The sequence below is a fragment of the Hyperolius riggenbachi genome, chromosome 3 (genome assembly GCF_040937935.1).
Source record: "Hyperolius riggenbachi isolate aHypRig1 chromosome 3, aHypRig1.pri, whole genome shotgun sequence".
Taxonomy (NCBI): Eukaryota; Metazoa; Chordata; class Amphibia; order Anura; family Hyperoliidae; genus Hyperolius; species Hyperolius riggenbachi.
The window spans coordinates 166,871,364-166,995,111 of record NC_090648.1 but is presented as its reverse complement, the minus strand read 5'-3'; the positions used below and the strand labels follow the sequence as shown (position 1 = coordinate 166,995,111).

At 43.3% G+C, this 123,748-nt stretch overlaps 1 long non-coding RNA gene across 1 annotated transcript; it reads left to right on the top strand.

The window, feature by feature from the left end:
• The first annotated feature begins 10,088 nt into the window (after window positions 1–10,088).
• LOC137561212 (uncharacterized) lies at window positions 10,089–61,788 on the top strand. Its single transcript, XR_011029929.1, has 4 exons — window positions 10,089–10,497; window positions 19,521–19,608; window positions 26,503–26,589; window positions 61,689–61,788. It is a non-coding gene; the product is annotated as an uncharacterized lncRNA (long non-coding RNA).
• The last annotated feature ends 61,960 nt before the right edge of the window (window positions 61,789–123,748 follow it).

Below are 123,748 nucleotides of genomic sequence, written 5' to 3'. Positions count from 1 at the left end.
CATAAAGATCAGTTGGCTTGAGTTTCAACATAGCCTCCTCCCTTGCAAAAGAAAACCTTGTCTTAATGTTGTGAAAAAAGACCTCTTCCTCAAACAGGAGATGTGGAGATTAGTATTAGAGATGGAAATCATGGTGGCATCTGCCCTCACCTTAATAATAGAATTTTAGTTAGTTTAATTGCAGCGCTTGGAGGCCGGATATACTGGAAAGTGTTTCACCGGGGCCGGGCTGTTAACCTTACATATCAGACTGGCTACTATTCTAATGGGACTGTTATGGTGGGTACACACTATGAGATTTTATGGTCGATTTACTGTCAGATTGACTATTTCTTACATGTCCAATTTGCTTTCCGATCGATTTCCGGTAACATTTATAGGAAATTGATCGGAAAATGCTTGGAAATTGTTCGGAAAAGAAAATCGGACATGTTGGAAATAATCGATCTGACAGTAAACCGACCATAAAATCTCATAGTGTGTACTACACAGCATAAGTGTACCTTGTGGTACCAACGACTACTTCTGCATGTATTAGATTATATGCTGCAGTGAAATGAAGGTCCAAAGTGTTTGTACCTTACCCTTCTTTTACAGGTAAAAGTATATAAATCTTATTTATTAGATTACTGTAAATATTTATGTAGTTTAAGTCATCATAAACACAGTATGCTTAATATGCAGTGATAATCAAAACTTCTAACTGCAAATTTCCACTGACACAGGAAGAGAAAGAAATTGAGCCTACTTGAAACCAGTAGCTGCCAATGAATAAACTGGCAGTGGATTAACACATTAACTTCAATATCTCGTTTGACAATGGCCTCAATTCACTAAGTGTTTCTCCTGTCTTTAATAACGTTTCTGAGCATTATTAAAGGCAGGAGATAAACTTAGTGAATTGAGGCCTTAAGCCTCGTACACACGCCATACCAGATGCAACGACGGGTCCGCCGGACCCTCCCGCTGCACGGTGTTTAGCCACCAGTATGCGCGTGTGTACGCGCTGTCGGCGGACTGATAAGGCTGTTTCTGAACGATCAGAAACAGCCTTATCAGTCCGCCGACAGCGCGTACACACGCACTACTGTTGTGTAAAAGACTGCCCAGTGGGAGAGTCCGGCGGACCCGTCCTTGCATCTGGTATGGCGTGTGTACGCAGCTTTAGTGCACTCCTTTTGACCTCAGTCGGCAGAACTTGTGCTGTAAATTCCTGGAGTGCTTTGATCTCTCTCTGTTAGCAGAACATGTAGAAACTGAAAACAGAAGTCCTCTATTATTGTCTCACACTGCCCCCCTAGTGACAAGGAACCATAAATACACATTACAGCAGTACTAATTAGAAGCAAGGATATGTAAGAAATAAAAAATGTGCAAAAATAAATTGGCCTGGAGCACTTGCAAGCCTCTAAATAAATTGACCGGTAAAGGGTTAAAGCGGAATGAAACCCAGCATTTCTTCTTTGCTCTAATAGATTATTTACAGCATATTATATACAACCAGCATTTTTTTTAACTAGAACAGCATTCAAAGGGTTACACACAGGACTTAGAAGCTTCCCTGCCAGCAAAGCTGGACCCATCCAAAGTTGTAGATAATGTTATCTTGTGTTTAATTGTATCAAGTGAGAAATGTAAATAAACACTTCTCTGACACCACGGGGTCTCCTGAACAAAGTCAGACAATTTAGAAAGCATTTCTGCTTGTTAGAACATGAATAAAGCAATTATAAATAAAATGCAAAGTCAGCTTTCAGAGCAAAAAAAAGTGTACTTTGGGAACATATAATTTCTAAATGAATCTAAATACTTATGCACAAAAGCAAATATGATAACCGTATGGCATATAAAAAGTAGGAAAACATGTTTTTATTGAATATTATGTCAGGGTTTTATACTGCTTTAAGCCAAGTCTAAATTTATCCTCCAGCCCTTCCTGTCAGTGGAAATTTAAATGTTTGGAGAATTTTGCACTTATTGTTTTTAATATGCCTGCCTTTTGGTGTCTTAAAAAAGTAATCTAAAAAACGAGACTATCCTTTTAGCCCTCTCCCTCTCTAGTAAGGCAAAGTTATTTGTAGATGCCCGGTGCTGTAGGGAAAGCTGGGCCATGACAAGAGAAGAACATACTTACCCAGCAGCTGTATCACTGGCACCACAATAGGAAGCAGGACATGAATATGATCCAGCTTTATTTAAATCAGAGGTGCACCATTCCAATAATTATAATGAGGGAAAAAGTACTGAGCGTGTAATGTGAGGCCCTTTCTATTACTACCGGTAAGAATGTGGAGTTAAGGACCCATATGTGTAGATAATGACTTCTGAATTCAAAACAGACAGTTAACCCATTTGCTGTGGAAAGTGCCAGAGGTGAGACGTGGGGACGTTCACAGAAGACCCCTTTGCGGCAGCTGAAGGTTTTAAACTTAAATAGGATGTACAGCAGTGCAGCATGAGGTCTATCACCACCGAGGCTTCCTTTGATCTCCGTCATTAGGCAGGGAGTTTTGTGCTTGATTTCCATGTTAAGGATGCATACGATTGCCTGGCATACTTAATATGAAAATCAAGGAATGGCTTGGTGACAGTGCCGGCTCAAGCAGTAGCCATTCATCTGCTTTAAACAGCTTGAATTCAGGCACAATCTACAAGTCAAATGAGTTTAGTGGTGTCTGCTCCTTAATAGGCAGCCAGATGAGAGCAGCCCGGCATTCCTTTGGCCCTTTTGGGCTCGGAACAAGGAAAATGTAAGCTCTTAATATAAAATGTTCTAAGTCCAAGGGCAGAGTTTCCTCGTCTTCTCCGGCTCACGCTTTGCAGGCAGCTGCAGCATTAGTAATCTGAGATTAGCTTTTGTAGAGTAAATGACTGGACATCGAGAGATTCTCGAACGCACCAGTAATGAGGAGACGGTAGTAACATGGAAACATGTTGTTTGATAGCAGATGAAACAATCGGGAAAACGGGACACCCATCTGCTTTCCTTCTTAAATCAGACTTCAAATTAAGCTGCAATTCATTAAATTAAAGAGTATCTTATCAGCAACATAGCATTAAAGTATTTATTAGTATTGAAGGTGTATATGGATTTAACAGAAAGGCAGTCTAGCTAGAGTCAACTGATAGCAGATATATATATATACTGTATATATATATATATATATACAGGGGCGTAGCAATAGGGGTTGCAGAGGTAGCGACCGCATCGGGGCCCTTGGGCCAGAGGGGCCCCAAAGGGCCTTCCCTCAACTACAGTATAAGCTCTCTATTGGTCCTGTGCTCATAATAATCACTTCTATAGATGCTTTGAGTAGTAGTAATCATTAACAAGCTGTTTCCCATCCCCTTCTTGCACCTCTGACACTGTAGCTGCCATTGTCAGGTTTTGGTGCACCGTATCAATTGTTATGTATAGAGTGCTTGGGGGGGCCCAATGTAAAACTTGCATCGGGGCCCACAGCTCCTTAGCTACGCCACTGTATATATATGTATATATATATATATATATATATATATATATATATATATATATATATATATATATATATATACGTATACACACAGACAGTGGCATAGAAATACGGGATGAAGGGGTTGTGGCTGCTCTTGGGCCCTCCTTCATCCAATGTATTAGCTCTCCATTGATACTATGCTGGTAATGAACACCTCTATGCATGCTTGGAACAGTGGTAATCATTAACAAACTTTTTCCCTCCCCCTGCTCACCCTCTCTGGCACTGCACCATCCTTTGCAGGCCTGGGTGATCCATATCAATTATTATGTATAGCGTGCATGATGGGCCTAAGAATAAGACCTGCATTGGGGGCGGGGCTTAGCTATGACAGTGGACACAAACGTGTTGCTAGATCTATGTAAGTTCTTATTGGTAGAACTTATTTTTATCTCTATAGAAAATCATAGGCATCAAATAAATCACTTGTAAAAGATGTAGAGAGGAGCCCATCAGACACTGGACACTGCTCCATAGATTGCCATTTCTATAGGTCTATGCAAATCCCCTTGCAGTTTAAACAGCAGAGTGATGCAATCCAAACACTATGACGGCCTCGGTAGTCCTCGCGCTTCAGGTTCCCTTTAAGTGTTTTTGTTCATGTGATCAAAATTTCAAGGTATGTATTTTTTTCTATCTGCAGCCTTACTTTACATAAAAAAGTAACATTTAAGCACTTTTAAGATTTATGACTGGATAATATAAATCATGGCACATCAATGAATTATAAAAAATCATTATGACTGGGCAGCAAATCTCATACATAACTTATCCTTTATATATAACATTTGTCAGCCTAAGGAAACCCAGTGATGGAAAGTTAAAACCACGGTCAACAGAGTCAAAAAGGCTGACACTAAATGCAGACAGGCTGCTCAAAAATGCCTTGGATACTACTTATGCTTTGATGACGCAAGGTTAGAGAATATATGAAGCCAGTGTAATGATTGTGGAACTTTCTCCGTGATCAGCGCACAACGCGTGCGCTGATACGGCGGAAATCCTCCACAAGCGTATAATTGCAGGAACCCAGCAAAAGGTGCTACGCACCCGTAGAGGGAAATTCCTGTCGGCAGATGGCGCTGAGGAGTGCAGAGGAACCAATCCTCTGTACCTCCACAAATGCCAGACAGGAATTGTACGAAGCGCAGAACGCAATCGCAAGAGAAGCGATTGCGAATGAGAACGAGCAAAGGGACAGGTTGTATGTGTGTGCGCCAATCTAGTCGCTACCCCGCGACAGCGCACACACAACAGCAGATACGAAACAGAAACGCAACCGCAAGAAAGGCGATTGCCAAAAGTGACACAAGGCAGATCAGAACAGACTACGAGGATAGCAAAGGCACAGCAAATCATACAATGAGGAGATACGGAAAATAACAAACGCTAACTGAATGCGAACACCGCACTCATTCGTAACAGTGCACGCGTTCATGGGCGGTCTCCACATGATAAGCACAATAGAGACAAGCACGCCTAACTAACCATCGACAGACAAACATGTAATAGAGGACGCGAGCGCTTGCTTAACGGTTACCTCACCGAGTCTCCAGCAAGCGTTCGTAGCAGACAAGACAGACACACGAAAACAGGGACAAGCGAGAGATAGGATCCACAGCACTAGCGAAAGTGGCTAGCGCGATCCAGGAAGACAGAACAGAAGGATCCACAGTGCTAGCGCAAGATGCTAGTGCGATCCAGGTACAGAGTAGCAGAACAGAAGGATCCACAGCACTAGTGAAAGTGGCTAGCGTGATCCAGGTACAGAGTAGCAGAACAGAAGGATCCACAGTACTAGCGGAAAGTGGCCAGCGCAATCCAAGGAGACAGAACAGAAGGATCCACAGCGCTAGCGCAAGATGCTAGTGCGATCCAAGTGAGACAGATCAGAAGAGATAGCTGGTAGCAACCGCTGCACCAGCTATACTGCAAGAACAGAGATCAGAACCATTTCCTGTCAACCACCGCTAGGACAGGACAATCGCAACAGAACAAACAAACAGATAAGCAATCCTAACTGCACTAAGGAAACCTGCCTAGTGCAGTTTTCCAGGAATTACTCTAAGCTGATCTTCAAACAGAGAGTAAGGCTGACACTCCTCCAGGAGTGTTACACAGGACTAAATCCTTTTGACCAGCCAAGCATTGTGGGAAACACATAGTACTTATAGTACACGCCTCCAATGAATGTGGCCAGGCAATTTGCATGACAACGTATGCAAATTCCTCAGCAAGCACAAGCTGCAAAACTGACAGAAGCTCTTCTTTCCAGAGTCCTGCAGCATGCAAACCTAAACAATGGCCAAAAAGCTGCCTGCCTGCACAGGCAGCCGAGCAGATCATTACAGTACCCCCCCCTCCAGGGTCGAATTCCAGACGACCCTCAAAACTGCTATTAGCAAAAGACTCCAACCGAAGACTCATGAAGGTCGGGACAGCCCGACAAGGTCCAATTCCAGAGTCAGTCCACCCGAAACCGACCTCAGCGGAAACAGAAGCCACCGAAACATGCCCATCAGCACTACAAGTCTCGGCGTAACACCCATCAGGACTGTGGATACCAGAGAAGAAGCCACCGACACCCTCCAGACAATACCCACCAACTTCCAAGGAGCGTCCGAAAATACCAAATCTGCCACAAAACCTGTTCGAAGTGTCTCTTTCAAAACAAAAGCCGCTGTTGATCGTATTCAGGGTACCAAGCAAAACTTCTCTCGGAATCTTCCAGAACGCCTTGAAGCTCCGCAGAGATTCCAAGAAGCCAGAACGCTCACCAGGCTCACATGGAGAGCTACCAAGCACCCCCATGGAACCTATGACAGTTCCAGATTCAGAATTAGCAGGACACCCATCAAGATCAGGATTTTCAGGGACCACTTCTGGGCATGCAAGCAGGCAGGCTAAATCAGAACATGTCTCCACCGAGTAAGCATCTGAGTACGCTGGTAACCGAGGCACACTTGGGCTTTCTGGATCACAGAGCACACTGGGGTACACCAGCACAGGAGAAACCTCAGGACATGTCGGGGAACTGCCAACCTCAGAGTCCGGCACGACCAGACCAAAACTAGGACCGGGCAGAAAATCATCACGATTAGAGGTCACAGGTACTGGTATTTCAAAAGAAGACTCGGTCTCAGGCTTAGAGATCTCAATGACTGTAATGGTATCTGACAGAAATTCATCATTGACTACCCATGACTGAAGCTCCACCAGAGCTGAAAAGGTAGCCAGCAAGGCAGCAATGCCTACGGAAGAGGGCAACACTTCAGAAGGACTTGGGGGTCAGGAGACATCTCCTACAAGTTCTGCACCCTTTGGGAGGAACTCGGAGACCTCCAGGACATCAAACACGACCTCAGGAACATCATTTTCCAGGTTTTCTAAGAAGGATTCTGAACTGTCCATGTTACAGGGCTGAGCAGGCAGGGCAGATGTCCCAGGAATGGTTCCACCATAAACTGAGACTGAACTTCATCATAATTAGCGGGATGTACAGGAATATTTACTGGAACACACATTTACTCCCTAACTTCATTCTCACTGTACCCAGAATTCTGTGTGGCAGTCAAACTAGCTTGTAACTCCAAAACTGCAGAAAAACAGGTGAGTATAGTGGCAATACCTAGACGAGCCTCTAGGGACACTGCAGGGGATTCTAAGCAAGGCCACATTGACTCATGCAGAGTACAGGGTGCAGAATCAGCACTTCCCTCAGAGCAAGAAAGCGGCTCACAAACGTCAGTGTGAATGGAAAACATGTTTTCATTCATGGTACAGGGCAGGTTCAGAGAAAGCGTCTCTGAATAAGGCAAAGAAGGTTCAGCATCAGACTCGCAAAACCGAAGCGCTGTCTCACTCTTAGATTCGGCTAACAATGTCGAATCCGAGGAACCAGAACGCAAAACCTGCAAATCAAAATTCACTTTAGGTTGTGAAACTGACGCTTCCATAGCGCAAACCTCTGCGATCTGCGGAACAGACTGCAAGGCATCTAGGACCGAAACACTGGAGCAACTGTCACCAGGCAACGGGCCCTTACAGGTGTGAACAGGGTGAGACAGAGACTCATCTGTAGAAGAAATAGCGACATCAACAGGATGAACTTTATTAGGCATATTAATTTTACTTTTGATGCTGCATAGTTGAGAAATTTTCCCCATAGCAGGGTCACAGACGGAAGATCTCAAAGATCTGTTTCTAAATGACAAAGGATCCCACACATCCTTGAGGAAACCGGCAGACTCATGGCGATCACAATCTGCAGGAACATCCGAGAAACAGGCATCTGATCGTACAGATTCAAACTGCACACTGTCAGGAGTGAATCCTTCAGGATTCGCACAGGAATCAACCACAGCGGCACACTCATTCATTTCAGATTGCACAAAGTCAAGACTCTCATGCTTTACCCCAGAAAGGCAGGAACAATCATCCGACAACGATGTCTCTTTATTGGAATCAATTGGTTGGTGTGTGTGCAACTCATCCAAAATCGTCTGCCACACATCCACATCACCCTCGTCACATTCATCGGAATCAATCAAAAGTTACATAGAATCGAGACAATCATTCAAGACATCCTGGCTTTTTGCGATGTAAAAATCGCAAAAGGCTTTCCAATCAAAATCAAATTCCTCCAGCAAGGCCCAAATATCCCAGGAAGCAAATGGGGGTTCAAACAGGCCAGTATCCAGATAATCTCCATAGGGATGGAGTTCAGGAACAACAACAGATTTTTTAACTGCTTTAATATAGTGTACGATCCTACCTATAATAGGATCCACATAAGCTTTGGATTGGGGCAAAAAACCAGGAGACAGATCAACATCATGGTAAACATCAATAGGGAGTGTTTTATTCCGATGCTTGCGTTTTTTAGTTTTTCTCTTTTTAGCCACTTTGCATGTCTGCTGTTTAAAACCTGAAGTGGCAACAGACACATTGAACTGATTGTCATACTGAAAAGTTTTGCATGGAAGGGAAAGATCAGCTGACTTATCAGCAGCTACACATTTAATCAGAGCAGGTGGTAAGCCAGGCAGTTTAAACCAGTGAGAGAATATCACTGCAAGAAACTGATACAGATTATTATTCCAAGAATTGTTTTTTAGCACCTCATACGCCTAGGTGAACAAATCGTCTTTTAAGAGCACATAGGCAAACTGAAGAGCCGACGTAGACGGATCAGCAATCTGAAAGGTGGGATCCAGGCAAAACCTCACACATTCAGAGAGAAATTCCGCTTTGGTCTCTGAGTTTAGCCTTTTAAAGCTCTTAAAGACACAGGACCCATACTCGACAAAATCGTACAAATCAGAAATTCCCTCTACACTGGGAATTTTGATTGGGCGGTCTCTGCTAAAAAACTACTATATTGCTGGGGCCCCTTTTAATATTGCCTAGGGCCCCTTTTAATATTATTTTATTCCTGTTCAAAAGTCTAAATGCACGTAACAGACATAGGTGAGAGAGCAGTGGGGGAAGGTACAAGTTCTGGCTTGTACCTTCCCCCAGTGCTGTCTCACCTATGTCTGTTACGTGCATTTAGACTTTTGATATTTAAATAAAGCTTGATGTATTGCATTTCATGGTCTTCTATATTGTCGCTTACCTGAATACTCTGTGTGGTGGGATTGGCGCAGCCCTGGAGACCAGATGGGTGTGCCTGAAGGCGACTGATGAGTGTGACTGGATAATCCGATGCAAGGTACAGGTACAACAGACAGTCAAAGTAATAAAGGATAAGCCTGAAATTTGTTATCAGGAAATCAGTCTGAGTCAGTCAAGGCATAGCCCTCTTTGGGAACCCTGTCCCTCTGTCCCTCTTTCCTCCTCATTTGTCCCTCTTTCAAGAATTTGTCCCACTTTCTATGTAAATATATATATATATATATATATATATATATATATATATACGTATATTTCTCTACTAAAAAAATGTGTTTGATTGACTCTAAACTTTATTCTTATCCTTCACATTGATATATTACTAATTTTAAAATGTTAATATGAAGGAAAATGAACTGGGATAGAAAGGACCAGTGTGGTTTGAATTATAAAACAACATATTTTTATTATGAAATCTTTATGGTATGCCTGACTAGTGGTGTACAGGGGCGTGGTCAGGGGTGTGGTGGGGCGTGGCTTAAGTGCCCCTTTTTCTCATCTCAAAAAGTTGGGAGGTATGGGTAAGGTACAGGAGCAAAGGACAAACGGATAGTCAGAGCATTGTCAAGATCATAGCAAGGATATCAGTTCATAAGGGTTTAGGTCTCTCTGAAAATAAGGACGCAGAAACCTGTTGCTTCAGGCAGTGAGCCAAAGCAAGGGTAGCACTTTCAAAACATAATCCAGGAAGTGAGCTCACAGGTGCAAATGGGGATGCATAGCACAGTCCAGACACTATATGGCACGGGAGCATCTAAAGGTTGAAGGGAAAACATTTCACAGGGTTGCATAGCACATTCCAGACACTAGATGGTGTGGGAACATAAAAAGGTCATACAAAGGAAACAGTTCTGTAGAAAGAGTGCTGTGTTTGTGGGTTGCCATAGGCAACCACTTGCTGAGGTGTGACAGGTATTTTCAGGAAAGTTAGAGCCAGGGACTAGGGAGGCCCATGTCTGTATTTCGAAGAGAACCCGAGGTGAGCTTGGGTTCAATAATCAAATACTAGTTACCTAAGGAGAGGTAAGCCCCTGCATACCCCAGAGGATTCCTACGCCATCCTCCACCACTGCCCGGAACCCTCCTACACATCGCAACCATGCTCCTGTGCATTAGCACGGAACTGCTCGTGCTTGAAGAGGACCTCGGTTGCAAGCTTGGAATCTGACAAGAACTTGCTGGATTTCTTTGGTGGTCAACGCTGGAGACAGTGGACTGGAGGATGGCATGGAAAGCTGCATGGTGATTGGCTGTATGGTATTTGCATGCTGAAGAGGAGTGAGGAGGACCTTCCCACCACCAGAAGCGGGTATTATTATTTAGTATTTATATAGCGCAGAGATCTTCCGCAGCACTGTACAGAGTACAGTATATATAGTCTTGTCTCTTAATTGTCCCTCAGAGGAGCTCACAATCTAATCCCTACCATAGTCACATGTCTATGTATGTATGTATGTATGTATAGTGTAGGGCATGTATCATAGTCTAGGGACAGTTTAGGGGGAAGCCAATTAACTTATCTCTATGTTTTTGGGAAGAAACTGGAGTGCCTGGAGGAAACCTACGCAGGCACGGGCAGAACATACAAACTTTGTGCAGATAGTGACCTGGTTGGGTTTAAAGCCAGGGAGCCAGCACTGCAAGGCAAGAGTGCTAAGCTCTACACTACCACGCTGCCCACCAGAAGCAGGTAATGTATAACGTTGCACTACTGCTTTGCATTAAAGCAGACCCAAACCAAACTTTTTTTTAAATTAAAAATATTTAGTTGCACCACTCTGACACATACAAAGATAAATAAACACTCCTTCAAACCTATGAGCATTTCAGTGCATGCTTTTCACCCTTCTCTTTTCATAACTAGGGTTATACTGGGGGCAGCCATTAGCAATTCCTCCATTGCTGGACACCACCTTCTCCACCAGTTTGCTGGATTTTTCCCGGCAATTTGAAAGGAAGGGAGGGGTTCCTCCAATAAATGTAAAATATTTTATATTTGTCATCATGCTGCTGAAAAAAGGCTGCTATTTATTATTCTAATTTAGAAAATAGATTTTATTTCTGAAATCTTGTATTTTTAATTTGGGTCCACTTTAAGTACAAGTGCAGGTCCCCCTACCCACAAGCCCTCCATGATGGAGGTTAACTAAAGGGGAGGGCAAAAGCACAATGTACATACCCCCTTCAAATGAAAGTTGCGATTGGTGAAAAGAAAAAAAAAATATTTGCTCAAAATGAGAAGACAATATAAAAAATTACAACAGTACAGAAGACACAATGCAGTGGTAACAAATTTGAAGCACATTTTTAAAGCTGGGATCAGGAGCATGCAGTGCAGCTAAATCACTATCAGTGTAGGTACACTATTAGCTTTTACTGTATATACTGGAAATTCAATGGATGCTTGAAGACAACTTTTTTTCATAATATATATATATATATATATATATATACTGCTTAACAAGTAAATTCTGCAACACTACAACTCCCCTGTTCTCTACAGATTAATTATTGTGCTTGTCTATCTCTTATTTTATGGCAATTTCCAGGGTACAGGTCTAAGCCTTGATCCTTTCTGTAACTTGCTTCATTTCAGCTATTTTCGTAGATACCCTAGGTCAGCACTATGCGGGTGCAGAAATAGAGCTTAGGCGTAAAAATTAAATCTTAAAAATGGCTTCAGGGGGAATAAAATAGCAGCATTAGACATTCAGCGGAAACACACTTGGTAGAGTTGGCAGATATTCCACTTTTTCATCTATGTAAAGAATATCGGACCTGACGCTATACAGAGAGAAGTTTTCACTTTCTTGGATTTTATATATATATATATATATTTTTTATTCAAATACCCAATCAAGTTCAAGAGCATTTTTAAACATAGAAATTTTCATAAATCTTGCAGGGCGTTTGAAGTAAAAACAGACAAATTCTGTCTTCAATGCATAAGACTCATTGCTTGTCTGATATTATTTTGTGTCTTAATGAGATTCTGTTAATTAGTGTTTGAATTTTGGATCCTGCATTTGGAAACCCGAATTATGCCAAATGCTGAACTTCAGCACCCAAGCTAGTGGACAGGGTCATGGGGTTGCAGTCCAGGTCACGCTTTATGTGACTCTGATCAGGCAGGCATGGGCTAATGGGCTTAAATTTGTCTTCTGGTCATCCGGATAGTTACTATCTGGATTTCACCCAGTAATGCTGTGCGGGCTGGGCAGGGGGGAGTCGGGTTGAAGGAGGAAGTGTTTGTAATCACGTGATGGCGCATTGGAACGCATCGTGGGAGGCGCCGAGGGACGAGCGAAGAAGACGTCAGACGGGTAAGCTTGACTCCCCCCTGCCCAGCCCGCACAGTATTACTGGGTGAAATCCGGATAGTAACTATCCGGATCACCCGAAGACGAATTTAAGCCCATGCCTGACTCTGATGCTTCCTCCTTGCAAGCCGGAAGGAGGAAGCATCGAAGTCAGATAAAGTGCGGCACAAGTGACTTTCCTGTGGCCCTGTCAACTAGATTGTTTGCTGAAGTTCAGCGTTTGGCATAAATTGTGTTTCCAAATGCAGGATCCCGAATTCAAACACCAACTACATTAGGGGCTTGATTCACAAAAGGGTGCTAACTCAGTTAGCACGCCTAAAAGCTTTGGGTGTGCTAACTAGGTTGCTAAGCAGGTAGCATGCCTAAAGCTTTTATTTATCAAAGTTTAGCGCTGCCCATTGCATGCCCATAGATGAAAACGTTGCACTGGGTGCGCCTAAAACAATGTGCGATGTTTCGGGCGCACCCGGTGCGACGGTTTCGGCGCACCCGGTGCAACCGTTTTGTTTCTCACACTACGGGCAGCGCTAAACTTTGCCGCGATAACTTTGCGCGTCAAACTTTGCGCGCCCTAAAGGGCTTTAGGCGTACTAAGGGGCTTTTAGGTGTGCTAACTAAGTTAGCACCCTTTTGTGAATCAAGCCCTAGAAGTAGAACTCTACCCAAAATTTCTTGGAGTCTTATACAAAAAGGGAAATGGGTATGTCGTGTTATATCATGTTTTTACTGCTGCTTATGCACCCATTTGGAATGTTCTTGCTCATGTCCTAATGAGGTAACACCAACCACTGGTACTGGAAGTAAATGGAAATCTTCATACTACAGACAGATAGTGTACTGGTAAAGGGTTCTGCCTCTGACACAGGAGACCAGGTTTCGAATCTTGGCTTGTCCTGTTCAGTAAGCCAGCACCCTATTCAGTGAGGAGACCTTGGGCAAAACTCCCTAACATAGCCACTGCCAACAGAATGGGTCCTAGTGGCTGCAGCTCTGGGGCTTTGAGTCCACCAGGAGAAAAGCGGGATCTAAATGTTCCTTGTCTTGTCTAGCATTAACCTAGGGTTTCTAAGTCTCCCCTACTTTGCTATGAACAAAATTGCTTCTGATGCTGTCTGGGTGTCATGTAAAGTGAAGAGAGCCGAGGCACTGCTGCAGTAGAAAAAAACTGTACCTTTAATCCACGGTATGCAGGCACAGTGGGGTATACAGTGGGGGTGAGGGGGTGCCTGACAGCTGTTTCGCTAAGAAAGCTTCTTCAGAGGCAAAATATAAGGAACAATCTGACCCAAGTGATGTACAGCATTAAGTAGCCTCACTTACCACCTCTCGGCAGTTCGCAACGCCCCCGGGCTCGCGGCCACGGCGTCCCGGCGTATAGGCTCCGCCCCCAGAAGTAACGCACACTCTGCTTTGACCAATCGGGAAGCAGCAAGTCTCCCTGCTTCCTGTGTGTCGTCATGAGCCGGGTTCTGCGTCACAGCCTGCCCGTTCGCCGGCCGCATCCCAGGTTTAGTTGCCATGGTGATCATCAGCCATAGCTGTAAACATACAAGGGGACACAACCGTCAGAGTGTTTAGACAAAGAAGATACATATTACAAACTGGAACACTACTAGCCATAAAACTGCTACGAAGTAAGGATCAAATAAATATATAAGGATGAAGCATTAATATTAGTACTTAGAAAGAAAACAATGAAGCTCATTCCTTTCATTAAGCCCAATAGGGCCACAGGCTCCAGTCTCAGAAATTAGTTTGGCTTCATTCTGGAGCAGAGCCTGCTCATGATTACCTCCCCTATGTGGAATGGGAACTTGCTTTAAAGAGTAACTGTTAGCCCCCAAATTGAAATTTAAATCTCTATTGCAATGTTTTATTTAGTATTTAAGTGAGCCAAAAAGCCAATGCAGAACTTAAAAATCAATCTAATTTTTTACTATGTAACCTTTTCCCCCAGCTCCGGACGCAAAGCCGCATATCAGATACTGCTTAGCATGCAGAGCATGCCTATGTCTGGCTGACCCCCCTCTCCCCCCCAGGACCAGGTGCCAATATATTCTCCCCACCAAACAGCTGACCGCTCTGACACGGAGAGAGAGCGGCAGCACTTCCAGCGCCGCCACCGCAGAGCAGCAGCCGCTGTGCATCTCTCTCACATGTGATTCTCTCACATGTGACTCGGCGGCGGCTGCTCTGCGGTGGCGGCGCTGGAAGTGCTCCCGCTCTCTCTCCGTGTGAGAGCGGTCAGCTGTTTGGTGGGGAGAATATATTGGCACCTGGTCCTGGGGGGGAGAGGGGGGTCGGCCAGACATAGGCATGCTCTGCATGCTAAGCAGTATCTGATATGCGGCTTTGCGTCCGGAGCTGGGGGAAAAGGTTACATAGTAAAAAAATTAGATTGATTTTTAAGTTCTGCATTGGCTTTTTGGCTCACTTAAATACTAAATAAAACATTGCAATAGAGATTTAAATTTCAGTTTGGAGGCTAACAGTTACTCTTTAAATCCATAAACTGCAGTGAGGTTGTATTCCCATTATGACATTCCCGCATATGTTTAATAAATCTGCCAGCACCTACACCTGTCACAATGGAATTGACGTGCTCCTGAAATCTGGTGCAGATCATGCGGGTAGTCTGGCCTATATAGAAACAGTTGCATGAGCAGACTATCGCATACACCGTATTTCTAGATCGGCAATGCAAAAATTGGTCAAACCTGATAAGTTTAGCGCCAAGATATGCGCTTTTACCTGTTTTAAATTGTGCACAATGGTTGCAATTTCCGCATCTAAAATTACCAACCGGGGTGTATTTTTGCAACCAGTTCTGCTCATGCACCGATCTAAACTCACTGTTGGTGATTACATCAACAATTGTCCGTGCCCTCCTGAAGGAAACCAGTGGTTTATGGCAGGCCACACCAGATGGACCTGCATTCATCTGAAATTCGCACCAATGCTTTTGAACTATTGCTTTAATTCTGTCTGACATCGGTGAATAGTCAAATACACAAGTAAATGGTTGTTTAGTAGATCTTGGACTTCTTATAGCCCTTTTCCTATTTATCAGCAACTCCTCACGATCGCGGGCATCCGCCCTACGAAATGCCTGGTTTAAATCATTCATGTTGTACCCCCTAATGGACAGTCTGATGGCCAGTTCTCTACTCTGATGGATGAAATCCTCCCTTTTGAAGTTATTCCTTTTCAGCCGAACAAACTGTCCATAGGGGATAGATTGGATCGTATGCGGAGGGTGGAAACTGGACTGGAGGAGCACGGAATTGGTAGCAGTGTCCTTCCGATGTCCCCAGCTGCGTATAAACCCGCTCTCAACATACAGCTCTAGGTCTAGAAAATGCAAAGTGGGGTTAGCTAAAACCCCTGTGAACTGCATGTTGAGATCGTTGTAGTTAATGTAAGTGAGGAAATCCTCAAAATCACGTACCGTGCCCCTCCAAGTCAGGACCACATCATCCACATAACGATACCAATGGCCAATTTTCTCCCTGAAGGGGTTTGTAGTCCCAAAGATGTACTTTTTCTCCCAAAACCAAAGGAAGAGATTAGAAAACGTCGGAGCTACCGGCGTTCCCATGGCTACTCCAGATCTTTGATGGTACCATATGTCATTGAATAAAAAGACATTATGTGACAACACAAAACTTAAACACTGCATCAGGTAGTCTACCCAGAGGTCTTCCTCCCCACATTCAAGTAATAGTTCTCCAATCACTTGAACCCCCTGGGATTGGGGAATCCGGGTATAAAGATTGACTACATCTATGGCAGCCAGGATCTCATTCTCCCCAAGTTCCACACCCCCAACCTTTCCCAGGGCGTCCAAGGTGTCAGCCAGGTGGGTGCGTACCACCCTCAAAAAAGGTCTTAATTTAAAGTCCAAGAATTTGGCATCCCCTCACCCCCACTGTATACCTCGCTGTGTCTGTACACCGTGGATTAAAGGTACCTCTTTTTCTACTGCAGCAGTGCCTCGGCTCTCTTCACTTTACATGATTATTGTCTGTCTCTGAGAGCACGCTGCAATATGGAGTACATAACCGGTGAAACCCAAGACCTCTCTACCCGCATTTAGTGCCTGTCTTTCTCCTTCTCACTGTTGCTGTCTGGGTGTCAGGTGGTTATATCTCCCCTCAGAATTAGTCGTAATAATTTAGACAGGAAGTGAGGGAAAAGCTCTTTAGTTTTACATTTTTCCTGGAAACATTTTTTATTGATGTTTGCACAGAAAACAAAACAAAACTGCAACAACTTGAACAAAACATAAGGAAACCTCACCCCCCCCCCCCCATCCACCAATATCGTAAACAGCAGTAATCAAAAGAGAGATACATAGTAGTATGGTGCATATAATGTACATCAGATAAAAAAACAACAGTTTACAATCACATATCAATTTTGAATTTAGATAACCAGCGGGTCCAGATTATGTAAAAGTTTCTTTTTAGATCCCATATTTTCATATATATTTTTATATACTGGTAGGCCAGTATGGACGGATTGAATGAGGTCTGTTAAGAGCGGTGCATTTGCACGTTTCCCTTTCAGGGCAACCTGCCTTCTTGCATAAAATAAGAGTAACCTATCCAAAAACAGCTTTCATTCAGAAAGTGAGTTGGTACCAAAGATGTTGTGCAACATACTGGAAGGAACAGAGGCATTTACAAGTTCAGTGAGAAGACCATGCACCTCTTCCAGAGGCGTATCTAGAGGGGTGCAGGCATGACTCATGCCATGGGCGCCACAGCAACATGGGCGCCACGTCTCCTCCTGTGCTGTGCCGCCATGCCTCCCTGTATCTCCCCATCACTCAGATCAGATTAATTCTGTTATATGGGGACCATGGCTACTTAATTTATGTATGTAGAGCTCACTTGGCTTAGTGTTAGAAAAGAGGTCAGAGAGGGAATAAGAAGAAAAAAGTAGCTTCAGCAATATCCCGAGCCAAAACACAGCAACCATAACACACGTACGCAGGAAAGGAGGTTTTTTTTTCGAGGGGAAGAGGGCTCTGACGGGAGCGGCGCAATTTCAGTGTTCGCCATAGGCTCTATATTACCCAGATACGCCCCTGACCTCTTCCGAATAGATCCGAATTTCAGGGCATGTCCAAAAGATACGAAAAAATCTAGCATTAGAACCACCACATCTCCAACACTTATCCTGGCTAGCAGAACTGATTTTGGAAAGTTTGTAGGGGGTGAGATAAGTCTGATAAAGATACTTAAGTACAGCAGGAGACATTGGCAGCGCTTCCAAACAGAGGCTGCACCCGAATTGACTACCTGCAAAAGATGTGCAGAGCTCCACAATTGTGGACTAAAATACACAACATGCATTCAAAACAGGTACCACACTGTGTGGGTCTGTCCTAATTTGAGAAAAGACCGAGTGTGGCCCGAAACACCTGTGCATCATCTTTCCCACAGATGCTGTAACTTCTTAAAGAAAGGCCTAATAAAGAACCGATTTTAGATGGTGCAAATCGTATGGAATAATTTACAGTGTCTTGTGACTTCAAAGGGGATTCCTGCACGTCTACAACCATTGGTGCGGTGGCAATTACGTTATAAAATTGCACTTGATAAGCATGGTGTAGTTGGAGATATCGAAAATACACACAGTTTGGTAGGGAGTATTGACTTTTAAGAACGTTGAACTGCTTAATTTCTCCGCCCTAAGTTTTGCTTCACCCTTTCTTACCCAGATAGACGGGTCGGGGATAGAAAGAAACTCTTTGAGTTTCATATTGTTCCATAAAGGGATGAAAGGTGACCATTGATCTTTATGCAAGAGAAAGGCACCCGCTTCATTCCAAATTTGGATGGTAGTGACCATAGGTACAGTCATAGAGGAACAATTTAGGTAAGGCAATGCCCCCCTGATAGTTTTTATTTTTTTTAAAGTTACTGCTAACATACTTTCTCAAGTTAGGTAAATAAAACATTAGAGGATTCCGCAAATGAAATTTTACATAACTTGTAAAAAATAGCCCATTCTGATCAACACTGGACTATGCGCCTCTGAGGAAGTGAAACAGTAATATGTAGCATCTGCAACAGTTACCTTTGACCAAAGCTATAGAGTGGTTTTACATTTAGATTCCAGTCCCATAGACACATCTCAATATCACAATGCAAGCAGCGCAGTGCACCTGCTTTGCCTGTCAGCTGCTTAATTATATCCGTTTAATTAAGAGAATGTTTAACATTCAGCCATTGATGTATGTTACTGTTTCTATTGGTAATGTCAAAAGAATTATCTTCTTGACCTCACATCTTTTGCATTTCAAGAAAGAGGTGGGGCCGCTCTGAGGGTTTATCTGTTTTTTGGGTCATTCTTTACACGTTACAGGGCAAGTTTAATTAGTTTTCATAGCTTCTTTTTTTACTAGGTGAACCTTAATCCCTATTCTGTGCTACCATTCCCACACTGTGGAATTCTGTCTCATACTAAAGGCATGTCTTGAGGTCGCACCCCTTCCCTAGCTTGAACATGTGTCCACTGTGCTCTTCAAATGACAATACTGGAAGATGGGGGGGAGGGATGATTTGGTGTTCAATTGATGAACTGGCTGGCTGTGCAGATGGGACAAACAATTAGGAGGGTGGGGAAGCTGCCTGTACCATGTACAATGAAAGCACTTGATCAGCTGAATTTCGGCCATGTTATGACCTTACTAGCCACGGTTTATGGACATCGGAAGAGTGGGGTCATTCTTTTGTGACCAGTCCATAAAAATGTTGGCAGCAATTTAAAACCAATTAGCAGGCATTAAACTACATGCATGCTTAACACTTCATTGGGCAGCCACAAAGACATTTTAGCCAAGTGCCTCCATTCTCTTAATGGAACTTTCTAAAAATGTGTAAATGGACCAGGGAAAACATCACCACAAAAAAGAACTTCCGTTTATGTGTTTATCTAATTACAATGTACATACAATACTAACTAAGCCTGAGACGTTTTTTTCCCTTTTTAATGACAGGTCTAAACATTGAGGACACCGTTGGCTCCATATTTTACCAGTTTGATACGATGGACAACCTATAAATGGCACCAAGAAAAATAGAAAAGTAATAATATTTGATGTATTCATTTGTTGTATGCCCTGTAATTTGTAGTATAAGTACATTTATCGTTAGAGGAATTGGTTAGGGTTAGGCCTGTGAGGGGGGCGATGTATTGAAACATACAAAAAATCTATCGTTCATTTGTTGTCTTAAATGACCACTACAGCTTATCAAGTGCGTGTACCAAAACTCATAGTAGCAAATCCATATGTACCCAGTTTAGATGGTCTAAAACAAATACACATTGAAGATTGTTTAATTTAAAGACCTGATGCACTTAAAAAAACATAATTTTGTATTTTTTTTTATTTTTATTTATGCACAACTCTTACAATATCCTAAAACATGAACATAGAAGATTATTTCATCCAAAGAGCTGCTGCACTTACAGAACAACTGAAGTGAGAAGAATATGGAGGCTGCCATACAGTGGCGTAGCAATAGGGCGTGCAGAGGTTGCACCCCCCCCCCCCCTCTTCAAGTGGCCCTCCCTAAACTGCAGTAGTAGCTCTTTATTGGTTCTCTGATTGTAATAATCACTTCTAGATGTTTTTTAACCAAGGATTGAACTTCATCCCAATCAGTAGCTGATACCCCCTTTCCCAGGATAAATCTTTTCTTTTCTCAAATAGATCATATCAGGGAGGTCTGTATGGCTGATATTGTGGTAAAACCTCTCCCAAAGTGTGATGTCATGACCATGGTTCTGACAGTTTGCTGCCTGTGAACTTCATTGCATTCAGGAAAAATAAGGGCTTTTTTTCCAGTTGCCAAGCAAGCAATATCTCCCTCTGTCCATGGAACTCTCAGTAGCGAACATTCCGTACGGATCATATGCCAGAACTAAAGATGTCGTCACTTGTAATAAATCTCAGAATGTAAATCAGGGATCAGGGAGAGGAAAGATTTTACAATGGGCAAACACTAACTAAATATTATATAAATGAATATTATAAAAAAAAATAAAAAAAAAGCAATGTTATTAATTATGTTATTTTCACTACAGTTCCTCTTTAAATAGTAGTAATTATTATCAAACTTTACTCTCATTTTCTGGTTACTCTTATTTTCTGGATGAACTCGATGGACGTATGTCTTTTTTTTCAACCCAAATATCTATGTAACTATGCTCCTCCTTCTCTTCTTGCACCTCTGACACTGTTGTCCTTGGTAGGTTTTGGTGCGCTGTGTCAGTTGTTATGTTTAGAGTGCTTGGTGGCCCAAAGTAAAACTTGCACTGGGGCCCATAGCTCCTTAGCTATGCCATAACTGCCATATTTATTTCCTGTTAAACAATACCAGTTGCCTGGCAGACATGTTGATCTATTTGGCTGCAGTAATGTCTGAATAACACCAGAAACAAGCATGCAGCTAATCTTGTCAGATCTGACAATAATATCAGAAACATCTGGGCCATAGCCTAGCGCTAGCTACATGATAGCCGCTGTGCAGCGGCATCCCCCCTCCCCTTCCGATCGCCTCCGGGATTTCCTGTTTGGCTTCCCCCGTCGCCATGGCGACGATCGGGATGACGTCATCAATGTCAATGTCATCTACGTCATGGCGCACGGGGGAGTCCCGATCCACCCCTTAGCGCTGCCTGGCTCTGATAGGCCAGGCTGCGCAAGGGGTCTGGGGGGGGCGGCGCGTAGCGGCGAATCGGCGTGGAGCAGCGGCGATCGGGTAGTACACGCAGCTAGCAAAGTGCTAGCTGCGTGTACCTAAAAAACTAATTATGCAAATTGGGCCACCAGGTCCTGAGAAATCCTCCGCGGCGGCTTAGCCCGAACTCAGTTCGGGCTTACCGCCAGGGAGGTTAAGCCACCAGCAAGCAAGAAAATACTCAAAATAAATTTGATAGTACTTTTTAACCAATGTTTAGGTAGTGTTTCAATGGTAACATTCTGAAAATGTAGTTTAAAGGGAAGATAAAAAATATCTCCTAGAAAATAACTCAGGTGAAAAAAATTAATTGCATATGGGCCCTGATCTGCATATGATTGATCAGGGTCTATGGCTAAAATTATTAGAGGCAGTCAGGCAGAGGATCAGCAGGATAGCCAGGCAGGCAACTGGTATTGCTTAAAGGAAATAAATATGGCAGCCTCCATATCCCTCTTGTTTCAGTTGTCCTTTAGGAAATATGACTTTAAAGTGTATGTGTGTTTTTGTTTCAAGTAGAACCAATTAACCTACCAGTAATGGATTTGGGATGAGGAAGGAAATTTACACAAACATGGTGTTCAAAGTAAATAGACGAGGAGATGAGCTCAAGAGTGCTTGGCACTAAGCCAGCTTGCTGCCCGCAAGAGATGGACATGAGCTTGTGCCAGTTACCATACTGGCACAGTCTGCTGTGTGGTCTGCAGAGACCAGTTTGTAGTTCACAGGAAGTAGGTGATGATAAACTCACTTTCCAAGCAGAAATCAGCCAGTTTTGAGGTCTTACATTTCTATGGATAGGTGTACAGCTGCAGGCAGACAAAGCAACAAAAGCAGGTGTTTGCTTGAAAATGCAATTACACAAGTAATACTTACAACTTACACTAAGCAGCATGGCTACTTTGAGTGTTTAAATCTCAATTTGAGGTTTTATTCCAACAACACTGTACTATTACGGGACCAGAAAAATGCTCCCAATTTACTTTGGAACATATCTGTTCCAATAGCCAATCAGCACTCATATCCATCGAGTGCTGTGCTGTCAATTCATGCTTAGGTGCAGGGCGGATCAGAGTCCCCTTTACCAACCAATAATATGATCATATGTTAGGACAGGGAGGGAGTAGGGTGGCCCTACGCGTACGTTAAAAAGGGGCGCTGGGAAAAAAGGGCGCCGGGTTTTTAACGATAAGCATGGATAACGTTTAAAAATGTATTGTACTGTATTTCGTTTAAAATTAATGTTTTATAAAATTATAAATCATTAAATAATGTGCATTAAATCGGCAATTGTAAAAATGTTAATCTTTCGTTTAAATAGTGAAACGTATAATAACGTTTAAAAAAAAAAATTACTAAGTAACCCTCCCTGTACCTACCCCTAACCCCTAGACCCCCCTGTTGATGCCTAAACCTAAGACCCCCCCCCCCCCCTGTTGGTGCCTAAGTAACCCTCCCTGTACCTACCCCTAACCCCTAGACCCCCCTGTTAGTGCCTAAACCTAAGACCCCCCTGTTGGTGCCTAAACCTAAGACCCCCCTGTTAGTGCCTAAACCTAAGACCCCCCTGTTGGTGCCTAAACCTAAGACCCCCCTTTTGGTGCCTAAACCTAAGACCCCCTGTTGGTGCCTAAACCTAAGACCCCCCTGTTGGTGCCTAAACCTAAGACCCCCCTGTTGGTGCCTAAACCTAAGACCCCCCTGTTGGTTTTTTCGTTTAAAAATAATGTAAAAAAAAAAAAAAATGTACTGTTTTTCGTTTAAAAATAATGTTTGAAAAAAAATATTGTACTGTTTTTCGTTTAAAAATAATATTTAAAAATGTATAAATCATTAAATAATGTGTAATCATAAGAAGCAGTAATAAAACATTAAGTCTCCGGGCGCCGCTTTTAAAACGTTATTTTTCTCCGGCGCCCTTTTTTCCTATCGGGCGCCCATTAAACGATATTTATTATAGGAGTGAATGGCGGCGCCCGATTTGTCCACTAGCCTCAGGCGCCCGAATTTACTGTTACCGGCCCTACTCCCGCCCTGTCCTAACATATGATCAGCACAGCACTCGATGGAGATGAGTGCTGATTGGCTATTGGAACAGATATGTTCCAATGAGAGGTGAATACTGCCTCTCACGAATAAGCATTGAGGATTGGAGGAAAGTAGGTGGGGGAAAGATACAAGCCACCAATGGGATTCGCCCAATGCATCTCTATGGTGGAGAAAATGATCTCTTGCTTTTTGCTATTTTCAGAGGATATAGAGATGTAAATCAAAGTGGTTTGAACTGAGGGATTTATATATACCCCATACAGCGAGTTTGGAAGGTTATACTTACCTGTAAGTAATTTTTTTTTATATCATTAGATTGGATATGACAGCCAATCATGTACAGAGTATAATGATTGATGGACGGTTGGGCCAATTATGGCTAACCTCTGTGGGGAAGGATTAAATTTGCATGACACTCCCACAGGGGAGAGTATATAAGACAGCCTTCAGATGGAGCTCACTTGATGCCTGACTGAGCTAGAGAGCACAGCTCTCATTTATTGTTTTCTATATGTTATGATTGTTAATTTATAAGATATGCACCTTGCACCCTAGCACTTAGCACTTTATTCCCTGACGACGGCTCCAAATGGGGAGCTGAAACATGTCGGATTGGTGGTGGGGGGTTTCTTTATAGCACTTATAGCAGGAATAGGTTGATCAGATGTATGTTTACAAATGATTAATATCTGATCATTGATTTTGTAACCTACCTCAGTTAGGTCAATTAGGCATATGAATTTATTTTAATTATATTAATAAAAGTTATATTTTATAATGTACACACTCCAGATAGGAATTATTCTTGTGTTTTCTAAATATTAATCAGGTTATGTGAATTGTGAAAGCATCTTTAAATCAGCCGCCGGGGCTCCCCATTGGTTCACAGTCTGAGCCATTTTCATTGGTCCAGCCTGTGAACCAATGGGGAGCCCCGGTGGCTGATTCAAAGATGCTTTGCCTGAACTCTGCTATAGAGTAATTACAGTGACTCATACACTGTAATTACACGGTGGAACTTGCGGCGAGATGCGGCGGCGGGCGGGTGATAAGCGGCGGTAGGGAAATTGCTTTCAAGTATCTTTGCAGCTACGTGGGGGGTTAAACAAATTAGCGGCGGCCAGCGGGGAGCTCTGGGGGTCTCATTATTAAAGGAGACCCCCAGATGCAGCGGTGGAAGATGGCGGCGGATGTTCGACGGGTGTGCGCATGTGTGGGGAGCGAGGCCATGGTGCTGAAGGACAGCACCACAGGGTAAAACCTCACTCCCCATCGCCCGTAACATGGGAGCATTGCTCAGGCTTTCACCTAAGTGATGCTCCCTAACGATCGGCCATCGCACGAGTGAAACTGGCAATAGGATTTGCCGGTAATCCTCATGCGATGGCAAGGTGATAAGTAGCTGGCATCTGCAAGCTACTTATCACCTTGAATAGCATCAGGCCCACTGTCTTTTCATGTCTCGCAAAATCATAATAATAACAACATTAATTTGCATTATTCATTAGAGGCTACTTTTAAAGCATTCTGTAGCCAAGTTGTTGCAAGAAGATTAGCACTAGCTAGCAGGGCTGGATTTACCAAAAAGCACTGTAGGCACATGCCACTCCCCTCCCCAAGTGCCTCCCTCTCGCCTTACCTATGCAGAGTCCTGAGCGGAGTGTAAATGAGAGGTGACTCACCCGGGTCTCTGCATTCCATTGACCATACCTCCATTCATTCGGGACACCTATAGCTACTCAATACTTGGAAGCACCTCTAACTATTAAATACTGAGGATAGCTCTGGCTACCTAATACTAACGAGCTCCTATAGCTACCTATGATGGACAAGGGAACTAAGGGAGAAGTGAGTGACAGTTGGGACAGCCAGCACACTTCGTGGATTGGTTCAGCAGGTGTTTGTAGGTTCATGGAGGGTGAAGTCTAGGGTGCCCAAACATCTGTGCCTATAGGCTCCTGTGATGTAAATCCAGGCCTGCTAGCTAGGATGACCAATAGACTGCCTAGTCAGTGGGAAAGTAGAGCCCTTGCTCTCCTTTTAGTGACCAACCAGCTAGCTAAACTGTTTCCAAATGGGGAGACCTTGATTGCTGAAACTCCCCTTTCCTGTTGCAGTGTGTTCACGGCTACACTTAGCAGGATATCTGTACAGTATACACTCCCCTCCCTCCACTCCCCTCCCTCCCTTCCATATTTTTGCACTACACACAGTTTGATGAAGGACATGTTACACTTCCCTCAGGTCTAATTTAATGATTTTCATAAACTTACTTACAACTGGTATAGATATTTAAATCTGTCAACTGCAAAAACTTGCACAAAATACTGTGAAGAGAACTGTGCTCCAATCTAACTGCATGGGACATATCCTATTCCAGGTGGTGATAAGAAGCTTACAGCATGCTGGCTTTACTCGAGTGATGGAGAACCAAAAAGATCATTACTCAGGTGAATCATAGCTATTCACCTAATTGATGCACCTTTTTTGGGGATGGGGAGGGAGATTTTGTGCCGTGGAGCTGTCCTTCAGCACCACTGCCCTACTGCCTTGCTCACAAGGAGATCCGCCCTAAGTATAAGTAAAGTCCTGCATGCCAACAAACATGTAACATAAGCAATTAATTATGTTGGTACATAGGACATAAATACTTGGAAATTATCAGAATGATGGAGGAAATCAAAAACACCATAAACTGATCAGAAATAATCAGTTTATAAACTTGACAACCATGCTATACTCCAAACCTCCACAATCAACCTATAAAAAGGTATTGTGATGTGTTAATGACTTAATCAGAAGACTAAAAAAATAAATATTTGGTGGTCATTCAATCAGAATAGGAAAGGGGGTAGTAAGAATGAAAGGATGGGTGCTAAAATAATTGTAAATAAACTTCAGAATTGGGTATATAAGATAGAGTGCCAGGATGCATAGGAATTAAAATGTCTAATAGGAAAACTAGAGTTGGTTCAACATGTCAAAACTGGATTTTAACTACAAACTACACTTTGTCTTCCAAAATGTGAGTCAAAATCTGTCGTTTTACAATTTGACTTAAATGCATTGACATCTTTGGTAAATTAGCGTTTTCCATTCTTATGATAATTTTTTCATAGATAATTCTATTTTTATTTTTCATTCTAAATCTGAAGCTTCATTGAAAGGAAGTTGCTATTTTTGCAGATGATACAAAATTGTGCAGAATTATCAACACACAGAAAGATAGCTACATATTGCAGAAGGATCTGGATTGGATGGCTATATAGGCAGGTAAATGGCAAATGAAATTCAATGTTGAAAAATGTAAAGTCATGCATCTTAGTTGTACCAATGGTCTAGCTACATACACAATAATTGAAATACAGATGGGGCATCAAACTTGGAGAGGGACTTAACCACTTTACCCCCACGCGTACGGATTTCTCCGCCCCTTTTTTCCCTCCTAAAAAAACAGGGACGGAGAAATCCGTACCTTCCGCGCTACCGCCGCTGTCCGCGCTCCCGCCGCTCGTGCGCGCGCACCCGCCGCTCGTGCACGCCGCCGCCCGCTCGCCCGGAGATCAATGAACGGGAAAATCCATTCCCGCTCGTTGATCTAAGCCCCCGCAATGATCTGCTGCTTCTTTCAGAAACAGCGAGATCATTGTGAGTCTCCCAGCCTCCTACTGCTTCCTGTAAGCGTCCTTCCGGACGCTTACAGGTCGCATGTAAACAAACACTCTGTGGCCATCTTGTGGCCAAATAGTAAACTACACCCTTAAAGCATTTTACATATACAAACATTACATTTACACAATAAATTAACTCATTACCTCCCACACTCCCCAATTTTTATTTTTTTTTGTAATTAAAAAAAAAAAAAATACAATTAAAAAAAAAAAACATAAATAGTTACCTTAGGGTCTGAACTTTTTAAATATTTATGTCAAGAGGGTATAACACTGTTACTTTATAAACTGCGGGCTTGTAATTAGGGATGGATGCAAAACTGAAAAAAATGCACCTTTATTTCCAAATAAAATATTGTCGCCAAACATTGTGATAGGGACATAATTTAAATGGTTTTATAACCGGGACAAATGGGTTAATACATTTCATGGGTTTTAATTACAGTAGCATGCTTTATTTAAAAACTATAATGGCCGAAAACTGAAAAATAATAATTTTTTCCCACATTTTTTCCTATTTCCCCATTAAAACACATTTAGAATAAAATAATTCTTGGCATAATGTCCCACCTAAAGAAAGCCTAATTGGTGGCGAAAAAAACAAGATATAGTTCATTTCATTGGAATAAGTAATAATAAAGTTATAGATGAATGAATGGAAGGAGCGCTGAAAGGTAAAAATTGCTCTCGTGGTCAGGGGGTAAAACCCCTCAGTGGTGAAGTGGTTAAGAGTACTTCTTGTCAACAAGTTAAAAAATCATATGCAATGCCAAGCAGCTGCTGCTAGAGCAAATACAATTTTGGGATGCATTTAAAGAGAAATAAAAACTCGGGATGCTAGCATAATAATACCCGTTTTGTTCTCTTATGATGCTGCATCTGAAATATGGAATACCGTTTTGGGCACTGCATTACAGGAGAGACATTGCAGTTTTGGAGCAGGTGCAGAGATCAGCCAAAAAACTGATCAGAAGGATGGAACGTCTCACTTACAAGGAAAAGTTAGATAAACTGGGCTTATTTATCAGAGGGCAATATAAAAGCTTGGCAGATATGCTTTTTGTCTCTAGGCTTGTGCAAAGTACAAGGGGACACTACCTGCATATAGAGGAAAACATTTTTTGCCAGTGCCACCTATTCAGGAAGGAGTTCTTTACAGTGAGAGTAGTTAAAATGTGGAATATATTAAAACATGAAGTAGTTATGATGACACATTTTATATCTGCATTTATGTTTCAATAATTTTTTATTGGAATTTTTTTCAAAAATTAAACATATGTCACAGACATATTATATGTATAAAAACAAGACACTGTATACATAAAACATACTTTGTTTAACAGATCTATGAAAAAAGAAAGAAGGACCTGTACACATGACCTTTTATATCACATAATGATCTTAATATATAAACACATATTTATTCACAAACATCCGTTGGTCTTTTTATTTCTATATTTATACACCTTAGACGTAGAACTCCACTGGATATTCACCAATGCTTAATAACTGATTCTTATAGCATTTGCTCACTAATTTTACTAAAAAAATCCCATATGCGCAAGAACCTATTCCCAATACCCATCATACGCGTACAATACGCGCATAATTACGCATTAATATACGCGGAAATTCTGCATACTTACTACCTATCTACCCATTATAATTTGACTTCTATAATAACCTAATATGTCTAAAGGACCTCAGTGAGTGTCCAATTATATTTCAAGAAACTCCAAAGTCGCATTGTAGGTAGCTCAACCTCTGGAGAATGGGGGCACTTAAGCCACCCTACAGAGACTCCAGAGTGCGCCACCTCGATAGTTGTCAATACCTTGCTTAATCTGTATTACACTTCACTTAAAGGAAAGGTTCAGGGAGGGTGGGTAAAAAATCAAAATCAATTTCCACTTACCTGGGGCTTCCTCCAGCCCGTGGCAGGCAGGAGGTGCCCTCGCCGCCGCTCCGCAGGCTCCCGGTGGTCTCCGGTGGCGCGCCCGACCTGGCCAGGCCGGCTGCCAGGTCGGGCTCTTCTGCGCTCCAAGGCCCGGAACTTCTGCGTCCCACGCCGGCGCTCTGACATCATCGGACGTCCTCCGGGCTCTACTGCGCAGGCGCAGTAGTTCTGCGCCTGCGCAGTAGAGCCCGGAGGACGTCTGATGACGTCAGAGCGCCGGCGTGGGACGCAGAAGTTCCGGGCCTTGGAGCGCAGAAGAGCCCGACCTGGCAGCCGGCCTGGCCAGGTCGGGCGCGCCACCGGAGACCACCGGGAGCCTGCGGAGCGGCGGCGAGGGCACCTCCTGCCTGCCACGGGCTGGAGGAAGCCCCAGGTAAGTGGAAATTGATTTTGATTTTTTACCCACCCTCCCTGAACCTTCCCTTTAAGGTCCTTAATTTAAAATCCTTATTATTGAGTAACCAACAAATACTAATAGACAAATAAGTGTCTAACCCATAGTAGTATAGTTCCAATATAGCTAACTAGTTAATCTAAATAAAATAAAATAAATTAACTAAACTAAACTAAACTAAGCTAGACTAAACTAATTCTCTGCCTGAGCTGCCTTGCCTCCTAGCTCAATCTTTCAAAATTGTTTCCTATATAGAACCATGCACATATTTAAAATAATGCAATATTACATTGCTTGAGTCATAACTATCCAATATGTATATATATGTATACATAACTAGGTATATCTAATGTCATCTCCAAGTACAATATATCTAGTGCATATGAACAAATTACAGCGAGAGGGGATCTTACTATTCTTTAAATATCCAAAAGTTTAGATTCTTTAAATATTGTAGGCCATAAATACACTCTTCTCTGAAATGCCTGAATGCTTCCGCATCGAATTGCCCAGGATTTTTCAGCAACTAGATTCTGATCCACCTTCTTTAACCACTTCCCTACCACGCTATTTTGTGCTGATCTGTGCTGCGTGGGCTCTCCAGCCCACAGCACAGATCAGGTTGCAGCCAGGCCGATCAGACTTCCCCCCTTTTTTCCCCACTAGGGGGATGTCCTGCTGGGGGGGTCTGATCGCCGCCGGCTGCTTGCGCTTGCGGGGGGGGGGCTTTTCAAAGCCCCCCTCCGCAGCGCTTCCTGGCCTCCTTCCCCTTCACTCCCTCTCCCTCCCCCTGTGAGCGGCGCAGGACGGATTTCCGTCCTGCGCCTGATGGGATAGGCTTTAGCCTATCAGATGCCGGTGATCCCCGGCCAATCAGAGGCCGGGGATCACCGATCTCCTCTACGGCGCTGCTGCGAAGCAGCGCCGTATACATGTAAACACCGGGGAAGGTCTTCCCCGTGTGTTTACATTTACCCTGTGAGCCGCCGATCGGCTCGCAGGGTGTTCACGGAGACACCCTCCGGGAACTGACATGGAACGGCCGCTCATACGAGCGGCCGTTTCCATGGAATACACTTCAGGATTCAGGGGCGTGTATATACGCTCCGAGAATCCGGAAGTGGTTAAAATCTCCTCTAAGGTTGGGGCATATTGCGTCTTCCAATTTTCCGCAATGAAATTTTTCATGACAATACATATATGGTTAAAGACAAACCTCTCACCTATTGGCATATCAGCCGTCTTCAGATGAAGTAATGCCATGTCAGGAGTGATCTTAGAAAGAGAAAAAGGTAATTTCTTTAAGAAGGTCTCAATGTCTCCCCATATTTTGGACACCACTGGACAGGACCAAAAGACATGATAGAGTGTACCTTTATTTTTGCAATTCCTCCAGCACATAGGTTTAGTATTAGTATCGAATTTAGCTATCTTATCCGGTGTAAGATACCAGTGCCACAATAATTTTAAATAGCCTTCATAATGCGTCACACAATGAGTAGTTTTCCTAAGAGAGCTATAAGCCCTCTCCCAGTCCTCAATCTCAATATCTTCTTGTAGGAGCTCCTGCCATCTTCCAAGCTGCCATTTAGGGGCTTTAGCCAAGAGAGTTCTATAGAAAATTGAAATGCCTTTTTGCCTATAATTCTGTTCTTCCATAAGTTTTTTAATCTGTGGTAAATAAAAAATAGGCTGAGGGGAGTGTTTATCTAAAAATCTCCTTATCCTGTAATATTTAAACTTATCCTCTTTTGGTATTTGAAATAAAGATACTAAGTCCTCAAATGGCCTTAGTTTGTCTTCTACTAACAAGTCATCTATTTTTGTTATACCTTTTCCTATCCAATTTTCCAATGAAAAATTACTTAATGCCAATGATAAGTTAACTAATGGGATATCTACCATTATGGCCAGGGGGTCTTTACTACTAATTGCAATTAATTCTTTCCATATTCTAATCATATTGGCAGTTATGGGGTTAGAAATTTTTAAGGGAATCTTCCAATTAAATCTAGATTCAAGATAAGAAATCATATTATCAGCAGGCAACTGATCTTCCTCTATTTTTACCCATTGTTTAGAATAATCTTTATACCATATTGGTCTTGACTGTTCCAAAATACAAGCCTTATAATATTTCTCTAGATCAGGTACTCCTAATCCTAGGTTGGTGGAATGTGTTGTGAGTAGTTTATTTGAAAATCTAGATTTCTTATTCAGTAATACAAATTTATTGATCATTCTTTGAGTTATAGTTAAGAACTTTTGGGGAATTTTGATTGGTACATTTCTGAAAAGGTATAATAATTGAGGAAGAATTAACATCTTGAATGCTGCTGATCTACCTAGCCAAGAAAATTCAAATTTAGATAAGTTTTCCAAATGTTTTTTTAATTTATTTATCCAAGGCTCAACATTTTCCCTATATAATCTCTCTATGGTGGGAGTTAGATTTAAGGTCCGTACACACGCCGGACTTTAGGCAACGACGGGTCCGTCGTTGCCTCCCGCTGGGTGGGCGTGCCAGCGACAGTCCGGCGTGTGTACGCTCTGTCGTCAGACTGATACGGCTGTTTCTGAGCGATCCGCCCGGCGGATCGCTCAGAAACAGCCGTATCAGTCTGACGACAGAGCGTACACACGCCGGACTGTCGCTGGCACGCCCACCCAGCGGGAGGCAACGACGGACCCGTCGTTGCCTAAAGTCCGGCGTGTGTGCGGACCTGTATTCCCAGAAATTTAATAGAGTTGACATCCCAGGAGTATGTACAGGAGCTCTTTAGTTCTTCCAGCATTTTGGGTGGGACATTACAAGGCATAACCGTAGTTTTACTATTGTTGATTTTGTATTGTGAAACTAGGGAGAAGTTATCTAACTCCATCTGAACACTGGACAATGACAATACAGGTTTTTGTATACACAGCAAGATATCATCTGCAAACAAGGAGATGGAGCAAGGCCATCACCCTTCTAGTACCATCACTAGTCCCTCTACCCTGAACAAACCCCACTTGATCAGAGTTAATCAATTGTGGTATCAAAGGTGCCAATCTATTAGCCAATATTCTGGCATATAATTTAAATCCGTATTAAGCAAGGAGATTGGTCTGTAACTTCCTGGATCTGCCAGATCCTTACCCTCTTTGGGAATTGTTGATATGATAGCAATCAAGTTCTCCTTGGGAAAGGCACCAAGAGTTGCTACCTCATTAAACATTGTGACTAGATGTTTAGACAGTATACTTGAGTATTTCTTGTAGTAGTCATTTACAAATCCATCAACTCCCGGTGCCTTATCCCTTTTCAGAGATCTGATAGCCAGTTCCACTTCTTGTTGGTTAAAGGGAGTATTCAACTGTTTTTTCTCAAATTCATCTAAACTAGGGAGATTAATTTTTTCTAAATATTTATATATTTCTTGTTGGGTTGGGGAATGGGTATTTGGGTCTTTATCTAAATTATATAATTTCTTATAAAATTCTGCCAAGGCATCTACTATATCTTGGGGATGATATACATCTATATATCTGCATTTAAAGGGGGCTTGGACTTGAGTACATCCATGGCTATAATTATTAGGTAATTCCTGGCAGTGTTGATCCAGGAATCTGATTTCCATTTACCATTTAGAGCCTGTAAGGTGTTTTTTTTCCCCTTTTGGGGCTAATTGGTCTATGCCTTGTGTTTTTTTGCCTTCCTTTGAATCAACTGGGATATGTAAGGGTTCTGGCTAGTGCTAGTGTGATGCTAGCGCCATACTTTCTGGTTGAACTTGATGGACGAATGTCTTTTTTCAACCCAACTAACTATGTAATATAACTATGATAAGTTACCCAGTTCTTCCATGACTGTGGTATGGATTAGATTGTGAGCTCCTCTAAAGGTTGGTTAGTGACATAGCAATGTATGCAAGAAGTCAGCACTATATAAATGCACATTAATAACAATAAAAATAATATCTATTGAAAAAGGATGATGATGAGCAGTTCTTATAAAAAGTTCAATTTAGAGTGGTTTATGGTGATTATCTAAGAGAAATTAGCAAAAATCAACATCAATTCTGCTTGAAAAATGCTTCAAAGCATTTTAGGTTAATTCTGCACAAGTTGAATTTATGCCAACAAAATTGGACTTTCAGAAAGGAATACATTTTTTGGGAGGAAATCTATATGTGTAAAGCCAGCTTAAGTTTAAGTTAGCCTTAGTGCTTTAAAGGACACCTGAACTTAGAGAGATATGGCTGCCATATTTATTTCCTTTCAAACAATACCAGTTGCCTGTCAGTGGTTTCTCTTTCTGGCTGCAGTAGTGTCTGAATCACACAAACAAGCATGCAGCTAATCTAGTCAGACTTCAGTCAGAAACATCTGATGATCTGCATGTTTAATCAGGTTTTATGGCTAAAAGTATTCGAGGCAAACGATCAGCAGGACAGCCACGCAACTAGTATTGCTTGAAAGGAAATATATATGGCAGCCTACATATCCCTCTCAGTTCAAATTGCCTTTAAAGCAGACCTGAACCTTCTTTGTTTTAGCTGATACAAATCCTGCAATAAAGCTGCTTTGTGTCTACTTCCTACTTTCATGGAAGCAGTCCAAGGATTCATATCCTGTGTTTACAAATTAGCTGCTCTGCCATGGCAGAGGAGATCCCTGGGCTGACAGAGCTGAGAGATCAAATTACAGTTAGATTAGTCACAGATTAGGGGGAATAAGACAGGCTAAACTCTCTAAATACATACAGGGTGTATTTCTCTACATTTACCTTCTGTCCTGTGCAAGAGTTCAGTTCCACTTTAAATATTGAAGTCTGACAGAATTAGGTACATGTTTCTACACAGAGAATTATGCATCATACCTTCTTGTGCATTGCACAGTACAATGTTCCAGCATTCTCAATAGATCTGCATGACTTGAGTTACCTTATTAATGTGTCCGTGATTCAGTCAAAATATCCAATCTCGATAGTGTGTGATTTTAATCCAAGTAATTTAAATGTGTAAATGAGAAGCCCTGTACAAACACAAAAAGGTAGGCCGAGTAGAGTCAGGTAAAACACACAATGGTTGACTTGTAAAAATTGGCGCAAATTGAGAGTGAGGAAAGTTGCCTGTTGCAACCGCTGAGATGCCAGTTATTATTCTCCGGTTTTCTCTGGGAAAAAGCAGCAATAAATGTGATTGGTTTCTAAGGAAACTGGTACGACCATTATTTACTCAGGAATTTATAAACCATTTTTACAGCTTTACCTTCAGCCATCTTTTGTGTGGTGAGTCTGAGTAGCTTCTAAAAAAATGTCAAAGATCTAATCTTCAAAATCAACACATTTACAACTTGGCACTTGCCAACAATATTTTGTAGTAGTTGTAGAGTCATCAAAAAGACATGCAAAAACAAAATGCGTGCTTTGTTTAATTCCGTGAAAAAAAAAAAATATTTGAACAGCTCAAGGACTGAAGTTTCCTGACTGCATTAGAAGCAATTTGCATGCCATTCAATGTTGAAGAGGATAAGGGCCTTTAAATTAGTCAGCTTCTACCTCCACTGATGTCTGCCATTAGCACAGCAGTCTGTCTTTGCGAGGTGTACTGGAATTGGAATAAAAGGAATGCATTCAGCTACGTTAGTATTCACTATATTGGTTGCATAATCATATACTGTGGAATACATAACTGCCTTAAGCCAGTTCTCCAGCAGCTTACATAAAAGGCCCAGTGGTATAGCTGAAGGTCCTTGCGACCAGGATGGGAAAGTTTTGCCAAGGACCTACTGATGATTCAGTACAAAGAGCCACACTTAACAGGCACATTTCAGGCTTCATTCATAGAAGTTTTGCCTGCATTAGGCATATATATAAGACGACAGCTTGTTTTTTGTATTGTAGTTGACAGTTTTCTACATAACATTAGTCAGCACTGTGGCAGGTTAACATGTTTACATACAGTATATACATTTCAGTCATATATTTGGCTTCGCACCCGGAGTTCAGAGCACCGCAGTCCTGGTGGAGGATTTAATTATTTGAAATTGGAGTCAGAAGGTGGTAAATACACTGTCTGGCATCTGCTCCTGTGCGATGGCTGGGCACTTGGTAGCACTTGGCATGGGCAATGGAGAGGCAGCCACCGCATTGATTCACATCTGGCACGGCCATGGATTTACAAGTGCTACAATTTGGCTGCATAATATTTAAGCTGGAAGGCGCTTGTTGGCCAATAGATGAGAGGCTGAACTGCCTGACTAGCGCTTGGTTCAGCATCTTTAACTGTGGTGATTTGTTCCAATTAAAGTCAAACAGATCTCATCTCACAGCACTTCTACTGAATTATCCTTTTTATATAGACATCTAAACTCTCTCCAACCCGCCTCCTTCTTATCTAAATAAACATAACTCCAGATACCATCCTATACGCAATCTCTGCTCTATATCCAATATTCTCCTGTCTTCCTCTCTGGTCATCTCTTCTCACTCCCTCTTACAAGACTTTTCTTGATCCTCTGCAGTCCACTGGAACACCCTACCTCAACATATCCCTCCCTCACCCACACTTACCTGTATAAGGCACAATCTGAAAATTCACCTTCTCAGGCAAGCATATAGGACTTTTGCCACTGACCACCATTTTTACTATCTCATACACAACTTCCCTTTATCTACTGTACTATTCCTTAAACCTTTAGACTGTAAGGCCTTTTGGCCAGGAATTTTTTTCCCCTTTTATCACACATTGCGGTGTAATGTGTGTGCATATATTCCACCTGTGTAAAATCTGTAGTTGATTTGTTCACTGTATCGAAGGTAACCCATCATCCTTTTGTATTGTTAACTGTTGTATTGTTTATTTTTCATTGTCATACCCTGTATGCTGTTGTACAGCGCCATGGAAGATGCTGGCGCTATATAAATCAAAAATAATATAAGAACCAAGTCCTCCTAGATTGTTGTATGCCTTTCATTTTTTTCTCCGCCATGGGCTAGATCAGGCATGGGCAAACTTGGCCCTCCAGCTGTTACGGAACTACAAGTCCCACAATGCATTTGCCTTTATGAGTCATGACTGTGGCTGTCAGACTCCTGCAATGCATTGTGGGACTTGTAGTTCCGTAACAGCTGGAGGGCCAAGTTTGCCCATGCCTGGGCTAGATTACTTATTCCAGAGTGTGCCAAGAACCCCCTTCCCCCCACTTGTCCTCTGTACCCAGTCCTCTTCTTATGACTGCAGCCGAAAGGAAGATCCTCTGTGTGGCTCAGAGTGATTCTTATGAACTGAGATGGTGGGAGTTTTGGACTGTGCCTGTACAGGGAAAGAAAGCACTTATGAACGAGGGCCTGCATTTGCTGTGTCTGCACAGTTCTCAGTTGCGCAGTGTGAGTTGTGGGAACTTGCTGGTTTTGGTATTCAACTGATAGAACATGATGCATACTTTGGGCACAGGCACAGTAAAAGGGACACCATGACGACAACAAACTGGGCCAGCACACTCAGGAGCAGGTAATCTAGCCCAAGATGGGCTTCATTCATTTTGGGTGGTCTCTATTCAGGGATACTTTAAGCTAAGTACAGACGTCACGGAAGAACAATGAAGAAATGCAATCAATTGGTTTTCTGATTGTGTTTCACATTGCAATTCAGATTGCATGTGTAGGGGCCAAAGGTCCTGGGGTCTGGCTATTCCAGCAGATAACAGATTTTATTCAAGAAACGTGGCTGCAAGCTGTTACCCTGGGAGGACAATGTTTTTTCTTTTATTACAGGGAACAAAAGAATCTTACCTTTAGCAGACCACTAGCAGCAATGGGCCTGATTCACAAAGCGGTGATAACTCAGTTATCACGCCTAAAAGACTTTAGGCGTGATAAGCCGTGCACTGCTGAGTTATCACCGATTTTTGCTGCTCTTCGCGCGAAGCTCCCGCGTGCAAAGTTTTGCGCGCGCAAACGCACAGGCGCGCGCGCAAAGTCCCATAGGGTTCAATGCCCGCTGCGCGTGAAGCGTGGGGTGCTTCGCGCGCAATCGCGCGGGCGCGCGCGCAAAACTTTGTGCGTGGAAAATTCGCGCGAGTTTCTTCTTATCATGCCTAAAGTGAGTTTAGGCGTGATAAGGGGCTTTTCACAGGCGTGCAAACACTTTGCACCGCTTTGTGAATCAAGCCCATAGTGTGAACTCTGCCAGTAAGCAGGACCAAATAGTCCCCTTTCATGGCAGAGAAAGCCTGAGCACAGCCAACCCAGCAGGAGGCTGGACAGAGAGGCACCACTGTAGCCATATTTAGAATAACTGTATTGTATGATTTTTGCCTTTTTAAAAGATCCCGTACTTATGATTTGCAAGAAAATTATATCGTTTGATCGCTAGTAACGTGATGGTAATTTTCTTCCCTCCTGTACGGGGCTGTGGTAAGCCACCGCCCCGTTATTCCACTTCTCAGTAACAGAATATCCTACAATATTCATGTTAGCTATCAATGTGAACTATATTCTTTGGGGTTTGTGTATTTGTTATTATTATTTGTGTGCGATGAACATAGTTTGAGATATGGTAACGTTACATATTTTTGACTTAAGATTCCCGCCAAAAAGTAAAAAAACACCCAAACTCCAGCCCAGGGGCTGGCTCTGAGCTCTAACCTCAGAGCAGGTTTGGATAAAAGAACCAGAGCAATTTCAGTAAAAAGTTCTCCATTTCACCATCATATAAGAATTGCAAGCAGCTAGCATGAGAACCCAGGCTAGCTGCCATTTTGACATACTTTTATTCTGGAACAAAGGAACTTCAAAACAAAAGGACATCTTCCCTTTAAACCTTTAAGTATTTATTTTCTTTTGTTTATCCCTTTTATTTTATCTGGGCTACTGTCTTCATAATTGTTACTTTTAATCATTTTCTGTATATATTAATCATTGATATTGCATTTACAAAAAAAGACGTGTCTTCCCAAAATCCAAGAATATACTGGTTTGTTAGTTGGTTCACCCAAAAGTGTTCTTTGACTATGGTAGGCAGATCAGACTATGACTGCAGAAGATTGGGAGCACCTCTGAAGGGGCAGTTAATGACAATTTTTTGCACTGTAGTTTTATAATAATGTGTTATCTGGTTGACCCTTTAAAGGAAAACTGTAACGAGAGGGATATGGAGGCTGCCATATTTATTTCCTTTTAGGCAATACCAGTTGCCTGGCTATCCTGCTGATCCTCTGCCTCTAATACTTTTAACTGTAGATCCTGAACAAGCATGCAGCAGATCAGGTTTTTCTGACATTATTGTCCGATCTGACAAGATAACGCCACATGCTTGTTTCAGGTGTTATTTAAACACTACTGCAGCCAAATAAATCAGCAGGGCTACCAGGCAACTGCTATTGTTTAAAAGGAAATAAATATGGCAGGCTCCATGAAGTTTTCTGTGGTAATTTGCCTCAGCAGGTCCATCATCTTCTAAGTGTGGGGTTTATTTAAACTTGCCATAAGTAATCCAGGGCTGGCATCATAGACCATTTATAGCCAACCAGGTTTGCAAATGCAAGTTCAAATAAACCAACACTGTAGTCAGTGAGACTTGACAGCTTAACAGAATCATGGACTTACCTATGCTCATTCAACAGTCAACCAATTAAATTTCAGATAAAAAAAACAAGATTACAGATAAAGTTTGGAAAAACAAACAGGGATTGCGGAGTGTTGCATAAATAAAGTTTGTGGATCAAAAAAAATGTATTTATTTTTTACAGTTTAGCAATTCCTATGGATTTTAGACAAGTGGTTAGGGCAGAAACAAAACTGAAGTTGATCAAAAAAGGAATTTGCAAATAGCTGGTAATTAAGGACTAAAAAGGTCCATAAAGGGTTTCTTAATTATTAGTGTGTGACAATTGATTTAAATGTGGAGGGGAAATGCAAGCAGAAAGAAATCAGATGAAAATTGGAGTTAAGACAGGTAAAAAGAGGAGGAGCAATAAGAAATGAGATCATGGCGGAGATGAGATCTAGGAAATAAGTGTCAGGAAGGTCTTAAAGAGGAACTTCAGCCTAAACAAACATATTGTCATTAAGTTACATTAGTTATGTTAATTAAAATAGATAGGTAATATAATATCTTACCCACCCCATTTTAAAAGAACAGGCAAATGTTTGTGATTTCATGGGGCAGCCATCTTTTTGGTTGAAAGGAGGTGACAGGGAGCATGAGACACAGTTCCAACTGTCCTGTGTCCTGACCACCCCTCCCAGTTGCTAGACAACGTGAATAACAACATAAGAAATCCCATCATGCTTTGCACAGCATCAGGGGAAAAAAGCCCGGGCAGTTTTCTTTGATGGGTGGAGCTTAGCTAAAAATGCAGCTAAACATGATGCTTTGGTAAGAAAAACAAAGTTCTGATGCTGTGAAACTGTTAAAGAAACACCAAGACTTTTCAGTTCTGCTGAGTAGATTTTTAGTCCGGAGACTCACTTTAACAGGACTTATAGAGAAAGCCATTGCTCACTTCACTGAGTGAAACCAGTTAAAGAGAATGTAATTCATCTGAACACACTGGGCTGCGCAGTGAAGCTATTTCGAATATTCTTTATTTTATATGTAAAGCATAAAACACAATTGTCAGCTGTTTGTTTTATAACAAATAAGATCATTCAATTAGTTGGATTAGGACCAATACTTTGCCTGTTTTTTTTTTTTTTGTTAAAAAACAAATCAAGTTTATTTGAAAAAATAGAGTGGTACAATGGCATTATATTCATAATAATAGAATACATTGCTGGTATTGCATAGTAGTTACAGGCATAGTATGTTTTATCCAACTTTTTATCCAAGCCATACAGGAACACCACTTGAAGTGTTTTCAGATAACCATCTAATAACTGTTTTAAAATAACATATATAACAAAACAAAACCCCAAACTAAAAGTCAAAGGTATGATTGTGCTGCCCACTGCACTAGGGCAAAAAGAAAAAAGGAAACGGAAGAAATAAAAGGAGAGGAATCAGAGATACTTCCAATCTCCCATGGGTAAGTAACATTAGGGACTAGATAACACAACATTATAGCTTCCAAGGTTGTGAAGGGAACATATATAAGGTCGCTGTAAGGTTTATGATTTAGTATGATGAGAATCCAACCAGCTCTTCTAAATTTTATTAAATTTGTGTAATGCACCTCTTTTTTCATAAATTTCTTTTTGTAAGGGAAGGACACCATTAACAGAGGCCACCCACTCTCTACAAGTAGGGCCTTTAGTTTGTATCCAATATCTGGTAAGTACGACTTTGCCTGTTTTTACCATCACAAAAGCTCAGAGAATTTTCCAAAAATTGACAAATGAAAACTTGACAGTGCTGCGGAAAAATAACTGTCCCACTCCAGGACCTGCAAATGGCTTCTTGTCACATCCATCTTGAATACAGTCCATTTTAGGCATTGGACAATAGCAGTGAACTAAAGCAGCAAGAATATAAGAAGTCTCTGTTCTTACTGTGTCCACGCAACTGGAAAAAATACATTGCTGGGAAAGTGGTATTTATACCTAGTGCAAAATAAAAATGTTGTCAAAAAGATAAATAAAGGAGGCGAGTGATGACAGCAACCATAATAACAGACAATAACTGGGGCTACAAATGATATCCTGGGTGCGCTATATAATTTGTTACATACACAGACACACACACACACCCACACCTCTCTTTATTTCTTTCTCTCCCTCTCTCTTTCTCTCTCTTTGCTTTCCCTCTCCTCTTTCTCTCCCTCAAATTGAATAGTTATTCTTGTAAGCGCTGTATATATACTGCATTCTGACATGAATGGCCCAGTATACTAGCAGAGAAGCACAATGTTTGAAACACTGATGAGGCATAAGGAAACATATTGACCACTCTCTGCCCTCTTCATAAACACACACCCACTTGCACACACACACACACAAATATATGCACACAAAAACAACAGGTAACAGCTCCCAAACTGTGCAGCATGTTGACTAAGTGGTTAGTTCTCTTTAGCACGGCGGTGTAGGTTTTGATTTCATATTCTTCTACATTTGGAGTCTGCCAGGTGATCCTCATTCAGACTTGCATGCATGGTTAAAATAGACAATTGTAGCACATCAAAATAGGCAAAAGCTGGCACATCCATAAAGTTATTTATTGTTTCTTGCAATGTTAAAAGCCAACGTTTCGGAGCTACTTAGGGCTCCTTTATCAAGGCACAATTTATTAAGGCACAAGATGCTCTAGGCAACAATCTGTCCGCCGCTCCAGGGTTCAAGGAGTATAATCCTGTTGGGAGTTAAAGCTCCTCTTTGCAGTCACAGGGTTGTGATGTGCATCCAGTGAGCACCTGCAGCCAACAGATTGTTGCCTAAAGCAATTTGTGCCTTTAAAAAGGGGCCCTACATGGCTCAGAAACATTGACTTTTAACATTGCAAGAAACAATAAAGAACTTTGTGGATGTGCCAGCTTTTGTTTAATTAATTTGATGTTCTACAAGGGTTATCATCCCCTTTTTCAGCTGTAGCACTCCCGACACCAGTTAAGGTTGAGACTTATAGTGAGCGCGAGAGATAAAAAACCTATTAGACAATTGCATGCATGGTTGGCTGCAGAAGACATTGGGTTGCTGGTACAGATAACAAATGTTTACATAATCTGATCATAAACAAATATACCGTATATATTTGCATATAAGCCATCCCACGTATAAGCAGGGGTACCCACTTTTCCCTCAGAAACCAGGAAAAAGTGATTGACTCGCGTATAAGTCCCCTCTCCAGTATAGCCCCCTCCACATTAGCCAAATGTGCCCCAAGTATAATTCACTCCTTCTCCCCATAGCCAGATGTTTCCCAAGGATGATACAACTGTGTCTCAAGATGCCAATAGATGGCGGCATAGATATGAGACACAGCAATCGCCACACAGGAAGAATCCCTGATCATTGCACCGCTGACACATTGCTTGTACACTCCGCTTCACAAGCCAAGGGACACAGGTAGTCTTGATCAGCGCACTCTGCACACTATGTTACAGGGGATAAGGGCACGGACACAGCAAGGAGCAAGCTGGCAAGAGCAGGATCACTAGTGCATGATCCTTATGCTCATCTACCAGTAACAAAACCTTCTCCACCATCTGTTCTGCTCCACTGACTCACAAATAAGCCGAAGGGGTAACTTTTCAGTACATTTATTGTGCTGAGAAATTAGGCTTATCTGCAAGTATATAAGGTATTAATGTTAGTATAAGAGTTAAGACATATTAACCATGGTGCACTGAGCGTATCTCATGAGTTTTCTCACCGTGGCCCAATGCACAAACCTTTTCTCATTAGGTTTCTCACATCTCTTTCCACCTTAACGCTAAAATAACTTAGCACCAGCCAAAGGGAATAAATACCACAAACCAAAATTTACAACAAAAACTCCCAGATTAGGTAGTTCTTGATTAACTTTTACTTCACGTTCTCACCTTATTTTGTTATATTGATCATGGCTTCCCAATCTTGTCCTAAAATACCACTAACAGTCTATGTTTTACAGGAAACTGCAGTGATTTACAGGTGAGGTAATTACTAGTGTCTCAGCAGAGCTAAACCCCTAGCCGACCTCTCCACGCCGATTGGCGTGAATGCGGCGGCAGCCCCAGGACCACTCCACACCAATTGGCATGAATGGCAGCGGGCAGGGATAGCAGGAGATCGTCCCCGCTGAAGGGCGCGCATCTCAGCATGAATGACGCAGCTTCAACTCCACCACCAGTCTCAAAAGCGGCGATCGCCGATCGTAGACTGATAGACGGCGAAACCGTTGTCTATTAACATTGTATAGCACTGTGATCTACAGCAGCTCTGTACTGGGGACAGCTGTGTGACACGGCTGTCCCCTTGGCAGGCAGAAAAGTGACCCGCTGTCATAGGCTGAAGCCTATGACAGACGATCATGCTGATTGACTGGCGGGGGGGAGGGAAGGAGGGAGGGAGTTATAAAAAAAATACAAAAAAGGGGTAATATTTATTCGAAAATAAATAGAATAAATATTTGTAAATAAAATAAATAAATAAACACTGGGGAAGTGATCAGACCCCACCAACAGAAAGCTCTGTTGGTGGGGAGAAAAGGGGGAGAATCACTTGTGTGCTGAGTTATACGGCCCTGCAGCAAGCCCTTAAAGCTGCAGTGGCCCAATTAGGAAAAAATGGCCTGGTCACTAGGGAGGTTTAATTCTGCGGTCTTCAAGTGGTTATTGGGGATGAGCAAGCAAGAATCGTAAGTTCAAAATCATAGTGAATCAGGCCTTTCTTGCTTACTGAAGTTTCCCACAAGAAAGGCCCAGTGATTCCCCATGCACTTTCTCCATGAATGATCATGGGCAAAACTTGAGGGCGGAACGGCTGCAAAATTTCAGCAGGAAGCAAAGAATGGACCTCTGCTGTGTAAATCCTTTGCTCCTAGGGTGCACAACAAGCATTTGTAAAAAATAAGAACAGATCCCATTGGCAGATATAAAGGGGGGGGGGGGGGGGTGGAGAGAGGGGTTTATCACTCCACCTTGCATCTTCTGTGTAGTAGGAGGCAGAGAGACAGAGACAGGGAGAGAAGTGTACACTTCAGGGAGAGATAGCTGGTAGTTAAGTGTGTTTTACCAACTTACAACTCTGTGATTTAGAGTTACAAATTATTACAGCAAGATACTTTTTGCCATTCCACTAGTTTGCTAGCTGTACACTGCGCATAGTACTATGAGAAGAAATGTCAGCTACGGGATTCATTCAGTGCAGATTTACATAGCTTAAAACTGTGTGTGCTTAGTTACAGTTACAGCAGGGTACTTGTTGCCCTCCAGCTTGACTGGTAACTGTACATAGCACATAGTAGTGAAAGAAGAACTGTTAGCTATTGCATTCCTTGGGTGCTGAGTAGTAAAGTGAGTGTACAAATTGGGTAGGCACTGTACTGTACTAATGCAGGGTTACATTGTCCCTTAACTAGCTATTTTGTACTACCAACAGAAAACTGTCATTCCTAGGAGTTATTGTATACCGCTTTAGTAAGTATTTACTTACTGTACAGGGTGGGCCATTTATATGGATACACCTTAATAAAATGGGAATGGTTGGTGATATTAACTTCCTGTTTGTGGCACAGTAGTATATGTGAGGGGGAAACTTTTCAAGATGGGCGGTGACCATGGTGGCCATTTTGAAGTCGGCCATTTTGAATCCAACTTTGTTTTTTCAATAGGAAGAGGGTCATGTGACACATCAAACTTATTGGGAATTTTACAATTTTACAATGGTGTGCTTGGTTTTAATATAACTTTATTCTTTCATGAGTTATTTACAAGTTTCTCTTTGTTTACAGCCATTGACATGTCGCCGAGATTAACACATGGGGAGCGGATAGAAATTGTGTTGATGTCTGGTGAACGCAGTAACCGGGTCATTGCAGCAGATTTCAATGCAAGACACCTTACGAGACCACCCATCTCCCATGCTACAGTTAGCAAACTGCTTGCTGAGTTTCATGAAGCTGGTTCAGTGTTGGATTTGCCAAAATGTGGACGCATGAAATCTGTCACTAATGAAGAAACATCAGTGGCTGTCCTAGCTTCAATTAGCAAGAGCCCACAGCGTAGCACTCGCCACATGTCACTGGAGAGTGGCATTAGTCGAACATCCCTTTGGTGGATATTAGCTACTCACAAATGGCACCCTTACAAACTCCAGCTACTGCAGCATCTCAATGAGGATGACCCAGATCGGCGCACTGAATTTGCAGAATGGGCAAAACAAAAATTGGAACAGGACTCTCAGTTTACGCAGAATATTTTGTTCAGTGATGAGGCAAACTTTTAAGTGAATGGTGAAGTTAACAAACAAAACCACCACTATCGGTCTGACACTAACCCACATTGGATAGATCCCTCCAAGACTGTTGGAACAAAAACATTGATGGTATGGTGTGGTATATGGGGTACAAAGATAGTGGGGCCATTCTTCATCAATGGAAACCTCAAGGCCACTGGATATGGAAAATTGCTACATGAGGATGTGTTTCCCTCTTTATGCACTGAAGCTGGCACGTTCCCTGAATTTTTCCAGCAAGATGGAGCACCACCACATTATGGGTGTCAGGTCCGAGCATTCATAGATGAACAGTTTCCTGGAAAGTGGATTGGTCATTGTGGGCCAGTTGAATGGCCCCCAAGGTTTCCCGATCTGATGCCCTTAGACTTTTATCTTTGGGGTCATCTGAAGGCAATTGTCTATGGCTCTATGCTGGGAAGATACGAGATGTGCAGCACCTGAAACTAGGGATACTGGCATTTCTCCTGCGGTGTTGCCATCAGTGTGTGAAGAGTGGGAGAAGAGGGTTGCATTGACAATCCAACACAATGGGCAGCACATTGAACATATTTTATAAGTGGTCAGAAACGTGTAAATAACTCATGAAAGAATAAAGTCATGTTAAAACCAAGCACACCATTGTTTTTCTTGTGAAATTCCCAATAAGTTTGATGTGTCACATGACCCTCTTCCTATTAAAAAATCAAAAGTTGGATTCAAAATGGCTGACTTCAAAATGGCCGCCATGGTCACCACCCATCTTGAAAAGTTTCCCCCTCATATACTAATGTGCCACAAACAGGAAGTTAATATCACCAACCATTCCCATTTTATTAAGGTGTATCCATATAAATGGCCCACCCTGTACAATAATAGCAGTTGTTGAATACTGTGTCCACTGTCCATGCCAATAAAAATTGCCTTAATTTCATTTGACATTTACATGACTGTTATATATTGTGGCTCTAAGCATTCTACAGATGTGAATCCCAAACATGTTTAAGAAACTGATACATGGGTGTTGCAAAAAAAATTGTACATTCATTTATTTCACCATTTAAGACACTGATGCATTGGATAGTGTTGCACCAGCACTGATAACAAAAGATAGGTGTAGCAAAAAAATTATACGTTCCTTTGTGTCACTGCTTAAGACCTTGATGGTGTTGTAAAGCGTTACCAGCAGTGATTTCACCATACATGTTTAAATAAAATATTGTACATTCATTTACTTCACTGTTAAGGGCACTTATGTATTGTATAGAATTACACCATCACGTCTCACACCAGGCAGGTGTAGCATCAAAGCTGTTTATTCATTTATTTCACTGTTTAAAATACTGTCATGTTATGTAGTGTTGCATCAACAGTGATTGCACCACATGTTTTTGAAAAATATTGTATATTACTTTATGTCATTGTTTAAGACACCAACGTGTTGTACAGTGGTGCACCAGAATTTATCAGAATAGGTGTTGGTGCAAAGAAAAGTACGTTCATTTATTTCACAGTTTCACAGTTTAAGAAACTGTGTTGTACAGTGTTGCAGCAGCAGTGATCATACCAGATGCATACATGAATTTCGGGCACCATGGAAAATTGGGCGCAGAAAGAGTGCCGATAGTAGACTATCAGTCAATGTACTGATAGTCTACTATTTAAAATGTTAATTTTCATTAGTAAAATATCGGTATTTGTTACCAAAATTTGACTAAAGCTAAACCTAACCATAAGCTCACAAAGAACTCTTCACTACCTAGGCCTAACCCTAACTCCCCCTGGTGGTGCCTAACCCTAACCCACTGGTGATGCCTAACCCTAAGACCCCCTTTGGTGGTGCCTAACCCTAAGGCCTCCCTGGTGGTGCCTAACCCTAAGACTCCCCCTGGTGGTGCCTAACCCTAAGACCTCCCCAGTGGTGCCTAAACCGTAGAACCCCCCCAGTGGTTCCTAACCCTAAGCCCCCCCCCCCCGGTGGTGCTAAAAACAAAAATAAAAAAAATGATATTTACCTGGTGCTTCTTGGCACCCACATTTCCCTTTAGTTGCTGTTTTAACAACAGTGAAAAAACCCACAATAACAATGATTATAGGGCATCGCCTGGTGCCAGAATTTCCCTTTTGGCATTGGCTTGCCAATATTGTCAATTAAAGTCTATGGCAGTGCCTGATTTTTCCAAAAGCTGCATGCGATCGATTTGCCTGATACCCACCAGATATGTGTAGCAAAGAAATTGTGTCCAGCAAAGCCTTTGGCAGCATCAGCTTAAAGTGAACCTAAAGGCAACAAAAAAAAATGAGATTAACTCACCTGGGGCTTCCCTCAGCTCCCTGCAGACGATCGGTGCCCTTGCAGCTCCGGTCCGATGCTTCTGGACCCGCCGGCGACGACTTCCGGTTTCGCCGTCACCGGCCGACAGGCATGGGAACGCGAGTGATTGTTCGCGTTCCCAGCCTGTATATCGCCACCTCCTGCCCGCAATAGCAGCATAGGGGGCGATATACAGGCTGGGAACGCGAACAATCACTCGCGTTCCCATGCCTGTCGGCCGGTGGCGGCCAAACCGGAAGTGTTCGCCGACGGGTCCTGGGCCATCGGAGTGGAGCTGCGAGGGCACCGATCGTCTGCAGGGGGCTGAGGGAAGCCCCAGGTGAGTTAATCTCATTTTTTTTTTTTTTACTTTAGGTTATCTTTAAAGAGAACCCGAGGTGGGTTCTAACAATGCTATCAGCACACAGAGGCTGGGTCTGCATATACTGCCCAGCCTCTATTGCTATACCGATCCCCCCTAAGCCCCCCCTGCGCTCTGCTATGCCCCCATAAATCACCCAGCCGTGCTGTCGGCACACAGCGTGTCGCTGTCGGCTGTTTACTTCTGTAAGTTTCAGTCTCGCCACTCCCCGCCTCCTCCATAGCTCCGGTCCCCGCCTGGGTCCCTTGCCTCCAATCAGCGGGGATATATTAGTAGTAGTAGTAGATAGGTGTATTTGTGACTGAGAGAGTGACAGTAGATTGTTAGTTTGAGTGATAGAGTGTAGTGTAGTGTGCTAGTACTAGTTGTTGTGTGGAGAGGGTTAGACAGAGCCAGCCAGGCCGCAGGCTTAGTGTTTGACAGAGTGAGAGTGAGTTAGGTGATTGATTTGTGTAGTGCAAGTTTTTTTGTTTTGTTTTCTAAGTTCATTTTTGTTGTTGTTTGTTTGTTTTCTTTATTTTGTTTGTTTGATTTATTTTCTTTATTTCATCCCCTTATTTTCTGATCTGTTCTGTCGCTCATACCCCTTCCCCAATAAAGTTTGTGGCCCCAAAATAATGGAGCGAGAGCAGCAGCAATTTCCTGCCACTCCTAAAAGAAAATGGAGTGATGGTGGTGTTGGTGGATCACGTCAAGTACATGATCAGGTTGAGGGTGGCAGCAGCAGCAGGAAGCATTCCCCCCTGGTCAGAGATGTCTTCCCTGTGTTCGCACGCAGGAAAATTTTGACAGAGCAGGAGGCGAAGAGAGTTGTGGATTATTTAGATCAGGAACCTTCTACCCAGTCTGAGGAACTTGAAAGAGGTATCCTCACCATAAAAATCAAATTTCAACAGCAACTGGTCGGAGTGTATTAAGTTATAAAGATGCTAATCCTGCATTCAAAACCTTCAAAACATTTTCTGCTGTTATGATTTAGAGTTATCATATACCTTAGGAGCACTTGCTCTTTAGTAGTCGGTGCCAAAGAATTGCATGCTGGGGGTTCTTTTTATCTATAATATATTCCTCCTCTTCCCTTTATTTTCCTGTCTGCTGCTTATCTGAAACCTGATCCCCCTACTCACTTGTGTTTACAAGCAAGGCTGAGGTGACTCAGTGATTGGAGGAGACAAGAAAAAAAGTAAAGGGCAGAAATGACATCACGAGTTAGCCTTAACTGTGGGGCAAAAGACATGGCCCCCACCAGGAACAGAATTCTCGTCATTTACTATATAATATTCACTGAAATAAAAACGTGGACAGTACAATACATGTGTTATGTAAGTAGATCAAGTATTTATCTACTTATATATGTGTTTTTTTCCCTGGAATAGTATGGCTGATCCTACTGCTTGAAGCTAGTTGCAGCAGCACCGGCCGCCAGGTTCCTCATGACCAGAGCATGGCCGCAGCTGCTTCTCTTGACGAGGTTGCTTCCTCCCAGTACTCCCCTCCAGAAGTAAAGCACAGGGATGAGGCATTGGAGGAGACCATGGGACCAAGGTCCCAAGAAGTGGTGGGTTCTGTGGTGACAGAAATGGCCCCTGTGTTTTCTTCATCCGGTGTCACCAGTCAACATCACCACCAGTCAACTACAGAGGTGTTTGGTGGCTAGGTGGAGGGTCCAGAAGAGTCACTTATTGAACTGGATGATATTTTGGATGATGAGGCGGCTGATCAGACGTGGTCGCCATCTGGTGGGTTAGGCACTAGCAGGCGTGAGCACAGCTTGGAGAAACAAAGCAGACGGTTGGCCAGCAGCCTGCAAGTGCTTTCCCGTCTGTTAGTACCCGCCACCAGTCCAATGCTGAGCATCGAGGTGCTAGATCAGGTCGCACCACTGTTCCACGTGCACGCACATCCCCTGCATGGAATTTTTTTTACTGTACTTGAAGAGGATGAATCCAGGGCAGTCTGTTCTGTGTGCCGTAAATCGGTGAGCAGAGGCAAATCAGGTGGTTCGGCACCATCTGCGCAACCACCACAGATGGGAGTTTGAATATGTAAAATTTCAATAAGATGGGTGGAGGAAAAGCAGCAGCAACAGGCCCCTCCTCTTCTTTTTCTACTTATCCGGTTCCTATCTAACCTGCTCAGTCCCATTACACTTCAAATCCCTCTGCATGCCAGGCTGGAAGAGGGCTCCAGACCTCGGCAAGCACCTCATCATCACCCTTGTTGGTTTTCTCTGAATCACCAGTGTTCCAGCATCAGGCCTCTGTGCCAGAAATGTTGCAGAGGAAGCGGATGCTCCCTGCAAGTGATCCATTTGTGGTGAAAAATAATGCGCTCCTGGCAAGGCTGTTGGGCCAACAGCTGCTGCCCTACCAGTTTGTGGACTGTGCCCCCTTCCGCAGACTGATGAACACTGTTGCTCCACAATGGCGGATCCCCAGCCACCATTATTTTGCCAGGAATGCTATCCCTGCCCTATATCAGCACATTGTGGAGTGTGTCGGCCGGTCTATGGATCACGCTGTTGGTGGCAAGGTGCACTTCACTATGGATGGCTGGAGCAGCAGGCATGGGCAGGGAAAGTATCTAACTTTTACCGCCCATTGGGACACCCTCCATGGTGCTGCTAGGGAGGGTGCAAGATCTGGGGCATCTCAGCTGGTGGTGCCGCTACGTGGTTTGAAGGGGAGGCCTGTTCCACTTCCCTCTGCTACTTGTTCTGTCCAAGGCCAGTCTGCCGTTGCTGAGCCTCCCAGCAAGTGGTCCCACTCCTACACTGGTCTGCAGCACCATCGATGCCAAGCAGTGCTGAAACTGGAATCCATAGATGAGAACAGGCAAACCGGATCTGTAATCCTTGCAGCCTTACACGATCAGATTCGGCAGTGGCTGACCCCCCGAAAACTGGACACAGGTGTAGTGGTGTCTGATAATGGTGCCAATATGCTGGCCGCCATTTCGGAAGGTGGCTATACCCACTTACCTTGCTTGGCCCACGTCTTCAACCTTGTAGTCCAGATGTTTCTACGGACTTTTGATGGGTTGAAGGATGCTGTGGCCTCAGTGCGAAAAGTGTCAGCCCACATCCGTCGTTCCCCAACTGCCACCGTGGCCTTGAAACTGCTGCAGTGGACCATAGCCTGCCCCAGCATAGGCTTATTTCCAATTGTCCAACGCGGTGGAACTCCACCCTCCACATGCTAGAGAGGTTGTGGAAGCAGCGCATGGTGGTCAGGCTATACCTGTCTCAGACATCTTCCACCAGAACAGGGCCACTGGAATACATTACTGGGGACCAGTGGCAGCTGATTGGACAGGTGTGCAAAGTGTTGGAGCCGTTTGAGCCAGCAACAAAAGTGGTCAGTGAGGAGCACTGCAGCATATCAGAGGTGCTGCCTCTTGTCTTCATGCTGGACAAGGCTCTTGACAAACTGCTCGAATAGGGGGAGGAAGCCCTACTGAACAGTGGTCAGTCAAGTGGGGGAGTGGGTGAGCATGCTCCAGTCCTGGATGAGGAGGCAGAGCTTGTGGAAGCGGAAGAGCCCATTGTCCGTGGGTGGGAAGAAGATTCAGATGATGTGGAGCTGGAGCATGATGACAGTTCTGACAGCCAGGAAGAGGTGATAAATGGCAGACATCTCTTCCCTATGGCTGCACATATGCACCAGTGCCTCCGTAAGGACCCCGGATTAAAACTCTAAAATCAAGGCTCGATATGTGGGTGGCCACCATCTTAGATCCCCAGTGCAAGGGGAAAATGTGCCAGTTCATACCCTCCTCCCAAGCAGATGCCAGGATGAGCCACATTCACATGCACTTCTTCATTGGGTAGAAGATGCGTTTCCTGCACCTGTATCCCGGGCCCAAGCTACCAAGCCTCATCACACTCAGCAAAGGTCTGGTGATCCCACTCCCAGCAGCAGCACCAATAGCCAATCTGTGAACCTGCTGAGTATGCTGAAGGAGTTTTATCAGCCAATGCCAGATACTCCTTCTAGCAGCAGCACCACCAGCGGACAAAGTGGTCACCGCCAGCGGCTATGGTGAATGATTACTTGGGGTCGGCTAGTGCTCCAGACAATATGGAGAGTAATGATGACCTCATGGAGTATTAGTATTATGGTAGAGAACAGAGGCGCCAAAAGGATAAAAACAATATTTAAAAGTTTTAAAATTATTGCTTAGGAGGCAGTGGTGGACTCACCTCCCACAAGCAGACACAACAACTGTGTATTCACAAAAGGGACATTTATTGGTATACTCCAAATAAGGTCGCAACGCGTTTCGCAGGTCAAACCCGCTTCATCAGGCAATTATAGGAAGGAGCACACAACAGCAGTATGTCCAGATAGCACCTGGCGCCGAGGCGCCAGGTGCTATCTGGACATACTGCTGTTGTGTGCTCCTTCCTATAATTGCCTGATGAAGCGGGTTTGACCTGCGAAACGCGTTGCGACCTTATTTGGAGTATACCAATAAATGTCCCTTTTGTGAATACACAGTTGTTGTGTCTGCTTGTGGGAGGTGAGTCCACCACTGCCTCCTAAGCAATAATTTTAAAACTTTTAAATATTGTTTTTATCCTTTTGGCGCCTCTGTTCTCTACCATAATACTGATTGTATCCACCTTTGGTGGAGGGGGATACCCCTTCTTGTTTTTCAAGCCTACAGAGAGCGACTTCTTATTCCTGAGTGAGGACAGGCTAATCTCCTCACCTGCCTATACAGTGGTTGCCTGGAGGTAACCCTGGTTTGTGAGTATACAATTCATACTCTTTCTAATTATCCAATTACCTTGACATACTACACCATATCGGGCTCTCGGTTCTTCTCTTCTTCATGGAGTATTAGACAAAACAACTGGATACCTGGCCTGAACTCGCTCAGTATGCACTGGAGGTTCGGGCATGCCCCGCCGCCAGTGTTCTTTCTGATTGAGTATTTAGCGCTGCAGGTGGGGTGGTCACTGACCAACGGATCTGTCTAACGTTCATAAAAATGAATGAGTCATGGATCAGTGACAATTACAAGGCCCCTCTCACTGATTCATAAGATAATGATACAATACAATAATAAGATGACTACAATAATTGGCCTACGACAACTCCTGCTGCTGCAAACAAAACATTTTATGACTGCCGTGGAACCACCTTTAGGTCCCATGGCCTACGACAACTCCTGCTGCTGCAAACAAAAAAAATGTATGACTGCCGTTGAACCACCTCTAGGTCCCATGGCCTACGACAACTCCTGCTGCTCCAAAAAAAAAAAAAAATGACCGGTGGAACAGCCACTAGGTCCCATGGCCTACGATATTTAAAAAAGGAGGTTTCAAATGAGATTACTGAAATTGTACCGCCGGAAATACCGCCGGAATGTAACGGCTACGGAATTTCGTTCTGACGGAATTCCATATTTCCACGGAATCGGAAGTTGCACTTTCTGATCATCCCTACTTGTATACAGCCAAATATTCACCAGTTCAAGCCTGTGCCCAGCCAAGATGATAACGCAGGCAGGCCTCAGCCAGCTAAAATTCAGCATCATCTAGTAGTCCTCACAGGAAATAATTATGGCAGCCTCCATATTCCTCTCAGGTCAGCTGTCCTTTAAAGTGAACCTTAACTGTATATATAAAAAAATAGTTATACTTACCTGGGGCTTCTACCAGACTTCTGCAGCCGCCCTGTGCCCGCGCCGGGACAAACTGATTCCTTAAGTCCCCCGCAGCACCCTCCTTTCGAAGACTTTCAAAGTACCCCGCAGCGGGGGATCCAAACGGTAGAGCCAGCACTTAACGGAGGGGACCAGAAGAGGAGTGGTAAGGCTCTATAGGACCCTGAGCCTACCCTCTCCTTAGGCAAGTATCTGCTGCATTTTTTTTTAGCAATTACTAATGACTTTAAGTTATTTTCAGCACACTAAGACTTTAAAGCGGACCTGTACTCAGAACTTCCTCTCTGCTCTAAAAGATATGCAACAGCATGATAACCTTTAAAGAAAAACATTTCTTTGTTACAGCTTATACAAATCCTACAATAAATCTGCACAGGGCCGGATTTCCGCACAGGCCACCTAGGCCGGTTCCTAGGGCGGAAACCTGCCGACAGGAATGCTGGGGCGACTGTCGCACACTGTACACCATCTGTCCCGTCTCTGCTAGGAACTGAACGGAGGAAAGCGCCCCTCCCCTCCTTTCCTCTCCGCTCTGACACTGAAGGAGGAGGGGCTGAGCAGAGAAGCCAAGCCGGGAGATTCAGTTTCAGGAAGAAGACGGGCGGCTACTCTCAGCACAGCAAAGGTATCTGTGCATGGTGGTAGCGCTGTCAGAGTGAAGGGAGGGAGGAGAAGTGTCCGCAGAACAGAAAGCATTTTGCAGACTAGAAGCACGCTGTGCCTGTGCAATGAGTGACCAGCTGGGAATGGCATCCCTCTCTCTCCCCCTCCCCCTCCTTCTTCCTTCCCAGGAGCAAGCTACTAAAACAGGGCTGCCTGGTGGTCCCCTCTGTCCTCCTGTAGCCTGGCTTCATCTCTTCTCTCTATCCACCCCTTTCATTCCTTTCATCATTTTCATCAGGTAGAATTATTTCCCTTCTCCTCCCCCCACAGTCATTTGTCTTTCCATTGCCCTAGCAGAGCTATTCACACTTGTTCCTTTTCTTATTGCACTTTTAGTCTTCTGAGATCAGTGGTTCACCCTGTTTTTTTTAAAGGATATTGAGGTTGATTCATGAAATGCTAATGCACTAAGCCGCATGGGTTAAACCGGTGAGCGCACGCTATCAGCGTAGCGAGCGCTCTTGGCTAAGCGTGCTTCTTTGAAGTACAGTGCGATGGTATGTAGCACGACCGTCATACTTTACTACATTTAATGTAGTAGCGGCCGCACTAGTAAAGTATGACGGGCGTGCTACAAATCATCGCACTGTACTTCAAAGAAGCACGTGCAGCCAAGAGCGCTCACTACGCTGATAGCGTGCGCTCACCGGTTTAACCCATGCGGCTTAGCGCATTAGCATTTCATGAATCAACCTAATTATATCTATGTTTGAGCACCAGCACTTTCTCCCTACAGCTACTTTATATGGATAAAAGCAGTTTTTAAAATTGACTACAAACTTATTACACTTGTTTTTATCTAATTGATACAGCCTGATTAGTTTGCACTGCTCTTAGTACTTATGGGTTCTTGTTAAGGTGCATACACACCTGTGAGGCTGTGACTGTCACCTGTCCGGAATCAAGACCCAATCCTCTTGGGCAACATCGCTGGGCTGGACTGTACAGATGCGGGTCAGCTGTGTAACTGACAAGGCATTCTGTTGTCATGCAGGGGGTAGAGGGACAACAAAGCGGCACGTGAGTGATGTCACACAGCAGGCGGGGAGTGGCATGCATCTAATCCATAGTCATAGTCTAATGTCCTACATTATTATTATTATTATGTATTTCTATAGTGCTAACATCTTCTGCCGCACTTTACAGAGTACATAGCCATGTCACTGACTGTCCTCAGAGGAGCTCACAATCTAATCCTACCATATTCATAGTCTAATGTCCTACCATTATTATTATTATTATTATGTATTTATATAGCTCTGACATATAAATGCTCACAATCTAATCACAATCTAATCCTATCATAGTCTAATGTCCTACATTATTATTATTATTATGTATTTATATACTGCTAACATCTTCTGCAGCACTTTAAAGGACCCCTATCGTGAAAAAACTAGGCAGTTAATATCTGACTGAACCGACAGGTTTTGGGCCAGTCCATCTCCTCGTGGGCGATTCTCAGAGTTTTCTTTGTTTTCAGCAGCATTTCCTGAACAGCAGTTGCAAAGTCTAACTGTCAAAATAGTGTGCAAGAGAGTAGGGAGGCCGGCTGGTATCCTTACTATTTTGGCAGTTAAACTGCTGTTCAGGAAATGCTGTTGAAAACAAAGAAGACCCTGAGAATCCCCCATGAGGAGATGGACTGGCCCAAAACCGGATTGTAACTGCCTACTTTTTTCGCGATAGTGGTCCCCATACACACACATTGAATTTCTAATTTGATTCCCTGCAGATTTGTTCACTCTGATCAAATCAAATGGAAATCATTTCCTTTATATTTGATTGAATTTGACCAGAAATCGATCTAAAGTATCAAACAGGACGCCTAGGTCAATTGGGGGTGGAGCAGGAGTGGCAGATGATTGATAGGCCATTGCATTGCATTATATCAAACAGTGCAGCGTTGGGGTTCGATCAGTTTTCAATAGATAACCTGCTGGAATCTATGAAAAAGTAATGTGCTGTGCTGTGTGTTGTAGCAATCAATTCCTTCTGAACGGATTCCTTTCAGAAAGGCGCCGATCGCTTTGGAACATTGGGTAGAAATCTATAGTTGTATGGCCAGCTTTACTCTAACCTGATACTTAAGTTTAACCCTTCTCCCATAATGCTATTCTCAAATTCCTAACCTAAATTGCCAAAAGGCCTAGCTTTTAATCTTTCCTAAGCACTTTTTTTTTTGTAAGTACCTAAACCTAATAACCTGATCTATTAGTATTTCTAACCTCCCCCCTTTTCTATGGCCGATAACCCTATCCTAACCACGTTGTTGTCATGGGGCGGCTGGAGGTAATGGGTCTTGGGCGGTAAAAAGTACAAATCCGGCCCTGAATCTGCACTGTTTCTACTTCCTGCTTTCATGGAAGCAGACATATTGTTAACATCCAGTGCTTTCAAATGAGCTTATTTGTCTTATCTGACGTAGTAGTCAGCTGACCAGGGGAGAGATCAAATTACAACTTTAGACACAGATGAGGGGAATTAGAAAGGCTAAACTCTCTAAATACAGACAGGGAGAATTTCTATGTGTTTCTTTTCTGTCCTGTGCAAGAATTCAGCTCCACTTCGAGCACATTATTTACTTTAGGTCCCTTCCACACTGAGGCAGTGCGTTAAATTTTCCGTACCCCGCTGCAGCCTAATGCTAATTTATGGGCAGTTCGCACTCCCACGTTGCAGTACGCTGCGCCAGAAGTGCTCTAAAGTGCTTAAAGAGGAACTTCAGCCTAAACAAACATACTGCCATTAAGTTACATTAGTTATGTTAATTAAAATAGATAGGTACCGTATATACTCGCAAGCAAGCCGAATTTTGGACCCACAAAAAGTGGGTCAAAAGTTGGGGGGTTGGCTTGCTTGCGAGTGATGTGCCTGAGGGTCGTCCCCCCGCTCCCCCGCCCTCTTCCACCCGCTCCCCCCGCGGCCGCTGCTATTACCTTAGCTCCGCGGCTTCCTATTCCCCTGTCCTGCTCTTAATTAAACAGCAGCTCGCCCCACGGTGGCTGCTGCGTGATGACGGAGGAAGTGCAGAGAGAGGTTCCCATAGTAACCAGGAAGCCGCTCTCTGAGACTTCCTCCGTCATCACGCAGCAGCCACCGTGGGGCGAGCTGCTGTTTAAGAGCAGGACAGGGGAATAGGAAGCCGCGGAGCTAAGGTAATAGCAGCGGCCGCGGGGGGAGCGGGGGGGACGGGCGCCCTAAACCCGCTATCCTGGGCACGATACTAGCTATCCTGGGCACGATACTAGCTATCCTGGGCATGATACTAGCTATCCTGGGCACGATACTAGCTATCCTGGGCACTATACTAGCTATCCTGGGCACTATAATAGCTATCCTGGGCACTATACTAGCTATCCTGGGCACTATACTAGCTATCCTGGGCACTATCCTGGGCACGATACTAGCTATCCTGGGCACGATACTTGCTATCCTGGGCATTATACTAGCTATCCTGGGCACTATCCTGGGCACGATACTAGCTATCCTGGGCACTATACTAGCTATCCTGGGCACGATACTAGCTATCCTGGGCACTATACTAGCTATCCTGGGCATGATACTAGCTATCCTGGGCACTATACTAGCTATCCTGGGCACGATACTAGCTATCCTGGGCACTATACTAGCTATACTGGGCACGATACTAGCTATCCTGGGCATGATACTAGCTATCCTGGGCACTATACTAGCTATCCTGGTCACTATACTAGCTATCCTGGGCACTATACTAGCTATCCTGGGCACTATACTAGCTATCCTGGGCACTTTACAAGCTATACTGGGCATGATACTAGCTATCCTGGGCACTATACTAGCTATCCTGGTCACTATACTAGCTATCCTGGGCACTTTACTAACTATACTGAGGCACTACCTTCCCATACTGGGCACTATACTAGCTATACTGGGACACACTGGGGGGGATCATGCGGCCAGCATTTCCTACCCCCGGCTTATATGAGGGTCAATCATTTTTTCCTGCTTTTTCAGGCAAAAGTTGGGGGGTCGGCTTATATGCGGGTCGGCTTGCTTGCGAGTATATACGGTAATATAATCTCTTACCCACCCTGTTTTAAAAGAACAAGTAAATTATTGATTTCATGATGGCAGCCATCTTTTTGGTTGAAAGGAGGTGACAGGGAGCATAATACACAGTTCCAACTGTCCTGTGTCCTCCTGAGCACCTCTCCCAGTTGCTAGGCAACGTGAACTACAACAGAGGAAATCCCATCATGCTCTGCACCGCATCAGGGTAAAAAGGCCAGGCTTTTTTTCTTGGATAGGTGGAGCTTAGCTAAAAATGAAGCTAAAAATGATGCTTTGGTAAGAAAAACAAAGTTCTGATGCTGTGAAGCTGTTAAAGAAACACCAAGCCTTAACATTGCCTGAGAGAAGCTTGTATCTTAAAACAAAAGCAAAATCAGTTATAGAAGAAGCCTGCATAATTGATCAGAGTCCTATTCAAGTTATTGTAAGCACACTTAAGTATAAAGACAATGACATGCAAAAGCTTCATGCACACTAAACACATTCAAAAACACAAACAAAAATGCAAGACAAATCACAAACATGATGGGCTTGATTCACAAAGGTGTACTAACATAGTTAGCATGCCTAACAGCTTTGGACGTGCAAACTAGAGTGCTAAGTAGTTTGCACGTCTAAAGCTCTTACTGATCGTGTGCAAAGTTCAAGCGCTGCGTGGTGCGCCGATAACGTTGCACCGGTGTGTGCGAAACGTCATACCGTGGTTCACGCGCACTGGTGCGATGTTATCGGCGCACCACGCACCGCTTAAACTTTGCGTGTGCGAACGCTTGCACGCATATTAGCGCGTGAAGCGCCATTTTCGTGTCCTAAGTGCCTCTTCACTAGGGTGTTAGCTCTTAGCACCCTTTAGGGAATCAAGGACGATGTGTTTTGTATGCGGTTTCACTACAGTAAGTGGTGCTGTGCAGAAACTACACAAAAGTGTGTCATTCTTATCTCATACGATGGGATCATTGTCATTCTTATCTCATACAATGGACTGCTGCATTTAAATGCACTTGACATACTTTCATTGGCGAAAACGTATGCAAAATTGCGCACAAAATTAATACAGAAATGTATAGTGTGCATGGAGCCTAATAATAATAAAAAATAACTGGACTCACAGCAACCAATTGGAAAAATCCTTACATTTACTTGAGTAGATTTCTAAAAGAACATTTTGTATCATTATGTCTCTCTGCATTGTCTTTTGCCCTAAAAGGCTTTCAATATAGGTAGACTTTTTTGTTTTCTACAGAAACAGCTTGGCATAGGAACAGAATGTGTGGTAATTATTTACCCGCTTGGTTGTATTTCCAGCACACTTACTTATTCTGAACTAAACTACACAAGCCGATTTGGTCTCTGCTGACCACAGGCTGTAAATGCACACACTAAAAGAAAGTCTGAATGCATTTAAACCACACACTGTGAAGAAGTAATAAGCAAAGAAATGTAAAAATGGAGGAATTACATGGAAGACATGTAGGGAGAAAAGCCAGAGAAATGACAAGCCTTATTGCTTTGCTAGAGCAGCCTCATGTGGTAAGAAAGTGTAGTGCAAAATATTTCAAATGCTTAATCTAAATGCCACATTCTTCTTTCCTTCTTGGGAGTTTAGAACAGATAATGCTGAGTTACAAGTTACAAGTTATTTGTACTTTATATGGGTGTTGTTTCTTATTAAAGGACCACTTGTGAAAATTGTAAAATTTAAAATACATGTAAACACATACAAATCAAAAAGTGCATTTCTTCCCGAGTAAAATGTGCCATAATTTACTTTTCTCCCATCTTACTGTCACTTTCAGTAGGTAGTTGAAATATGAGATAACCGACAGGTTTTGGACTAGCCCATCTCCTTATGGGGGATTCTCAGAGTTTTCTTTATTTTCAAAAGCACATAGTGGATGGCAGCTGCTCTGTCCAACTGCTAAAACAGTGTGCAGTAAGCAGGGAGGCTGGCCAGCATCTTTATATAAATCCTTTTCAAGGAGTGTCTTTATAAACATTAAAAGTTATGCTGAAACTCACCCCCCCCCCCCCCCCCCCCAGATGGACGAGACCAAAGCCTGTTGGTTCTGTCAGATTTCTACTACTTACTGTGAGTAACAGCAAGATGGGAGAAAAGTAACCTATGGCTCATTTTAATCTGGAAGAAACTTACTTCTTATTTGTGTGTTTACATAAATTTTACATTTAACAATTTTTCGCAATAGTGGTCCTTAAAGTAATTTTTCTAGTAATTTTGAAATAAAGAAAGCGAGAGAGTGAGAGAAAGGAATGCAAGCAAATTTAATTTTCGTACTAGAGTTTATTTCTCAAGACAAGTATGAGGAAGAGTGGAAGAAAATTAAAAAAAGATTGCCCAACGTAACTAATTAAAATCCTTGTTTCATTTACTACCTGAAATCTGATTGGCAACTCTGAACTACTGCTCTGCTTTTGTTCATTCTCTTTGCACCCATCTTGATAAACCAGCTCCACTGTTTGTTACATAACCTATACTAACCATAGATTAACATTAAAAATAACAGAGATAATAACATGCTAAAAAGATAAATAAAATGCGATCAAGGAAATGTATTTATAGTTTACATTTTAATTAACTTTATTTCTTTATCATCATCATTATCATCACTGTTGTTATTATTATTAGTAGTAGTAGTATTGTTTATGACAGAAGAGCTTACAATATATTATCACTGTTTTTAATGAAATAATACAAATAAATAAATGTATAAAAATAACAAATAAAAATTCTGAAAAATAAAAACAAGATGGTGTACATAAACCCTGTTTTTTAGATTATTATTATTATTGGTATTTTTTGCATGTTTCAGATACGTACATGGATTCATATGCAAAGAATGATACTACTATTGATAATGAATGATTTCATACACACCTTGATCACATTTGTAATGTTATTTCTGTTGATGCAGCTGACATTTGTGCAGTAAAAATTAGGCATATCATGAAAAAAAAACAAAATATGAATTAGCTGCTTACAATGAAAATTCCATGGCAGAGTTGTCTGGAGAGGCGAATGGCTCATTTGCGAAATCAGTTTTTGCTGCAAAAAGGGATTATTGGGTTATCGCAGAATATTTCTAAAATTTTTCATGCTGTGCTGGCAATAGAATTTGTGTTTTTTTCAAGGACAAAACAGCATCCGGTAGAATGTAGCCTTCATGTGTGTCCTTGCAATCCCAATGACCACCCTTAGCCATTCAGAGGTCGCCAACACTACAATATTGTTAGGCTGTGTTAGGCAGTGCTGATTTTTGCTTGTATTTTACAGCATTCACAGTACTGTACACACTTTTGTGAGTCCTTGTCCTTTGGTCCTTTTAAAATGGTTCTTTTAACGATTAAACCTTCATTTTTCTGCACTTTGTTTTTAACTTTTTTTTCTCTCTTTTATTTTGGTTTCTTCTAGGTTGTGAAGAAAATGTAAACTGAAATTGTTAAATTAATCATCCAAATACACGTTCTTTTACCCTATGTTGACCTTTTTTATTATATTAAATGAAAGGCAGAAGTAAAGCAAAAAAACATGGGTATTATGGACGGTGGGGTCTGAGTAACTGTGCAGCCCTCTTTTTCAGGTCATATAAAACACTTTTGAATGTCTGAGCATGGCATGCAGAAGGACTGTGCAGGGGTTTTGAATAACAGGCCCATATAGCAACAGTAGACTGACACACTGGGGGAGTGGTACATGCATTTCTCATTAGTAGACAAATTTCATCATTTAGCGCTGCCTCTGCTGACATGCCAGGGACCTTTGGCCAAGGTCTAAGAACTCTTGATGGGCCCTGAGGAATATCCCACACTTACTGTGCACTTAGATGGAAAACTCTGTGATGGAAGGCTGTTCTCTGTTGTAACATGATACTGATGTTAGGGAATGTGGTAGAGAGAAAGGAATGAAGATGAGAGAAAAACATATATCGTACTGGAGAAGAGGAATCCACAGTGACAATCACTGCGCGCTATGTTACAGTGTTGTGTCTGATTACGCTGCCTGTGGATTTGCGCTGCCCCGCATGCGCAGTAGGAGACTGTGCGGCCACATTTCCTATACAATGATGCTGCTGGAGGTAAAATACTAAATATCTCCGCTCCCACACCTCTTACACTCCCCAAATTTTCAGGGTAGGGAGGGGACCCCCCGAACAAACTCTATGCTAAATTGCAGCCCCCGAGACCCGCTGGTTCCCGAGATAGATCTCTCTAATCTATCTCCTGAACCAGTGGATCTCGGGGCTGCAATTTGGCATAGAGGTCGTTCAGGGGGTCCCCTCCCTACCCTGAAAATTTGGGGAGTGTAAGAGGTATGGGAGCGGAGATATTTAGTATTTTACCTCCAGCAGCATCATTAACTTCACACTGAGCATGCGTGCTACTCAGTGTGGAAGGGAGCTTCCGGGCAGCGCAATCAGACATTACAACAGCATGCCACAGACTGAGAGGAGCATAACGGAACTGTAAACCTAAAAAATGTCCACAGACTACTTAGCCAATTTCCCCCTACCTCACCCCCTCCCATGTCCCCCTTTTCCCCTTGCTTTGGCAATACCTGTAATGAATCTTGGTCATGCCAATAAAGCTATCTTTGATTTGATTTGATTTTGTAAGGAGTAGAGTGAGGCAGTCTCCACCTTCACAGCACACAGGGAGGCATGGGTGGCTGTAGTGAAGATCACATGTGCTCCTGCTTCTTCTAGCTCTCTGACAATGAGTTAAGCTACATACACACGGGGGAAAAATGTCCCCTGTTGCATGTTTACAAGCGCCAGCGACAGCTGTCCACATGTCACGCCAGAAAGGCAGAGACGCGTCGGAAGCTGTCTGTGAATGGAGCATCCCCCGGCCGGATGCTCTATTCACTTGCATTGTGTTTCCTGTCGGTAGTCCGCATACACACGCGGACTAGCGACAGTTGCGGCGAAGTTGCGGCGACAGCTGTAGCCGGCGATTGAACATGTCAATCGCCTGGCGACAGCTCCAACGGGCGACGGTTCAGGGCGCGCATGTCATACACACGGGCGACCTGTCGCCGCAACACGCGCATGCCACATGGTTGCGGCGACAGCCGTACTCCGTGTGTATGAGCCATAAGACTGTAGGAATGTATTGATTAAGCTGCTAGGCTGCTTCTGCTGCCAGCTCTGCACATAATGCTCTTTTCTCATAACATATTTGTGATTGCTCTGTTCTTTGACAGCAGCTGATGTTTCTTGGGAACCTCATTGCTGGTGCCAAGAAAAGCTATCATTCAGTCCCATCGTACAACATGTGTTTTCTGCACAGGTCTAAGTCATGCACCAAAGCTGAGATCAATTTTTTCTCTGTCATCTTGGGCACAATTATGAAGAGACACATATCCCCTTTCGCTTTCGACTTATGGCTTTCTCTAGTACAAGAACAGGTCCAGCAAAGTTACAAGGTTTTTAACTATCTAACATCTACTTCATCTACTTCAAACCATTAATGATTAATTTCCCTTTAAAGTTTATCTTTGCACCAATCCTATCATTTTTCTAACTTTTCTGTTGCCATTTTAGTTTAAGAGATGGGATTACCAGCCAAATGCTGCTTTCTAATCTTATCTTGTGAGTTACAGCAGATCTCTGATAGAGGATAAACTGCACACAGACACCATGCTTTGGTTTCTCTCAGGAACACACACTGTTCTCTTCTCTTTCTTTTTTTCTCTGCTCTCCGAGTAAAAACTTTATTTAACACTTCCTGGTTAACAAACAGACAATATTGTCACATAACTCTAGATCAGTGAATAAGCTGTATAAGGGCATATGAATCATGAATCAACACATATCTTAACACTCTCTATTAGTTCTTTAAAGTGTAACCGAGGTGACATGATGAGATAAACATGTGTATGTACAGTGTCAAACCTAACTAGGCTGTGTTTTTTTGCTTTAACTGATTGAACGAGTTAACTTTCAGGAATGCAAGTGACATGTTCTCTCTCCCTTGTCAGATAGTTCATGTATTTTAGCTCTGGGACAGTTAATAAACTGCAATTGAGCAGAGATAATAAAACATTAAATCTACTGTGTAAATGTTGAAACATAAAATAAAACCATGTGATATCTAAAAAAAATAGTAATTTTTAGGAGTAGGAGGATCGATCAATTATTTATTTAATCAGTTTATTTTCACTTCAATGCAATGGATGGTTTTGTTGACCAATGCAGAAGCTTATTGTAAGAAACTATATGTTTCTATCAACAACAACACACCTTTATTCCGGCACCAGCAACTCATTAGTAAGAGCTGCAAACACGATTCTCATCTGTAACAATTGTAATAATGTTTTGGTGTAGCAACACAGACGTCTGATTATGTGGTGATCTGCAGAATCACCAATAATACAGACGCTATACCTGATTATGTGGTGATCTGCAGAATCACCAAGCAAGTATAGCTAACAGGAACACAGAGTGAGATGCGCTTGGTGCAACAGTAACTGATTAGTTTAATGAGACCTCACCAGAGGAGCTGGTGGGTACTATCAGAAACAGTAACTGAGTAGATTTAACTAAACCTCACCAGAGGAGCTGGTGGGTACTATCAGAAACGCACCTCACCAGTGGCAAGGGCCCACTGGTGAGTAGAGAGGTCAGACAGGCTAGGTTCGGCAACTGAGAGGCAGATAAAGTACAGAATTAGTAGGCAAAAGAGTAGTAGGTATTCAGGCAGAGGTTCAGCAACTAGATCAGATGGGTAGAGGTACAGAAACGTTAAGCAATAGCGGAGTCAGAGATAAGCCAGAGTCATACACAGAATATCAATAATAATACAATAAACAATAGTCCTAGTCTTGTGTGAAATCCCTGGTTTCCTCCCAGATCAAAGCACACCGGATACTAGTCTAAGGTCTGAGCGCTAACACGTATGTATTCGCAACAGCAGACAGGTTGCGAGTGAATCGTGAAAGCTTAAGAAGCAGAGGAGACCTCACAGCTGCGCCCACTGCAATTAGCCAATCCTGAGCGGCGTGAGTCCCCTCTGACGTCAGCCGACCAGCGGGTCAGCTGACGCGCCTCCTCCCAGCATAAAGGTCCTGTCTACGCGCGCGGCCACGCGATACTGCAACCCTATGGGCCAAAGACAATTCCGTCCTCGGCGTGCTAGATGCCGACGGAACGGAAAAACCCTCCGAGCAGGGAAACTTAGGCGGCTGCGGAGACACCCTGTGTGCCCGCAGCCGCAGACGTTACATCATCACAGCAAAACAGCATAGGAGATAGAACTTCTTTAGGCGGCTTCCAAGTTCCAAAGTGTTTATTCAGTAAACAGATATACAGATACAGTTCGTTACATCTTAGCAAAGCAGATTCTTCTGTAGTAAGTCCGTTGCGTTACAGCTTCTTGATTACCTTCCTTATGAATGGTAATCAAATTATCTTCTTTCTATACTAAAGGTCCGTACACACGCCGGACTGGAGCCTCCAGTCCGGCGTGTTTACGGACCTTAAGTTACATCTAAATTAAGTACTGTATATACAGATACTACAGATAGAGCATACAAGATGTCAAAACATAACTAAAGATTATTATAGCCAGCAGGGACAGGAAGCAGAAAAGTGCCTCCCCGGACGCTGGCGGTGGGTTTTATACGGACCAGAAAAGAGTTAACTGGAACATCATCTGAGCCTCCCCCCCAAACCTACAATTGGCTCAGACCCCTTATGGTGTCATGATTCTATATTGATTAAACATGGCTGTGTTTACTGTTCTTGTGGTTTACATGTTGAGGTCAGTGAGACCTGTGGCCTTGTCCATAGAACAGCTTCTTGGTATGTCCTAGTTCTGCTGACAGTCAGAACTGTAGATTTTCTCTCTAAGAGAAAATCTCTTTAAAGGGCAAGTCTGCACCCCAAGCCTTTTTGACTAACTCAGTTCAAATCACTGAGGCCTACATAATACTTAACTTCTAACACTTATGAACTCTTCTCCCCCTTACTTCCACTCCACTTTTGATGTCAGCAGCCTACCTGATATTCATCAGCAATGCATGCAACTAACACATTCAGACTGCAGTCAAAACATCTAACCTGCATGCTTGTTCAGGGTCTATGGCTAAAAATGTATTAGAGGTAAAGGATCAGCAGGACAGCCAAGCAATTTGTGTTGCTTAAAACGGAAATGAATATGGCATCCTCCATATCCCTCTCACTTCCGGTGTGCTTAAACAGAATTAACTAACAGTAGATGTGATCACTGGAGTAAATGTGGAGTGTAGAGCAATTAAACTGTACTGTATTAACCTTGCAAATGTTGTCACATACAGTGGACATTCTGCTACAAATACGTTTTAAAGTTCCATTACAATAAAATTGTCATTAACTACATATGTGATCACAAGCAAAAGATTATTGTGTTGAACCATCACGTTTCTGCTTGTGTTGATAGAATTTCTGAAAATAAACAATTGATAAAAGGGCACTTGATATCAATGAAGAGATAATTTGCATTAAGCTTATAGAAGGCCACACACCATACAAGCTGAATCAATCAATCACCAATTTTACCACTTTCATGTAGTATACGAGACTAACTGAAAAATATATCCAAGTCACAGTGAATCCATTGCTGTTATACTATATGGATGTTGGTAAGATTGTATAAAAATTGTGCAGTCAGATTGCATAGTGTGTGGCCACCTTTTGATTTACATAACCATATGACTGAACCGATTGTTTTGCTGAATGACTGTATTGTGTCTTGCAAAGCATCCTTCATGCAAGCCAGACAATAAACAGTATAGTAAGCCAATCAATCACATTTTTATTTTGAAAAGATCATATTGTCAGGAAATTAAGAGTTCATTTTTTCCTTCGCAAATAAGGATACCTCCATAAAATCAATCTTTTGAAAGATCCATTTCTATCAGACAGCATGTAATAAATGATTGCATGTTGGAGGAATCATTCATATTTTTTTTTTCAGAAAAGGCAAATAACACAGATTGATTGATTGTTTGTTAGCTCTATCTAAAAATTATACTGTATGCTGCTTTGTTTGGCCAGCATAAGGGCTCAATTACTATGTAAGTGTTACTGACCAATGAAAATCGCTCAGCACTGCTGCCAAACCACTACTGGGTGAAATTCTGAGAAACGCATCCTGATTCAGTACAGCTGAGGCATGCGCAACCAGCATACAAGACAAGATAAAGAACATTTATATTGCGCTTTTCTCCTGGTGGACTCAAAGCACTTGAGCTGCTGCCACTAGGGTGCGCTGAGTAGGCAGCAGGAGTGTTATGAAGTCTGACGAGGAAGAGCTGAGATTTGAACCCAGGTCTCCTGTGTCAGACTGTGTCAGAACCCTAACCATTACACTATCCAGCCACTGCCACTACCCAAATACAGATTACATTTTTGGGGGGCTACATGGAAACAATCTGAACACACAGCTCTAGTTTCAAAAGGCACTACAGATATAAAAAGGAAAGCCTGACCTGCAGCGCTTTTTGGGGTATTTTCACATGATGTGCATTGCTCATGCCCAACACCGTTTTGTGTGGATAGAGTCTTAACATTTCACCATCTCCAACTCTCCTCAATCATCTGAACATTATACTTGACCTTAGCCATTTCGCTGAAATAACATTAACACTAACGCTTATTTATTCATTTATTTATTTTACCTCTCATAGACCATAACATTACCCTTTAAGCATTCCTCAAAACAGTTTGATCTAGCTTGTTAACTGTTTCAAGCACCGGCGTACCTACCGGGGATGCGACCCCCTCAGCCGCAGGGGGGCCCGGGGCCGCTCAGGGGCCCGCTCACTGTGTGCGGGGGGAGCGCTGCCGATTCTGTACCCCCCAGCAAGGTGCTCATCTGGCCGCAGCGTCTAATAGACGCTGCGCCAGTTCATTCCCCGCAGCCCCGCTCTGGCAGCCTGCATATTCCTCCGGCAGGCAGAGCAGGGCTACGGCAAGATGGCCGCCAAAGAAGCCCTGCACTGGAGACTATTTGTGTCTCCAGTACAGGGCTTCGGGCGCCATCTTGCCGTAGCCCTGCACTCTGCCTGTCAAACTCAGCGCGGGAGATGTGCTGCAGTGCACAGGAGCATCGTCGCTGGAGGAGCTGCGCACCAGAGGCCGGGAGAGACTCCTGACAGGTAAGGGAATTGTTGTTTTTTTTTACAGGGGCATTTTTTTTTCTGGTCACTGCTGCCCACATTGCGATATTCTGGTAACTGCTGCCCACATTGCGATATTCTGGTAACTGCTGCCCACATTGCAATTTTCTGGTGCCTGCTGCCCACATTGCGATTTTCTGATGCCTGCTGCCCACATTGCGATTTTCTGATGCCTGCTGCCCACATTGCGATTTTCTGGTGACTGCTGCCCACATTGCGATTTTCTGGTGACTACTGCCCACATTGCGATTTTCTGGTGACTGCTGCCCACATTGCGATTTTCTGGTGCCTGCTGCCCACTGTACGATTTTCTGGTGCCTGCTGCCCACATTGCGATATTCTGGTAACTGCTGCACACATTGTGATATTCTGGTAACTGCTGCCCACATTGCGATATTCTGGTGCCTGCTGCCTACATTGCGATTTTCTGATGCCTGCTGCCCACATTGCGATTTTCTGGTGTCTGCTGCCCACATTGCGATTTTCTGGTGTCTGCTGCCCACATTGCGATATTCTGGTAACTGCTGCCCACATTGCGATTTTCTGGTACCTGCTGCCCACTGTACGATTTTCTGGTGCCTGCTGCCTACATTGCGATTTTCTGATGCCTGCTGCCCACATTGCGATTTTCTGGTGTCTGCTGCCCACATTGCGATATTCTGGTAACTGCTGCCCACATTGCGATTTTCTGGTGCCTGCTGCCCACTGTACGATTTTCTGGTGCCTGCTGCCCACATTGCGATATTCTGGTAACTGCTGCCCACATTGCGATTTTCTGGTGTCTGCTGCCCACATTGCGATTTTCTGGTGCCTGCTGCCCACATTGCAATTTTCTGGTAACTGCTGCCCACATTGCGATTTTCTGGTGACTGCTGCCCACATTGCGATTTTCTGGTGACTGCTGCCCACATTGCGATTTTCTGATGCCTGCTGCCCACATTGCGATTTTTCTGGTGTCTGCTGCCCACATTGTGATATTCTGGTAACTGCTGCCCACATTACGATTTTCTGGTGCCTGCTGCCCACTGTACGATTTTCTGGTGCCTGCTGCCTACATTGCGATATTCTGGTAACTGCTGCCCACATTACGATTTTCTGGTGTCTGCTGCCCACATTGCGATTTTCTGGTAACTGCTGCCCACATTGCGATTTTCTGGTGACTGCTGCCCACATTGCGATTTTCTGGTGACTGCTGCCCACATTGCGATTTTCTGGTGACTGCTGCCCACATTTTGATTTTCTGGTGTCTGCTGCCCACATTGCGATTTTCTGGTGAACGCTGCCCACATTACGATTTTCTGGCCCACATTACGATTTTCTGGTGAACACTGCCCACGTTACGATTTTCTGGTTAACGCTGCCTACATTACGATTTTCTGGTGAACGCTGCCCACATTACGATTTTCTGGTGAACGCTGCCCACATTACGATTTTCTGGCCCACATTACGATATTCTGGTAAACGCTGCCCACATTACGATTGTCTGGTGAATGCTGTCCACGTTACAATATTCTGGTGACTGCTGCCCACGTTACAATTTTCTGGTGACCGCTGCCCACGTTACAATTTTCTGATGACTGCTGCCCACATTATGATTTTCTGGTGACTGCTGCCCACATTACGATTTTCTGGCCCACATTATGATTTTCTGGTGAACTCTGCCTACATTACAATTTTCTGGCCCACATTACGATTGTCTGGTAAACGCTGCCCACATTACGATTGTCTGGTGAATGCTGTCCACGTTACAATATTCTGGTGACTGCTGCCCACGTTACAATTTTCTGGTGACCGCTGCCCACGTTACAGTTTTCTGGTGACCGCTGCCCACGTTACAATTTTCTGATGACTGCTGCCCACATTATGATTTTCTGGTGACTGCTGCCCACATTACGATTTTCTGGCCCACATTACGATTTTCTGGTGAACTCTGCCTACATTACAATTTTCTGGCCCACATTACGATTGTCTGGTGAAATGCTGCCCACTTTACAATTAATTTACAGTGAAACGCTGCCCCATTACGATTATTTGGCACCTATGGGGGGGGCCCAAATATTCGCAGGGGGGCCCAGTGATTTCTAGTTACGCCCCTGGTTTCAAGCCTAACCCAATACTTCCACCTAATGCTAACTTAAAACCATACACTAGCCTTAACCATCCTGAACTTGAAGGACAACTGAAGTGGGAGGTATATGGAGGCTGCCATATTTATTTCCTTATAAGCAATACTAGTTGCCTGGCTGCCCTGCTAATCCTCTGCCTGTAATGCTTTTGCAGCAGATCGTGTGTTTCTGACATTATTGTCAGATCTGGCATGATTAGCTGCTGGTTTGTTTCTGGTGTTATTCAGACACTACTGCAGCCAAATAGATCAGCAGGGCTGCAGGCAACTGGTATTGTTTAAAAGGAAATGAATATGGCAGCCTCCATATTCTTCTCACTACAGTTGCCCTTTAAAGCAGTGTTCCCCAACCCTGTCCTCAAGGCCCACCAACAGTGCATGTTTTGTATATATCCACACAGGTAGTTAATCAGCTCTGCTGAGACACTAATTACCTCCAGGGCCGGGCCGAGGCATAGGCTGAAGAGGCTCCAGCCTCAGGGCGCAGTGTAGGAGGGGGCGCAGAATTCATTCAGCTGTCATTCCTAATTGTGTTTGAAGCAGAAAGAAATAAGAAAAGGGGATACATGGCAGTGACTGCAAGCCAGATAACTAGATATTAAGGTGTTGGGGAGGTTGTGGGCCCTGTGGTGCCTCTTAGTCTAATAGCAATCAGTGTGTGATGGCTGGGGTGGCAGGGATGGAGGGGGCACTTTGGTGTCTTAGCCTTGGGTGCTGGAGGACCTTGTCCCGGCTCTGATTACCTCACCTGTGATAGTGTGTGGTTTTCTGCAAAACATGCACTGTTGGTGGGCCTTGAGGTTAGGGTTGGCGAACTCTGCTTTAATGGGACCCTGAGCAGTGGCTATAAAATGAAATATGGACTTACCTGGGGCCTCGTCCACATCCTCTTCTTCCCTCCCTTGGTCCCACTGCTGGCTCCAGTAATCCAGTGACTTTGGCTGAAATCCTGCGTGCCGGTTGCCGTAAGAGTCCTGCGCATGAGCAGTTCAGTCCTAAGAGAACTTCAGCTGAAGTCACCGAAGTTACCGTTAATTCCAGATTTCATTTTTTAGCCACTTCTCAGGGTCCATTTAACTATGATTTAAAGCCACATATTAATCTCACCAAATCATAATCTAACCCCGCCTTTCTGTCTCCAGAAACAAAATATTACTGACATATAAGAATTGTATTCTAATACATCAGTCCTCATGGTACCACACCAAATAACACACAGAAGAAGACTATTTGGTCATTTGAGTGTACTTTGAATAGTGTGCAGACATCGGCATACTCCAAGGACTCCACATTAAAACCACAATTTTAAAACAAAGGTCTTTTTGATTCCAGGTTTTCAACAGAATGCTTGAAGGGGCCTTAGAGCCATGCCATACGGGGAACATCCCTAATCACTGAAACATCTCTCTAGAGCCCATGACAGGGAATGAGCATCTAAACTGATTAAAACACTTTTTTTCAATTTATGCAAATAGAACTGGTTTAGCCTGGTGAGGGGTGAAAAGTGATGATTGTTGTGTGTCTCCCACCCCTTCAATGCCAGATGTGGCAAAACCGCTTCAATTTGTATACATTGAAAATAGAACTTTAATGTACTGTTCCTGGTTCTCTTAGTGATGTTAACCAGTTGAGGACCGCAGGCTTACACCCCCTTAGTGACCAGGCTATTTTTTTAAATTCAGCACACTGCTGCTTTGACAGTGTGCTGCACTACTTAGCAGCCAAATAAATCATCCCCCCTTTCCTGCCCACCAACAGAGCTTTCTGTTGGTGGGCTCTGATCACTGCTGCAGGCTGTATTTTTTTTTTATTAATCTAAATATTTTTTTAAATAAAAATGACTTTTTTACTTTCCTCCCTCACCTACTCCCCCCCCCCCCCCAAGAGACAATCAGCATGATTGCCTCTCATAGGCACCCGTACAGCGCTACACTAGATAGCATCGCTGTACAACCGTTAGAAACGTTTTTTTATCGCAGGCTAGCAGGTTGATGTTGGAGCTCTGCTCCGTCATTCAGCGGGGATGCACGCGAACCCCACTAATCTTCGCCCACCGCTCTTGACGCCGATTGCCGTTAGGCGGTTGTAGGGCTACCATCTTCCCGACGCCTATCGGGGTTAGGCGGTCGGGAAGGGGTTAAGATGCATCCCAACTAGGCTGGTTCACTTAATTTTAATGTGCCAGAAGATTTCTGAAACCACTTGGTGATGTATTATGTATTGAAGGACAACTGGAACAAGAGGGATATGGAAGCTGCCATATTTATTTCCTTTTAAACAATACCAGTTCCCTGACAGCCCTGCTGATCTATTTGGCCGCAGTAGTGTCTGAATCACACACCTGAAACAAGCATGCAGCTAATCTTGTCAGATCTGACAATAATGTCAGAAACACCTGATCTGCTGCATGCTTGTTCAGGGTCTATGGCTAAGCATATTAGAGGCAGAAGATCAGCAGGACAATCAGGCAACTGGTATTTATTAAGGAAATAAAAATGGCAGCCTCGTTATCCCTCTCGTTACAGTTGCTCTTTAAGGAATTACTAGCTTCAATAAGGATTGCCGAAGTGTACATAAGGTGTCATTATTTTGGCACCAAACATTGTCTGTAAATGCATAAGGTGTCGGCCTCCAGAAGGGGCCTCTGTTGACCATGATTCCAACAAAGGTGCACAATGACCGGACCTAGTTGCCACCCTGGTGGCTAATCAAAGGTATGTATTATCTAAAAGCCCACATTTCTACAATATAAAGGTAATGATAAGCCAAAAATGATTTAGTTACTGTGATAAAATTGACGTTTCAGAAAAGCATACAGAAAATATCATTAACGTTTATCAGAATGCACTAAGAAATTGGTATTTCTTTGCTTAACCTCCCCGGCGGTAACCCCAAAGTAAACGCTCTTGCTAGCCACCAGGAACTCTATGCAGAGCATAGCGCACAGCGGGAGTTTTTACTCACCTCCCGGAGGATCCAGACGTCAGTAGCCGCTCTCCTTCCTGTCCTCCAAGGCTCTGAATCACTCTGGTGAGGTCGTCGTCATCGATCTGACCACAGAGATACAGCGCCATCCGGAGGACTGAGGTAAAATTGCAGCGCTGGAGCCCAGGGAGGTAAGTGAGAGCTGGGGCTGCTGCAGGCATTCTGGCGTCATGATTTTTTTCTGATTGCAATGTCTAAAACATTAAAAAGCCCCTAAAATCCAGAAATAATCATACTGCCAGGGGGGTTAAACTGCAGCTCTTGGAGACAATTGGTATGGAAGGACATTAAAGTTTTAGAAGAGGTTCAAAAATGGGCATCTACATTAATCAACGCAATTGAAGATCTCACATATCAGGAAAGATTAAATAAACTGGATTATTTAGCGTGGGAAAAAATTACTTAGAGGCAACATAATTAACATGTATAAATACATCCAAGGTCAATGTAAAAGCTTGGCAAATGAGCTCTTTGTGCTTAGGGCCTTACAAAAGACAAGTGATACGGACTAAGCAAGAAAGAAAGGAGAGTTCCCACCTGCTTAGAATGAGGCTCTTCAGAGGAAGAGTGGATAGAACGTTACCACAGGAAGTAGTTATAGTAATTTGTATATTTGCATTTAAAAGGTTTGGATGCTTTCTTCACTTGAAGGGCATCCAAAGCTAGATAGGGACGGTCAGAAATACCAATTTCCAATTCCGCAGACATTCAGATTTCTGCCAATGCCAATTTCTGAATTTCTGATTTCTGATTTTCTTTTTTCCGATTTCCTATTTTCTCATTTCAGAGGAGTATTTTACTTGTCATTTTTTTGCATTAGAGAATGCAGAAAAATGACAAAAACATTTTGGAAATCTCTTACGCTAGACTGGAGCCTGACTGACGGAAGTGCGGGGACCCGGATCTCAAAGCTGCGGGCAGCGGAGGACGGCGGCATGGGAGCGATCCAGGTGAATGGGGCTGGAGGAAGCCCCAGGTATGTATAAAATCTTTTTCATTCTTCATATCTGGTTCCCTTTAAGGCTCGAGAGGTTGAGCTTTATGGATACTTGCAGTTTTCAATCTACATAACTATGAAACTAGTTGTTGGATGTTGGACAATTTCCACACAAATCTCAGTGAAACAGAAACAGTTTCCCTCATCATTGGATGTCATGTGACGTGTGACAGCAACGTGCAGATAACAAACTTCCATTATTTTTGTAGAGATTCCACTTCCAGTTACTGAGTGATTGAAGGCTTTTAGCATTTTAAAGTGGTCTAACACCCAGCATTTCAACTTTGCTTTAAAAGATTGCTTACAGCTTATAAACTATTATGCCAGATTTTTTTTTTAGCAGAAATTCACTGAATGGATTAAACATGACATTAAAGTGCTGCATTTAGCTAGAAATCCTCCTCCGTGCTTGCTTGTTTAGTTACAAATGTATCTATCTACAATGTAACAAACAAACACTGCTCTGAGAGAACAAAGAGGGCTTCCCCGGCAGGCTTTTCAAAGGTCTATTTGTATTCCAAATAAAGATACATTTGTAACTAAAAGATAAGAACGGATGCGGATTCCTAGTTAAATCCAACACTAAAATGTCATGTTTAACCCATTCAGTGAATTTCTGCTTAACCTCCTGCCGCCCGCGTCACGCCAGTAGGCGTGGCCGTGGCGACAGCCCCAGGACCGCCTAACGCCAATTGGCGTAAAGTCCTGGGGCTCTGTTTAGCATGAGATCGCGCGCATGGTGCGCGCGCATCTCATGCTCGGAGGGCGGAGCTCCGCCCCGCCTTCAGTCTCCGAGCGGCTATTGCCGCTCGGGAGACTGTTAGACGGCGATCACGCCATCTATTTAATTGGTGCAGTGCTGCGATGAGCAGCAGCGCTGCACCGGGGACAGCCGTGTGACACGGCTGTCCCCATGGGGGACAAGAGAGCGATCGGCTCTCATAGGCAGAAGCCTATGACAGCCGATCGCCATAATTGGCCGGCTGTGGGGAGGGAGGGAGGGAGGGAATAAATTTAAAGGAACAGGGGATTTTACAAAAAAAAACCTAACAATAATATTTATTTAAAAAAAAATAAACATGGGGGGAGCGATCAGACCCCACCAAACAGAGAGCTCTGTTGGTGGGGAGAAAAGGGGGGGGGGGATCACTTGTGTGCTGAGTTGTGCGGCCCTGCAGCTTGGCCTTAAAGCTGCAGTGGCCAATTTAGCTAAAAATGGCCTGGTCACTAGGGGGGTTTAGCCCTGCAGTCCTCAAGTGGTTAAAAAAAAATCTGGCATAATAGTTTGTAAGCTGTAAGCAATCTTTTAAAGCAAAGTTGTAATGCTGGGTGTTAAACCGCTTTAAGAAGTGACGCTGCCATTTGCACCAATAACTCTCAAAGCAAATCTTTTACCTACTACACATTACACTCTCAAGAAGATGCGTGCTGTGCCAGTCATTCCCCACCACTAGTGACATGTGGCAGTAGATTTATGACATGTCATAGCACTTAGGCTTGACCGACATCCGAAGGCACTGCAGCTAGGAACTGCAAACAGCTATATTACCAACATGCATACTTGCCTGATAGTGTGCATGCTCCGTGTTTCGTTAGCAGATTCAGATTAAATGGGTAAAAAATTTAAAATGTTAATTTAAGAAGACATTTCATCAGTAGATTTAATGTGGCAAACTGTAAAACATTCAAATATCAGTCAAAGTACATTCTACAGTATGGGAAGTGTAATTCTGGCCAACACATTTTCACAGGTGCATTGCTCTCTTTTTGCCTTAGAAAAGTAAAATGACATAATTAAAGTTTACCAGAGCCGAAGCTCAGGTACAAAATCACACAGTTACCTAAGGAGAGGGAAGCCTCGGGATGCTAATGAGGCTTTCCTTGCTGTCCTCTTGTCCCCTGTTGCCAAGTGCAGGCCCTCCAAAGATTACCAACAGGGTGAGTAATCTTATTGGGGCTGTGCTCCTTTTTAAGCACAAGCACGGCTGTACTGCACCCGCGCAAGTACAGCTGTGCCTGCGTAGTGAGCTGGAGCCTCTCTTCCATGAGTAGCTCCATGGTACTGTGCAGGCGTGGCTGTGCTCATGTGGCTGCAGCACCGTCATGCTTGTGCCAGATAAAGAGCACCACCCCGGAGTTTTGGATTAGGTTCTAAAAGTGCAACTTAAGTCTAAAAGCATAAACAAGTGTCAATGTAAGACCTCCGATGCAGAGACAAGTAAATGGTCTTAACCCTCCTGGCGGTTTATAAAAAATCCGCCAGGGGGCAGCAAAGTCTTTTTTTTAATTTTTTTTTTTTTCATGTAGCGCTACGATAGCCTCTGCTCAGCGGCATCCCCCCAGCCCCTCCGATCGCCTCAGGCGATCGGAGATCAGGAGATCCCGTTCCAAGAACGGGATCTCCTGGAGGGCTTCCCCGTCGCCATGGCGAGGGGCGCCATGACGTCACCGACGTCATCGACGTCGTGACGTCATTGGGAGTACCGATCTACCCCTCAGCGCTGCCTGGCACTGATTGGCCAGGCAGCGCACGGGGTCTGGTGGGGGGGGGGGCTCACGGCGTGGGGAGCGCCGCGTAATTGGCGCAGAGCGGCGGCGATCAGAGGGCACACGCAGCTAGCAAAGTGCTAGCTGCGTGCTTCAAAAAAAAATTATCAAAATCGGCCCAGCAGGGCCTGAGAAATCCCCCTGCGCGGCATAGCCCGTGCTCAGCACGGGCTTACCGCCAGGGAGGTTAAAGGACAGCTGAAGTGAGAGGGATATGCGAGGATGGCTGGCATATTTATTAGCTTTTAGACAATACCTGTTGCCTGGCTTTCTGCTGATCGTTCATGCAGGCCCGTTTCTAGGGCCGTGCGGCCCGTGCCGCTGCCCTGGGCGCCGAAAGACTGTGGGCGCAGTAACGGAGGGGGGAGCCACAGCCGTGGGGAGGGCAGCCCGACCTCTCCCTCCCTTTCCTCTCCGGGCGCCCTCCGTGCTCCCCCCTCCGAGTCTCACTGCACAGGAAGCGCTGCTGTGTACAGAGCGCATTAGCGCAACTCACCTCCCTCCCTGGTTCCAATCGCCGCCGGTCTCCGTCTTCTCTTCATAGCCGCTCATACACACGCTGCTTCCTGTTTACCCGGAAGCAGCGTGTGTCAGCGGCTATAAGGGGAAGACAGAAGAGGAGACTAGCGGCGATTGGAACCAGGGTCCAGGAGGGAGGTGAGTTGCGCTAATGCGCTCTGTACACAGCAGCGCTTCCTGTGCAGTGAGACTCGGAGGGGGGAGCAGGGAGAGGCCGGGCTGCCCTCCCCACGGCTGCGGCTCCCCCCTCCGTTATAGGGGGGCAGCTACCTATCTATCTATACTGGGGGGCAGCTACCTATCTAACCTACACTGGGGGGCACCTACCTAATCTAACCTATACTGGGGGGCAGCTACCTATCTAACCTATACTGGGGGGCAGCTACCTAATCTAACCTATACTGGGGGCACCTACCTAATCTAACCTACTGGGGGGCAGCTACCTATCTAACCTATACTGTGGGGGGGGGACCTACCTAGTCTAACCTATACTGGGGGGCACCTACCTAATCTAACCTATACTGGGGGGCACCTACCTAATCTAACCTATACTGGGGGGCAGCTACCTATCTAACCTACACTGGGGGGCACCTACCTAATCTAACCTATACTGGGGGCAGCTACCTATCTAACCTATACTGGGGGGCACCTACCTAATCTAACCTATACTGGGGGGCAGCTACCTAATCTAACCTATACTGGGGGGCACCTACCTAATCTAACCTATACTGAGGGGCAGCTACCTAATCTAACCTATACTGGGGGGCAGCTACCTATCTAACCTATACTGGGGGGGCACCTACCTAATCTAACCTATACTGGGGGGGCACCTACCTTATTAACCACACTGGGGGGGCACCTACCTAATCTAACCTATACTGGGGGGCAGCTACCTATCTAACCTATACTGGGGGGCACCTACCTAACCTATACTGGGGGGGCACCTACCTAATTAACCACACTAGTGGGGGGGGGCACCTACCTAATCTAACCTATACTGGGGGGCACCTACTTAATCTAACCTATACTGGGGGGCACCTACCTAATCTTACCACACTGGGGGCACCTACCTAATCTAACCTATACTGGGGGGGCACCTACCTAATCTAATCTATACTGGGGGGCACCTACCTAATCTAACCACACTGGGGGGCACCTACCTAATCTATCCACACTGGGGGGCACCTACCTAATCTAACCTATACTGGAGGGCCCCTACCTATCTAACCTGTATTGGGGGCACCTACCTACCGAGCTTATACTGGTAGCAACTATACTGGCTACCTATATTGGAGACACCTACCTAACTAACCTATACTGGGGGCACCTACCTATCTAACCTAGGATGGGGGCAACTATTGTGACTCCCTATATTAGAGGCACCCACCTAGCTAACCTGTACTGGGGGCACCTACCTATCTAACCTATACTGGGGGCACCTACCTAATCTAACCTAGGCTGAGGGCAACTATTCTGACTCCCTATATTAGAGGCACCCACCTAGCTAACCTGTACTGGGGGCAACTACCTATCTAACCTATACCGGGGGCACCTGCCTATCTAACCTATACTGGGGGCAATTATACCGGCTACCTATACTGGAGGCACCTACCTGGCTAACCTATACTGGGGCACCTATGCCTGGCTACCTATACTATGCCTAGCTACCTATACTGGGGGGACCTATAGCTGGCTACCTATACTGAGTGCAACTAGACCTGGCTAACATACACTGCGGACATGTATACCTGGCTTCGCGGGGGCAGGGGGGGGCCCAATTTTATCCCTCGCCCTGGGTGCATTTTAGCCTAGAAACTGCCCTGCGTTCATGCATCAGTAGTGTCTGAATCACACACCTTAAACAAATCCATTTATACTTCAGTCAAACTTGTTCAGGATCTATGGCTAAAAGTATAAGAGGCAGAAGATCAGGAGGACAGCCAGGAAGTTTACATTATTTAAAAGGTAATAAATATGGCAGCCTCCATATCCCATTCACTCCAGATGTCCTTTAAGACCATTTATTTGTGTCTACATCAGCTATCTTATGCTGATACTTGTTTATGCTTTAAGATTTTAGCTGCATTTTTAAACACCAGATGTAAATGACTACAGTCTGCGGCACTATCTTACCTGCACACAGTGGAATTGCACCTTCCCCTTTAGTTTACCGTACTGTACATATGGTCAAATTGGGCTTCAGAGGTGATCGAATACATAGCTGGTATTTACAGTGTAGTATCAGACAGAAACCATGTTAAATCCATCACTTTAACAAGTTTTCTCATAAAAATAAAACAAGGCACCATCCACTGTATAACTTTTAATGCACACATACTGTAGATTAACAATGCAAACTGTGTTTATCTCATGCTTGCACCCTATCATACATATATGGAATCTGTGTACTGATTCCATCCTCTCAATGTGCAACGTTCCCTTATGTGCTTCATCACTGACCCAACAGCGTCTTTGAGGAGTTGATGATACAATGTGCAAGGTGGAAAATGCACATGCGGTTTCCTAGTATTTGAGATTGAGCTAAGAGATCTGGAGTACTCAATTGACTTCATTCAGCCATCATCCCTATGCAGGCATTAGGTAAACCAAGGGTCTTATCCATTTGCCATACATACCTCACAATCCTTGCAAGATCCCTTGTATTTAATGAATGTGGATGACACTTATTGTATATTTACAAAAAATCTCTCTACCTCCTGATTGTATGTTGTAACATTGTCAGTCAACAAAACTGAAGTCTGCAAGGTGAAAAAATCTACATGTGGGTTCCTAGTATGTGAGCCTGAGCCAAGTGATCTGTGGTACTGGATTGACTTGGCTGGACAGATTGTTCTCCTCCTTACCACTCACATTGGAAGCTGCCTCATCAAATGCTGAGCCATCATCCCTCCTTCTCCCTAGCATAGCAACACTACACATAGCAAGGCTGTGGCCTCCTGATGTGCCTGTGCAGCACTCGGGCCCAAACTTTCACCTGAGGGATTGAGTTCCTGCAGGGGACTTAAAGGGAACTGAGCACCAGTACTTTCTTTTAAATGAACTTTCCTATAAGGGAAGTTTGTAATGGAGTGTGCCCTTTGGGAGTGGGGGTTAGGGTGAGCCTCACTACTTATCTATGGTTTGCTGCACCTCTGGACCCCCAGCCCTTATAGGATGCACCATCTTCTCCAACTGACAAGCCACCATCGAATTTTGTAGTTCTTGGCAATGTCTCACATGCACACCACAATGCATGCTGGGAGATATAGTCTGTAAATGCTTGTAGCCATGTCCAAGGACTACATTTCCCCATGCATCTCCCAACATACATTGTGGTGAGCATGCAAGAAACTGCCGGGAACTACAAAATTCAGTAGCTGTAGCTGGTTGGTTGGAGAAGATGACGCGTCACTTACAGGCCTGGGGCCCAGAGGAGCTAGACAAGACAATCAAAGAACATTTACATAGTGCTTTTCTCCTGGCGGATTCAAAGCACCAGAGCTGCAGCCTCTAGGGTGCACTCTATAGGCAGTAGCAGTGTTAGGAAGTTTTGCTAAGGTCTCCTCACTGAATAGCTGCAGGCTTACTGAACAGGAAGAGCTGAGATTCAAATCCCGTGTCAGAGGCAAAGCCCTTAACCAGCACATACCCCATAGGTAAGTAGTGAGGTTCACCCCAATCAACCTGAGGCTCAGGCTGCTTTAAGAGTGCTCATGTGTTTGAAACCCTAGATAAAAGAAAATAAAACTGGAGAGGATTGCATCTTATGTTATGATGGGTTTCCTTTAAAACTGTGATCACTGCAATCATATAGTATGCCACTTAAAGCTTTCCATTTACATTTTGGGAAAGTTGCAGTTGATTGTACATTTCTTATTAAAAAAAGGAGAGAAAAAGAAATAAATATTACATTTCCCCAGCCCCTTCCTACAAAGAGATTGGCTGCACATTTATCCAGAACATTTTAATGATATCATATCAGTCCTCCAGTGACACAGGGTCTCATGGAGCTTTCATCAATATTCAGATGGCTGAAGAAAATCAATGTGAGGATTTTCTTTGAGAATTTGAACAAGAATTAACGACTTGCTAGTACTGGTATTAACAATATATGTTGAAGTAAATCCCTGTAATACAGTTCTCGAGCCTTCCCTCTCAGTATTGTCAAACACTCCTCAAGGAGATACAGTACCAGAATGTGAATTAGAGGGAAGTAAAATAGCGAAAGGAAAAGATGCTCCAGGTAAAATTAAACTCCAAACAACTCCAAACATCATGACAACATACCTGGAAAATACCTAACAGTTATCCGTTATAACTTGTCTATAGTTGCTACCTAGAGCAGATGCTTGTTTTCACCATCTTAGGCCCCTTTTTACACTGGCATTGAAAACCTGCACTGCGTTACCCTGTTTTGGTAATGCAAAAGCAATGCAAGGAGATGGGGCCCAGCACACTTAACGTCTTACAGAGGATCCAACCTATGCTGTATCTTTACCATATTTGATCCCTCATTTTATAATGTGTGCCCAGTACTCCTCCCTGCACCATGCACTGGCTGAGCCGTTCAATCTTTCTATTTTCACTGGCTTTTTTTCCTTCACCTTTCAAACATGCAGTTGTCTTTCCAATGCTGAAGAAATCCTCCATTTACTTGGTTTCCCTTACTGCATAGGTACCCCCACATTTCTCTTCCTCCATATGTCACCAAACTACTTGAGCATCTTGTTTTTGTTTACAAAATGTCTTTACCCCATTTCCTCTGACACTGTCAATTACCCTTGTTTATTGATGCTGAAGTCTACTAGTACTTGATTTACTAGAGACACCAGAAATACAACAGAGGCACCACAAGGAAGGTGCTACTGGTGGAATATCTCAAGGTATAAGTGGAGTACAAAAGCAAGACTTCACAATCTTCAGATTGCCTGAATTGGGCAGCCACCAAAAAGGCTTTGGGTTTTGAGGTGTCAAGCTTGAGACCCGCTCCATACAGGGTTCAGTCTATAGTGTGATTGATCTCTTGAGAAAAGCAACCTGAGCTCTCCCAGCTGACAATCCCTTCAGGCCGGTTTCACACCAGCAACCAGCATTAGAGTTGCGATGCAATCGGATGATTGCATCACACCGCAATGTAAAAAAACAGGCTTTGGCGCGGTAATACGCGGTAATTTAACTTTTGGAAGCAATCCAAACTATAAGTGAGGCTCTCTAGCTCACACTTCTTGTGGCCGGATTACGAATTGCATGGAGATGTATTGAAAAAACACCCTTCCACACATGTGCAATGCAATGTGAATGTGAAAAATTTTAAATTATCTGTGGCGCCACTGACTTACGTGACTTTTCGGTCACTCCACGTTTACGCGGATGTTAACCGGTAACACGCCGATGCTTTCACATCACATGCAATGCTTCCGGCATATCGCATCGCACCACATTAGGTATGAAATGTCCCATAGACTTTCATTGATTTAGTGTTACCCTATGATAAAAAAAGGGTTACGCAAGACAATGAAAACGTCCTAGTGTGAAAGGGGCCTCAATGTTGGGAGGGGATAAAGTTAACACTCTGGATAGCTAGATATACATTTTCAGAAGGCACCCAGACTTTCATCTTCAAGTGGTGCTTTGCAGCAAACTAGTGCTGATCACCACATTATAAATACAGTGTTTCTGAACGTGGCTGTACCAATGTGTATCAGTGGATGCAAGCCCCATCCAATGCTTCCTATTTGTCAGTTACTCTCCAGGCTACTGCTGCAGCATCCCTGCAGGAAGCCATTCCCTAACACAACTCACCGGCTTCCATTCTCATTGCAATTAGTTTCCTTTATCACCATTTTATAAATACCATGATAAATGCACAGAAAACTGCAGTGATAGCGTCATGAATAAATTACTGCTGTTATTACTGTAGTTTTATCATTCAGCTCCTGAGAAAATTCCAGGAACCACTTTATGAACATTGATCACCTAAAAATACTCAGAAATAATGATCAATCTAGACATACTTCTCTAAATCTGAGCTTATCATATGGTCACATCAAACAAACAAGTCAGTTATCAAATATGTAAATTTCCATTTAATATGTCCCACAATGCTCAGGCGGCTCTTGGGGTAACTGAATGCTTTGTGAAACAGAAAATAAAACAACACATGTCCCAGATTTATTGTAATGTGTGAGCTGTATACTGAGCTAGAAAAGACATTAACACCAGACAGAAGGTGCTGCTTGTTTCCCAGACAAAGGGGAGCATGTATTTATGTGTGCACAATCCCCTTCCTCTACTCTTCCTCCCTGTTTGTGGGAGGGTGTGGATGTTTGTGCAGAGATCCATTTCTCTCCTTTCATTCTCTTCTCTAGGCTCTATCTAATTATGCACTGTATTTTCTGAGGATTTCCAGTTTGTTAGCAGCGCCATATTGTTTGATTTGTGTTTCAGTTAGCTACGTCTGAAATTTGCATACGTGCCGTCTGGCAGGCTGCTTTAAATATGCGCTGAGGTAAACATGGTTGCAGTGGGCTGCCACACTATTCCCTTTGTCTGTCCCTGCTCCCCAGTGTACCAATTTGCCATTCACTAGCCTCTGTCTGAAGGCTGCATAGGAATTCAGAGGCTTTTTGCATTAGCCACAAGATGTTAAGGGATGCTACAGTACAGATTCCCATCCTCTTCAGTTTTCCCTTAGAACAGAGCATGATTATTGCAGTATTCATTTGTACAGAATGAAAAAGAAATCCATTCAGTGCTGGAAAGGTTAAAATAATAGGGGAACGTCAGAGAACTACAGTAGCGCATGTCAGTAAATGAGCCATTACCAGCTGTTTTTTCCCCCCTCTGTCTTATAGTCTGCATTCAGTAGTCTCCTGGTCCAGCTGCCACCACTGTCCGCTGAATCTATTCTCTGCCTCACGTGCTCTGAACAGCAAACACAGACGTGATTTCTGTGCAAGTTGCAGTGAAAGGTGAATATCACGACACCCATCACGTGTGGACGCCTCCTGGCATGGCTTCCAGCCAAGCTTCAATTTGATAAAATGCTCCCTTGATTAGTAAGGACACAATAAACAATCTGTGGAGCAGAATTGCCACTCAGTGGTGGTTTGAAGCATATGCATAAAGAAAAGGTGTTATGAGCGCAGCGAGCTACAATCACACAGAGAGGTAACTAACAGCCTGAGGTACTAAGTGCAAGATCTAAGCCATCCCATTTTCACATCTCCGGCAAAACCCCTGGTAGATCCACACCTCTCTTTTGGCTAATTTTCAATAACCTAAAGCACCGCTGCTTATTTATTTATTTATTTATTTTTATAAAGGTTGGCTATACAAACGTTGGTAAAAAAAGCAATGTGAAAGACTCAAACAAAACTTGCTCTGACAGGACATTTAACAAGGCAACTAAACCAGAAAAGAGGGTGTCCAAATATTCATTATTGGGGTTAACTAATGAGGGGGCCAAATACCATATTTGTCATTGAGGTTAACTAAAGCAACAGCATTGAAATACCGTCATTTAGGTGTAATTTGGGCGCCAGCAGATTCAGCATTCGCTATTTCCCCTCAATACCACTATTTCAAATGGTGCCTATGGCGGCAACCAAACTTCCACCGTTAGCAAGCACCCACATTTTCTGCTACTCTCAAGTTTCTTGTCTGTGAGTTTTCCTGGAAGAAAGAGAAATAAGTAAAAATAATCCTACCTCATACCTTTGTACAATTTTGTTTCTTCTTATTTGTGAAAGAGTTCTAGGAGGAGAAATTGCTATTGACTGGACACAGAGCTCTTTCATTAGACAGTAATGCCCTGTTTGGAAAATAGATGCAGGAACAGGTCACTTCCTTTCCTGGCAGAGTAAAAGTGACTATTGAATAAGAGCACACAGTGTCCCTGCTTTGTTGTGTTAAGCTGCTGAGGAGGATTCTCATTGACAGGAAACCCAGAAATGACCGCATTACCCGAGGACAAGTGGTTCTCACAGACATTGATCTGAAAAAAAGAGAAATCCTTTCCCCCTTTTTTTAATTTCCTTATCAAGCATGTTTCTCTGTTTTCTTTTTATGTCTATTAATATTTTTTGTAATGTAAACATAGTATGAGGGACAAAATCAGATGGAACTATTTCTAAAGCTTTTATCTGTATTGTTCACAGAATCCACACAGAGATTGCTCTTTAGTTTGCAAACGTATGGTAGAATACGACAGCTGGAATATGATAGGTAACTTGAGGTGAGAGTGATATGGTGGCTGTCATATGTATTTCCTTTTAAACAATACCATTTTACACAATACCATAGCCAAAGCACTAACTGTAAAATATTTTGGCGCCTGGAAACGCAAATGGCAAAGATGATGAAAGGTGAGTTCCAGTTAATGTAATCTATTAGTGTTATGAATCTTTTAGGTGGGTTAGTGTTAAAGGATAGACTAGAAGCATATAGAGCTTAAATATTGTGTGTGTGGGGGGGGGGGGGGAGGGGGGGGAGCAGGGAGTTAGATTTAGGCGTCCGGAAGGAGGGAGAAATGTTAGGGAGGAATGTTAAAGCTGGGCATTAGGGAGGAGTTAATTTCAGGGCAGATGCTAGGGTTAGGCATTAGGAAAGGTATTTCTGGTGCAGGGATTTGTTACGTTTAGCTGATTGATAGGAAAGTAGCAATGATAGCAATCTCTTGGTACCAACAACCAAAGCATCTGAATCCACTAGGTTCTCATTTAACTCAGATAACGATTACATTGTTGTCTCCTAGTCCGCAAACTTAACCATCAGAGTTGCTTACAGACAGCCTACTCTTTGAAAGATCCTGGAGGCTCTCTCCATTATGATCCCCACAAAATTGCCCACATTTTTACGGCTTATTACAAGCAGCTTTACAACTTATCTGCTGTCTCATTTGACTGTCCAATACTGCTAAAGTGACTGCTTTCCTGGAGCAACTTAACCTACCTAATCTTACAGAAGTAGATTGCTAAACACTTAACTCACGTATTACAACCACTGACATTTCAGAAGTCCTTAAAATGCTTTCTTCCTGTAAACCTCCAGATCCTAGTGGCCTCCCTTATTCCTATTACAAGAAATTCAAAGCTTTCTTGCTTCCACATGTTGCCTTTCTGGCCAGTAAGATTATGAAAGTAGAAAAACAATCCTGCCACTGTACTCAGTTTATTACTCATGTTGATCACGAAGGAGGGTAAGAACCCCCAACATCCTTAACGTTACCAACCTATTTCCGTACTGAACTTTGACTGAAAAATCCTTACCAAAGTATTAGACAACCACCTCAACCCTATATTGACCAAGCTGATTAATAATTGATAAAGTTGTTTTTCCAGGTGCAGCCCGATTACGAGCGCTGCCAATTTCTACCTGTTTCCCAAAAAATGTGTAAGCCATTTTCTGGCCAGCTGCCCCAGGTTCACACTATGTTTTTTTAACTAGTGGTTAGGATCTCTTCCATGAAGATCCTTCAACGCAGTGGAAGAGTCTAGTACGGAGCACTCTGTGGGCAAACTGATTTTGGAAGCCAACATCCTCCATTCTGTTGCATCTTCTTTGAATGCAAGTTGTTTAACCTGCCTATTTTTAGGCTCTACACATCCATGCAGTTGGTCATTCAGATACAGCCTGCCTTGTGAAGCGCAGCTGCCTCCTACTACTGTATAGAAATGTAAGTTTACATACGGCTAGCTGCATCCATGTGCTATTTCATTTTGAATTATGTTTTAATCTGAGTTTAGGGTTTAGTGCATAGTTTGCATCTGTTTTGAATACAAGGTGTGTATTTAGCCTCTAGGGGGCACTGCACACCTCTGTTTATAGTCATTTCAGGTGCAGCCTGAGTAGGGGTGCTGCCAATTTCTACCCATTTCCCATAAAAAGTCTTTATTATGGTTCATCGAGCTGGCAGAAAAGGCTTTCAACAGATTGTCATGGCTTTTTTTGTTCCAGGTCCTTGAAGAATGAAGATCAGGGTCTTAGGGGCCCTTCCTCTCCCTACTTTAATTTATTTTTTTCTCTCCCAACACTACTGTTAAACTTCCCTTTACTCCTTTCCGGCCTTTCAGCATCCACAATGGCACCCGCCAGGGTTGTCCCCATGTCCTCTCCTTTTTGCCCTCAGTACTGAACTATTAGCAAGCGCCATCAGACATTGATAATAGTGGGGTTCAGCAAGGCAGCTTTGCAGATGACATATTACTCACTATAATGTGCCCCTTGATCTCACTCCCTGCTCTACATGCAACTCTTAAAAGATTATGAATTTCTATCAGGGTTTAATGAGATTATGAATTTCTATCAGTGTTTTATCAGGGTTTAATGACCCATACAAGTGGAAACTTGGCAGCCATCTTTTTTCATAGAGGCAGCCATCTTTTTGGTTAAAAAAACATGGCAGGGAGCTTGAGACACAGTTTCAACTGTCCGGTGTCCTGATCACCCCTCTCAGCTGCGTCCGCTAGGCTTCAAATCTTAAATTAAATATAAAAAAAAAACAAATTTGCGCCAAAACAGCAGAAGGAGAACAACAACATCAGAAATCCCATCATGCTTTGCACAGCATCAGGGGAAAAATGCCCAGGCAGTTTTCTTCTGTGCAGCTAAAAATGAGGCTTGGGTAAGAAAAACAAAGTTCTGATGCTGTGAAACACCAAGCCTTTTCAGTGCTGCTGAGTAGATTTTTAGTCTGGAGGTTCACTTTAACCGTTCTTGAAAAAACAATACTAGATATAATGAACTAGACAGTATTGGGTGCCCTCTGCTGCAGAGCTCCATAATAGGACTCTGGTATTCTTTAGTAATAGCTAGTGAAGTTCAGGTGCTATCAATGCAAGTTTTACTTTGGGTTCCCCCAAGCACTCTATACATAGCAATTGATATGGCGCACCAAAACCTACCAAGGACACTGCAGTTTGCAGAGGCTTAATGTGGACCTGAACTCAGAACTCCTCTCTGCTCTAAAAGATACACAACAGCATAATAACCTTTAAACAAAAAAACATTTCTTTGTTACAGCTGATACAAATCCTAAAATAAATCTGCACCATTTCTACTTCCTGATTCATGGAAGCAGACATATTGTTAAAAGCCTGTGCTTTCAAATGAGCTTATCTGCCATCTCTGCCGTGGCAGTCATGTGACACAGGGCAGAGATCAAATTAAAACTTGTGATTAGACACAAATGTGGGGGATTTAGACAGGCTAAACTCTCTAAATACATACAGGATGCATTTATCTCTGTTTTCCTTCTGTCCTGTGCAAGAGTTCAGGTCCACTTTAAGCAAGGGGAGATACCAGTTTGGTAATTATTACCACTATCCAAAGCACCAGGCCCGGATTTACCTCACAGGAGCCTATAGGCACAGATGTTCAGGCACCCAAGACTTCAACCCTCCATGAACCTACATACCCCCACCAAACTGCACCACAAGTGTCCCAGTTGTCACTCCTCCCTTACTTCCCTTGCCCATCATAGGTAGCTAGAAGTAATAGGTAGACAGAAATACCCTCAATATTAAGTAGCTAGAGGTCCCCCTAAGTATTAGGTAGCTAGAGGAACCTCAGTATTAGGTAGCTAGAGGGGAAGCAGTAGATTTGGGCGCATGAGACAAGTGGACAAAAAGGGCGCCCCATTCACTTCCATTATAAATATCGTTTAATGGGCGCCGAACAGGGAAAAAAAGGCGCCGGAGATTATTAACGTTTTAACAAACGGCGCCCGGAGATTTTTAAGGATTTATAACTATGTTTGTGATGATTTAACTTTACAAAATGAGCCCGTGACGAATAACGTTTATGAAGATACTAAATCACTATTTCTAAAACATTTCTAAAACATTATTATCCACCCAAAAAAATAATTTTCATTTTTTTATTTACATTTTTTATTTATTAATGTCTGTAAAACATTATTATCCATAGGGGGTCTTAGGTTTAGGCACCACCAGGGGGGTCTTAGGTTTAGGCACCAACAGGGGGGTCTTAGGTTTAGGCACCAACACGGGGGTCTTAGGTTTAGGCACCAACTGGGGGGTCTTAGGTTTAGGCACCAACTGGGGGGTCTTAGGTTTAGGCACCAACAGGGGGGTCTTAGGTTTAGGCACCAACATGGGGGTCTTAGGTTTAGGCACCAACTGGGGGGTCTTAGGTTTAGGCACCAACTGGGGGGTCTTAGGTTTAGGCACCAACAGGGGGGTCTTAGGTTTAGGCACCAACAGGGGGTCTAGGGGTTAGGGATAGGTACAGGGAGGGTTTTTAATAAACGTAAATATAAGTTTCACTTTACAAACAGGGAAGATTAACGTTTTAAGAATTGCGGATCTCATACACATTATTTAGTGATTTATAAATTCTTAAAACACTATTTCTAAACGAAATTTTACACAATATTTCTATAAACGATATTTCCATTTAACGTTTATACCACGCGCCCTTTTTTCCCGACGCCCTTTTCGTACGTACGCAGCTAGAGGTGCCTCTGACTGAATGGAGATCTCGTAAGTGGAATGCTGAGAGCTGGGTGAGTAACCTCGTATTTACACTCTCATCAGGACTCTGCATAGGGAAGGAGGGAGGGAGGCGCTTGGGGAGGGAAGTGAGCCACCTTTTCATCACCAGGCGCCTGTAGGCACCTGCCTACATTGCCTTATGGTAAGTCCGGAGCTGCAAAGCACATATAGAGGTAGACATTACCAGCATAGCAGCACCAATGAAGAATTAATACAGCAGTTGATGGAGTCCAAGGGTCTAGGTGCAGCCGCATCTTCTGCATCCCCTGTAGTTGCTGATCTGCTGATTCCATTGCCTTGTCCTATAATCACAGCAAAGTTATTTACATTTAATATACAGTACCCTAACTGGAATGTGGTGGTGTAGTTTTATGATTATCCTTTTATTCTAATGATGTATCAGTGTACAAGTACATATCTAATTGGTATATATAGAAACAAAATGTATAAATATGCATACATAGTTAGTTAATGTAACAAAGGAGGGCATCTTGCAAATTCACATTCTAAAGGCTACCAACAGATACCCTTTAATCTTCAAAGTGATTGTCTGCGTGTCTCTACACAATGGGGATCACATCTGTACAAAATGCAGACATGCTGAAGTCTTTCTTGCCTGGATCTCTATTCAGTTTTTTCTCCTTCCCTCTTGAAAACAAATGGGAGAGGCTCTTAATTAGGAAGGAAATTGTAGCCAAATTGTGCTTTTCATGTCCTGCACATTCAGATGTGAACCTACTAGAAATCTTTGGATCTGACTTCAGTCATCTTCTAATTTTAATTTCAACAAGAGACAACTATGACCATTTAGAATAGAAGGTGGTAAAAAGAAAACCTTTTATCTGAAGAAACGGAACAGAGAGCAAAATACTGCACCTGGGTATCTGCAATTGTTATACATCCAAGGGGGGGCAGTTTTTCCCACTCATATCTGACCAACATGCTTATCTATCTATGGCAAAATTGATTATGGGTACTTCGTTATAATAACAAGTTCTTATTAACCATACCAATTTTTTTTAATTTACATTCTACATTGATGCATGCTCTGTTTTGATAACTGCAACTAGTACTAGTTCTTAAAGGACAACCGAGGTGACGTTACATGATGAGATAGACATGTGTATGTACAGTACCAAGCACACAAATAACTATGCTGTGTTCCTTTTTTTCTTTCTCTGCCTGAAAGAGTTAAACATCAGGTATGCAAGTGACAGTTTCTATTCGGGTCGATACCGGGTCGGACTGGGTCAGACTGTAGCATAACCCTCACTGATAAGTAATTACAGCCATAAAATACTTTCCTGTCAGTAAATGACTTCCTGGAGCAGGAAAGAGGTACAAAGGATCAATAATTCATAGATTTGAGCTCTGGTATACTTCAATGTTGGTGTGATTGAGCAGAGACAATGAAACAGTAAAAATTTAAAAACTAGGATACATACAATTGTTTTTCTCATCAGCTTATTTTCACCTCCGATGTATGATACATATTAAAGAGGCTAGCTATTCTCACTCCTCTCCTTCATAATACATTGGGGGGGCATGGACAATACTACCTCTTGGCAACTGGCCAACTCCTGTGTAGTCTACTCATCAATCTTTTTCTCCTCCCCTGTGTCATGTTTGTCCATTGTGATCGCTGGAATTCTCCGTCCATTTTAAAAATGGCCTTTAACCCATAACAGCTTCCTGTTAAACACACTGTTAAACTGCAATATTGCCCACTTGAGCCATAAGAAAACAAGGACATTACCTTGCACATCAGTTGTCCTTTCAGTTATAATTGACAGCAATTGCTATATAACTGACAGCAACTATTATATTTTAGTTCTGACAAAATCTTGTCAGAACTGGAAGGAGTCGTAAGAAGAAAATGGTGAGCTTCTGAGAGGAACTGACTACGAGGTAAGTATTATTATTCATTTGCAGGTACATTATGTGTTTATTTTAAATAATTTTACTCAGTTCAGGTTCCCTTTAAAGAGTACCTGAACTATAGCGAGTGACATGATGAGATAAACATGGATAAATATAGTACTAAGCCCACTTAGAACCTGCCTGTATTCACTTTCTCATTTGTTTTTGCCTTGACAGAGTTAATACAGTTGTGTTATATGTATGCAAATGAAGCTGTCAAATAGCAAGTCAAATGCAGCTGTAGCTATGTCAAAGCGTAAAAAGAATCAGATTAATTTTACCTGGGTGAAGAAAAACCTGCCGATAACAAAAGAAAGCTGAAAAGTTTAAGTGTTTAATATTTTTTTCTAGTTAACAGCTGAATGAACCCGATTGTACTTCTCAATGAAAAGGCTGATGTGTCAACATCAGAATTAAAGGGGTTCTGTAGAGTTTAAAATAAAAAAAAATTGTCACTTACCTGGGGCTTCTAACGGCCCCCTGGAAATATCCTGTTCCTCACCATCACTGAAGAATCCTCCGTTTGTGGGACTTGTAGTTCCTTAACAGCTGGAGAGCCAAGTTTGCAGATCACTGAACTAGACTCATGTCACTGTGGCTGCTTGTGTCTCCGGGAGCTTACTGCGCAGGTGCAGTACGAAGCGGGAGTGAGGCCGTGCACCCGCAGTGACATTCGTCTAGTTAGACAAATAACTGGACGGTGACCCGCGGCGGGGAACGGGGGATTCTTCAGCGACGGCGTGGTACAGGATATCTGCAGGGAGCCCTTAGAAGTCCCAGGTAAATGACACTTTTTGATTTTAAAAACCACTACAGAACCCCTTTAAAATTGAACACCTTAAAATTAAAATAGGAATACAAGACTGCAGAAAGGGATGTTTTGCTATCATTACTACACATACAATTAATTACGTCATGAGTTTAGTTGCAGTTCAGGTTTGCTTTAAGCTCATAAAAATAGTTATAAAATGCAAATACCGTTACATGTTAAAAGCACATCAAAATGTGCTATATTCAGATGCCCATCAGAATACACATTGTAACAAAAATGCCCATTTTCAAAACACAAAAGTGTATAATGAAGCCTCAGAAGGGAGATGTAAAGCTAGCATGTGAATCATCCCAGTGCAACTCTGCTGTGAGTCATTGAAGACTACAAGAGTTATCACCAGTATTTTTTATTGACATGTGTTACCAGTGGAATAAGCCCATTAATATCACCACATCAGTGTGCGTGCTGCCCGATCTATCCTGTACATCAGATAACAGAGAAGAAACTAGCAATAATTTACAGAGAAAGACACGATGATGACATATAAGCAGAATATGAATAATCATCTAGGGACAAATATTCTTCTTATTAGAACACTACTTGTGGTGAAAGCTAACACTGTTGATGCAGAGAATAACATGAAGCTCTACATTTTATACATATTTTCCCTTGATGTGAGTGAAATAAAGCCTAATGCAAAGGCATGCTAGATTGTCTGTTGGGCTGTGAAAGGATGGAATAAATCTATAAAGAAAAGGGCACATTTCTTACACTGAACTCAGTGGACTGATGCTGAGCAAACATTCTATGAAAATCACTTTTTTTTCAATATCCAAAGATGTCTACCCGAAATTGGGCTCTCATGGCCAAACTCTAGTATGTGGATGACAGACAGAAGAGCCAGGCCTTAGGGTAGATACAGTATGTTATACGGGTCTTCTTCCTCTCGCATCTAACTCTCTGCTGCTACTTAAAAACTGTTCTACCCATCTTAGAAAAGCTGTACCTTGTCTCTATATAGAAAGTTCCACCATCATACTATGGGATCCAGTGACACAGGAAGGATGAACTATGCAGGGATTTCTACAGGCGTCACCATTCTAGGGAAAACTAGTGATGATCGGAATGTCCTAATTTCGCGTACATAGAATTTCATTTTGGGACGGATTCTTGGGAAGGCCACAGAGGCCATGGCCTTGGGCTGAAAAAGTTAATAATCTTTCCTGGTCCACAGCTGCCTGGCTTTGCTCTGCACACACATTCTGCATTCCAGAGTTCTTTCCATCTCCTTACTTCCAAGTGTAAGGTGAGGTAGTCACAGCATGCTCTGCTGCATCTGCTGTTTTCTGATGATTCCGGGGCATACAAGCTTCAGTAATTGTAGAGAGCAGAACTCCTGATTAGATTAAAAAATTCCCTGCACATTCACTGATCACAAGAATATCAACTCAACTTTAGAACTCTAGCTGTCAGACTATATAGCTGGCCAGCCACTGTTAATGACAGTAACTGACACACACACACACACCCACACACACACCCACACCCACACACACACACACACACACACACACACACACACACACACACCCACGCACACACACTATACACACACACACACTACACACACACACACACTATACACACACACACACTATATACACACACACACACACACACACACACACACACACACACACACACACACTATACACACACACACACACACACTATACACACACACACTATACACACACATACACACACACACACACACCACACCACACACACACACTTACACATATTTTCCTGTTTAAGATTTCTGTTATTTTTCTCTAGAGAAATTTATGGCAACAGAAGTCTCTGTGTTTTATTGGTAAAGGAAAAACATGGTTTTATTTGTAGTTGTAAGATGGCCCATTAGAGAATTCCGGGTTGTTCCACTTGTCAGCGCTCAAACTAGTTGGAGCAGGATTGGACTGGCCTCTTGAATGGCAAGAGAAATATCAAGAAAGACAATCGAATGGGTGGGCTTTAACTAGAGGAAACATTTTTTCATCACTTCATAACTGACAAAGTGTGGATAAGCAGGACTAGCTAAAAAAATGTCTTTCAAACTAATTACATTATGCAAAAGCATAAAGGAGGAGAAAAAAAAAGTATTCTTTCTAACAGTATAATCAAGAATGTTCAGGATAACTTTTGTTTCATACAAGAAAGAAGTTGAGTAGTGACCACTTACAACAAAATGTGCAGTTTTTAAGTAATAATTACATCAATCACCCTTTTCAGTGTTATTACATTTCTTTTTCATCCTATGAATAAGAGGCAGTTTCTACCTTTATTTCTTTTGCAGTCAAAGATAATATGGCATCCAAAGTAAAACCAGCTAACAGTTAATAAAAATATGTATGTCTATTCAAACCGTGCAAACACTTTTTAGGGGTTTTTAGCGGGCTGCATTTTGTCGTACTGTATAATTTGGACGCATCTGAATGTGTACATTAAGCACTGACAGTTTTTACAGAACGTGTCATAAGGTTGACTCCTACTGAATAAAATGACATAGCTGGAACCACATGGAAAAACTCTGCCTGTCGCCTTTAAAGGTTCCCAATGCACTTAACACAGCAACGCTAGTAAAAAGTAAGTCAAAAAGACAATATTTAACGTTATGTAAACAAGCCACTATGTTATTACGGTACTTACCCTAGAACATCGCACATTTGGTGACTTTTTTGAAGGCAAACCACATTAAATTCAGTAAATGTGGTAAATTAAAGATAATATTTAAAGAGGAACTCCAGTGAACATAATGTAATAAAAAAGTGCTTCATTTTTACAATAATTATGTATATATAACTTAGTCAGTGTTTGTCCATTGTAAAATCTTTCCTCACCCTGATTTACATTATGACATTTACCACATGATGACATTTTTACTGCTGGCAGGTGATGTCAATGGAAGGAGATGCTGCTGTCTTTTTCAGCAGTTGGACCCAGCTGTAACCAGCTGTTATTTCCCAAAATGCAATGAGGTTTACAGACAGGAAACTGTCAGGACCTTGGTCCTGACATCACACTGTGGGAGGAGTTTCACCACAATATCAGCGATACAGAGCCCCCTGATGATCCGTTTAAGAAAAGGAAAAGATTTCTACTGGGAAAGGGGGTATCAGCTACTGACTGGGATGAAGTTCAATTCTTGGTCATGGTTTATCTTTAAATGTAGATGTTGCTAGCAGACAATGGCTTGTTTGCTTTTTCCTGTAAATAATGGGTGTGACCTGAAGCTGTAGCTATATTTCAGTGATAATAGGCCTAATGCACTAATCAGCGGTAATATTAGCATGTGGAGACCGGTACTTACCTGTACTACTGCCAGCAGCATACCATGAATTACGCTATTAGCGCAACCGGTGGTACGCTCACAATATTCAAGTACCACATACCGCACTAATAGCGTAATTCACAGTATACTGCTAGTGGTAGTGCCGGTAATATTTCCGTGCACCGTCTCCACAGTCCGCACATCAATATTAACGCTGGTTAGTGTATCAGGACCAATCTCTCATACAGCCATAGTACATTCAATATTAAAGAGTAACTGTCAGGCATACAATAAAAAAATCTATTCTTTATTTTTATCTGGTAAACAAGTAGTAAGGATGCCAACCAGCAATCCAAAAATTAAAATTCACTCTTACTTTTCTTCTCCATAAAACATCTTTCCCCAGTTTCCCTAGCTCTTACTTGGTACATCTGCCGAACAAAAGAAAATGCAGGGCATACTGTTTTTTTTTTCTTCTTTACTTTCCTCCCCTTCTAATAGTTATTCCCCTCAGACATAACTAATGCAGCCTGATTGGCTGAAGCCTCTTTCCCTCACTTTTTCCCCTCCCGCAACTCGGTTCCTCTCTGATTGGCCAACATTTCTCATGCTGAGAAGCTGAGAAAAGCAGCTTTTGAAACCCGATCCATACAAATAAACTAGCTATGCAGAGTCACACAATGATCATTTATGACAATGTACTTTTTACTGCAGAGCTGGGTGGAAGTGTCTGAAGCAGTGGCGTTCCTACAATAGGGCGCAGGGGGGCGTGGAGCACCAGGTGACAGCCAGCCAGGGGGGTGTCATCAGGACCCCCCATTGTTGCAGCCGCAGACAGTGCAGGAGGGGAAGAGCAGCGCTGGAAGGAGGGGTGACAGGGATAGCGGTGGGGAGGGGGGAAAGATCCCCCCCTCCCTCACCTGGGTCCCCTCCTTCCGCCTCTCTTCCCCTCCAAATGACAGCGGGGGCAGCGGGCAACTTAGAGTAAGGGCGAGCGGGCGGGCAGAGACTACTCACTTTACTTCTGCGTTCCAGCAGCTGGAACGCTGGGTCGCCGTCACGTGCCTCTTCTGCGCCTCCAATGCTGTGACACGCATTGGAGGCGCAGAGGCACGTGACGGCGACGGAGCGCTCCAGCTGCTGGAACGCAGACGTAAAGTGAGTAGTCTCTGCCCGCCCGCCCTTACTCTAAGTTGCCCGCTGCCCCCGCTGTCATTTGGAGGGGAAGAGAGGCGGAAGGAGGGGACCCAGGTGAAGGAGGGGGGGATCCTTCCCCCCTCCCTGCCGCTGCCCCCATTGCCCCTCCTTCTAGCGCTGCTTACCCCCTCCTGGAACAGCTATACTGGGGGCAACTAAACTAGCTATACTGGGGACAACTAAACTAGCTATACTGGGGGCAACTATACTAACTATACTGGGGGCAACTATACTGCGGGCAACTATACTAGCTATACTGGGGCAACTATACTAGCTATACTGCCGCAGCTCTGGGGGTAACTATACTATCTATACTGGGGGCAGCTATACTAGCTATACTGGGGCAACTATACTGGGGGCAACTATACTAGCTATACTGGGGGCAACTAAACTAGCTATACTGGGGGCAACTATACTATCTATACTGGGGCAGCTCTGGGGGCAACTATACTATCTATACTGGGGGCAACTATACTATCTATACTGGGGGCAACTATACTAGCTATACTGGGGGCAACTATACTAGCTTCACTGGGGCAGCTATACTGGGGGCAACTGTACTAGCTATACTGGGGGCAACTATACTAGCTATACTGGGGGCAACTATACTAGCTAATACTTTAAATTACAGTTAGCTCCGCCCTCATCCGGTCATGACCACGCCCAATTTTTTTGCCGGTTGTGGCCACGCCCATTTTTTTAAGGGGAGGGGGTGTCTTTTAATACCCAGCAGCGGGTGCCAAATGCCCTAGGTACGCCACTGGTCTGAAGACTGGGAGGATGGGCAATTCATACACAGATAGAGTAAGGGAGGAAATTACATCAGGATTGGGTTCAAGATAGACACAGTCAAGATGGAAAATAAAAAATCCTAAGGAGGCTTTTCTCTTTTTTACCACAGAAAAATCACTAAAATAAACATGTACAGTGCAATACATATGTTATATAAGTAGAGCAAGTATTTATCTATATTATATTTATATTTATATTATATATGTGTTTTTTTTGTAGATAGTATGGTTAACAGCTCTCAGCATCTTTAACACTTCTATATGAAAAGCTCCTCATTGACCTGTAGGAAAGCATTGCTTTACTACATCACAGGTTTCAGGTGTTAAAGGGGAACTGAAGTAAGAGGTATACGGAGGCTGCCATATTTATTTCCTTTTAATCAATACCAGTTGCCTGGCAGCCCTGCTGGTCTATTTCTCTGCAGTAGTATCTGAATAACACCAGAAACAAGCATGCAGCTAGTCTTGTCAGATCTGACTTTAAAGTCTGAAACACCTGATATGCTGCATGCTTGTTCAGGGGCTATGGCTAATAGTATTAGAGGAAGAGGATCAGCAGGGCTGCCAGGCAACTGGTATTGCTTAAAAGGAAATAAACATGGCAGCCTCCATATACCTCTCTCTTCAGCTCCCCTTTAAAGACCACCTCCAACCAAAAAAAAGGTCTGAATGGCAATACATATATGTAGTCTAGGCACTGTGTACAGTTAGATGAACATATTATTATTATTATTATTAAAGTTTACATCTGGTACATCATATTGGATAGAACAGACTCACATTCATATCTGTAAGTAACATTTCCTTATTCCTCATGAAGCTGAAAGCATTGTGCCCACCTCTTCAGCCTGGTTAACTCTCCTGCCTCTCCCTCCCAGTCCCCTGCTGTCTGCCTGCCTGGATCTAATTACTTCTCTTTTCCCAGTTTGTAGGAGTATGAAGACACAGGAAAACCGCTGCAGCCTATCTTATCATGTCTGTCCGCTACAATTATTATTTACGATGTCTCTCTGTCTGCCTAGATTAGATCACAGGGACATAGGGGTTGGAGTTATTACATCAGCATCCTTTGCACCTATGGTTTGGTAAGAAAAAAAAAGGCCCAGGGCCCAAATTCATACTGGGGGCGGGGATTTCAAAACCATATGTGGAATATGGACCCTGGGGGTGAGAAAATCACACTTTATCATGTGTGATTTTATATATCTTGGGAACTTATTAGGCTTAAAGCAAACTAATTTATAATTTAGGTACTCTGTAAGGTGTCCACTGAAGAATCCAAACTATTCCCGATATCAAAACCAGCTGCAATTGCATGAATGAAAAAAAACACCCTACCATCATAATTGTCCAGTTGTTTAAGGAAACAATCAATAATGCGATTGTCATTGCCATTAGGCCCACCAGCAATCTCTGTTTTCATGAAATATGAATAATTATCAATCTGATTTAAGATAGGGTTGTCTAAAAATTGTTTTGTTAAAGCTGTAGATCAAATAAATACAATGTATAAGGAACCTGCCTGTTGCTTATGGTGTTTCCACCGAGACCCGGGTGGAATCTGTCGCTTTCAGGTCTCGGCGCTTGTTCCCCGCTGATGACGCTGCTGCTGAGACACAGGACACACATTCTGATAAGCGGAGGGCGCGTTCCCAGAACGCCCTCCGCAGATGTAAACAATAGTCAGCTGACTCTGGTCAGCTGACAGCGCGGTGTCAGCTGACATTACAGCTGACACCTAGGTAGGTATACCGCTGTGTGACTGGGCAAGCGGATTGTGGCCGGCCACCGATTGGATAAAAGTTATATTTAACCACTTGTGTTAAACCGCCCTAAAGACCAGGCTATTTTTCTGTAAATGGGCCACTGCAGCTTTAAAGAGACTCTGAAGTGAGTCTAAATGTACCTTTTTAACAGGCAGTCATGTAAATCAGTATAACCCCTGGTAAAACGCCACTATCCCGCGGCAAAACAAGGGGTCTTTACCCCCCAAATCCCCCTGCAAAATCCACGACTTTCTTGGTCATGGATTTTGCTGCTCATGGAGGCAGAGCTATGAGTTGCAGCTCTGCCTCCATGCGTGTCAATCGCCGCATGGATCTCTGCCTCTCCCCGCCCCTGTCTGTGAAGGCAGATTGAGAGGGGTGGGGAGAGGCGGCGATCAGGGGGATTGACTCCTCGTTTTGCCGCCGGATAACTGCGTTTTAGCAGGGGTTATACTGATTAACATGACTGCCTGTTAAAAAAGTAAATTTAGAGTCCCTTCAGAGTCTCTTTAAGGCCTCAGGGCCTGCAGAGCCGCACAACTCAGCACACAAGTGATCCCCCCCCCCTTTTCTCCCCACCAACAGAGCTTTCTGCTGGTGGGGTCAGATCGCCCCCAGGTGTGTTTATTTATTTTTTAATCGCCCCCAGGTGTGTTTATTTATTTTTTAATAAATATTTGTTTTATTTTTTTTAATTACATTTCACTATTATTTTTTTTTTTATTATTTTAATACCCCTCCCTCCCTCCCCCCATCTGCCTATCACAGCGATCAGCAGTGATTGGCTAGCTGTGTGATAAGCATAGCTGTGGCTAGTTGTTGGGTGCGCTCTCACATTGTTGAATTACTGGATCTCAACCTTGACTTGTGTTTGACCATTCTTGTCTGCTCTTGTTAACCCTTGCTTTGATTCCTGGGTACTCTTGTGTGCTGCCTGGACCGACCTCTACCTGTTATTGAATACTCTTGCCTGCCACCTGGCCCGACCTCTGCTTGTTTACTGGACACTCTTGTCTGCCGCCTGGACCGATCTCTGCCTGTTAACGGGATACTCTTGCATGCTACCTGGATCGATCATTGCTTGTTACTTGGCACTCTAGTTATACTTGAACTAATCCTTGCTTGTTGCTTGAATAAACTAGCATGTGCACCTTGCATGAACTCTCTCATATTTTGCCTGGATCATTCACTGCCTGTTCCTGATACATCTGTCATTACTGGCAATCAACCCTGAGAGCCTCATCCTCCTGAATCAAGGTAATAGCCATGTATGATACTTATGAACTATTGAACTGTGTTACTTGCCTCAGTGGGGTTCTGGTGGGTTATTATCTTCTCTACTTCAGTCTGTATGCCTTGCACATTAAGACCTGGGGGTAGCCGTAGTCAGGAGACAAATTATGTGTCCTGTTCACGTGGGGGCTTGTCTATAGGTGAAAACCGTGAGCCGGGGTCAGAGCCATGATAATAGATTGGGGCATAGAGACTGATTGGGGACATAACCTGTCAGGCCTTACACAATGTTTTCATTTGATTAGAATGATCTTATCCAATCGTCTAAAAATTGCACCATCAGAATATCAGTTTTTATTCACATCCAATATTTCATCTCAAGCCTCAATTGCTCTTAGTATATGGATTATGATGACCATCATTTCCTAGAGCATATATGTCAAAATCTGGCCCGCAAGTGGTTCCCCACTTTGCATTATATTTAGCCCACTCGCTAGACCACCAGTGAAGATATATTGGGGGAGAAGCCCTAGATCACCAACGAAGCCATATGGGGGAGGGGGGCACTTAGACACCAGAGAAGTGTTTAGGGGTGCGAGGCGGGGCAACTAAATACCAGTGAACTCTTTAGGGGTGAAAGGGGGAACACTAGTAGATACCAGGGAACTGTATAGGGAGGGAAGGGGGGCACTAAACACCAGTGAACAGTATAGGGGAGTGAGAGGGCCGCTAGACACAAACTGTATAGCAGAGGGATTACCACTAAACACCCAAGAACTGTATAGGGAAGGGTGGAGAGCCACTAGACAAGATGTATATAGTTAGGATTTAGATGGAGATTATATTGATGGCTGTTGAGCCCTTTCCTTGGAACAACGCCTGTCACAGAACTGAAGATATAGTAGGATATAGTGGAAAAGTCATAATTAGAAGTTGCCATAATTGAAAACTAGATGTCACAGCCTGTTCATGTTAAATGGAAATACTGACTCTTTCCTATCAAGCCTGCTCCCACTCCTTCCATTTCCTAAGCTCCTTTAACATGATGGGTGGCTTACTCACCTACAATGCAAAATATTCTCCACTGACCAAAGGATGAAATTACATTTAGCAGGTCAAAACCTGCAGCAATGTCTTTCCCTTGTACTCACTACAGCAGCAGCACCAGACTGAGAACATGGCCAGCGCTGCTGTGTTTTTATAAGGGGGGGGGGGGGGGCAGGAGTCCGCTGGTGAGTGCAACCTGATTGGCTGCCATGTGGCTGCTGGCTGTGATGTAGGGGGTCAAAGTTTAGCCCAATGATGAGGTATAGGGGGCGGATCGATCCGCCCTATCTGTTCGATACCCGCCGTGGACGCGAACAGCTGATGTTCGCCGGGAACTGTACGCCAGCGAACCTTTCAGGCCATCTCTATCCTAACCAGGGTTCGAATCTGCCTGTTCAGTAAGCCAGCACCCATTCAGTAGGAGACCATATGCAAGTCTCCCTAACACTGCCACTGCCTACAGAGTGTGTCCTAGTGGCTGCAGCTCTAGTGCTTTGAGTCCGCCAGGAGAAAAGCGCAATATAAATGTTACAGTGGGTTGCAAAAGTATTCGGCCCCCTTGAAGTTTTCTACATTTTGTCACATTACTGCCACAAACAGGAATCAATTTTATTGGAATTCCACATGAAAGACCAACACAAAGTGGTGCACACATGAGAAGTGGAACGAAAATCATGCATGATTCCAAACACTTTTTTTACAAATAAATAACTGCAAAGTGGTGTGTGCATAATTATTCGGCCCCCTTTGATCTGAGTGCAATCAGTTGCCTATATACATTGCCTGATGAGTGCTAATGACTAAATAGAGTGCACCTGTGTGTAATCTAATGTCAGTACAAATACAGCTGCTCTGTGAGGGCCTCAGAGGTTGTCTAAGAGAATATTGGGAGCAACAACACCGTGAAGTCCAAAGAACACACAAGACAGGTCAGGGATCAAGTTATTGAGAAATTTAAAGCAGGCTTAGGCTGCAAAAAGATTTCCAAAGCCTTGAACATCCCACGGAGCATTGTTCAAGCGATCATTCAGAAATGGAAGGAGTATGGCACAACTGTAAACCTACCAAGACAAGGCTGTCCACCTAAACTCACAGGCCGAACAAGGAGAGCGCTGATCAGAAATGCAGTCAAGAGGCCCATGGTGACTCTGGACCAGCTGCAGAGATCTACAGCTCAGGTGGGAGACTCTGTCCATAGGACAACTATTAGTCATGCACTGTACAAAGTTGGCCTTTATGGAAGAGTGGCAAGAAGAAAGGCATTGTTAACAGAAAGCATAAGAAGTCCCGTTTGCAGTTTGCCACAAGCCATGTGGGGGACACAGCAACCATGTGGAAGAAGGTGCTCTGCAAAACGCTATGTGTGGCGGAAAACTAACACTGCACATCACTCTGAACACACCATCCCCACTGTCAAATATGGTGGTGGCAGCATCATGCTTGGGTGGTGCATCTCTTCAGCAGGGACAGGGAAGCTGGTCAGAGTTGATGGGAAGGTGGATGGAGCCAAATACAGGGCAAACTTGGAAGAAAACCTCTTGGAGACTGCAAAAGATTTGAGACTGGGGCGGAGGTTCACCTTCCAGCAGGACAATGACCCTAAACATAAAGCCAGGACAACAATGGAATGGTTTAAAACAAAACATATCTCTGTGTTAGAAAGGCCCAGTCAAAGTCCAGATCTAAATCCAATCGAGAATCTCTGGCAAGATCTGAAAACTGCTGTTCACAAACGCTATCCATCTAATCTGACTGAGCTGGAGCGGTTTTGCAAAGAAGAATGGGCAAGGATTTCAGTCTTTAGATGTGCAAAGCTGGTAGAGACATACCCTAAAAGACTGGCAGCTGTAATTGCATCAAAAGGTGGTTCTACAAAGTATTGTCTCAGGGGGCCGAATAATTACGCACACCCCACTTTGCAGTTATTTATTTGTAAAAAATGTTTGGAATCATGTATTATTTTCGATCCACTTCTCACATGTACACCACTTTGTATCGGTCTTTCACACGGAATTCCAATAAAATTGATGCATGTTTGTGGCAGTAATGTGACAAAATGTGGAAGACTTCAATGGGGCCGAAAACTTTTGCAACCCACTGTATTTGTCTTGGCTTGTCAGAGGGCCCACAATGAAAAATAGATTGCCGCTTTTCACCAGCAAACCAGGGAGGGCTCCAGAGGACCCCAACACTAGCTCAGATCAGCTGGGCTGATGGGTTATGTCTGCCATCATAGGATTTCAGTCAATGCATCATTTACAGCAATGTGAAAAAAATACTTTCTGCAAACAATCCCAATTTGGCAGCGTTACGCGCAGTTGTCCCCCAATTTTATTCACATGTTAATTTTATAAAACAAATTGAGGCTTCTGCATCTTCTCATTAGAATAACTGTGTTTATCGGAGGCGTTCCTTGAAGTGAATGGATGAAGTTTCATTACATGTAGTAATGTGACAAGTTAATTATAGTTTGAAACACTACTTTCTTATGCAAGTGGAATGCATCATTAACACGTTTTTATTTTGTGCTAAATAAAACATACATTTTCTATATCCGATGAGGTTTTAGAAATGTGCATTATATTTTTGAAGATCATTTTTTTTTGTAAATATAAAGTCTATGGTATCGCTCTCATCAGTTAAGCTTAAAGAGAAACCGTGACCAATTATTGAACTTCATCCCAAACAGTAGCTGATACCCCCTTTCCCATGAGAAATCTCTGCTCTGTATGGCTGATTTTGTGGTGAAGCCCCTCCCACAGTGTGATGTCAGCGCCTCACAGCACTGAGGTCCTGACATCACATCGTGGAAGCCTTGCTGCATTGTGGGAAATATCAGCTTTTTCCAACTGCCAAAAAAGCAAGCAGCATCTCCTTCCACTGACATCACCTGCCAGCAGTAAAAATGTCACCATGTGATAAATGTCAGAATGTAAATCTGGGAAAGTAAAGATTTTACAATGAGCAAACACTGACTAAATCATTTACTCATAATTATTGTAAAAATGAAGCACTTTTTTACTACATTATTTTCACTGGAGCTCCTTTTTAAAGGGAACCTTAACTGAGAGGGATAAGGATGTTTCCTTTTAAACAATTCCAGTTGCTTGTCAGTCCTACTGATCTCTTTGTTTGCGGCAGTGGCTGAATCCCACACCTGCAACAAGCATGCAGCTAATCCAGTCTGATTTCAGTCAGAGCACCTGATCTGCATGCTTGTTGAGGGGGCTGTGGCTAAAAGTATTAAAGACATAGGATCAGCAGGAGAGTCAGGCAACTGGTATTGTTTTGAAAAGCAAAAATGTATATCCTTAGTTTAGGTTCTCTTTAAGTATGTATGATATCAATTTACCCTTTTCTTAGAAAGAATGTTATGGGTCTCAAATATTAAGTGTTTCACTGGAGAGCATCTTTAGAAGTCTTCTTGGAGGAACCAATCTTCTTTTTTTCTTGTTACCAAAGAAGGTTGGATCGTGTAAAGGCCTGTACACACCCTAGATCAAAATCAGTTGAGGAAGCCGATAATGACCGATAATCTGGTGTGTGTACAGCAGCCATCGACTACCAGGTGGATCAGTTAGGTCGAGCAACGACCAATAGCTTTCTCCCTGCTCACCCCGCCCTCTGCATGGTGTCACATCTTTGTCACTTCAACGGCCTTCTGCCCCCCTGCATTGCAACAGAACAAGCCATTAACCTACAGGCTAACTAGGTATCTGTATAGCCTCAGCCCAGCAATGTTGCTGGAGGGATGGGGTCTTAAGGGAATAGTAATTGGTAGCTGGAGATTAACAGTAGAGACTAGAGATTCATTCATTCATTTGATGGCTGACTTAGCCTGAGAGTACATCTCTCGTTTGTTGTTTTCCTTATTTATGTGTTTGTAACTGGCTATATGATTCTTCTATAATGCACTTGGCACCCTAGCACTTTACTTATTCATGCCCTGACGACGGCTCTAGTCTTATGAGCCGAAACATGTTGGTTTAGGTGGAGGGTTTTCTTATTTATGTAGAATCTTATCAGCATTTTTTTATCTGGTAAAGGGCAGAAACCCCAGGTGACCTAGCTATATATAGGGTCTCTATGGGGGAGATACGCAATTTTTTCTGCCCAACCAGGTATTTGTAAAACAAAATAAAAGGAAAAATAAACACAAAATAAACTTCTTATTTTTTACCATTGTGAATTAAAAGTTACTTTTTAATATTGTCTCAAAACTGGGTCATAATTGTGTTTATAGTAAAAATCAGACGTGTGTAGTATGTTGAGAGACTAGAGATGGCCAGATCGGTTAGCCGGCGAATGGTTCCCGGCAAACTTCCGTGGGTTCGCAATCGCGGAGAACCGCAAACTTTTGCGGAAATTCGGTTCGCCCCCATAATGCACCATTAGGGTCAACTTTGACCCTCTACATCACAGTCAGCAGGCACATTGTAGCCAATAAGGCTACACTCCCTCCTGGAGCCACTCCCCCCTAATAAAAGGCAGGCATCGCCGGCCATTTTACTCACTCGTGTGCCTGCAGTAAATAGAGAGGGGACAGCTGCTGCTGCTGCTGCTGCAGACTCTCATAGGGAAAGATAAGTTAGGCTCTTGTAGGCTTGTTAGCTTGCTCCTTGCTGATTCTTATTGCTAAAATAGCACCCCACAACAGCTCTTTTGAGAGCTAATCTTGTTCTTGTGATCTATTTTTTTTCTTCTTCTGTGTGTCCCACTGACACTTGTGTTGCATAGACAGCCTTGATAATTCATACTGTGTGTGTGTGTGCTACTGCCAGGCCCAGCACATTCAGTGACTATCTGTGTGTGTGACAGGTGCACATTGTAATACCCATTACTGCATATACCTACCTACCTGTTGTTCACAGTGCACCCACCTACCTACGTGAGTTGAGCGCACGCAGTGTCACTGTGCCTGTCATCTACCTGTCTGTGTGTGACAGGTGCACATTGTAATACCCATTACTCCATATACCTACCTACCTACCTGTTGTTCACAGTGCACCCACCTAATTACATGAGTTGTGCGCACGTAGTGTCACTGTGCCTGTCCGCTACCTGTCTGTGTGTGACAGGTGCACATTGTAATACCCATTACTGCATATTCCTACCTACCTGTTGTTCACATTGCATCCACCTACCTACATGAGTTGAGCGCACACAGTGTCACTGTGCCTGTCCGCTACCTGTCTGTGTGTGACAGATGCACATTGTATTACATTAATAAATAATAAAAAAAGCCCTCAGAGCCCACCAACAGAAATCTCTGTTGGTGGGCAGAAAAGGGGAGAGGGTCATTTACATGCTAAGTGTGCTAAGCTACAGTGGGATGCGAAAGTTTGGGCAACCTTGTTAATCATCATGATTTTCCTTATAAATCGATGGTTGTTACGATAAAAAAAGTCAGTTAAATATATCATATAGGAGACAATATAGGGGACACACACAGTGAGATTTGAGAAGTGAAATTAAGTTTATTGGATTTACAGAAAGTGTGCAATAATTGTTTAAATAAAATTAGGCAGGTGCATACATTTGGGCACTGTTGATTTTATTGATTCCAAAACCTTTAGAACTAATTATTGGAACTCAAATTGGCTTGGTAAGCTCAGTAACCCCTGACCTACATACACAGGTGAATTCAATTATGAGAAAGAGCATTTAAGGCAGTCAATGGTAAGTTTACCTCCTCTTTTAATTTTCTCTGAAGAGTAACAACATGGGGGTCTCAAAACAACTCTCAAATGACCTGAAGACAAAGATTGTTCACCATCATGGTTTAGGGGAAGGATACAGAAAGCTGCCTCGGAGATTTCAGCTGCCTGTTTCCACAGTTAGGAACATATTGAGGAAATGGAAGACCACAGGCTCAGTTTAAGTTAAGGCTCAAAGTGGCAGACCATGAAACATCTCGGATAGACAGAAGCAACGAATGGTGAGAACAGTCAAAGTCAACCCACAGACCAGCACCAAAGACCTAAAACATCATCTTGCTGCAGATGGAGTCACTGTGCATCCTTCAACCATTCAGGGCACTTTACACAAGGAGATGCTGTATACAGAGGAAGCCTTTTCTCCGCCCACAGCACAAACAGGGTCACTTGAGGTATGCTAAAGCACATTTGGCCAAGCCAGCTTCATTTTGGAATAAAGTTCTGTGGACTGATGAAACTAAAATTGAGTTATTGGGGCATAACAAGGGGTGTTATGCATGGAAGAAAAACAACACAGCATTCCATGAAAAACACCTGCTACCTACAGTAAAATATTGTGGTGGTTCCATCATGCTGTGGGGCTGTGTAGCCAGTGCAGGGACTTGGAATCTTGTCAAAGTTGAGGGACACATGGATTCCACTCAGTATCAGCGGATTCTGGAGACCAATGTCCAGGAATCAGTGACAAAGCTGAAGCTGCGCCGGGGCTGAATCTTTCAACAAGACAATGACCCTAAACACTGCTCAAAATCCACTAAGGCATTCATGCAGAGGAACAAGTACAACATTTTGGAATGGCCATCTCAGTCCTCAGACCTGAATAAAATTGAAAATCTATGGTGTGAGTTAAAGAGAGCTGTCCAAGCTCGGAAGCCATCAAACCTAAATGAATTAGAGATGTTTTGTAAAGAGGAATGGTCCAAAATACCTTCATCCAGAATCCAGACTCTCATTGGAACCTACAGGAAGCGTTTAGAGGCTGTAATTTCTGCAAAAGGAGGATCTACTAAAAAATTGATTTCATTTCTTTTTTGTGGTGCCCAAATTCATGCACCTGCCTAATTTTGTTTAAACGATTATTGCACACTTTCACTTCTCAAATATTACTGTGTGTGTCTCCTACATGATATATTTAACCGACATTTTTTATCGTAACAACCAAAGTTTTATACAGGAAAATCATGACAATTAACAAGGTTGCCCAAACTTTTGCATCCCACTGTATATGGCTCTGCAGCGAGCTATTAAAGCTGAAGAGCACAGAATTGTAAAAAATAGCCTGGTCACTAGGGGGGTGTAAACCTGTGGCCCTGAACTACTTAATAGTCAGAAAAGTGGGTAGAACCTACAAGGGCCAATTCAAATTTCACATATTGATTTTCAAGGGGATTATTTAATTGCTACCATTTTCGAACTGGTTATGGCACAAGCCTCAAACCTGGTACAGTTGGTCATTGGGTGACTGGGGTTCAAATTCAAAAAAGGGGGTGGAGCCACAGCCATCAGATTTGTTTCATTTCAATGCAAATTATTGATGCCAAAGACTACAAAGCTCACAAACTAGGTCATTGAATAATTGAGTAATTGTGTGTAGGCCTGGAACCAACTACAAAACGCTATCGCTAATCACAATCGCTAGCGTTTTGTATTAGCAGTTTGTAAGCGATTTCTTGAGTGTTTCAGGTAACGGTTTTAAAAAGTGTATCAATTTGCCAGCGGTTGTGTAGCGATTAGCAATTAGCATTTTAAAGTCTGATTGGTCCTTTCAATTAATTTTAATTTTGTTACATTGTGCAGTAACTTCAAAACGCTTGCAAAATCGCTCAGTGCAGGTTTTGATGAGCGATTACGCCAGCGATTACATACTTAACATTGAAGCGCTAATGCTCCCAAAATGCTGCATGTCCTGCAATTGCGATTTTCGGAATCGCAAATGCTCCAGTGGAAGTTGCCTCATCCATTTACATTAGCTGAGCATTTTTACAAAACGCTAGCGTTTTCAAATGCTCCCTAAACGCTCAAAAAATCACCCTTGTGGGTTCCAGCCCTTAGGGTTAGAGAAAGTGTTATAAACAGAAAAAATAAGGATTATTATAGAAAATAAAAAAAAAATGTAGGAAAATAAAAATCTTTTGCCTCTCATAAATGACCATACTCAAAATATTTATTAAAGGACCACTATTGTGAAAATTGTAAAATTTAAAATACATGTACACACATTAAAATAAGAAGAATGTTTTTTTTTTCCAGATTAAAATGCGCCATAAATTACTTTTCTCCTATGTTGCTGTCATTTACAGTAGTTAGTAGAAACCTGACGGAACTGACAGGTTTTTGACTGGTCTATCACTTCATGGGAAATTCTCATTATTTCATTTATTCTTTACAATAGCACTTCCTGTAAAGGATGTTTACAAAGATGCAGGCCACCCCTGCTACCTATTTGCACACTATTCTGGCAGTAGGACTGAGCAACTGCTGTTCACAAAGTGTTTTCTGAAAGTAAAGAAAACGCTGAGAATCCCCCAAGAAGTGATGGGCTAGTCCAAAACTTGTCAATTCTGTCAAATTTCTACGACCTACTGTAAGTGATAGCAACATAGGAGAAAAGTACATTTTTGCAATAGTTTTCCATTAAGTAAAGACATTTATTGTCTGAAAACATGGAATAAATTTGAGAGAAAGTTATTGAGACATACATAGGAGCACATATTAAGAATGTCTCAAATAAACTTGAGCTATCTCCTTGATATTGTATTTGTAATTTTTGTACATAGTAAATAAATGCCCATCCTTATTTTGTTAATAAGTATTTTAGAATCCCAAGAAGAGAACCTCTGAATGCATTTGGAGCATTTATTATATCTCCGTCTCTTGCTCCAGCAAAGACTGTGGGGATTTGCTTGCCAAGATATTGTGGTCTGTCCATCTGAAATGAGTTAATCCACATGCCTAACTAAATTCTTCTATCTATTATTTCCACTGCCCTGTGGCTTCTCTGCCAGATAAGCGGTGAATTAACCAGACAACTCAAGCCTCCTCAACCCCTTTGCACTTGTGTGTTTTTCAGCTTGTCTGCCCTCATTTTCAATGCTTGAGTGGGGATTTCTCTATTTGTTAGTGAAACAATACAAGTTCCCAGAGCCGACTGATGATGACATCACTGTTGCTCATGGGGAAAAGAAAAAGAAGGGGGCTTGCAGGAGGTGTTGGGGGTATTGCATAATGCGGCTTCGATCGTGGGAAATTGAAAGCAGCTGCTGGAAAACCGTCTGTGCCAGCAGTGAGTAGATTTCATGCACAGACAGGAGGATCTTCATGCTAAAAATACAGAATGTGTCATTTATTAATTAGGTGTATTCAATAAAGAGCTTTGGAGTTTATTGTGTTCATGTAAAAGTTCCTTTGTAATCTATACCAGCCGCAGAGACCTGGTTGTATTTACAATGCCAGTGAAAGATGGATTTGACCAGCTATAGCTTACTGCACTTTGCAGACTAATTACAACAGGAAATACAGAAGTTTGTATTAGTAAACAATGCAATGAATCAGAAAGCAATTTTATAGTAAATACAAAATGTATGAACATACATTGCCACAGTATCCTTCTACTGTTCAATTGTTTATTGTTTCTTAGACACATAATTTCCATGTCAAAGCCATAGTGGCCATGCAAGCATCTTGACTTATGTCTTTCTACCCATTAGCATGAAATAATGACTGGTTGAGTCTGTTTGCCTCTATATGGACTGTGCAGACAGCTCCAACTCCTAACTCTGATAATTCCCAATGATATTGTGAAGGAAAACTATACTGAGTGTTTCTTTTTAGTAGGAGGGCTTTTTGGTCTTTTTTAGTCCACTAGTAGTTTTAGTCCCCTATACTTTCCTAGTAGTTTTAGTCCCCTATACTTTCCTAGTAGTTTTTGGGTCACCCAGAGCTGCTTGGGTATTCTGATGTTCTGTCCCAAGCCCCTATTCCATAAAGCCATATAAACCCCTGCCATGCACTGAGGAGGACCAAAAGCAGGCTGTCTGCAAGTTGGGTTGATGTGGCTCTGTACATTTTAGAAGCTATAGGCTGGCTATACACCAGCAGTTTTGGATGTAAGCCTGGCTTCAGGGGCATAAAGAGATCATTTGCATATTCAGCAGTAATGCATTGTGGAAGACCACACATACCTTCTGTTTTAAGAAGGCAAACTACACAGAGGCTTTTTAGTAGGAGGGCTTTTCGGTCTCTTTTAGTCCCCTATATGTTCCTAGTAGTTTTGGGTCACCCCGAGCTGCTTGGTTGTTCCAATGATATTGTATAGGTGATGCATGCTCAGAAAGTCTAGATTTTGAGTATTTGAAATACAAAGGTAAAAGTACAGTCAAAGAATAATTTGTGAACTCTTCGGTGACCCAGTGCCTAAGAATCGGGAATCCTGATAGACCGGCTACATAGTGATTCATCCAAAAAGCAATAGTAATGTGGTGGCGAAAATAACAAAACGTAGCCAACCACCTTTCAACCCTTCTATCAAAAAACCAAAAGCAAGAAGTATGTCTCATAACTATAGTGGGCAGTGCCCTTCTGAATAGAGATGGCTGAACATCGCAATTTAGTGTTTGTAAAAGCGTTCATAAATTTTACTGTGAAAATTTGTGAATTTGCAGTGAGCCACTTTGATTTTAATGATAAACGAACATCAAAAACCTTCAGGGAATCTCTTCAGCCACAATCTCCTTTAACCACCCTGGCGTTCAATTTCCCCAGGATTTCTGTGCAAAAAGTGTTTCAATTAATTTCCAATAATTTTCAACCTTTTTTTTTTTGCAATTATTTTTTTTTTTTTGTAATTTGAATTCAATACAGGTTATTGTATTGAATTTAATTAAAAAAAAGTGTTTTCTGCAAGATGTTGATGACGCTGTTGTCATCAATGCCGATGACCTTGGTGTCATCAACGCCGATCAACGGGGGACATGTGATCGCTGAGGGAGAAGCAAAATCCGCCAAGGGACATGGAAGAAGACACTGGGGAAGCTATCAGAGGTACGCGACGAGGGATCAGCACGCCAATGGTGAGTATAAGACCCAGATGTATAGGTAGCCAGATGTGCAGCCACGTATAATTAGCCAGATGTATAGCCAGATGTATCGGTAGCCAGATGTGCAGCCAGGTATATAGTGAGCCAGATGTGCAGCCAGATTTATAGGTGGCCAGAAAAGCCTGACTCTGCCTGCCTTTTATAAGGGGGGGGGGGCTCCAGGAGGGAGTGTAGCCTGACAGCAGCTGTCCCTTCACTAAGTAATGCAGGCACACGAGCGAGTGTAAAGCCCAGGGCTGCCTGCCTTTTATAAGGGGGAAGTGTCTCCAGGAGAGAGTGGAGCCTAATTGGCTACAATGTGCCTGCTGACTGTGATGTAGAGGGTCAAAGTTGACCCTAATGATGCACTATGGGGGCGAATCGAACTTCCGCAAAAGTTCCTGGTTCTCTGCGAACGCGAACCACGGAAGTTCGCTGGGAACCGTTCACCGGCGAATCGTTCGGGCCATCTCTAATCTTTATAAAGAATAAAAGCCTTGCTGAAAATCCCCTATGAAGAGATGGACTAGTCCAAAATCTGTCACTTCTGTCAGATTTCTATTGCCTACTGTAAGTGACAGCAACATAGGAGAAAAGTAATTTATGGCTCATTTTACTCTGGAAAAAAATTGTACTACTTATTTGTATATGTTTGCACATATTTTAAATTTTACAGTTTTTCGCTGTAGTGCCCCTTTAACAGTTTCATAGCATCAGAACTTTGTTTTTCTTACCCAAGCCTCATTCTTAGCTGCACAGAAGCTAAGCTCCGCCCCATCAAATAAATCTGCTCAGGCATTTTTCCCCTGATGCTGTGCAAAGCCTGATGGGATTTCTGATGTTGTTGTTCTCGTTCTGCAAGTTTGGCGCACATTTTTTTTATTTTTTTTATTTTGAATTTGAGATTTGAAGAGTAGCGCACACAGCAGGGAGGGGGTGATCAGGACACAGGGCAGTTGGAACTGTGTCTCATGCTCCCTGTCACGTCCTTTTATCCAAAAAGATGACTGCCCATGAAATCACAAACATTGGCCTGTTATTTTAAAACAGGGTGGGTAAAAGATTATATTACCTATCTATTTTAATTAACATAACTAATGTAACTTAATGACTGTATGTTTGTTTAGGCTAAAGTTCCAGGGGGGTGGTGGTGGTTGTTAAGGTTAGCCTGGGTAGTAAAAAATTGGTATTTATTACCAATATTTCACTATCATCATTTGGGAACTAACAATAGAATATTGGTATATTTACTGATATTTTACTATCAGCTTTTCTGGGTGCCCAAATTTCCAGACGTCCTTTTTTCAAGTAAGCCACTAACTATATGACCTGCAAAATACAGTAAACTGCTTAAAATGCCCTAACAATGCTCCTAATTGCTCCCTGTCACAACACAATTCTATCCCTGACTCTGTCCCTACCTCTTACTGCACACAGAATTCAAAATGGAATGACTAGCCCCTCCCTCAATCCCTGTATATTTCTTCCTGTCGTAGGATCGCTTGTGATTGGCTGTTGGGCCTTGCAATGCATACTGGGAGCAAATTATTTGCTCCAGCAGATGCCCAATCTGCACTTGCTGCCAAAATTTAGAGCCACTACCACCACACCCATTTGCCCACATTTGTTCACCAAAAATATGACCACATGGCGAATAAGGGGACCTTTCTTGTGAAACAGCATGGAGAGAGCTAACCCATAGAATCACCAACAGTCGGATATGACTGAATGGATAACCTCATCACCATCATCTTGCGAAAATTCTCGACCTAATTTGCCACAATTGAACTTACCATTCTCGCTCGCTGATCCCTACCTTGTATATAAACAACGAGTCAGCGTCTAGACTTGAATAAAACAGCCACACAAAGGAAGAATATCTTATTTCTCAAGTATAAGTTTGTGTATGAAAAAGTTAAAGGGTTACTTTATACAAACAATATCAGTTCTAAAAAGGTATTGAGGTTTTGTGTTGTCATAAATTCCTTATTGTTTGACAGCTTCCTTTTTATCTTTGACCTCTTATTATCCATGTACTCAAAGCAGAATAATAAGCTCTGTAAACACAGTTGAACTGAAAAGTCTCAACTGTATTCTTAGTCAAAGCTTTGTTGTCCTGCTTTTTGCCCTTTTTGGAGGAGGGGAGATTCAAATGAAAAACAATCCTAGTAATGGCAGTGATAACAGCATCAGAAGTTAAAATTCTATTGTCAGCCCGCTAACGTGTCATCGCATCTGACAATAGCAGCTTGACACATTCATAGCAGCTGTTAACAGTTCATGTACAGTTCTTTTGTGGGATCCTCTGAAACATGAGAAACCATCACTGGATAAGCCAAGATTTTAGCAAACAATTGGAGAATCTGTTGCGTTGATTCCCTAACAAAAAAAATGAGGTGCATGCATGCATGTTTGTGTGGTATCTATTTTGCTTCATGATTTTTTTAATCAATATTTTACCTAGTCAAATGTATCACACTGTCATATAATTTATTAGGGAAATAAAGCTATATTTTACAGCATTTTTAATCTGAACAGTATTAGAGATAATTGTATAAGAAACTGCAAAGGTGGTCCAACATCTAGTGGGTGGTGTAGTGGTTAGCTCTCTCGCCTTGCAGTGCTGGGTCCCCAGTTGAAATCCCAGCCTGGGCACTATCTGCACAGAGTTTGTATGTTCTCCCAGTGTCTGTATGGTTTTCCTCTAGGCATTCAGGTTTTTCTCTCCCATTCCAAAAACATACAAATCAGTTAACTGGATTCCCATTAATTGGCCCTAGATTGGTCCTAGACTACGATACATACACTACAAGATACATAAATAGGACTATAGTAAGGTCTAGATTGTGAGCCCCTCTGAGAGACAGTTAAGTGATAAGACAATATACTCTGTACAGCACTGTGGAAGATGTCAGCGCTATAAAAATTCTAAATAATTATATTACATCTAGCGATTTTGCTGTCCCCCAAATGCTAATGTTGTCCCCACCCCCTGGTGCCTGTGCATTAAAAACGCTCACCTTTCCAGCTGCTGGGAGTATCCACCTCCTCTTCCTTCCTCCATTCACCCTCCACATTGCTGGTGCGTATTAGCCTATCAAAAACTCTTGCTGTTGGGTATATAATCAGCTGCCAGCTAATTGATCGGCAACTACTGGTTTTGATCGGCTTAATTTATTTTCCTTCCTGGATCAGTGAAACATTGCGTTTGCATTTACACATCTTCACTAGACCAGACATACCAACTGCCTCTAAAGACTATCATGAAAGTGCATATGTAGTGCAGCACCCTCCTGCATGTGCTTCCAAGAATTGCCCAGAGAAGACCAGAACTGCTCCTTTAAAGGCTGGGAAAAAATACATTAAAGTAATGTAATACGAAATAATTTTAATGGTACAAAAAGGTGACAACAAACATTGTTATAAACTAGTTGGTGGGCGGGGCTTACTAAGTAGTGGCCTGGTGGATTGACCCGATTTTAATGCTTACTGCGGAGATAAACCAATATGGAGGCTTGGTAGCGCTGAGCTGGGACGCCAGCCGGCGAGTAAGCAGAGTCCTGGAAAACAAGCTATCAGGACTTGAAACTATCGCCAGACCACGGAAGTGTTTATCCACACACCCAGCAACCTGCACTTGACGCACATAGGAGGTGGTGAGTCGCTTGGTAACAGGAGTGTGAGGGGATTGAGTGTGATAATACTGCAGCCAAGTAAGATGTATGCTCATACTAATCCATTAACATTGCAATGATGAATTGTATGGTTCAACACTTGCTGGTATATAATATGGAACTGGGCTTCTGATTATACAGCATCTAAATGGATTGAAAGTAACTGTTTATGATTGTACTGCAGCCAAGTAAGGAAAAATATATGCATATCCCCTTTCAAGCAATATTGATATCTTGCACTGCTTGTTCTACCATCTGTCGGTCAGAGTATCACTAGTGTTGTTTAGGACGGATTGAAATCAGGAATATGAAATGAACTTGTTCTTAAAGGGCCCCAACACAATATTCTACCACAATAGCATTAGGTGCATGTGCAGAGTGCTTGGAGTCAGGGCCGGATTTAGGCCAAGGCCGCCTAGGCCATGGCCTAGGGCACCACAGGAGCAAGGGCATCAAAGCAGCAGGCTAAACTGGTGCAGCATTTGCAAGCTTGCAAATGCTGCAATGCAGGGAGATCTGGCGAGCGCCTGACCACGGTACTCTGCTGCCAGCGGCCAGTGCAGCAGCCACCTTGCTCTCTGTACACGTTTGCATTGTGGCCAGCGGCTATGATCTTGGGCAGCATTGGAGATGGAAAGGAAGAGGAAGCTTCTGCACTGGAGATAAGCGGAGAAATTAGTGACACTGATGACTGCTGCAGTGCAAAGCGAGCTAACTACGTATACTGAAGGGGGGAGGGATTGAGGGAGTAATCTGGCTACCTATAGTGGAGGGAAGGGGGAGGGGTCATCTGGCTACCTATATTGGGGGGAGGAGGTCATCAGGCTATCTATACCGGAGGGAAGGGGGGAGTGGTCATCTCGTTACCTATATTGAAGGGGGGTGGCTGGTGACATTGGCCTTGGGCGGTAAAGAGTACAAATCCGGCCCTGCTTGGAGTATGTATGTGGTTTGATAAATTATAGCGACGCTGGCCAGCAATATGCAGGTAGTGTGAACCCTGCCACTTGCTGATGTTTTTAACAATGTTTGTTGTCACCTTTTTGTATCATTAAAATTATTTAGTATTGCTGCTAATTTTTGAGACTAGAATTGATAGGTTGTGTTACAGTCAGCAGCAGATAGAAAGATATTATTGATCTATGCATAGCGAGATCAAAGTATTTATCTAAAGAATCTGCTCTTATTGGACTGGTGGAACAATTCCACATTTCTTAGCAAACATTACTATGTGAGTAAAGTACCACTTTACCACTGCGTTAGACCACTATGAGGAAAGTACCACTTTACCACTGCGTAGCTGGATGGTGTAATGGTTAAGGGCTCTGCCTCTGACGCAGGAGACCAGGGTTCGAATCTCGGCTCTGCCTGTTCAGTAAGCCAGCACCTATTCAGTAGGAGACCTTAGGCAAGTCCCCCTACCACTGCTACTGCCTATAAAGCGCGTCCTAGTGGCTGCAGCTCTGGCGCTTTGAGTCCGCCAGGAGAAAAGCGCGATATAAATGTTATTTGTCTTGTCTTGTCTAGACCACTGTGAGGAAAGTACCACTTTACCACAGCATTAGACCACTGTGAGGAAAGTACCACTTTACCACTGCATTAGACCACTGTGAGGAAAGTGCCACTTTACCACTGCATTAGATCACTGTGAGGAAAGTACTATTTTACCACTGCATTAGACCACTATGAGGAAAGTACCACTTTACCACTGCATTAGACCACTGTAAGGAAAGTACCACTTTACCACTGCATTAGACCACTGTGAGGAAACTACCACATTACCACTGAATGAGACCACTGTGAGGAAAGTACCACTTTAGCACATTGCACAGTCTCAGTAGGGAGGAATCCCACTTTTTATGTAAAATCTGTTCACACAAAGAATGTCGATTTGTCATTTTAGATGGTTCTTTGTAGCCCTTTACACAATCTTAGGAGTTCTGGTGAGTGGTGTTCAGATACCTCCAATCACGTATTCGAGTAAATCCGATCACGGCAGTATTGAAATCCGGATACGGCGTGATCGTGATCCGGACTTGATGCCTAATTCCAAATTCAACTCGGATTTTAACTGTGATTAAAAGTGATATCTGTGATCACAGTTTGACTTTAACGGTTAATATCAAAGCCCCCTTACATGCTAGAAACACCAAATTTGTCAGATATGTTAAGAAGAACATTGGGAAAAAGAGGACATTTTTTTTTTTTTTTTGCAAAAAGACCTTATAGTTTTTGAGAAAATCGATTTTAAAGTTTCAAAGGAAAAAAGTATACATGTAAATGCGGTAAATACATTAACTGTCATTTACCGCATTTAAATGTATACTTTAAAATCGATTTTCTCAAAAACTATAAGGTCTTTTTGAAAAAATGTTTCCTCTTGTTCCCACTATTCTTCTTAACATATCTGGCAAATTATGTGTTTCTAGCATGTAAGGGGGCTTTACTATTAACCACTAAAGTCGGCGGGTTTTTAATCACGAAAACCGACTAGTGAACACGAGTAACTCATGATCACGAGCTGGGTAACGAGTGCAATCACGAGTGCATTCGTGATCGGTATTCAGGATCGAGAGCCAATCACGATTGCCTATGATCTTGTGATTGGCAAAAACGACTCATGATCACAAGGTCGTGATGAGCACCACTAGTTCTGGTTCACCATGAGCTTGCTGGATAGTCTGTAACTCATTTTATCAAAGAAATGATTTTTACATGGCTTTGATTATCGTGGATATTAAAATTTCATTTGAGCGGACTAGAAGTTTGATAGAGAAATGTGCACTGAGGCCTAGTGCACAACAGAGAGGTTCGGTCGCGTTTTCAGATCCGATCGCGGATGTGGAAACGCTAGGGTAATGTATTTCAATGGGGTGGTGCACACCAGAGCGGGAGGCGTTTTGCAGAAACGCATACTCCTGGGCTGCTGCAGATTTTGGATTGCGGAGGCGTTTCTGCCTCAATGTAAAGTATAGGAAAAATGCAAACCGCTCTGAAAAATACTAGATCAGAGCGGTTTGCCAGGCGTTTTTGTTACAGAAGCTGTTCAGTAACAGCTTTACTGTAACAATATATGAAATCTACTACACCAAAAACGCTTCACTAAACCGCAAAAAATGCTATGGTAGCTGAAACGCTATAGAAAAAGTGTTTCAAAATCTGCTAGCATTTTGCGGATCTGCTAGCGGTTTTTGGTGTGCACCAGGCCTAAGACAGAAAGAGATTTAGTTTGGATAAATCAGCTCTTAAAGAGACACTGAAGCGAGAATAATTCTCGCTTCAGAGCTCATAGTTAGCAGGGTCGTAGATTTTGCTGCTCCTAGAGGCAGGGCTAACGGCTGCAGCCCTGCCTCTAGTCGCGTCTATCAGCGGCGCATCGCTGCCTCTCCCCCGCCCCTCTCAGCGAAGGAAGACTGAGAGGGGCGGGGGAGAGGCGGATATACGCACTGACAGACGCGCGTGGGGCAGGGCTGCGGCGGTTAGCCCTGCATCAATCCGGAAGAGATCCCCCGCTGCTCAGAGGGGATTTCGGGGGGTCAGGAACCCTCGTTTAGCCACGGGATTAGAGATGTCGCGAACCTCCGATTTCGCGAACTTCCGCGGAAGGTCCGGTTCGCGGAAAAGTTTGCGAACCGCAATAGACTTCAATGGGGAGGCGAACTTTGAAAAATAGAAAAAATTATGCTGGTCACAAAAGTGAAGGAAAAGATGTTTCAAGGGGTCTAACACCTGGAGGGGGGCATGGCGGAGTGGGGTACATGCCAAAAGTCCCGGGGAAAAATCTGGATGTGACGCAAAGCAGCGTTTTAAGGTCAGAAATCACATTGAATGCTAAATTGCAGGCCTAACGTGCTTTCAAACATCTTACCATGTGTATACATCAATCAGGGAGTGTAATTAGAGTACTGCTTCACACTGACACACCAAACTCACTGTGTAACGCACCGCAAACAGCTGTTTGTGAAGTGACGGCCATGCTGGACTGCTGCGCAACATGGCGGGATTGCTCTTCCTCACTCAGTGATGTCAGGTAATGTGTGACTTCCTTCTCAACTTTCCATGGCATTGTTAAAAAGCTTACGTTTTGTTTTTAAATTACATTTTCTACTTGCTGTGTACTTGTTCAGTACCGAGAATCCTGTGGAGGCGGGCAAGTCTGCCATTGTGACCCCGGCTAATGGCCGGGGAATGAGGGATGGAATCCGGTGTGGAGCCTGAGAAACGGCTACCACTACACATCCAAGGAGGGCAGCAGGCAGGCATGCACGCCCGCCCCGAGGTAGTGACCAAAAATAACAATACAGGAGGCGGACTTTCGAGGCCCTGCTGTGTATTTGAAATGAATTAACTTTAAATCCTTTAACGGGAATCCGTTATGGAGGGCAAGTCTGCCATTGTCACCGCGGGGAATGAAGGTTGGATTCCGGCCCGAAGTGGGAGCCTGCTGAGACCCATGCTGTAGCTGCCCTGACCGTGCTTTGCAGACCAGGCATCTGTGGTCAGATGGACCCTTGAGCCAGCGGAAGACAAACCAAGTCGAAAGCATTTGCCAAGAATGTTTTACGGAGGGCAAGTTTTTTTGCCTTTTTTAAAAAATTTTGAAAATGATAGATGGTTGTATTTTTAAATTGTTTGAAAGTTTAGATGGTTGTATTTTTAAATTGTTTGAAAGTTTAGATAATTGTATTTTTAAATTGTTTAAAAGTGTATCCATTCTTCCTCCCCCCAGCCACGAACAATACCATGGGAACGTGGAGCAGCAGAAGCCCCCTGTGACGGCTGCCGCGGTTGTTCTCCGCGGCTTGTCTTTTGAGGGGTGCTGCTTTTCCTCAGGTGTTCTTGCCAATCATAGCTGTTTGTGCCTTCTCTCCAGGTGCCTTCGTAAGGCACTTGTCCCTACGTGAGAGTTGGCCTTTCCACGGGTCAATTTTTGCTGGCAGAGACAACAGATGGCTTTGCTCCGATCTGAGACACACACGTTAAAAAATTTCCAAACCGCTGAACCCCCCTGGGGTGATGGCGCTAGGGTGGCATCAGCAGCTGACGTTGAAGGGCATGTTGGCTGGCTGGCCATAGCTGGTGATACATGGCGCCGGACACTGCCCCCAGCTGTTTCTGAGGACGAGCTCCCTCTGCTTCTATCATGGAGTCGTCTCCTCCTACTCCTCTCTGACTCCTCCTCTGAACTGTTCACCTGGTCATCTCCTCTACAGGGAACATATGTGGTATCCGTATAATCGTCATCATAATCCTCCTGGCCAGCTGCGCTTTCCTCAGACACCTCCTCAAGTGCACCAACTTCAGGTGGTCCACCATCATCCCCATCCACACACGTTACGTCCATACTATCGCCACCTAACTCAGACGTAGGAGGAGGTGTACCTGCGCCTTCTTGTTGTTGTTGCAGTAGTGGCTGGGAATCAGTGATTTCACCACCAACACCAAATAACTCCTGCGAAGTGTCAAATGCAGCAGATGTGGTGCTTGTTGTAGCGCTGGTGGCTGCGGTAGATGAGGTGTTCTGTGTTAAATACTCAATCACCTCCTCACGATTTTGGGAAGTGATGGCACGTGCCTTCTTCTGAGCACTGTATTTTGGGGCAGGTCTGCACGAAATCACAGCAACACCACCTCGCACAGCCACAGACCTGCCGGTGCCTGGTTGCCTTCCTCTGGGTCTGCCTCTACCTCTTCCTCTACCTAGTTTGTCCATTTTGTCCATCTCGGGGGTATGCTAGCTATATGCAGTGAGGTGGGTTCTCACTCAACACAACAGGTAGTTAGATGCAGTGAGCTGGGTTCACTGAACAGTAAAGGTACTTAAGATGCAGTGAGGTGGGTTCTCACTCAACACAACAGGTAGTTAGATGCAGCGAGGTGGCCAGGTGGGCTCACACTCAACACAACAGGTAGTTAGATGCAGTGAGCTGGGTTCACTGAACAGTAAAGGTACTTAAGATGCAGTGAGGTGGGTTCTCACTCAACACAACAGGTAGTTAGATGCAGCGAGGTGGCCAGGTGGGTTCACACTCAACACAACAGGTAGTTAGATGCAGTGAGCTGGGTTCACTCAACACAATGCTAGGTATATGCAGTGATGAGGTGGGTTAAGTAAACACAACAGGTACTGGGTAGTTAGATGCAGTGAGCTGGGTTCACTCAACAGTAAAGGTACTTAAAGGGAACTTTAACTGGCGAGGAAAAATAAATTCACTTACCTGGGAGCTTTCCCAAGCCTCCTGCAGCCGTCCGGTGCCCGCGCCGGTCCTTCGGTGCCCTCCGGTCTCCCTCCGCCGCTAAGTTTCGTTTTCGGACGACTGCCAGTCGTCCTCGGGCCACTTCCGCATTCCTCGTCGTAAACTGCAGTAAAGCGCGTCCGCATGACGCGTTTGGCGTCATGCACATGACACGTTTGGCGTCATGCGGACGCGCTTTACTGCAGTTTACGACGAGGAATGCGGAAGAGGCCCGAGGACGACTGGCAGTCGTCCGAAAACGAAACTTAGCGGCGGAGGGAGACCGGAGGGCACCGAAGGACCGGCGCGGGCACCGGACGGCTGCAGGAGGCTTGGGAAAGCCCCCAGGTAAGTGAATTAATTTTTCCTCGCCAGTTAAGGTTCCCTTTAAGATGCAGTGACTGAGGTGGGTTCTCACTCAACACAACAGGTAGTTAGATGCAGTGAGGTGGCCAGGTGGGTTCTCACTCAACACAACAGGTAGTTAGATGCAGTGAGCTGGGTTCACTCAACACAACGCTAGGTATATGCAGTGATGAGGTGGGTTAAGTAAACACAACAGGTACTGGGTAGTTAGATGCAATGAGCTGGGTTCACTCAACAGTAAAGGTACTTAAGATGCAGTGACTGAGGTGGGTTCTCACTCAACACAACAGGTAGTTAAATGCAGCGAGGTGGCCAGGTGGGTTCTCACTCAACACAACAGGTAGTTAGATGCAGTGAGCTGGGTTCACTCAACACAACGCTAGGTATATGCAGTGATGAGGTGGGTTAAGTAAACACAACAGGTACTGGGTAGTTAGATGCAATGAGCTGGGTTCACTCAACAGTAAAGGTACTTAAGATGCAGTGACTGAGGTGGGTTC